General features: G+C 29.5%; 9 protein-coding genes and 1 non-coding gene across 22 annotated transcripts in view; 7 read left to right on the top strand and 3 right to left on the bottom strand.

The window, feature by feature from the left end:
- Positions 1-3630: 3630 nt before the first annotated feature.
- Positions 3631-16560, top strand: LOC111027862 (ninjurin-1-like). 6 transcript variants are annotated; one of them, XM_022306326.1, is made up of 5 exons: positions 3631-4105; positions 7854-7970; positions 14436-14809; positions 15839-16036; positions 16094-16560. In XM_022306326.1, exons 3-5 carry the CDS (start codon positions 14483-14485, stop codon positions 16310-16312), a joined length of 744 nt encoding a protein of 247 aa, XP_022162018.1. In that variant the 5' UTR covers positions 3631-4105; positions 7854-7970; positions 14436-14482; the 3' UTR covers positions 16313-16560. The 6 variants fall into 6 exon arrangements, with proteins under 6 accessions (XP_022162018.1, XP_022162017.1, XP_022162020.1 ...); XM_022306328.1 differs by lacking the exons at positions 14436-14809; positions 15839-16036; positions 16094-16560 and adding exons at positions 9884-10138; positions 10221-10418; positions 10500-11134 and having other exon boundaries at positions 3804-4105; XM_022306325.1 differs by lacking the exon at positions 7854-7970 and having other exon boundaries at positions 3632-4105.
- A 5395-nt stretch (positions 16561-21955) lies between these two features.
- On the top strand, positions 21956-34741 carry LOC111027830. The gene is made up of 7 exons (XM_022306284.1): positions 21956-23575; positions 30774-30854; positions 31616-31860; positions 32569-32766; positions 32834-32923; positions 32985-33079; positions 33149-34741. The coding sequence occupies exons 1-7, from the start codon at positions 22355-22357 to the stop codon at positions 33403-33405; spliced, it is 2187 nt and encodes a 728-aa protein (XP_022161976.1). The 5' UTR covers positions 21956-22354; the 3' UTR covers positions 33406-34741.
- A 4840-nt stretch (positions 34742-39581) lies between these two features.
- LOC111027877 lies at positions 39582-88679 on the bottom strand. Of its 2 annotated transcripts, none has more exons than XM_022306358.1 (19): positions 87972-88679; positions 53063-53145; positions 52707-52814; positions 52560-52634; positions 52190-52278; positions 50937-51026; positions 50610-50688; positions 50456-50529; positions 50029-50233; positions 48827-49087; positions 48514-48687; positions 48301-48376; positions 48034-48134; positions 47346-47481; positions 47153-47227; positions 46538-46595; positions 44937-45236; positions 43641-43676; positions 39582-40168 (listed from the first exon to the last, which is right to left on the bottom strand). In XM_022306358.1, exons 1-19 carry the CDS (start codon positions 88091-88093, stop codon positions 39989-39991), a joined length of 2322 nt encoding a protein of 773 aa, XP_022162050.1. In that variant the 5' UTR covers positions 88094-88679; the 3' UTR covers positions 39582-39988. The 2 variants fall into 2 exon arrangements, with proteins under 2 accessions (XP_022162050.1, XP_022162051.1); XM_022306359.1 differs by lacking the exon at positions 87972-88679 and adding an exon at positions 53273-53592.
- LOC111027878 (defense protein l(2)34Fc-like) lies at positions 55963-62557 on the top strand. 2 transcript variants are annotated; one of them, XM_022306360.1, is made up of 4 exons: positions 55963-56091; positions 57787-58465; positions 59917-60008; positions 62261-62557. In XM_022306360.1, exons 2-4 carry the CDS (start codon positions 58046-58048, stop codon positions 62415-62417), a joined length of 669 nt encoding a protein of 222 aa, XP_022162052.1. In that variant the 5' UTR covers positions 55963-56091; positions 57787-58045; the 3' UTR covers positions 62418-62557. The 2 variants fall into 2 exon arrangements, with proteins under 2 accessions (XP_022162052.1, XP_022162053.1); XM_022306361.1 differs by having other exon boundaries at positions 55996-56091; positions 57742-58465.
- Positions 88680-92827: 4148 nt separating the features above from the next.
- LOC111027845 (DNA topoisomerase 2-binding protein 1) lies at positions 92828-104774 on the top strand. Of its 3 annotated transcripts, none has more exons than XM_022306302.1 (26): positions 92828-93077; positions 93151-93305; positions 94201-94333; positions 94395-94502; positions 94563-94764; positions 94900-95121; positions 95196-95351; positions 95468-95559; positions 95626-95789; positions 97351-97483; positions 98407-98533; positions 98744-98842; positions 98913-99103; positions 99269-99432; positions 99495-99697; positions 99786-100188; positions 100608-100677; positions 100742-100813; positions 101038-101199; positions 101263-101303; positions 101371-101465; positions 102823-102914; positions 102983-103039; positions 103118-103318; positions 103921-104129; positions 104197-104774. In XM_022306302.1, the coding sequence occupies exons 1-26, from the start codon at positions 92976-92978 to the stop codon at positions 104402-104404; spliced, it is 3861 nt and encodes a 1286-aa protein (XP_022161994.1). In that variant the 5' UTR covers positions 92828-92975; the 3' UTR covers positions 104405-104774. The 3 variants fall into 3 exon arrangements, with proteins under 3 accessions (XP_022161994.1, XP_022161996.1, XP_022161995.1); XM_022306303.1 differs by having other exon boundaries at positions 92969-93077; positions 93130-93305; XM_022306304.1 differs by lacking the exon at positions 93151-93305.
- Positions 104775-115577: 10803 nt separating this feature from the next.
- Positions 115578-118355, bottom strand: LOC111027819 (GATOR complex protein NPRL3). The gene is made up of 6 exons (XM_022306267.1): positions 117757-118355; positions 116929-117153; positions 116696-116870; positions 116475-116639; positions 116217-116384; positions 115578-116155 (listed from the first exon to the last, which is right to left on the bottom strand). The coding sequence occupies exons 1-6, from the start codon at positions 118353-118355 to the stop codon at positions 115754-115756; spliced, it is 1734 nt and encodes a 577-aa protein (XP_022161959.1). The 3' UTR covers positions 115578-115753.
- A 156-nt stretch (positions 118356-118511) lies between these two features.
- On the bottom strand, positions 118512-131739 carry LOC111027818 (integrator complex subunit 3). 2 transcript variants are annotated; one of them, XM_022306266.1, is made up of 17 exons: positions 130397-131739; positions 130014-130181; positions 129066-129331; positions 128727-128995; positions 128514-128659; positions 128229-128460; positions 127595-127674; positions 126405-126597; positions 125390-125560; positions 124901-125177; positions 124282-124482; positions 123975-124216; positions 123700-123907; positions 123440-123624; positions 123020-123369; positions 122867-122947; positions 118512-118761 (listed from the first exon to the last, which is right to left on the bottom strand). In XM_022306266.1, exons 1-16 carry the CDS (start codon positions 130475-130477, stop codon positions 122873-122875), a joined length of 3144 nt encoding a protein of 1047 aa, XP_022161958.1. In that variant the 5' UTR covers positions 130478-131739; the 3' UTR covers positions 118512-118761; positions 122867-122872. The 2 variants fall into 2 exon arrangements, with proteins under 2 accessions (XP_022161958.1, XP_022161957.1); XM_022306265.1 differs by lacking the exon at positions 118512-118761 and having other exon boundaries at positions 122704-122947.
- Positions 118643-118714, top strand: Trnag-ucc. Its single transcript has one exon. It is a non-coding gene; the product is annotated as a tRNA-Gly (tRNA).
- Positions 131740-135063: 3324 nt separating the features above from the next.
- On the top strand, positions 135064-140588 carry LOC111027853. Of its 2 annotated transcripts, XM_022306311.1 has the most exons (3): positions 135064-135439; positions 136715-136831; positions 137651-140588. In XM_022306311.1, exon 3 carries the CDS (start codon positions 138499-138501, stop codon positions 140383-140385), a length of 1887 nt encoding a protein of 628 aa, XP_022162003.1. In that variant the 5' UTR covers positions 135064-135439; positions 136715-136831; positions 137651-138498; the 3' UTR covers positions 140386-140588. The 2 variants fall into 2 exon arrangements, with proteins under 2 accessions (XP_022162003.1, XP_022162002.1); XM_022306310.1 differs by lacking the exon at positions 136715-136831.
- Positions 140589-143344: 2756 nt separating this feature from the next.
- LOC111027866 (YEATS domain-containing protein 4) overlaps positions 143345-144179 on the top strand; it is a 2531-nt gene continuing 1696 nt past the window's right edge. The window contains exons 1-3 of one of the 2 annotated variants that reach the window (XM_022306334.1): positions 143345-143458; positions 143520-143642; positions 143704-143985. In XM_022306334.1, the coding sequence (XP_022162026.1) occupies positions 143613-143642; positions 143704-143985 (312 nt within the window). In that variant the 5' untranslated portion in view covers positions 143345-143458; positions 143520-143612. Of the gene's footprint in view, positions 143459-143507; positions 143643-143703; positions 143986-144179 lie in introns of both variants that reach the window. The other variant, XM_022306336.1, reaches the window with a different exon arrangement.

A 144179-nucleotide genomic window follows, 5' to 3' on the forward strand; every position in this document is an offset into this window, starting at 1 on the left:
TAAATGGTGACCATTGGTTACTCCGGCAAATGAGGTAAAAACATGCATCAAATCGAAGCGCTTATAGCTTAAAAGTTCTGTTTAAAACTTGATTGTCTTTTTTTTGACGATCATGTCCTGTTGTCCTGACAAACTTCAAACGGGATCCTTTGTTTACTGTTTTTAGAATATTGTCCCATTTTCATCCCGTTTTCCATATTATAACTATGTAACTTTAAAAGAAATCAATGTACGAAACAAAATAAATAAAACAGTTTTATAACCTAAAATGGTGAGTAAACTAATTAGAAAAAAAATTGTGCGCAATATGACACAGATTATACTCTAGTACTCAACAGTTATGTGAATGTAAAAATAAAGTTTTTTAGGGGGGCGGGGTTAGAAGAAACGACTGCTTCGTTTTTTTATTTTTTCTTAAAATGGTTACCCTAGCTTGGAATAAAGAAATTATATTTTACAACAAATAAGAGAATCGATTGTATTTTTGTAGCTTATATACTCAATAACTACTTTACCAACTTTGTGAAAATTTCAAATTATTGTTTTTAGAGATATCAGAAAAGTTTAGTAAAATAGTAAAATAGTTTGAAGTTTGATTTATATCAAGTGCTATATATCTAATCCACCACACGTGGATTGTCCATCTCAGTCGAATTAATTCATAAAACGGGGTACACTGATTTCGATTTGCCCAGTAATTGAGAGGTACACTATAATACCACGATATATCTATATAGCGTTACATTTGATATTTTCCAATTTTTTAATTGCGAAGTGGAGAAATCGAGTGGTTATACAATTCAAAACGGATATATTGGTTTATCTGAAGTTAATAAACTCAAAAACTACTGGGCTGTTATCAATAAAAGTTATATTAATAGAGTCCTTGAAACTTGGAGGGAGTTGAAAGTTTATTTTTTAACCCCTATATAGATAGCTAAAGGGTAGCTTACACGTACATTTTTTAAGCACACGAAGAAAAAATATTTTTTGTTAATTTATATGGTTGCCATTGGTTACACATTACATTAGGCACTAATATAATTAGTAGAGAATATGGCGTATACATGTTTTTTTAAACGCACGGGAAACGCCTGGAGGGGCAGCTAATTCGTAATAAATATAACAAATTACATCAAATATAAAACAGACATTTCATCTATATTCTATATTGACTAGATATACTATATAGTATATTACTACTATGGTCTGTGAATTCTTTCAATATAAGTACACCTTGTCTTATTTTTCAACAACACCTGTATAGTTACAGATTACTGCACTACACAACGGCTTCAGTGTAACTGATAAAAGCAAACAAAACTAAAATGATTATAGGAATAAAAAACGACTCCTGCGCAATTAAAAAACATTTGAAAAAAAGTGGGAAAGAATACTTCACGTACAGACCCGAATGGGTCTCATCAGTCACCTGTAGGTAACCTACAAATAACAAATTTAATATCTTCGAAAAACAAACTCAATTTTCTATTCCACTAAATAAGTCACCAATTACAACGAATATCTGAAATTATAGTTGACTGATTCGAATCACATTAATTTGATCTATAACTGAACAGTCTGAACTGTGTATTATAATTTGTAATGTACCTACCTACGTATATGATGTTATTTCACTTATTTCTAAGGTTTGATTTTTTAAATTGTTTTTGTTATTTATCTATAATAAGTTGAGTATAAACAATAAATATTAAATCAAAACTTTGGTGAAATCTAACCTTTAGAAAATGTAATTTGATTGCCATAAAATATTGTTTGTACTGAGCTTGTTATTGCATTAGCATTGATCTAAAGCCTAAGTTTATCAAATCGTACATTATTTATAAATAGTACGTAATAGTATAGGTAGTTATAATTTATAAATAATAATAAAATGTAAATGTAATTATAAAATTATTATTGTATAGTGATTACTGATAAATAACAAAAAATGGTAATGAGTAATTACGTATGTCTTTAGATTAAAAGTAGCTATAGTAGGTGAGTACCAAATTATGTTTAATTATATTAAACATTTAATATGTAAAAATTCAAAGTATTTCAAATCTGTCGAAAATGATTTTCAATAAATAGGGCAAAGGAGATAATTGATAAATAAACCTTACTCAAATAATAATTAATAATCGACCCATACATTTTGATAATAAAAATTAGTTAATTAATAACCGCAGACTTCAAAATCTTCCTGGATGAAAATGCAACCTGGAAATACACACGAAATAAAATAATAAACCACGCTTGAACACGAATGAAAATGTTACACTCCCTTATATAATATTAATATATAGCTCCATTAACACTAGAATTAAATACTCATTACGTATAATAATACAATAGATAAGACTACACTGAACAGTACACAAATCTGGCAGGGGTCGCCGTGACTCAGAAAAAAAACTAAAAATGTACGGACAATACAAAATTAATTTCTCAGAAAATAGCTCTATAAAAGCCACCTGATTCATGTGTATCAAGCATTTAGTTAACATATATAAAACTCATTATTTAAATATAAACATGTGCTCATAATGAACTGCTTTGTATCATACTAATATTCTATCATACTGACACTGTGCTTAGTATGGGGTAAGTATTAACTATAATTCTTGTAAGTAAAAAATATTAAATACCTATACCTATCCAATATTAATGTTGTATAATATAGTATTAAATAGGTACATATAATAATTATAATATAAGTATAATTTCGAACTATCCGATTCTCTATAATATTATGTTTATTATAGGACATAGGTACTGTTGTAGTCTGACGAAATTGATTCTGCCAAAATTTAACGAAGTACAGAAGTATGTCAGAATAGTTCTACATTTCATGGATCATATTATATTTGATTATATGGTTATTATATGTATTTTCATATTTATAGACTATTTAAACCTAATAATCAATAATAATATTTATTCAAGTACCTAACACCCTTATATTATTTTATATTTTTAATTTAAACTTAAGACTTTCGATTGCATCAACTATAACACAACAGCGACGATACGAGAAGAAACATTCTCATAAATGCGTAATGTTTACCAGTCACGATTTACACGAGTCGCACATGGACATAATATCTACATTCTACATATTAAAAATTATCATAATAATATAACTGTGCTTCCGCCGAACAAATTCGTACTTTTAGCGTGTTTAAAACAACAGCAATAATAGTAATAATAATAATAACAATAATAATAATTATAATAATAATATTAACAATTCATAATCATTGTAATGACGACGATGATAATAATAATCAATAATATATAGGTAGTACCAGTACAAATAATATGAAGTATTACAAATTGTACTATAAGTACAGTAGTACGCAAAGCCAACGTTAATGTTACTTGTAATGTTGTAACTCGAAAAAAGAAAAACGATTTCGCGTAATGTCAAAACTTAAAACGCTCATAACACAAAAAGTATTTTACATAAAATATTTCCCTATTTGAATACTGTAATATTTCGAATTACACGGGTATAATGTACAACATTTGGTAAATACGACTTCACAAATACATTTTCAAGAACGGAACTCTTATACCATAAAAAATCCTGATTACGTTAGTCGAAATAATAAAATATATTTTCAGTTACTGCGCGTCTATACACTCGTAAGTTACACTGTACGCTATATACAGTGTGATATGTTAAAATAACAAACACAATATTATTTTCTCGGAGCTATGTTGATAATCTGCCGTTAGTCTGCAGTCCCCTCCAACTGAGTACTGAAGGGTTTAACAAGTGACCCATTCTCCGACCAACACGAGATCGGACGTCCGCCTCCGGATTCTGAACGAAATAATAATAATAACAATGCGGCAGTGGTTTCGCGCAGTTTGACGAACCCGTTCGTATACAGCGCCCGTGCTGTTTCGTAATAATAAACTACTTTAGAATTTTAGTAAAACGTTTTTTTGTTTTTATTCGTTTGTTTGTTATTTATTTTTCGGTTTTTGCCACCGCCAACAACACGTTAGCGGCAATAACAGTAGTCATTTGTCCCCGAAAGTTTGGCATCGCTCTACCCGAACGGTAAACACGCGACAAGCGATCGTAAATCAGGTAAAGTTTCTCGGCTGTATTTTGTTTCGTTTTATTTTTCCGCGCCACACGATACCTAATAATATGACGATTTCCCGAGGTGGTTATACTATGCCTATGTATATTATTATGATAAAATATTTTTATAATCGTTTAATGTGTACTGTTGCGAAATTACGCACGAGTTTACAATATTATCATTATAATAAATACCTATCCCGTGTTTAAAACTTTTAAGAGGACGGTACCGCACGCATTTGTCGTCTCTGCAGGCGAGTCACCTCGATGTGCATCAAGCGTAAGCAATTATAAATTCTCTAAATTCATCTTCGGCACATTTTTTTTTACAGCACAGTTTTGTGGTTTTTAATGTCTGATTATAATTGTATGCCAGTATGCCACTTAAAGACGATAAGTTTATTATCGCCTTATCCCCGTTCTCGCTCGTCGATGTTTTTCGACGTTTCAACATTAAAGGCTATAGGTAGTTAATCATAGTAAAGCGACTAGATTAGCAGCATAACAGTTTAAAAATGCTCACTCGACAACTGATGCGTGTGAATTTGTAAGACGTCCCATTATTCTATTATAATGATTGTATATTTTTTTTAAACCAGTCATTTAAAGTCCCGCCGAATATCCGTGGCACGCTATAAACTATAATATATATTATATAATGATATACCTAGGTATAGTTCACGAGAACATGTAGATTAACTATATGTCTATATTATGCATATACTGTTATCGTTCGTGATTGTTTTGTCATCACATTTAACCAGTTTACTTCCACTGTTTTACTCTCCCTCCCCACCCCTCCTACTTAGATAAAACTTCGAGCTTTACATGGCCGATACGCGAATTTAAACGAGTTTAAGAACTGCTTCATCGATCCGGTTGTATGATGAATGACGATACATAGATGTGAAAAACAATAACATATCATGCAATTTCATACATTTTGAGCGGGGTTGTATTTGGGATGTGGAAGGATTTTTTGGAATTTTTTTTGTGTGATGTATCTGGACAGATTATTTTAAAGAGATTTACAGATGATATTATGACGTAGTCCCTCGTGCAGTATTCTGTTTTAGTAATTTATTCTATTCTATGCACGCAGTGTTATTATCTTTGTGCCTATATAATTATTTAAGTACCTATTGCAATCTACGCTGGACTTTTCCCTCAACCAGAAAAGTTTGAATTTTAAAGATTCCTCAGGTCTTATTGTCTTAACAATTTAAAATTTTAAAAAAAGGAAACAGTTACCTAAGACCTAAGTCCTAAATGGTAATTAAGTAGGTAGTAATATTGTAAGTTTCTGCAATGTATTAGTTCTGTCATAAATGCATTTACTAAAAACAAAAACAAAAAAAATGAAAAATCAGTAAACTTTCTACCTGAGTAATTAATTAAAAATCCCTATTTGGGTATGATTCTAAGATTTTATTTATTATTTCCATATTTAATTTGTTTGTTTATTTTACCATTGGCATTAGATTCATTATTCTTCTTTAATTTTGAACATGCGCTTCTTCACCAAATCATATTTTATTTTTAGAACTGTTGATCTTAGAAATTTACAGATGGGTGATGGCCAATTCTTTTATTTTTTCTTGTAGTTATTTAGTATAGTTTACTATATATTTTAATCCATAAAATGTAAATTAACTCATTTATTACCCTATTCATTTAAATAGCTCAAGCTCAACTTCCAGTGTTTTTACAAACAATTAATCTACTTTACGATTGAATGTAAAAAAAAACTTTTTGGTTTTTATTTATATTACATATTTGTAAGGCTATTGTACGGTCACGGATAACTGTACTTATAAAACACCTACGCTCGGCCGTGGCCCATGAGTGTATCAATAATAATTTCAACTTGAACACAGTAATAAATAATAATATTATGTAGTATATAGAAAAGTACCGAATGTAATTAATTAAAAAAAATTCAATTTTTACAAAATTACAAGATTTTCATAAATATCACTACTATTTTAGTAATGTTTTCTACTACTACAATCTGTTAAATATTTAAATTTGTGTTTGATTGCAAAAATATTATTTTTTTTACGCCTCGCTGATAACTGATAAATGTAGTCATCCTGATCGCCAGGCAGGAGTTAGTCACTGAACAGGTTTTTTCGTTTCATTATAGTAGTATATTCCCTGTCACCTCATATTACCTAATTCGTACCTCATACTTATTAATTTAGAATATAGAACACAAAACCAAAAACAATGATTATAATATGAATAATAGATGTTTGTTTATTTTTATTTTGAAAAATCTAATTTTAAATGGAATAAAAAAGGGAAGTGTTATTAGTTATTACTGAGTGCCTTCGATGTTATAATATGTTTATTTTTAGGATTTTTTTTAACAGTATACAATTTTTAGAAATACGTAATGGGGGGGGGGGAGTTGCGGCCACTAGAGACCCCTGGAGCCACCTTTGAGTGAGTTCACTGTCTTTGTCAATTATTACATACTCATATTGTACCCCAAAGTACAGGTTGTATAAATCTTTAAGAAAATTGAAATTAAAAATTAATTAAATTAATTATTCAATAATATTATATGTTTGGGTAGGATTATCCTTCCGAATAAAAATAGAAACATAGTGAAATGGATGAATAAATAATAATTTGTATCACTTAAGCTATTTACCTTTTTTCTTAAACTACAGCTCTTCATATTGTTGGTGGTACTTTTAATTTAGACTTTGAGGTTTTTTTTAATATTGATTTATTTGAAAATGCACAATCTATAATTAATTTAGGAAAAAGTAAGTTGGTTAATAGATACATTGGCCTGAATTCAATAATATACTTGACACTTGAGATGGTTGTTTTACAGATGAGACAACAAAAATTTTACATCGAACACAACAGGGGAACTATAGTTATTATTTGCGTGGAAAGTCAGACAGACAGATATATCAGCATGCATTGGGGATGGAGAAAATTTAAATAGCAAAATTGTGTGTGTGAAGCTTCAATTTTAATCTTTGCACAAAGAATGTTGAACATTTCCAAATTTATTGCACCAGGTGCAACCTTGTCATAGTCAACAAGAAATTGGTTGAGGGACCTAGGCAGTATAATAGTTGATTTATGATAGACATGAAAAATATCTCTGGTAGCAAATATTTTTTCCTAAAGTTAATTTTGAACAAAGGTTACATCTGTCGGAGGTATTAGGCTGCAAATAACGATTACGTAGATATGTCTTCTTTAAATTGCTATGAGTGAAATCAACATTATTTACTTTGAGATGTGTAACTACAGCCCTATAAAAGACTGGACTGAATTTATATTTTAGTCTTAGGAATAGCGTGAAATGTTTGCATTCGAATCAGGTCTCATCGGTTTCTGATGACTTGTCTTATTGGTTTACAAAAATGTGTGTATTTTAATACGGATCTTTGATAAAAGTATGCAGCGGGGTAGAGTTTTCTGTATTATTATTTCCATTGGTTTTGGCCTCATTAGAGGTTATCATGAGTTCATCTGGAGTTGTCGCAATATTGAGAATTAACGATTTAAAGAGATGATAATTTTTGTATGATTTTTGATGACGAAGTGATATTGTTATTCGGTGAACGCAACCAAACGATTGTTATACTCGCTTCGACTGTCAATTGATTATTTGGTATTCGCTACCTATCGGAGAAGTCGGTAGGTGATAAATTGCTGGTCTGGTTTGACGATTTAGGGATCATTGGCCATGAGTCTATCTTATAAGTTTTATTTTTGGCAGTGTTTGATGAGCGGCAATTTGCGGCACTCGCTATTGTGAAAAAGATAAGATACGAGAACATACAGATTATACATCAATGTGGCAATCGAAGGGCGTAAAGGCGGCGACCGGTTTGAAGTAACTTAATCATATTTGTAGTTCATACAAACTTAATTTTAAATTAATATCAACAATTTCGACGTTTACCTTTCGGTAGAGGGGAGAGATATTTTAATGTAAAATTGGTTTAGTTGTATGTGTAATATTCGAACATAAATAAAAAACAGGGGGAGAATACTGCAGAATAGTAAGTTGTGAGTTACCTACCTACGAAATGTTATGACGGGACTAGACTTTGAACTTATACTCATACTAAGCATAATATAATTAACGGTGCAATGCATTCAACTTACTTTCATCAGTTATCAATACTAATCCAGTTTAATAAATCAATTAATATATTAAATACCTACAGTAATTGTTCATATCTATTGATGCATTAGACGTTCATAACATTAAATCTTAATAATAAGTCTGATAACTTATAAGTTATGAATATTCTGAATATTTATTTATCAACTCAATCCAAGCAATTGCTGTTAAATGTTTTATTTTGCATATTCTTTATTTGTATCGGATTGTTTCGTTTCATTTTTTTCGAAAATTGTATAAATGTATAACATTTAATGTTAATACTACGCTGTTTGTGAACATATTTAAAAAATAGTGTAGTGAATTCTGTATAATTTAATTCTATTGCTATCTACCTCCTAATAGGTAAGTATAATAAATTGACTCTTATATTATTCTTAATTTTAACTATAGTGATAGTTCACAGACTGAACTGTTATTTCTATACATCAAAAATGCTAACCATGGATATGAAAACAAAAGAATTAAAGTAGTACTTATAATATTAGGTAGGTATACGTATTATTATATATTTCCAAACTATAACAGTTTGTCATTTTGGTGCCCGCGAATTCGTGCAGTAATAGTTACTAAAGTCATATAAAAACATAATTTTACATTATTTACAGTTGTTATAGTTTTTAATTTTCAATGACAAATAAACTTCCGGGTACTGAAAATATCATTGACTATTATTACAAAAATACATAGCTATACTTTAACAACATAAAATATAAATGTAATGTTTTGGTATTCTAAATTTTAAATCTACAAAATTAAAAGAAAAACTGCATAGATTTATGTTTAGACAAATTAATATTGTATGCGATTAAATGTTATTATATTGAAGCAATTATTTATTATTCTGAAATTTAAATTTCTAAAATTCGAATTTCAGACGAGCAACTATTAAGGCTTGGGTTAGAATTTAAATTCTCTAAAATACAACGAAATATGCCTTTAAAAGTAGGCTGCGTAAATAATATATTATGGTAAAAAATAAACTTAAAAATACTAGATTACGCACTGGTTTATTGTATAAAAAAATTGTGTTGAAAAATAAATTTAAATATTTTTAATCTTCAGTAGGTGAAACGGATTTTTAATAAACTTAGGTATGTTTTTAACTCGCCAAAAAAATATGTTAAATCATACAACATCCCAAACCTATAGTTACCTATAATTTATGAGTAGGTATTCAAAGTTTATTTGAGGTGAGTAGTAGAGAAACAGTTTGCAAGGCACACCTGTGACCACTGAACTCCGCTAAGCTAAATTTCAATTTGGGCCGGGAATGCTGCTGTTTTTAAGGCCAATTTAAATTTTATTGAAGAACAAATAAAATGCCCAGTTTGTTCATATGGCATGGTTTGAGTAGGCGTAAAAATGGATAGCTGACACTGTTGACAGCTCTGCCCCATAAAGATGTATTTTTTGTGAGCTGGTAATTTAAGAAACTGATATAAATAATTAATTATTATTGACCATATCCTTTTAAAGTACTGTACTTTGGAAATATAGAGTATTCTACACACCGTTTATATTATTATTCAAATAAAATTAGTAAACTTACTGTCGCATAAATAGTTACAGCTTAATACACAATACTTTAAACTATCTATATGTTTTGTTTGTTTCAGAAAAGTTCATAGATCATGATGGAAAAATCGGTTTTAAAACAATGTCGAGTACCTGAAAGTAATAAAGATCAAAAAGAAAAGAACACTATGGAACTGACCGTTTCTCCAAATTACAATGAGATACAAAAAAATATCAATGGTTTATCCGATCCTCCTCGTGTAGAACAGGGTAATTCCCCGACACAAATTGTTCAACCCACTGAAGACAACGAGCTCCAGCCAACTATAAATAATAAAAATGGAGTTTTTGACAATGTAGATACAATTTACACAATATTTTATTCCCGTTATTAAATATAAATAATATTTTGTTGTATATAATTTATATTTGATTCAGTTACTTGGAGATTCTGATGACGACACTTTGAAAGCTTTTGATTTGTATAGAAAAAAAAAACTTTTAACTCAAAGTATGATGGACATTGCGTTATTTTCCGCAAACGCCAATCAGTTGAGGCATGTCTTGGAGACATTCGATGGCCAATATATTTCATACATTTGCGTAGTACTTATATCGATGAGTATACTCCTACAAGTAAGTAAATTTAATTTTAAGTAATTTATTATAAACCTCTATAATACTTGTGGTCTGTATTATTGAAATTACTTTTATTAGATTTTGGTTGGCATGACTATGCTCTTGAGTATTCAGTACAATGTAACTAATTGCGAAGAGCGAAAAATGGCATTCAAGTACAACAACTATGTTATCGTCGGCATATTCCTTATAACTGTGGTTAATATCTTAATATCTGCATTTGGAAAACCGGCGTAGACGTAGGTTATACGGTGCAAATGTTCAATGGCCCATAATAAAGCTCCTCTCCTTATTTGCACTATATTTGTGACAATTTATATGCAGCATAATTATGCTATATTTTACATACATATTAACGAGTGCCAAATAAAATGTAATCATATAAATGTAACTTTTGCCAATATTTAAAATTGAAAAAAATTTGTATACATATGAAAATGTATTAGCTCATTATATCTATTTATTGACTGCTGTACTCCTGGATGATGGATACTTGATTAAAATATCAAAAAACCACAGACATGCACACATGAATGATGAACAAATATTAATTTACACACACTTATCTCCATATTCATATTCTCGATAAAATGTGTTATTGTAACTTATTTATGTATCGATTATTAAACTTACTATTGTGAAATACATTTTATAAGGATATTATAAAATATTTATAGGTACTTACAATATCATTTTTTGTACATATTATACAGTTATAGTTGCTCATTTATTAGTATAAATACTGATTAATTTTTATAAGGTTATAGATTAATTCTAAGTTTCTAAAAAAATAATTAATTGAGTACATATACTTGAGTAATATATATAATATATAATATATGTATATATATTCAATTTTATTTTAACACTAGCTAAATTTATGAATTTTATAATTTGTCTTATTTATAAAATTATACGGGTAATTTAAATTATTTCATATTGTATAATATTTACATTAAAATATAAAATAAATGTAATAATTTAAGCGAGTAATAGGTACGCTTTGTATACAGCGCAAAAGATAAAATATTACTAACTACCATTATTTTTAAAATTAACACTAAAATAATATAACTGTTAATAATATTGATAACAAGGCTGTAAATTTACTTAAAAAGAAATTTAATTTAATTTACATAACGGATTACTTATATTGATCATGCACTGATTTACTTACAACTTCATAAATTATGTACATAACTTGTTAATTTTAAGTTTATTCCAACGTATAAATACATATCTAAATAATTTCAACATTTTTAGTAACTATATTTCTTTTTTTTTGAGAGAGGTTATCGATAATTATGCTAACCTATACTAAGTCCAAAGCTAATGAATGACATCTAAATTTAGCTACATTAAAATAAAACTAAACATTTTTTTTTTGGTTTATTAACTATATTATCTGTCAATAATTTAGGCCTAGCATTGATTTATTTTTGATTTATTGATCAATTAATGGTATACTTACAAATACAAAGCATAAGATATAAGAACTGTTATGAATAATATATAATAAGTTTATTTTTTATACTTGACTAATATCTACTGTTCACTAAATATTATAGTTAAATATAATTAAACATCTAGACTTGACAAAGTGTGATTCAAAATTAAAATAACTGTTTTATCTTTAATAAAATTATTTATTATAATTTAAAGTGCACCTACCTATAAGAGTACTGGTTGTATTTGTTAGATTTGTTTTTGTTATGTTCATTTGTCCATAATATTGATGCCAAATAAAAAAATATGAAATCTAATTATTATAGAAGACGTTATTAAATAACATTTTGATTACAATAAAATATATGCCTTTTTTTTGGTTTGTTAAATTCTAATTTATCCAATGTATACCCTACGTTTAAAATATCTTGCATTATTTGAATAGTGTGTGTTATATGATAGTAATAATAATATGCAATAATAAAATTCAAATTTAATTATGTAGTTATTATTATAGTGATTATACTGAAGAGTGATAAATAATATCTTTAAAATAAATGGTTGGCCTTAATTTTAGATTTGAGAGGACCGATGAATGTATTGGTTTTACAATGTTGAGTATTTTGTGTTTGTGTGTTTAAGGTCACTATTTTTATTAAAAAACATTGTTTGGATCATGGTTGTCAATATATTACAAGATTCCTCATGCTTTTCTACGTATAATCAAACAAATTTATCAACAATTTGTTAAAATCACATTATACTTTAAGAGCTTTGTACTGTTTAAAGTGCAAATTTTTTCAACAATGGATATATATACCCATAAATAAACTGTTTCTCGCCCTGATCAATTTTTGATATTTTGTAATAATTCAAAAACGAAAATCCCGTAGATGCTGAACTTGACATTTTCTTTAGATGTTTATTTCATCATTTACACTATAAATTTAAAGCAATTTATAGACATTTTTATTATTTTTTTTCAAAAAATGTCGATACAAATATCATAAAATATGCTTAGAAGTATAGTTTGACAAACTACCTTCGCTCAGAATCGTTTTTCCAATGATTTATCACTGAATTCAAATTTAACACATCTATTACAGTGACCCATTCGACACTTACTGTACAGCAAAGTAGTAACCACTTAACCCACCTTTAAAAAATAATATTTCTTCTATTTTTTTTGTTTCCAGGGTAACTAAAATTGATTTTAATAAAAAAATTCAAGAACTATTATTGTACTAACTACTAATTATACTATATTAGCTGGTAGTAATATTGAACGAAATTCATTTTAACTATTACTATTATCGTTGATTTTTAATGCTATTATATAATATGCAATTTGATTTAATTGCAATATAAATATTGAATATTATTCATAATTATAATATGTCCTTAGAAATAAATGCTGATAGAACGTTTCTTCTCAGAGTCGTTGTTAGTAGTATGCAATGACTATTATCATTGAATTACAATTTAACACATCCATTACAGTGACCCACTAGATACCTATAGTACTTCCTACACAACAGAGCGGTTATCTACTTACCAGCTTTTTTCAGCTTTATCTGAATAATTAAGTTATTTACTACTACTAATTTACAATATACAAGCAATAGCCTAATTAGTATACTACGTAGGTATAACGCAAACAGATAACATTTAATAAGAATTATAATATGTAGGACGTATAGGTACCTACAAGACTTTGAAAGTCTGTACAAAGAAAGCATCCGTTAACAATATCATTGTTCATAAATATTTAAATAGAATTTATAAATTATAACTCATACCAATCTCAATTCAGGGTATTTTAATTCAGATTGAAGTTATCAAACAGTGATAAACTTGGCCATTTGAGAAACACGGGAGAGCTAGCTTTCAAGGGATTCCACTAGAAGCTTAAACCGTATAAATGTTTATTATATTTTCGATAATTTATGTTTATATTTATTTTGTGCATCAATAAATGTTGATACATAATTATACCTTTATTATGATACTTCATATTATATGACTTATATTACTGTTAAATTTTGTCTGAGATAAAAAGTATTGTGTTATCTAAAGAAGACAAACAATTATAATATGATAAATAGCCAAAAAATATATATATACCTATACACATTTTCTTTAGAGTTTCTAACTTTATTGAAAATGGTACAAATGTATAATATTGTATACATTATTTAATTATTTTTAAACAAAATAATTTATTAAATCATAAAATATGTTCTCAATAAAAATAACACGCACCTGATATAAAAAAGGTTATTTATTGTTTATTGAGTTATGTACCTAATTGCATTATAAAGAAATACTAAGAAAATGTATGAATGAAATGATACATTTGTACGCGTAATAATTAATAAGTAATAACGTGTTGTATTACTCACTAAGTAATATTGCTCCTTATATAAAACATTAAGTACACATGTTCTCAAGGTTAATAAATGATGATATTGTTTGAATAAAACAACTAAATATAGGAATCCCCTACTAACATATAACAATATTGTTTTTTTATAAATGCAAACTGAATATTGGAAATCACATCCACAGGTGGACACTTGTTGAAACTAGATTCGAACAGTAGTTAAGCTAAAATAATGGCTGCATGTCTTCCGTCTCACTGCAGTACCGAACGACAGGTCTTAAAGGATCGAGATCAAGTGCACACAAGTAACTGCAAGACCGTTGAGCCAAAGTCAATAAACGCGGCAGTACGAACACCTAACGGATCGACCGACATTAAGATACAACAACTAGAGATGAATGAAATCATTACTGCAAATCGTAGTTCTGCAGTAGATTTTTCGACTGATCACAATAATACAACCGGTTCAAAAATGTCATCAGTAAACAATCAAATCGACAAAAGACTCCCGGCAGACGACGACAATTTATTACCGGACCAAAACGTTATAGCCAATGAGGTATGAAAGCGGATTAAATAAGTGTTACTTTTCTATATTTTTTTTATTTTTAATATACATGCAATCTATACTTATATTTTATATAATAATCGTACCTATATAATATGATTCATTCATTTACTATTATTAACAATGACTTTAATGTTTAATGCATATAGATAAGCGGGGAGAACTCATCAGTTGACGGAACGCCTAAAGTTAATTTATACAATCATGAATTGCATATACATAAATAAATAGATTACATTTTAGATTATAAGAGGTCTATAAATTTACCCCACGATTTAACACATAAATTACAATAAGTTTATAAAAATGTGGATATATTTTTTTATACAAAATAAAAGATATATTAAACTACTACTTGCGATAATAATTAACTTTTAATAGTAGGACTTGATTGACGTAATAATACATATTCTTTATAAGGGAATTTAAATATGAGCAACAATGTAAGTGTAAGGGCTTCCAGCCCCCACTCCCCAAATACATTCCAAATGAGTTTTCAGCTTTAATCAGCTATCAGCAGTGAGCACCTAAGACTCCTTCAATCATTACTACATACAAATTAAAATAAATGCCTATTCATATTTCTGTTGTATTACATGCTATTAAAACTCAACCAGACGTGTATGTTATAATTTTAATATCGAAAGACCAACAGAATATCGAACACAATGAAAAATTTAAATTCTTCAATCTCGTGTTTAAACTAATCGATCATTCTTGTATAACGCATCTATAATATTTTTCAAACTCCAATAGAAACACTAAATGAGGACACTTCCTTCATCCTTGCCTATAATAAACGAATAATATAGCTAACCAAATCACTATATAAACGATCCAGAAATCGACTATAAAATCATGAAAAACCATTTATCGTGTAAACCTACTTAGTAGTAGGTACATAATAAGTCGGCTACTACTGGCTATACTTAGCCACCAGTAGTCCACATCACCTCCTGAAAAGAAATTAGTGCATCGACAATTTATAGTATTGTAATGATAAAAAAAATCTAATTCCAGGTGATCGGAAATATGGACGAAGATACGCCAAGAGCGTTTAATTTATACAGAAATAAAAAGTTATTGTCTCATGGTATGATGGACGTCGCACTGTTTTCCGCAAATGCAAATCAACTAAGATATGTATTAGAAAATAGCGATGGCAGTGCCCTTTACGTAATTTGCGTGGTGCTCTTGTTGATTAGCATATTTTTACAGGTAGTTATACTAATTGTTAATTTTAGATTTGCTAATAAATGAGCTTGGCCATATTAGATTTTAGTTGGCGTAGCGCTTTTACTAAGTGCTCGGTACAATGTGACTCATTGTGAGCAACGACGGATGGCATTTAAATTGGGAAACTATGTCATTGTTGGTATATTCCTCATAACGGTCGTCAATATTTTCATAACGTCATTTGGAGGACCAACAGTAAGTTCACCTACAGTAGTGTTGTCAACTTCTATGACTGAGCCACCAAATGAATTATTATAGATCAAGGCTATTTATAGATTTATCATCGTAAAATATTATAATTATATTTCAAATTTTTATCAATAAGACAATAAATAAACTATAAAATATACTTTTATACACATAGGAATTTATAGTTTTTAAAGTCAAGAACTCTAGACTAATAAGATAAGATGAGGAACAAGGGCTTAACTAAACTGTATATTAAAAATTTAAATTTAAAAAAAGTATGGTTCAATAATGTATAATGCTAGGCAAAAAGTGTTATAATTTTTATTTTGCCATTATTTAATAATTAATGTATGTTTTAATATTATTCTAATTATGTACAAAAATAAAATCTTTTAATTGAGATTTAATATTTTATTTTAAAGTGAGTGTTGATTTCCTTACAAAAAGGTATGGGCAAAACAATATAGGCAGTATACAATTATATAGGATTGGATGCATCCTAATTTTTCTAAAAATAAATTATGCATAAATTAAACATTTTGAAGTAATGAATAGGTACTTATATCTCTATTAAAATTTAAAAGTTATAAAGGTTATAAAGGCAATAAAGACATATAACAAAGACATTTTCATATTTAAGTAGATTTTGAATTGTTTTAAGATAAACTCTATTTATTATTATTGATAAAGTTATTTATTGCTTATTAGTCATTAATATTAAACAAGTATTAATAATTAATAACAAATTTAAAACTTTGAAATAAATTTTACTTTAAAAAAAATCCCATAAAATAGATATGTACCTATTTATATATTCATGAAATTATAATATATTATATTACATTATGATTTATGAGTTATGACTAAGTAGGTACCTAATTTTTAATAATTAGCAAAATATAACATAATATAATATCTGCTTTAGCCTCTAAGTAGTGGGTACCTATTTGTATTTTTTTTTTTAAGTAAAATTATTTGTCAACAATTATAGGTAAATATATGAATATATAATATATATCTACAGTCAAACCTCTTCTAACGGACACCTTCCAATAGCGGGTATTTTTAGGGAACGGGGACATTTTCACTACAGTCAACGGGAAACCGCCGAAAAGCGGAATTTTTATCTTAATTTGAATAATGAAAAAACAACGGTACTCGTTACGGGACGATAAGATAAGATTACGACAAAAATATCACTGTATGGCTGCCAATATTTCGTGCATTTTGTTAGATGGTGTATGTCTTCTCATCATAGGTAAAGGTAAATGACCGAGAGCTTTCAAATAATTGGACGTAAATAAATTACCTATTGACTAATATTGGAAAAATATGTCTGAATGACGTCAAAAATTATGACAGACGGGCTTAAAAAGTTCGATAGTTATATTATCGTTAAAACATTAAATAATAACATTACTATTATTATTATTAATTATTTTATATGTCGACTATTATTATTATTATTATAATACTAACAACATTATATTAACTTCTTATGAGTATAAAAGATTTACCTTAACGCCAATAACCCTGGTAGTTGAGGCGTACTTATAAATAAAAAATAAAAAGAAGATTTACCCTCTCTGAATAGCGGACACCTTAAAAATAGAAGACACAATTTTGGAGACAGATAGTGTCCGTTACTCAGAGGTGTTTCACAGTATTAGGCATGCCTAATTAATTACACTTGTTAATATTTAAATTAATTTTGCACTGCAAGTTTTAACCGGTAAAATGTGTATATTTTATAACTGTACCTGAGTATTTTTAAATTGTTTACATATCATTATATCAAGTACACACATATTGTGTTGGTGAAATAAATAATCAATCAACATTATATGTCTTAACTATATTATTTGTATTAGTACTTTTAAGTTATATTACTTTGTGTTAATTAAACATATAATAAGCTTAAAATGTTGATCTAATTAAAGTTTGTTACTTGTTAGCAGTATACCTAATGGTTAATAAATGTGCAGTATTTTGCTAAATGTTACTTGTAAATAAATAAATATTAAATGGGTTATATTAATATTATTTTGTAAACAATTGAAATTATATGAAAGTACGAAGTATTTAGGTTATATTTATCATGCCATTATATTTTCTATATTTTCTATATTCTATTTATTTATTTTAGCAAGTATACTACCTACTAACTTATGTTTGACAACTTTTAACTATACTGCTAAATAGTAAATGGCTTTCATCCTCATCATTGAGAGTGTTACTTGGTAGCAAATTGGATTTAGTTGATACTTTGAGTAATGAGGGGTCAAAAGAAAAAATTCTCAGCATTATTCAATATACCTAAATTATAATCAGAAAATTAAAAAAAACCCCAAGTATTTAAGCAATATAGTTTACGACGACGTTGATTGTGTTTTTTTGTTATTACCTACTCAAAAAGTCAAAAATTAATATGCGCACAAAACCAATTTATTTTAATTTTTTTATTTTAATTACAAACCCTACAGGAACATCTATTGTCACTACTTACTACCATTGATCACATAAACCATGGATTATATAATCAATATTACTACTCACTAAAATCAATACAGTATACTAGTATAGTAATATCACATGTAAGATGTAACAAATACTGAAATACCTAGTTACAATATATAATAATATGTATACACTATAATGTAAAATTGTATCAAACTTATAAAATCATGTTGACATATTTTAAAACTACAAAAAAATAAATAATTATAGGGATATGAGATTTTCACCAAATATTCATAATATTAGCATTTACAAGGCATAATATTATAATTTCCCATATATTTTGGCTCATTTTGTGCTAAAGGTACTTACAACTGGCTTCTGCTGTTCACCTATAATCTATAGATATTTACCAATATTTTTTTAGTTTATTTTCATTTTACGAAAGATAAAATTTTAGCGTATGTAAAAGCTTGACAACTTGATTAAAGGTCCTCATATTGGTTCCTACTGTAATATTAAAAGATATTAAAAATACATAGTCACAAATATTTTATAAGATCGTTTGAAATTCAGATTTCGATAAAATCACTATAAATTTTTTTAAATAATATATTTATATTATTGAATAGGCACAATTTATTTTATAGACATTTTAACTTTTAAGTAGGTATTGTCCTTCATCATATACAATTATTTATCATTGAATTCAAATTTATCACATCCATTAGGTACTGTGCCTTACGTAATTACGAGGAACATTTGACACCTCGGTACCATACAGCGGAGCGACTTCCCCTGTTTTTTTTTTCTATTAATTTTATACCTGTAATACCTACCTAATTAAAATGTTGTTTCGATGAAAATACTACCTAATTATATTGTTCTAAAGTATATAGACAACGTATATATATATATTGTACTTATATAAATACAATACACTTCAACGTCCATATAATGTACACATTTTTTAATAATACACTTCCCACTTCGTTTTCAATGTGTCAATTCTATACGAATCGCGGAAAAAAAAGTCCCACACTAGGAAAAAAAAGTCCCGATGAATATATAAATACATACAAAGTCATATAATATCATAAAAGATGTTAATTACTTGCAATTTATTACAATTCAGCGAGTATACTTCGGGGTACGTTTGATACCACTTCCGCGAAAATTTGAGCAGGTAAATCGTTTGTTAGCTTAGCTTTTTCCACCATTAAATTTTTTATTTTAGTCGCAGAAATAAAATTTTCATTTGATTCATGCACATGATCGTTATTTACAGAAATCAAAGTTGGCTTAGCTATGTTCAAATTAGTTTTCAAAAAACATGGACACTTCATAGAGCTGTTTTTTGAACACCTCCAACGAAGAAAATTAGAGCATTCTTTATGGAAATTGTACAAAAATCCCTTATGCGCAACCTGAGGGTATTTTTTGTTAGAATTTATTAACTCCAACTCCATTTTATATACTGCGAAAAAATATAAAATTTAAAAACAAACGTAGAAACGAAATTACGAAACGTCAATTATTACGATGTCATCCAAAAGACTGGCAACAGTCTCATTACCTATATATGACTGTGTGTGATGTTCGGAAATGGGGAATTTTCTGGTGTACCAATTAATATAGGATCAAAATATATGGCTTATGATAGTTATTATGGTAGATAACAAATATATTTTATACCTACCAATACATTACACACTAAAATAAGCACAAAGTACAAATGTACAAGTGCAGTATAAGAATAAGTATTTTGGTATTTTCCAGTAAACTTTTTTTTCTATTATTTATTACTTATTATGGTAGATGACAAATATATGTACAAGCATTTTATTCATTACACTTACACAGTTACACACTAAAATACAAAGCACAACTTACTATAGAACTGTACAAGTACCTACAAGAATAATATTTTTTTTTCGATTACCATTCTATACATACGAGGATAGATGTATATATATTATGTTAGATAATACATTTTCTCTAACTTTTACAATTTTACCATAATATGATTTACATATTTAATATAATACAGTTGCAATATAGGTGAGTTGTATCAAAAAACCAATCGATACCGGCTTATAAATATTACAGCTCAAGTAAATGATCGAATTTATGTAGGTATACATACTTATATTACAGTATTACACAGCAGGGCGGTTCAACCTGCGGTCTTCTAGGCTTTTTTTGGCTATCCTTAAAAGACATAATATTATATATTACACAATATATTTAATAATTTTAGTGTTTGTAAGTGTGATGAATAAAAAAAAAACTAATGCGGTGGGAGAGGGCGCCACGGCAGTCGGTAATATACTTATATCGTCGGGTGGGGACTAATAATAATAATAATAATAATACGTATTCTATGTGATAATTTGTGAATTATATTATTATATGTTCGTTATAAAACAAAATACGAAAAAAAAAATATTTTTTTTTGGTAGCCCTCCCCTATTGTTTATTAATACGTAAATTCTAAAGGTTGGACCAAACCGCTGTTCAGTTTCAGTATAGAACAGTAGGTACTATCTTATTATATGCTGGTTGTAAGTAAGTTGTAGGCAGGTACAGTAATATAGACGCCAATATTGTCAAACGGTGATGGAGTCTGAAAACATGAAATATAAACAGGCAGTATCGGAGACCGGACTAGTGGACAATCATAGTCGTGAACTTACTATAAAAAAAATGAGAATGTTCTATTGTTCAGTCCACGGCCTTAGACTAGTTCAGTCTGTCGTTCTGTGCACGCGATTGATAAGTGATAACGTATAAGTGCAGTGCGTGCAAGACCAAAATATAAAAAAATAAAACCGACCCGTACTTACCGTCAAATGCGATACAACTACTACTATGTGTATACTATTATTAACAATCGTATCGGACATCGGTGTTTGGAAATTTTCAATTGAATCGGCACCATAACGAGAGGTCGAATTTGAAATCGAGAACCCACGAAACTCAAATGTTTATCAATCAAAAATATCTTCAACGAAAATCTTCCAAATAACAATAATAATTAATAAGAGCAATAAACTAGTAATATAAAATATAAATGATTACGAGTTGTAGTTGTTGAAGTCGCCGCGTATTATCTTGTCTGGCATAGAGTTGCCAACGTCGATAGCTGATGTTCAAGGTCGACCCCCACCCGCCGACCCGCCACATCAGCCGTCACCGCACGCGATAATCGTCGTCGACGGTCGTCGGCACTCGGCAAGTGGCGACGGTGTTTTAACATTTTTGTGTGCCAGTGCACTAGCGCCGCCGCACCTGCCAGCCAATACTCTCAGTATTTTTGTATTCGTTCGTCGTACCATCGCCCGGTGTGACCGGTGTGTGCTGTGTAGTTTAGGTAAACGTAAACGTTTTTTTTCTAAGTTAGTATTTTTTTTTTTTGTTTTTACCTATCCTCAATTTAAATTTTTTCTCGTCTTTAAAAACTACCGAAAATGAATCAGCTCGGCGAGTCGAAGCTGTTCAGGACGGCCCGACGGTCTACTCAACAATAGCCTAGGTAGAAACTACCTACCTACCAATGGAAATAAAAAAATATATTGATACCATCAAATCGACCAGTGGCAACATAGCGGAGTAATAACAATAATATAATAATTACCACCAGGATCAAACACAATGGACAGTTCGGAATACGAATCGGTGAGAAACGAAACGCTGCTGTTCTTTTTCGAAAAATTGGTAGACAAGGGCACTCCACGGTCCCTGCACGACCTAAGTTGCCAATTTGGTTCGAAAGGATTTACCAAAGAGATGCGACAGATCGCTGGCGGATCTCAGTCAGGCCTAAAGAAATTCCTATCTCAGCACCCGTCGTTATTCACTTTAGACGGAGACCTGGTTGCAGCGTCTCAGATAGTTGCACCAGTACAATCAGATACTAATTATAACCACAAAGCAGTCCATTATTTTAAAGACAAGTTATTAAAATATGGAGTTGGAACTGAAGTACCAATTCGATGCCTACTCGGACACCGTTCTCAAGCGCCACCAGAGATCCGGTTAATATCTGGTCTACACATTAAAGAATTTAGAGACTTTTTGATGAAATATCCGGATGTATTTACTGTTGGCGAAGATACCATTATACTTACCGAGTATGCAGGATTGGAGCGTAAAATGTATGATGATAGCGACCAACGTGAAGCTAAAATTGATCCAGAAATCACAAAACGTCTTTTAGCGTTTTGTGTGCAATGCTTGGAATGTAAAGGCCCGATGTTAACTGATCAAATGTTCCATAGTATTTCCTTGCGTTTTACAGAAAATACTTGGTCACCGATTTTTAAGACTCCATCAGATCTGTTCACATTTTTGAAAATGCATCCTGAACAGTTTGACACACAATCCAATTTAATAACTTTGGCAAAAAATGGTCCGAAACCAGAAGTTAAAATCGCTAGAATTCCTACAGAAGTTGTTCCATTAACTCCCCCTATGTCGCCGCCTCTACCCAAACCAATACCAAACAATAATCAATCTCTCAAACAAAGAATTAACAATTTAGTCATGAAAACAATTGCAGACAACACTGAGCGAAATAACAAAATACCAAATGGCTATGATGATAGCGATGCATGGAAAGGAAAAATGTTGAACAATATTAAAGCAATCGTAACAAGTACCAAAGAATGTTCAAATATTGTGGATAAAATTTTGGCACAAAAGTCAGCTATTGGTATAGATTTTGAAGGTCTATGTATTGGAGCCAATGGTCAATTGACCTTAATGCAAGTGGTAAATGAAGATGGATTATGTTTTATATTTGATTTAATTGCTTGTCCGCAATTAATTAAAAGTGGATTACAAAGTCTTCTAGAAAGTGAAGAAATAACTAAGGTTAGTGAAACATATCTATTATTTTGGTTAATACCAACTCTTTTAATCCAATAGGATAAGTATTACCCTTGGTCTTACCTGATTAAGTAATGCCCATCTAAAAAATTAAATGTTGGTAAAAGTTGGGTACCTATATGTTTTTTTTGTAATCTACAGCAGCAGTTCTCAACCTTTTTGAGTTCGCAACCCCTATAATGTCACCAAGATGTTCAATGACCCTTTTATAATGTAAGCATTAAAAAATTGAACCAACTGTTATTATTATATTTATTTGTGTGTATATTTTACAAAAAAAGTTATATTAATGAACGTTTTTATCGACTATCGGACTATACAAAAAAATATATATATATATATTTTAACACTTACTATTAATTATAAGATTCTAAGTGAAACAAATTTTTTCTCGCATGGATTGACGACCCTAAAATAATTGTTGGCGACCCCCCGGTTGAGAATCATTGATCTATAATACTCTAAAAGTAGGTAGGTACCCATAAAAAATGTAGAGTATATTAAAGAAAATATATAAACTTTCATGTTTTATGAGTAATTCAATAATAGGTACCTTCGATTATTGCTTTACCAACACTGGTACCTACACTTTGGATTATTATGTTATTAAACTAGATAATTGGATTATCTTTGGTAACTTAATGTTTCGACCTAGCTATAGGTGTCTAGTATCTACCCAATATTTATCTAACAAATTAAATTTTTTTAGACGGTAAGTTTTCATTAGAATGATTGTCTAATATTTTTTGCTTAACTAAACTACTCAATTTCTTTAAAATATAAATAAAACAACAAATAAAAATGAATTGTGTTTACCAGCTTTCCAATTGTATATGAATTATTCACTAGGAAAGTCTTTAAATAATTGTTTAAATAAGGTACCTACAAATTAATATTTATATGAGAATCAGTTTTATCTATAAAACATAATTATAATTATGTTATAATCCATTTAACAATGTCATGTTTAATATTAGAGTGAATCAACATACTATTAAATATAGAAGTAAAAATTAATCATTGATCGCAGGTTATTTTTATATTTAATTTTTAAGCAAGTTATGACAGTTTTAAAACATTTTAACAGTGACAATGCATGCATGTAGGGTCCTCTTAATGTATTAAGTTTTATCATAGATATCTTTTATATCTTGTATAATCGTTTAAATAAGTATGTTCCTGAATAACTTACAACTTACAATTTGTAGCATGATAATCCATTACCTACTAATAAAATAATAAAATACAAGAAACAAAACTGAAATTATACATACTGTTAATACTGTTATCGCGGTAAATAAGATTTAAGATTTTTAAAATTGGTCCCAGAATCTAATGGATCTGTAACATTCTCTAAGTAATTTTTATAAAACATTATTAGGAATGTAGGTACCATTGTAGTATGTACCATTATTTTATTTATCATTGTAGTGTATGACCAGTACCTAACCACTAATAATAAGATATTAGGAGGTGGGGTGAATTGGATAACAAATAAAATAATAAATATAATAATTAGGTTTTGTTTGTAATTCTAAGTGGTCTGACTCTGTAATTGTCCCTTATGTCACAGAATATAGCAACTTCCAAGAGAAAAACTCAAGGTCTCTTCACTTACACATTCTAAGTTCTTTTCTAAGTTCTTCATATTTAAAAAGTGTGTAGACTGGTAGATTATAATACCATACGTAGATCAATTAAAAATATTAATGGCCTACCTATTGGCTATTTCTATAAAGATATTTACTACCTTTTTTTCTTATCTGAAATTAGGTATTTTATTCATCTGACACAAATACCCTCGCAAATACCTAAAGATAGTGGAGACAATAGAGTCGCTACCTTGGGAAATTACTTTATTAGTTTATTATCAATAAAATTACCAACTACCAAGAGAATAACTTATAAAGTGCCTTATAGTACCTATACTAATAAAGTTATATATTACGTGGGATAGGATTAGGGGACCTATATATACTTAATAGTTAGGTCGTGGTTATTATCATTTTTATATTAAGAGGATGTCAGCACACTGTTATTATCTTCTCGCAACACAATCAAAAACGCATTTACGCAAAATCATTTTTTTATGTTTTTGAGTGATGTTGAATTACACCATCCATTACAAAAGAGATGGGCAATAATATTTTTAAGGGTATGACATATCGATTTGTCCTAGGATTTGTCTAAATATCGTCTCAAAACAATTTAAACATAATTTAAATTTACAAAAAAATTTTTTTTTCAATTTTTTTAAATAAACAATCTATGCCTTAGGGACACAATAGGTTTATGTGGTTAGTATAGAATGAATACAAATTAATTTTATAAATCAAGTTCGGAATGAATAATTTAATTTTACAGGCGATACTTGATGTGAGAGTCATCCAATAATGACACTCACCGATTGACTTTATTTTTTATTAAGTAGAATACTAAGTCGAATAAAATATAAAATCAATATGTCCTAGACTTGAGACGTCATTCCTTCAAAAAATATCCTGTATAATTTGTAAAATAGCTGATTTAACTTTTAGATAAGATATTCAAAAATCATAAAAAAAGATTTTAGGTGAAAGTGATTTATCTATGTTGCGCGTGGGTCTGGAAGAGAAAAAAAATATTGCTCAGACTTCCTTTTAAATTAAATACCTATTTTGAGTTCAATAAAATGTTATTTGTACGTTAAGTTTACCTCTGATATATAATCAACTTTAACTCAACTTTTTTTAGAATTTTATTGTGTATAAATAAGAAATATAATAATTTTATTAAGCTAATTATAACATTTTTTGCAAATTTATAACTTAGCCATTGCTACATGTCTATCTAATAATAATGTATATCCAATTACGTAAAGCATTAATCGTTCACATCATTACATATATTTTGTGATAAACTATAAAATTTACATTTTATTTACTAAATATATTAATTAACTAAATGTTACATTAGTATCAATTAATGTTTATGAATAATAATTTTATAAATTACAATCTAACAACTCATATAAATGAACACGGAACACCTCAATGAACACTTGTTATATATAATATATACTCACTTGTTTACTTTTAACTCATGCATTTCGGTATGCATCATAGACCATACTACCATAGCAACTATAAGCTATAACAATTATTACATATTTAATGAGATAAACAATTAAGTGCGTATTTATAGGTGCACGTATAATGTAATTAGCCAGATAATTAGTATATATTATATTATTGATTAACAACTTTAGACAAGTGTTCATTGATAGAAGAAGATAAAACGGCGTTTTTTCAAATTAAATACTTAGTCAAAAATAAAATTTAAAAAAATTAGGTCTGCTGCGCAAAAGTACGCTACCTACGTTTAAAAAACAATTGTGTCTGTGTTTTTTGATAACTTCACTAAGAGTACAACTTATTTCAGTCATCTTGATCCATATTTTAAAGCTTTTATACGCTAACCCTAAAACTTTTATTACATTTACCAAAATAAAAAATTGAAATGACTCTTACTGGCTTATAATTAGTCATCATTTTTTTTTAAATTGCATTTTGTAGAGAAAATAATTATATAAATAATAGTAATATTTTAAGTTCCTACAATTAATATCTGTTAAGTTACAATATAAAATAACAAAAATTTTTAGCAATTGTTATTTTTTTATATTTAATTTTAATTTTATCATTCATAAATTTAAAATTTAAAACGATTCAATAAATATGAATAGCCAAAATATAATATCCCACCTAGAAAATGCTAAGGAAATGCTATTATAAACATTTGATGAAAATTTCATAAAGTATTGGGGATAACTCATTTTTAAATTACAACAAAATAATTTTGTCAAAAACTGGTGAACATAACATAAATACTTATCTGTTTTCTTTAATGTATTTTTAGTTTTTCTGGATATTTTAAAAACTACTGTAAATTTATTACTTTTGACCTTCTTAAAGTAATGATTAGATACCACTTACCAAAAACCACGCTCGAAATGTAATGGTGTATTTATGTCAGGTTGTTAATTGTTAATTTAAATTAAAAACGAAAATTAATCTATTTGGATTTTTACTGATCGTGGAATAAATAAAATTATTACATCTCAATAAATTTCTCATGTTTGGCTCTAAACTTCTAAGTCATAATAATATGATGATTGGATTATGGTTCAATCATCGTACTTTCTATCAAGCGTGATTTTAACATGGAAATACGTTTCTTGTACACGTTTATATTTACTATGGTGCTGCTGTAGAGTGTAGACCGTAGAGTAGGTTGAACTGTAGAAGAAATGTTACGAAACTGTTATTATGTCCTGCTATATCGAATGGGTGTGTAATGTGTACCTTACATACATCATATAGTATTATACGCGTGGTAGGTATGTGCGGAAGTTGTCCAGTTAAGTCGCGCGTTAAACACCCGTGCTTGCACTCTGAGGTGGGGATTGGTAAAATGTATTTGATAACTTTGTCGAGGTCACTGACGACTGGCAAACGAAAACTGCATTCTTATTAGTAATTATTCAGTGGAAATGATAATTATTGTTAATGAAAACAATCGACTTGATTACGAAAACATCGACAACAAACAGTTAAACGAAAAGAGTAGGACGCGTCCAGAGTATTCGAGTTCCTATACATATCACTTGAGTGTGTGCCGTGTGGGTTATTGTGTGACGTGCGCTGACTTGTGATTACTAAATAGTAAATGTATAAGCCACAAGGTACTCTTTGAAGTTTGAACAATACGCCATAGACCATATTACTGCTACTGCAAAAATCAAACAATTCTTATAGTATGTAATGAAAAAATATAAAAGAAATATAAAATATTGCAATATTATAATTCTTAGAAAATTGAAATAGGTACTCAAGTTGAAGACAAAATAATAAGTGGAATATGAGAAAATTAAATTCTTAATCTATTTATTATACCTAGTAGGTAGTTGTAATAAGTACCTATAAACGAAAATATTCTATACTGTTGTAACATGTTTAAAATGAATTATTTACCTAAATGTTTTCAATTGAAATAATTACCACGAAACCAGAAAATTTAGGAAACCAAAATTTTTAATTAATACCTATATAATCATATTATATTGTACTATATTTGTTTAGTCTGAAATAGTCATCACTCATCCAAGTATACCTGAGTATATCTATATAGTTAATAGTTATATTTTGTAGGTATTATGTCATGTATTTTATTTACATTACGGAAATACTAACAGTCAAATGTTAGAGCTTAGTCAAACATTTTCCTACTTCTTTGTTGCGTATATTTATGTTTTAAACCAACAAATTATAAATAATATAATTACTTATACGTGTGCTAATGTTGTTTAAATATACACGCTCCCTTCAAAGTCCCATATATGGTTCTTTTGAGATTACATCTGGGACCAATGATATTTATATTTAAAAATAAACAAGTTTACAATGTTTTTGATATTTATGTTCTTTTCATTATAACCGACTTAAAAACATTTAATTTGTATTTTATTTCTTTTCGTTTAATAAAACTAATTATAAAGTTTTTTTTTAAACTTATGGTACAGCTTCAACTCCTGGGGTTATTAGCTTGCAATAAAAAAATGAGATTATATGGTTACCTAATAAGGTAAAATCTCGGGTAAAACCATAGTTCCTTAACTTAATTTGTACATAAATAATATGATAGGTCCTTAAATTAGGTTGTATATATCAATTTGTTTTGATATAAAGTTATTAAACTAATAAGTAACTACTAAAAAACTTAACTAAATTATTAGATACCCAACTACATTTTATGTTTTTAATTTAAATTAAAAATGTTTTCCTTGTATACTTGAATAACGTTTATAAAATATCTATACCTTAGTTTTTTGACCAAACAAATTACAATAATCGTATACAGTGCACTTCGAATTTTGTTTTTTAGTTGGTTGTTATGTGTACTGTGTAGTAATACAAATGTTCATGCTCTCCGTGAGAATTTTTATTGTTCGTTAGATTTGATCATGCTCATAACGCATACTACTACTATTTAAAAAAAATGATAACACCACCTTTTCAATCCTATTTATTTTTAAGAAATACATTGTATTAGTTTAACCAACTTTCCTTGTCCGAAATTGACAGCAATATTAACGTATTTGGTATTTTATGCGATACTGGCATTTCTTTCGTCACAGGGACATTTTTTACCANTTCCTCCAAGTTAGTTCAACCACCAAGTAATCTCTTGTATTATGTTGTACAATAGTTTTTTATTTTTTTTTACATATGTATATAGTTTATAGAACTTGGAAAATGTATCAATGTTTCATAATTTTACTTGAATAAATAGAATTAACTTAATATCACGTATATAAGTATATAGTTAATGTATCTTATTCATTTTTACATGGTGATATTGCTACCTAAAATTCAGTTAATTTTGGAGTTACGTTGGTTAGAGATCTAACAAAAATAGAAGGGGGAGCGTGCATTAACGACTAACCAAAAAAACAAAATTTCCCGACTCCGTACAAAGGTGTTAATAAGTAATAATATTCGATCATAGATATCGTAGGTTGTTTTATTCTGTTTTAATTATCACACGCATATAATATGATTAAATTAAATTTAAAAACCAATAATAAATGTTTTTAAGCTATAATTTTAAATCAAATAAAATTGACGGAATAATATTATTTTCGTTTCTCTCTAATTGTAACTTTCTTATATATTTAAATAAAAACATAGTAGGTAAGAGTACATTTACAATATCTAAATACTATACTACGCATAAATATTAAAAAAATAATCCAATAAACAAAAATGTTATAATGATAAAATGTTATTAAATTCATGAGAGGAGGACATCGCCCGTTTGCGGCACCCCAACTATCCTAGGTTTTAAAGTTTAAGTAGTCTAGTTTTAATAATCTATAAATTGTAATTAATAAAGAGTTATGACAGTTACGTTACTGTTGAACTAACATTGTCGTTAGTATACGTAATATAATATTTATAATTAATGCTAGCCTAACTACCTAATACCTATTCATTTTTATTTCAACCTATGGGCGGGCTATACGTGTAACTTGATATAAATTATAGGACATAACAGATAATCACTTTCGACAAATTATTAATTAATTATAATCTTCTGCAAAAATATAAAATGTATAATTCTTAATATTTTCACGTATTTACAGGTGATCAATGATTGTCGGAATGAAAGTTTGAACCTGTACAACCAGTTTGGCATTGCAATGAAAAACGTGTTCGATATTCAGGTGAGTCTGGTAGTGTTATAATTGAAAAAATATTATATACATTATAAGTTTAAAGTCAAGTTGTGTGTAGTCGTAGCATATAAACTATCGTTTACCTATTTCAACTAAACACACCTATTCTTATTTGTTCTACGCCCGCACAATATTTTTATGGCACACAACAACTGGCACAGAATAAATGAAATAATTTAATTTATTGTGTGCAACCTGTAACAGTTTTTTGTTTCGTGTGGTACCTATAATAAATTGATCTGCTTAAATTGTATTACATTCACGAATGTTCGTGTCTAGATCTGATTTGTGTAAATAATGGTATGGTTATGATTGCCATGAAATTAAAATATTTTGTTAAACTGTCGTTCGAACCTTCTAGATTAAAATTAATTCGTAAAATAGGATTTCTGAACCTAATTTGAGTAATTAGTAATTACAATGTTATGTGTTTATCACTCGGGATTGGGGGCGAATGTTGAAGGAATTTAAATATATTTTTTATGAATATGTATTACATTTTTTAGTTTCATGACATATTTTATGATTTCAAGTGCTTACATATTTAAGTATATTATGACAAAATATTCAAAATTAATATTAAAAATTCCTGTTGCACTATCGTATTACCTAAATCTTATTGAGTATTGATAATAACTTTTAACAGTAACTTTTCCAATATGTAACCAATTTGTACAAGTATATTTTTTGCCATAATATAGATAAATTAAAATATTTGAGTACCTATATGACATGTTTTTCAATTTTAGGCTGCCATTGCTATTATTCAATTTCAAGAAACTGGGCAACCGGTTTATAAGGCAAAAAATCTTAGTCTTAATGCCATATGTGAAATGTATGGTTTGCCAATAAACTCATCCAAGGATCAGTTGAGAACTCAAAATAAAAAAGATCAAAGGTATTGGCTACGGAGGCCATTATCTAAGGATATGCTCGCTTACGCTGCCAGTGACGTATTAACTCTCATGCCTAAATTATATAAAATTTTATCTGCGTAAGTTTTTTATGAATAGTTAACATTATTTAAAAAAAAGTTATTTAAATAATCCCTTGAGTAATCAGTACTTACGTAATTTGATAATAGTAGTATATTGGTAGGGTGCATTATGCAGGGAGTTTATGATATATGGTTTCATGGTACTGACACATTGACACAACATACCCACATTGCAGTGTCTTATACTGTAATGTATAATATGCCTTGTAAATGTATATATGTATAAATATTATTATAGCTGTACGTAATATTTTTGTATTCAAATTACGATCTCCTTATTTCAAAATTGTTATTTATTTGGGTAAATTATGAAAATATAATTATATTTTGGAAGTCAATAATATAACTCATTTATTGAGAATAATATTATTAAAAGATTTTTATAAGGAAAAACCAAAAATAAACATACAATCTGTCCAATTCTTAGTTAGGTAACTTTAATGAAAATTACGATTTGGAAAACTTAATAATATTTTATGTTTGGATATTAAATTTAATTCAGATTTCCCATTCCTACTAATTTTGTATACCTTATGTTATACACAATTTTTTCATAGTGAAGTTAATTTTTTAATATTCAATGTTATAATATCAATCTATTTTATACAAACCATTTATAAAGTTTTCGATTATGATATAATATTTTATTTTTCAAAATGATATGTTCACTTAAATTATGTTAACTTTTTTTTTATTGCTTTATAGTCAAATTCATCCATCCAATACTAAACTGCTCGAAGAGTTATGTGAAGAACAAGCGTTTTTGTATATTTCTCCAGATAATGTTCAAAAACGTAAGCACCAGCGTAAAATTGATAACGAGTTGCAAGTTCTTAAAGAAAAATTGTCTACTGATAATGGCAAAAATGTTGTTCTCAGTAACAGAGAATTGAGATTATTAAGGTATTTTGATTAATTTCAATTAAATATATTGACTTAAATATTCTTTAAACCTAAACTATGGTTGTAGGCATTTGGAATTAACTGAGGAAGATAAAGAAAAGTTAAAAGGATCCACAAAGGTTGCAAAAAAGTTAGAAAAGATGGAAGGAAAAAATATGTAAGAAGTGAAAATAATTTAATCAATCAAACATCATTAATAATATACTAATGTTTTATAGGAAATATAATGGAGATGAGTGTGATTCCAATGAGTTCCTTAGCTTAGACAGCAATATCAGTGGTAAATCAACATCATCTGATAATTCTGCATCTGGTAAATATTTTTTTTTTAAATTTTTGATTTGTTCTATTATTTATTAATAACCTTCAATGTTTTAAAAAGGAGAATCCCAATCTATCGTGTCCGAACAACCGCTAAGCCTAACTGAATCTATGCAAAGGCTGGATGATGTATTATCTGATAAACTTATGGATCGTTTGGAAAAAATTGAGCGTCTTGAGTCATTGTTGACAATGGCCATGGATGCAGAGCCAGACCAAACAGATAGTTTAGATACTTCACCTATGAGTTACAAGTGCACATGCCGTTTATTTGCTACAGACACCGTTGACATGTCCACTCAAACTGAACCACTATAATCCATTATTGTTGGAAAAGAGAAATACTTTGGGTTTATTATTTAATTTTTTTAAATGTTATGCCTGGCCATGGCCTTTGAGCCTAATTGTTTAGTTCACGATCGGGTTTCATATTACTTTTGATTAATGTAAAAAGTGGTATTGAAAAATCTGGGTCCATGTATATAATACAAATAGAGAAACTAATTAACAGGGTTGAGTCTGTACAATATCCGTCCATAATATTATTATACCTGCTATATTTTGTGTTACGATATAGCAAAGGTCATAAATAATATTCAAAATTTGACAGCAATAAAAAGAAAAAAACCGCAAGACGGTTAGACAAATTAGACTGAAAAATATTATATTTTTATTAAATTTGCGCTAGCATCACAACGTGCCTATTTAGATTTTAGATAAATTAATTTTAGTTGACTTTGTTTGCTCAAACAGTATTAACCTAAATTATAGTATTTTATTGTGAAGTCCATGTACTAAAATAAGTAACATGAATGCCTGTATAATGAACTATCATGAAGTTGAAGGTTAGGGATTTCAAAATAAATGCTTGGTGTTTTGAAAGTAGACATTTTACTCTACACCTATTTAACTTGAGTAACCCAAGCATGTATATTGTATACGCTATACTTGTTTTTCTAGGAGCCCCCCTCTCCCAGTTAATTAATCATAACCAATATAAATTACAAATTCAAAGTTCTATTATGTAAGTAAAATAAAATATTGGGTGGGAGGGTTCAAAAATTCCCAATCCCCCCCCCCCTATAGCCCTGTATACGTGCCTGATGCGGTAGATGGACATTTTCTCCCCGTGTATATTTTACACACAGTTATTTTTGGTTAAATTCTGCAATTCACTATTGTGTATCTTATTAATCATTAAGATAACCATGATAAAATAACATAGTATGACGGCTACAAACTGAAATATTGTTAAGTCTTGCGCATTTAGTTGTATCAAGTTTACTTCATAATATACTATAAGTACATATTAGTCATGACAAAACCAATGAAAAGTGGCAAACTAGATACTGAATAGTGACGTGGCAATGAGTATGCGTATCATTAAACTGCCATCATACCGTGTTATTTTATCAAGAAGGTAACTGTCGATTACAGGACTGGAGTTGACAGTTGGGATATATCATATACGTATATAAGCGTGCACAGATATGACTGGCAGGGTAGTCATAAATAACACATTAACACATACACACACACATATGTTAAACTATAATATATTATATTCTTATCCACTCCTAAAGTTAAAAAAAATTTAGATGTGGTAATTTTTTTCCCCATATTCTTACATATTACTGTTGACGGTATCTAACATTATCATGACAATATTGAATATTGAGGGGGAAGTTCACAGAGTAGTCAAGTGCCTACCCTATGCGCACTCTGATGTTCGCGAGTATTATATTATATAATTATAAACGCTTGGTATGATAAAAATATAAAATTTTATGCTGTGATCAGACTAGTTATTATTGAGCACCTACCATCTGCTGAGTGACTGCATAGTTTCTTGAATTATAAATGTATAATATTATTTAGTTATGTATAATGGATGAAATAAAAATTATTGAGCCATTGCATGTAGGGCATTTTTAAAAATGATATATATATTATACAAATATTAAAAAAAAGAAATTATAATTAAAGAAATATGTAAACATTTTACAGAAAAAAATAACCTTTTTTAACGTTAGTATGATCCTAATATTTATGATATCCAAATTAATAAATAAAAATCATATCATCGATTATACATACCTACTTATATGAATTATGGATTTATTTATGTATTTTTTTTCTTTAATTAATAACTATATACTTTTTACTTTAACAGTTATATATTTTATTTTAACTTGATAATTATAATGTATGTGAACAATTTCAAAATTAAGGGAGAAAGTGTCCTAAATTTGCGCAGTGTAACCATATTTGTCTTCCTTGAGTGGTGTTATTGTACATTGTTAACAATATTCTTAATATCATAATATTTATGTATCGGCGTTGATAATGTTATTAAGTATTATTATTTTATTATTGTTAGAAAAATATTTAAATGTAACTTAAAGAAAATTGGTTGAATTTGTAATTTACACTTACATGTTTTATTGAAAAAAATAATTGTGTTATTTATTTACTAATCAGAGTTAAAAAAATAAAATGTATATTTGACAAATAACAAGTTAAACTGAGTGTTTTTTTTTTTATAAGAATATTTTGATCCAATAATATTACCTACCTATATTATGTAATTGCTATACTGTTATTTTACTACATATTTTTTTATAAAAGTTTTATGATATGAGAGTAGGAGCAAGTGTAGTCATAAGTCATAACGGTCACCCACCTATAATATGTATATGAATCTAGGTCAAAATATCCAGGGTTAAAAAGCCAACCAATATATACAATATAAAATCCAAACAAATTCTTATAAATCATTTTTAAAAATTGATTACACCAAGCAAATATTTCATTTAAAAATTGCCATCTGATATTTTTTTTCATAATCAAGGAACCTATCTGCATATGAAGGTCAATAATCTATATATATAATTATATAAAGGAAAGTGTACTTTACCAAGAATCAACGCCCAGGCCAAACCGTTGGGTCTAAAGACTTGAAATTTAAAAAAAAATTGGGTTTGTTTGGAGTTAAAAACTAATATTCCGGAAATATATTGGAAAATGTGAAATGCGATAAAATTTGTTGTACACACACATAATAAAGCAAAAAACTAATTTATTTCTAAATTTTAATCAACAATATTTATTTTTTACCATTTTTTTACGAAATTTGAGTCATATAAACGAAGTGTGTATGTATTATAAAAAACTAAACTGAACTATTTTGAGTTTTAAAAGCAACTGAACCTTATATCCGTGAGTCTTATAAGCGGCGTCTATTATTTTTTGACTAAATTAAACATAGGAAAGTTTTTTTTATTGTTAAATATATTCCTTGTGCCACTTCAATTATTGAGTATTCATAATATATTATGTTTGTTACATTAGTACCAGGGCCGTATTTGGACATTTTACGCCCCGGGGCAACATATTTTAACCGCCCTCCTGTACCCCCCCCCCCCTCCATAATCGCTACCCCACCCTTCGTATGTGTCCATATGTACATTCAACTCTTCGTCATTACCGTCATCACCCCACTCCATTGCATCTGATTGTTCATGTCCGGAACACTCCGTCATATTCAGAATTTCACCCTCAATTAAAACGCTATGTTCCGAAGTCGATCGGTGCTGTACCAGTTGTAGAATGCTAGGCGAAATAGTAGACTGAGATTCTGAAACNAGTAAAGACCCAGTTATTACTTAATAATTATTAGTTATTACTTATTACTTATTAGTTATTAGTATTATGAATCAATTACTTACTCGAATCAGTAGTAACACTAGCTCCAGAATTAGAAGTTGAAACAGAAAAAAAATGTTTAATATTTTTAGTCTTGACAACAACATCAGCAATTTGTCTAGCCTTTTCTTTGGCTTTTAACCGGTATCCAGCTCCACTAAGTTTTTTACGATCCATAACTTCCGTAATCGTAAATAGAACCGTAAATGGTAAAAACTTAAATTTGACAGTGTATTGTTTATTAAAATAATAAACACACGTATATCTGTCACCAATACACCAACAGATCTAAACATGTAATGTTAGGATGCACGAGATTCGGCTATGCCGAAGCCGAAATATTTAACTGTACTTGTTAGGTATCAAAGCGATAACATATTACATAATAATATATTGTATAAGTTTAAAATGTTTTTGTTCTAATTTGGTAAATAATATCAAATACCGAGAACCACTGCGTTTGTTTACATGATATGGGCACAGCCGCGGCTGTGCAACGCTCATCGTTATCGCACATTCAAAAAGTTCAATCTATTTATAGATATAATAATATTTAATGGTATTAAATTATTAAATAATAATTAACAAAATAGTTTTTCCATACATTTATTGAAGACTGAAGTATAAATAAAAACATTTTTTTTTTTTATTAGATACGCCATAAATCATAATATTTATTTTCAATATAAAATTGCCGCCCCCCTAATAAGCCAAAGAACTTGCCGCCCGGGGCAACAAGGGACACTTGCCCCCCCTTAAATACGGCCCTGATTAGTACATTATATTGTGTACAGTACTGCTCTTTATGGTATATTGTTACTTTATCGGACGTCCTTTTTTTGCTATTTTTTTTTTAGTCTTATGTAGTTAACAAGTTAACTATACTAAAAACAATGGTGAAGTCAGAATTTGGCGGTCGAACTTAGTTTTTTTTTTGTAATTGTTAATTTTAAGTTTTTTATTTCTGTAGTTATTAACCTATAGTTGCACATTTTCTTCTTTTTATTGTTTGCTCCACCAACTTTTCTCAACACGCCCATTTATAGTTGTCGATTGTGGATTCATCATTTACCAACTTCATATAATGACCACAAATGAATTAGATTTATCCACCAATTTATTGGAGGTGGGAAATATATCAAATTCTTGTAATTTATGGATCAAACTTAAACCGTTGTTTTAATTTAACATGTAATTAGGCCGTATAATATATTTATATTACTTATCTCAGGATAATAATTGAGTAATAAATAATAATAAATATTCAAAGCAATTATTTTGCAGTCAACAATAATAAAAACAATTATTGTTGTACCATACTGAAACATTGATCAATATTTAAAAACTTATTATATTCCTGGGAATTGGAGAAGTTCTCGTAACAACCAGTTAAAAAAAGGTATAAACTTATTATTCCGTCCTTAACAGTTTTCATAATTTAGTCGTAATAATTTGTTAAACAAATAAACATTGTTGTTATAAAATGCATACCAAAAATAGAAGTATTCATATTATTAGTACATTTTCATAATTTAATCGTAATAATATGTATATTTATAATATTAATTAAAAATGCAGTAAATATTAAAAAGTCAATTAAATAGTCTAAAAAAAGTGGACAATTTAAGACCTTGAATTTTACGCCACCATGGTTGCCCTAAGTGAAATCGACATCCTGTTAAATTGATCTCTGGCCAAACTGCATAAACAGCTGTATAGCACTTTCAAAATCTGCGTAAATGGTTTGCGGTGTAAATTTTAACTGGAGATTTTTTGGAGGAATTCGTTTTGACACTGGGCAGAATTGGTATATCCGTTAAAAAACCCCGGAACGAAACTATAATAGTTTATTTTTAAATTCAATATTTATGATTGGGACGGAACTCTGATGCAGCCATTGATGAATATGATAAATATATACAATATACCTACTTACATAATACATTAATACGAATAAATAATGAATACCATCTGGCGATTGCATGTTGTGCTACGTCACCTTACAACATATATAATAAATTAATAGTAAACCACGGATGTCCGAGGAAACAGGGTACATTTTATATCTGTATAACTCATTACCCAGTAAATAATTTTCAATTCTGTTTGAGGGCCATTCAACTAGAATAATGAATCATACATTTATATGAATTACTTTTTTTTTTAACTCGAGCATTTTGTGCATGTGCAACACAACTTCATTTTTTTTTTAATGGAAACCACTATTTTGAGTATCATTTCTGGATCGATCGTTTTTTTCTGGTAATTTTGATGTATCAACTTCCTTGTATTCGAAACCCAAAATAGCCAAAGTTAGAGCTAGATATAATTTTAAACGAGATATTTGCAAACATTCCAGATACGCCCTATAATACGTTCGAGCTATGCGAATGTATTGATTGATTCGAACCAGAACTCGAGTAGGTAGTACACGACTATAAACATACATCTAATGAAAATATAAGGACGGAAAGAACTAAAGAACTTGTAATCGATGCATGTTTAGATAGTAAACACAAGTTATTAAATATCAATACTACCTTAAACATAATATGGTCTAGGTTTGGCCAATGACCTTAGATGTCGAAGCCTGTAAAATCTTAGTTAAAAACATAGCATATAAGTAATAATATATATTTTGCTCAAAAAAAAAAAACGTTCATATAAATTATATAAATTGTATAAAGAATACAAATAACAAATGATATATATTTTAATCATAATAATAAAATATGCACTTGCAATGAAATAATCTTATATTGCTTTTCAATTTTGAAAAAAAAAATATTACTTTAATTGAAAAAAAAAAAATAATAATAACAGTTTAATTAATATTATTATACGATAATAAATTATAACAATACAACAACTGCAGTTCATCTATTTGTACCTCTATATGCCATATAGGCAGGAGGTACCTATAACCATTGACATTATAATTGTATCATAGCTTATTATAAAATCAATGCTATATAGCACAAACGCCGTAATACATTATATCATAATATATACACTTGGTGTAATGTGATATGTACCATAATATAGGTAATAATATTAAAATAATAATAATTTTGTGAAGACTACCTATTCGATATCATAATATTATAATATAGAAATGTCTGTGCATTACTATATTTTAGTCTCTACGACGGTTGTAATAATTTGATAAGTTGTTGATCCAACGTATCGGAGAATTTCACTGAGCCAGCTGCAGCTGGTGCCGGTGGCTGACCGTAGTGTTGGCGTCTTCAGATTTGGCAGATCCGTTGCCACTGTCGTCGGAGTCCTGTACGGCGTGCCCACTTTTATCTCTCACTTTCAATCCTAATCCTTCGCGGTACTCTCGGCTGAGGCTTCTGGCCGTCAAACTGTGTACCTGTAAAAAATGCGTACAAAAATGACACAACGACGGCGATGATATGTCCGCGTGAATCAGTTGCCCCCGACCGACTTTGACCGATCGATTCGAAAAGCATGCCGACATTTTGAAAGCAATTGCATGGGTATTGCACTTAAAAATTCGCAAAACGTAGGCATATTTTTCGAATAGATCAGACGAGAGTCGGGAGTAGTGTTAGGATTTGTGGTATGTCATTATATAAATATTACTATTGCAGTATAAAATATGTATATTAATATTAGAGAACGCCACACCCGCATGACACTGTGTTGTGTCCGTCTTACAAATGTATAACATAGCAAAAACTGTTTTGCTTGGGATAGAACCACTCGGGCCGTAGTCAAAGCTAAGCCACCACATTTTCACACTACAAAGATGAGAACATATTTTACTATACACTATATTTTAGTGATATAACAAAATATCATGCAAAAAAAGTTCTTGTTATTTAAAAATTCATTTTTTTTCCAAACTCGAACAACTTCTCTCGTCTTTGTTATATCGAAAAAATAAAAACGACGATGGGTAGCGAATGTTCTCCTCTTAATAATGTAAAAATTTGGTCTACAGCCTGAGTGGTTCTAACCCGCGCAAACAGTTTTTGCATTGTTATCCATTTCTAAGACTGACACATGTGGGCTTGGCACCCCTTTAATAATAATAATATGATATTAGACAGTGAAAACGATTTCGTAGGTGGGATATAACCGATGTAGCAGGGAATGTGTTGTGATCACGCAGTGATCCTCCCTTATCATAATTATTGATTCCCGCTCTCTGATGGCCACATAAAACTATAACAATACGCTTGTAGGTGTAGTATTATAATAAATGCATAATGTATATAATTTGCAGTGCAATGGTAGAAATCCGGAGCCGACGATTGACCTCGAATGACGTATCACTACGTATCCATCAATATAATATTATAATATATATCTCCTAATATCATTATTTCACTCGTATGTGAATGCCCATCGGCCGCGCCCAGTGTTAAATTGCATATTACACACACACACACACACACACACACACACACACACACACACACACAGGACACAACGTCACAACGTACAGTATATTATTTACAGTCAGTTGTCTATCCGTCTAATATCACTAATAGTGTCTCGTACTGAGGAGCTGAGTTGAACACAATATGTAATAACTTATAACTGCATTACACCATAATATTATACCTATGAATACACTTGCAAGTTGCAGTATAAGTATATACTTATTGCAATTATTATTAAAATAATCTAGATACCTCTTACGCTACATTACAATGATTAATCGTAAAAGATATCCAGAACAACGCTGTCCGCGTTTTGACGGACATTATTTTGTTTTTATTTTATTGACAGTAATACTAATGAGTGTGTTCCCTTATATGCCTATAATTATAAGTTTAAAAAAAAAATTCACCCAATTCTAAGTGTTATAGTAAGAAATCAACATTTTAAAAATAAGCTTTCGACAAGACTGCACTGTGGATAAAATCGTTTCCGATTGTTTTTATCATAGAATTGCCACTGCTGATATCTTAGATATCATATCTATTATGGTTTTAGCTGTGTAAACAGCGCTATGTTTTTAAAAACGTGCCTTCAGAGGACGGTCTTAACCTTATACCTTCTACAAGAATGTGTGCGAAGACCAGGTGAATTGTTTTCTATTAACGGTTAGGTTATGTTGGAGTTTCTGAAGACTGAACGCGTAATATTATAAATTATAATACCCAAGAATTGTATATAAGTACGCCCGACTTCTGTGCCATTAGTGATATATTACCAAGATGCCGAAAAACGGTTTTCCGTTACTTTATAATATTAAACTAGAGTATGGATTTAAATGCATTTAAAACTTTCACAAAATTATCGACAATTCCATAAAAATGACCTTCCAATAATGCCCTTCAAAAATGACCAAACATTTGTTTTATAGGCAACTGATAGGTAGGAAAACGATGGTTTAACTTTTGGCATCCGATAATCACTGGAGACAGATTACAACGTTATCGCTTTCATATAATATAGAATGATTCGCTCATCTTCCTAATTCTAGAAGGTATGGACAAAAAATGCTTAAAATTTTTTAAAGCAAATATTAAGAAAATAATATTTCTCGATATAATATTTTAAATTTTCTAATAATTTACACTAAAAGCTTTTAAACAAATTAATACAATTATCTAAAAATGCTTTAAAAATGGAAAAACAAAAAAACTTAAAAAAAATTCAAAACACAATTTCACTTTTGAAGTTTATCTGTTACACGAAATGAAATTCACTTGGATTGCATTGTCCTAGAGCATTAAAAAAACAATGCATTATTTGCATTGAAATCCAGGTCGTATGCATTACTCATAAGCGTTACGACGTTTTACGTAAAAAAGCTATGATTCAGTGCTACACTGCTACAGGAGTAAAAAGGTAAACCTAAACTACTGTTGGTACCTACCCACATAATAATCGATGCGGTTTTGAATTTTGGATTCATTCAGCTTGTGCTCTGCATAAGCATCTACCTATAGATTAAAGGTATATTCATTCATAAGTATTAGTAATGGTCGTTTATTACACTTGAGGACACGCTCACTGAATCGTGTAGTGAAAATAATAATAAAAATAATAATTGTTACAACACATATCAGCAGTATACATACATAACAAATAACAATAAATAACAATAATGCATATTAATTTTGAACTATTAATAACACTGATTATTAATAAATCCAAAGCCGAAATTATAATACAAAAACAACCTAAGCAAGTAGTACTGAGTTGATTCTTCTTAGTTCTTATAAACGTTACCGCTTGAATAAGTAAATAAGTTTAAACTTATATAAATTATTGTAATTTATTGTAGATTGTAGGTAAACCATATAACCTAAATTGTGTAAGTTAAACATTTGAAAACTACAATTAAATGTCATCGCAATGAGAAAACTCAAGAGTAATATTTTCACATTATAGAACTATAATATTATCAATAACCTATGTCAATACTACGAAATAATCAGCCTTTTGTCGACTGCACAATATGTTTTTAATATATTATCCACCATTAACTATATTGTTGAACTTAATACATCATAATTTATACAAATACATGACGTACATTTATACTTTTGTGACATGCTGTTTATGTATAATAAAAATAAAAATACAGACGAACGCAAATAACAATATAACAATTGACAGATAACAGCAACACATCGATAATGACACATTAGTACTTAGCAGGGGACTTAGGAGAACATAATATATTATGTTACTTATACACGCCGAATCAGTCGCCGTGAACCTGCCTATATTTATATACATTATACATACATTATATAATATTTACATATAACCACTCACACATAACATTGAATATACTAATTGAACCTCCTTTGGAGGCGGTACACCTTCGCGGCGTAACACCTAGGAGGTTTACTTACTTGTCTGCTCGGGTTCTTGCATGTGTTTTCAGAGTTCTAAAAGTGCAAAAAACATCAAAATTAAAATTTGTTAAAATTGTAATATATAATTTTTAGCAATGAATTGTAACCACATATTATATAATAATAAAGGACAAAAGAATGGAATCAGAGAGCGCCAACATTTACCCACCCATCACTTGCAACCGAATCATTGACAAAGGAAAACATTATTTTGTAAAAACCAATGTAAAGATATACATCGATATTTGTCGGTTAATTGTATTTTAGCTGTTCTCATGGAGCTCAAAACACATATTAATTCAATTTTCAAAAGACATTTCGAACGAAAACGATGAAATGTTAGCCTTCTGTTACGTTTCGTGTGTGCGGGCTCCGGGAAATTCAGAATTGAATTAACTTGCACTAATGAAATAAATAAATAAACGAATCCTAGAAAATCAAAGTTCAATTAATCCACTAGAGGGTTTTGCCTCCAACACACCTCTCTTACTGGACGTAACATTTACTAGTCACAGGAAGTACCTGTTGTGAAAACAACATTTAAAATGAGCCATTCAGTAAGGCTCCTCTCCGCGTCACAAAAAAATAATTTCCAAAAATCAAATGTAAGCAATAAAATAGTCTTACATGTGTTTTTTATTCTATACAGTATAAGCACATTTAATATTTTAAAATTCAATGATAATAATTGTAGACACTTGTTTTTAGGAGCGAATGATTTGAAAATATCATTATCATTAAGTACCTATGCATACCTATAGTTAGATCAGTATTAATTCTATTTTGAGATATATTCAACCTTATTTAAGCAATACGTATGCATTCTGCTAATACGGGAAAAAGAACCAATATTTTTTTTATATTGTAGGTCATAGCGATTGTTTTTGTGATTGCTGTTATAAGCATATTGTACACGAATGCATCTAAAATAATATCAATATTGAATATGTATCATATTAAACGTACGGTAAAATTTGGGCGTAAGGACCTGGTTTAATGCCCCCTATAGTTTTAGGTGTTTAACGTGAAAAACATCAAGGCAAATAACATAATATACAATCATATGGGTACATACTGTTAGTTTTCAAATGATAATTATTTATTTAACATAATATAAAGCGCATGCCCTGCTTTGGTAAATTGATAAATTGATATTCCATCGATCGTGTTAGATTCTCTTTTGAAACGCCACCACAAACTACCGACCTTAATATTACATATATATAATATGGCTACAAATCACACAAGTTAGACTATATTAGAAACAATTATAATAACTTTGGTTACACTCACGTTGGACGAAAACTGTTTGGCTAGTTCTCTGACCGAAGGCATGCAGTGATGTACTTCGTCTGCCGATTCCGCGATAGAACTCTTGAGGACGCCACTGCCACTCTCCCGTCGGTCCGTCCACGAGGACACCCGAACCAGTTTGTCTTGGCCGCCGCAAGTGCCAAAGGGAGCTAATGAGTCGCCACTGGACGGCGATTGCGGGGTGATCGGAGCGGAGTTCTGGAGTGCGCCGCCGATTTGTCGCCCGTCACCTTCGAATTCGTCTCCGCCGATTTGTACTACCAGTTTGGATACCTTGGTCTGATACACAACACACATCGCGGGCGCGTGTTTACGCATCATTACAATTTAATAAATTCAATAATCATAAAATTGGAATTTGTTTCGGCGTTAAGGCCGTTAAGTCCGGATCAAGTTCACCAGAGAGTAGAGAGCTGAAGGAGAGTAGGGCGAAGATGGTTTTTGGCTCCAGCCCCCACGATGAAATAAAAAAGTCCTATTCTTACCAGAAATTTGAACATTGTTCAACATTACCCATACAAACACCCTACCTATTACTATTGTGAGCATTGAGTTCAAACTGAAATACTGTAAATAAGACACAACAATAAATATTTTACGCTTTTGATTCATAGTAAACAAAAAATGATTTGTAAATACTAAATTTATAAATACGGTTAATGATTAAAAAAGATACATAAACGACCAATGATTGTATGCTGTTGTGTCGTAATGAAGAAATGAGACATAAAACTACAAAAGTGATGTCCGACCTAAACCCCCCTCCCCCCTTAATCATAGCTTGTAGAGACGAAATCTTGAGGATACGGAATTGATAAAACATTCATTATGTAAGTTCCACTCGGTATTCCAAAATTTCTAATTATTATTTAACCACCAAAAACCAACTGTGCCCTACTTTCACCACTACCGAAAACTTAAAAAATCGTAAACATATTACATGTAGGGAAGCGTACCACATAAAATGTAGTTTTCATTGTATAGTAGATATTCATATTATCGAAAATAAAACGATTACGAGGACAATGACGGAAGTGGTCATTATAGATGGTCTACAGAACTTCAAAGAGTCCAATACACTTGGCAATACACCTACTCACAAAGAAATATTTAGTTTAAATTATGAATTATTTCAGCGAATAAAAGTTTAGAAACAAACGTAGGATCTTTGGGGTGGTTCAATGAGTACATCAAATCAAATAAAAACTGCAGCAAGTTCTGATTAACGATACATTTTATTTGAAATCTTAACAAAACAATAGGTATTATATTATATGGTAACGCTTGTTTCGATTTTGTACCTATGAAAAATATCACATAAAGCCAAATTTCCAAAATATCCAATTTTGGTTCACAACCAGATTATCAAAAAGAATAAATATATGAATAATTATGTACAAAATATCGATGAGAATATTTTTTTAGCACGTTCAGCTATTATATGTATGGCTCGAAACGTCCTCGTAGTAAATGGGATTTTTAACAAAGTTGTCTGTGCCTGTTTGGTTCCTAATCACGGTTCTGAGCAAAGTTCCGTACACTATTGATTTTTCCAAAGTACTGACGTCGTCAACACTAACCTGTTTTTGTCTGGCTTTTAATTCCCCGGACTGATTGATGTAGTAATCTCGACCGTACCTGAATGAAACCATTTTGAGATGATTGAATATTAATTATAATATTTTAGGACAAGGTACATAAGTACCCGCCATAATCCATGTAGGTACAATAAAACAAAATTCCACCAAGTAAAATCGAAATTGTAACGTCTAAGTTAACATTAGAGTTTATACTCATATTACTAAATTTGAAGTTAACTTAATATGTATATGCCATATTACATGCATACTATAATATTATAATACATATTATGATAACATTTAAATCGCAGTGATTTCTACTTTAAGAAATATTCAATATTAAATGAATAAAATAAAGGGCTTTAAATTATCTCTAAAATATTCTCCTCTTCGAATTCGGCATTAGACGAGGTTAAATTTCTAATAATTAATCTAAATTAGAGTATTACTGTATTCGAAATCATAATTTCGACTTTGCTTGATAAAAGTTTACTGTATAATATACCCGTTAAATTAACGGAGACACTATAGGTAACAATATGTGGGACGATGGAATCATGTGCTCTAAATTATTAATAATTAAATTTTTTGGGACTTGCGAACGACAATAATTACCGCTGCGTGTCCACTGACGAGGAGCTGCAGACTATTTTCAACGGGCTGGACGTGTCGTTTCCATTGATTAAATTCCTGCAAGAAAAACGTATAGGTATGTACAATAACATTATAAATCCGACCGTTTGAATAAAGTAAAACAGTTGTGCAACAAGCAAAACTGTTTGTGGAACAAAATAAAAAACAAACTCACAGTGATGCCTCACTACTGCTCCTGCTGCCGAACAATGACTTAAACTTGCGCTTTTCGATGTTCTCGGCGGAGTACGGGTTGTTAGTCAGTGGTGTCGCTTTTTCCCACTTGGAATGTTCTCGTTCTGCTATCGTACCTACCGATCAAAACGAGTGTAACTTCACTTGTCCTGCAGTACAACGGTTTACCTTGTACGATGACGTACGGGACGTATTATAATATAATATCCCGGCAGAGCACCGAGCCCAGAACTAGAGGTCTTAATATAGACTGAACCTTGAAAGTATGTACTTAAAACGATTTTGCGATTAAAAATTCACCATCAATACTATAGGAGTTTAAGTATGGTTTTAAAGTTTCCCGGTGTTCTTAGATTTTTCCAAAATGTAGAATATTTTTATATATTGTCGAGAAGAAAAGTAATCTGTTAATTGGATGTATAATTTGATTTTTCTAACACATAATATTTTAAAATATATAATAAAAACCATGAATCTTTACACATTTATGAAGAAAAAAGTACCATGAAAAAGTTTGTATTTAATATTTTGAGAGTAGAAGTCCAGACATAACGAAACACCAGTGTATCGAACCAAATGTCTTCTATTTATTTAGTTTGCATAAAAATATACAAATTCATAAAGTCTTATCCGGAAAATTAACATGTATATAATATAAATGCTGATACCTGGCCTGGGAGGTAACGGGTCGTCTTCTTGTGCAATATTCACTTCCTCTGATGACACCGAGTTGACTTCACTGTCGGTGGCGTTTGACATTAAACTTGACCTATAAATGAAGACGAATCAATTTTATTGGTGTTATTAAAATAGTTATCATTTATCACACATATTATATTGTATACCTAACAGCATACAATTAAATAGTATATATACATAACATTATGATGTATTAAAAAATAATATTATAATATTATTGGCGTCTTCTACATTACCTTGGCCTAGGCACCGGTTTTTCGTTGACTTCTATAGATTGATCAAAATCCCTCTGATGATCCATTGAACCTTGACCTAGAAATGTACAAAAAAATGACGGCAAATTAATGTCTAATGTACATATTTTTCAACAAACTTCGCGACAGTGCTATATGCGATAACAATAAGTATACATGTATAATAGGTATAATCCAAATTTTAAGTCGGCCTACCAGAATCTACTTGAGAAAGTGCGACGTGCTTGTTACAAGCCTCCACGACGGGATCCCAGACAAGCGGGTTGTCCTCCTCGCTGCTAGGACCTTCGAACAGTAAGATTCCACCGTCAGTGGAGTTTGTGTCGACGGCAGAACGCTTCGTTTGCAGCGGCTCCGATTCAAAATCAGCTATAGATGAAAAAGCAAAAGACACAATCATTACATATAATATTAATAACAGCCTTGCCGGGGAATTAAATACACAGTAATACAAATAAATGTACAAATTATGTATATGAGATCAGAATAAATCAAAATTATAAGTTACAGAGTTCGAGCAGTTCGTCCAGTGCCGAATTCGAGTAGTCGGACAGTTCGGACGTTTCGTCGGCATCGCGATCGCCTATTAGCGGCCTGGTGACTTCGGACGGGTTTGGCACTAACATCGGAACGGGTACGGGATGATGGTGATAATTGTTGGAGCCGGACATCAGGTTCACCCTTTTCTTTTGGAACAGCCAATTGTCTTCCCACGAGTCAACCGTGGCGCTTATTCCTTGATCATCGGGATCGATGGTACTGCTGCCGTCTGAAAAAATCGATAGGTATTTTTTGTCAAATATATTTTTGACCGGAGCATCATAATAAGTCGGTACCACGACAATACTTAGAAAAAATTAGAGCCAAAGTTAAAAACAGATTTTATTATTTAATACACGGTCTTGCTAAATAATCGATTGGTATGGTTATTATTTATAGGATCGATTGTTCGAACAGTATAATATGTAAAATGATTATAGGTACCTATATAGGTGGTAGATATAAAATAACAAGTAAACGAGATTTGGGTGCATGTCACAACAAGTATATGAAATAGATAAAATCACAATAATATACTAGTATATATCTCAAATCCACTAATAAACACACTGTATGATGGAGTGCAATCCTGATCGCGACATTATTGAATCGTTGGCAGAAGTGAAAGCTACGTAAAAATTATAAATGAATATGCACGACACTCGATGTACGTAATAGTGAACAATCCGAACTTATCGATGTAGATACGTAATATAAAAAGTATTATATTTGACAAGTAACTACCTAACAGTTCTGTTCGGGTAATCAAAAACGCATATCTGCAATAAATCAATGTCCATATATTATACTACCTAATCTATTTAAACAAAAAAACATAAGAACTTTGAATAATAAAATATACTATTATTTTCAATTTATCATAAACGCGGACGAACGTGTCGTTTGGTTGCGCGCACATTTATTTTATCGGCAGACATTCGAAATAACTGAAATATTCGAGATAAAAAAATGAAAAAAATTTCCCTTTGAGGCCTTATAAGTTATAAAATAATTTATTATATTATTATAAGTTATAACTATTACTGAATTAGATATAATGGTTAGGTAGAATTACTTGATCATAGATATAGGCACGTAGATTGGGTGAAAAAGCTCGAGATCTTTTTTTTATTCAAAGGTACTATATAGAACTACATTATATGCACTTACCCTCAACTGTATCAGACCCGAATTCGGGCAAAGGTGCTGTGTGCCCTCGAAGCAACTTCGCATTCGACATGAACATTCCAATGGTCGATTGCGATCTTTCATCATCTTCTTCGTCACCTTCGTTGTACCCATCGTCATAATCGCCTTCAATATCAGAGTATGTATTGAAACTGGTCGTCGTCACTTCCTCCGTGAATTCTTCTACCTTAACAACAATAATATTATGTACTTACATTATACGCATAAATACATTATTTTATCTCTTCGGTGTTTTTATTTTTTTATGATTTTATGTAACATATTTAGGCAAATACAACATTTTTCTTAACTACTCGCTACAATATACGGTCAATAATACACGTAAATACATAATTAATAATTTATATCCTATATACTCGTATTTTACACTCAGTTATTTTAAACTTACTGTTAAAGACACTCTTGGGGTTCTCCGAGGCTCTTCAGTTTTTTTTGAATCGATAGAATTCTGATTATTTGAATCTACATACATAATATTATTATCGTATCAATATAATATTTTCTTGCCCATTTGACATATAGTCTTGGGGGAAAATACATACCCGTTTGTTTAGGAGAACATTTAGAAATTCGAGTCCTTCTAACAGGGACTTTTTTCTTTGTCTGACTGTTGGCCACAATCTGTAATAAGAAAAAAAATTATACATATATCTGATGAAAAGCACCCTTTATAACTTACAAACATAGTTATTATTAGTGCAGCTTGACAGTTGAACAAGCAACTGCCTTCTAAACTATGAAGGAATGGCAGGAAGCCATATCCAAGCTTAGTATGAACGAAAAAGGGTTTCCACATAACATCATGTAATGTATTTAATAAAAATACCAACGGAGGTAAATACTACGCGTAACGGAAATATATATCGTACCTTATTTAATATAGCAGTGGCCAAGAGATCTTCGTAGTTTTTTTCGTTTAAATCTTCCGCCAATGGAACGGCGCACTTTTTCTGGGCAGCCTTAAAATATTTATTTATTTATTAATACGTAGACATTTTAGTTTTAATTTTTCACAATAATAATTTATTACGTAATATATTACAATTTTTTTATTTGTAGTAGGTAATAACATGTATTCGTTCTCATCTTAATATAAACTAATATCCTTTTTGTGGGATAATTCAAAATTAATTTCTGACACTTGGTTTGCATTTATTATTGATTGTTACAATAATATTACCAAAACAAATATATTATTATCTTATCGTTCTTTGATCAAACATAGATCAGAAATTATGTTTAAAATTCACGAAATGTAACTAAAAAAAAATGTGTATCCAGTAAAATATAATACTCTGTTTATAAAATATGAGTTGTTATTATGAACACTTCTATACGTCTATACCTATTTGAAATGTTAATGAATGAAAAACAATAATAACAATAATTAGTAAGAACCGAAATGTTGGGTACCTATAGTGCAGCGCGTGCAACAGCTACTCGTTGCACTTTATGTAGAGATTCACGGATAGTATATTCGCTAATAGCTGTACTCAAAGTACAATCTACGTATATATAGAATATAGGTATTTAAAAACGAAGTAATATGGCACGTATAGCGTTATTTGTAGCACGCTAATGAGTAGTATTAACATAATGAAAATCAACGCACCTATTAGATGAATTTAAATGATATAGATATATATCTACTTTCAAAGTGTACACTGTTTCCTTATATAAGTATTATTAGATAGTGTGGAATACACAGAATCTATAATAATCAATTAGGTTTAGAAACAATGTCCTATCTTATATTTTTATATATTTTTGTTATAATTGTATTTTAATAAAAACTAGAGTGTCATCAAATTTCTGGGGGGATAAGAGTATAAGACTTCCCGACTGCTCACATAGGTATACCACCGTGTTAGCATATTTAAATTTGATATCTGTAATTTCAAATATGTAGAAGACAAAATTAATAAAAGTATTTTGAATCACAGAGAGTTAAAACTTTTAAATTTTAAGTATTTAATAATAATTATTATTGTTTATTAATGGTTGACATGGCAATTATATTATATGGAAGATTCAGTTTAAACAACTTTTTTTTTACAATGAAGTTATTTAAAATAAAGTATATTGGTAGGAAAAGCAATTCAATTATAGTAAAAAAACTAACCTGTAGTTCTGGAAGATGTTCTACCTCGTATGACAATTCTTCCAAAATTGTATTTAATTTTATGGGAATGTCGTCAAACTCATCAGACTCTAAAAAATAATGTATACTAATATAATATAAGTTAGGTGCACATTATGTACTAAAAAAATATATTGGATCGAAATATTAACGTTTAAGGCATTAGCAGTGAACCAAAAAAAAAAAAAAATAGCGGTCGCTGTAGCTATAGATTGTGCTAGTATATACCTTCTGCTAAATGTTTAAATAAGAAGACAACCGTTCATTTTTCACTTTCGAATGCGCTAAATACGTTTTTAATAGATTCTAACGATCCGTTTTGACATGTATTATTAATAAATATTATACCAACCGTTTATGATAGAGTGTATGGCTGCTGTTAGCGTGGTGGCCAACTGTTCGTGGTACTTCCAACATATTGACATGTCTAGGCCAAAACAAAATGATCAAACATTAAATTTAATACATTATAGAAGTAAGGAAGATTGATTTTACGTACATAGCGGGTGGGTGGACAGGGGAGTGAGGCATACGTCATCTAGGCCTCCGTCCACCAGCCCTTCCACTAGCCGTTCCAAATAATCGCGAACTTCAAAAAACTTATCCTCTGTTGAACATAAAACACATTTTACAAACACATCATATTATATTATTTTACACAATATTGAAAGAAACTAAGCAAATAGTTATAAAAACAAAAAAAAAACTTCACAATGCCTCGTGACGTAGGTATCTATATTATAATATGAAGTAGACATCATTTAATCATGCACAGAAATAATTTTAACTTAAAGCTTCTGAAAAAAAGGTCGAGTACTTCATGATTTATTCAGTGAAATGCTTGAGTGTACTTACGATCATTTTCCGCCTTGGACGCCACTTTCGCTTTTAATTTGGTGTTTAAAATGTCCCGCTGTTGGATGCACAGCAGTTTGTGTCTGTAAACCGAAAATAAAAACCATTATAACATTGATATAACGTCTGTCTTCGGTTATCCGCGAGTTTGACGTGTCGCGTGGCACGAGCGGCGAATATAGTATTTGTATAATAGTCGACGACACTCACGATCGCATAATGGATTGATGATGATATTATCGTGTCGTCGTTTCCTTTATTATTATTATTATGTACTATTATTATTCGATTACCGGCGTTTGTCGTCTGCTGCGTTTACACTACACCTAATGCCGGTAGTATTATTTATAAATTATTATGATATTATTATAGGTTGATGGTGTCAGACGGTGGCGGTGAAAAACTTAAACAAAAACAGTTCGAAGCAACAGGCGAAAAACATGAACGTGAACACGTCCATATCGTTTTGGTCGTCGGTGTAGTCCGACAGAAAAGGCCGGTCGGCCATCGGTATCGCGTTGACGCTCATGATCGGACGGCGACGAGACTTAAAATAATAATAAAGATTATACTGCAGCGAGCAGCGGCGGCAGACATAACGATACCAGTCGCGGACTCGCGGAACGCGTATCGGAAGAACCGGAAGAAAAAAATATACTTTCACCACGTGTTCCTGTGTATAATGTATATGTATATATACATTATATTTATATTGCTGCCGCCGCCGCGAGTGACATAACACGACGATATAGAACGTCCCAGCCATTCTACCTAAGCGTAATACATAATATTCATACATAATAATATCAATGACCTATAATGTCATATAGCATAAAATCGCACACTATTCGTGCTCACCGTATTGCGGTTTGCTCCCTCTTCGCGGTTGCGAGAAACAGTCCAAGTCTCGGGTGATCCGAGCGACCATAATAATAAAGTGTTCTGAACAATATTGATAGGCATGTAATATACGAGCGTCTAGCTTCCGCAGGGTAACAAGGTTCGGGACTATTTTTATAATCTTCTACTTTGGTGTAAAAAAATACAGGAAATAACTAGCCGACCCCGTGCACTTCGTTTCCCTTGAAAATGCAAACTCTTAGATGATGATTCAAACTTTGTTCAATTCGTTTACGGGTAACCAATTGTTTACAGAAATGAAAAAAAACATGTGGCAATGATTTTAATCCGAGCTGGTAAAAAATATATCGATCAAATGTCAATTAGAGGTTAAAATTATGTAGGTAATAATAACAATTGTATTTTATACCAATTATAAGCTAACCATTAATATAAAGAACCATTTATAAAAAAAAAATCCTAATTTATACTATTATTAGGTATCATAATCTATAACCAAAGGCAATCATTTATTAAAAAAAAAAAAATGTTTTTTCTATTGGGAGTCTAAAAATCTTTGCATGACTGCAGAAAGCGCAGCTTTAAAATGTGAATTTTGAAAATTCTCTCTAAATGCATTATTACATGGGTGAAAGGTACTGTCTAGGTCGATCAGTCAGTCACTCAGTTAGGACACGTTATATACTTTGATAATAATATATTAATATATATATATATACATATGTACAAACTAATAAATAGTATCAATGTGCCTATGATCTATGGGATATATATGATATACTACCTAATTATTAGAAATTATAACAAGTCAGGTACATTTTTTTTATCAATAGTTACATTTCATTAATTGTGTAAGATCCTGCAACATCCGATAAATAAATAAATTATTTGGAAGAAAATTCTTTGAGTATTACATAATATAAAATAGATCAACAGAAATATTAAATATTAATAGCCGATCCAATTATTAAGTTATAAAACGGAGGCGTTAAACACAACAAGTAATGTCTGGACTCTGGACTAATCGTTTAATATTTTAATAATTATTTAATTATTGATATTCTAATTATTTAGAAGTCTTTCAAGATAAGGCCTAATTCTCTTATCACTTGCAACTATTGTGCAAAACTAGTTATATATCGATTTTGTTTATTTTTATATAATTCAACTTTAGATGAACTTAAATTGTTCACCAAATATTTATATTTTGGTGGAACGGGATTATTTATCCAAAATTTCCCGAGATTATGAAAACATACTGAGTTTTTAAATAAACTTTGGTATAATATTATATTAGAAGTTAGTTTCGATTCTCAGTAGGTAGGTAATCACTTATCACTAATCACTAATCATTTACACTTGTACACATGTACAATGGACCACGGACGACTGACATACCTTATACCATTGATTTTATAATATTTATAAATGTATGATAGTATTTATAATCAATAGTTATAGGGCACTATAGCTAATAGGTATGCTACGCCGCCATTTTGCGACTCATTTATCACTGTGAATATGAAATTGCCCGCGTTTATATTATCATTTTTTATGTTGATAAATAAGTTGAAAATGGTGGCATAGCATACCCATTATATATAGAGCCTTAGTTATATTGATGATTGATGAATGTGATGATAAATAATTGACCAACAATTAATACTATCGATTATCGAAATTAAACAACTATAATGGATTACAATATTGTGTTACATGTCTAAAACCAAATGGTTTTTCGTTAAAAATTACCGAACAATACTATTTTGTTAATCCATTGACCATTACCGATAATGAGGTCCTGACTACGCTGTTGTTACTTGTTACACATATTACCATTTACTAGCTCAATTATATCAAGTTCAACTTATTATCTCTGTGAATCAACTTTACTGTTTTCTATATTAATTGAATTATATAATTACGGTTTACTACATATTGGGTGTGTTCATTGTCATAATATATATGTGTAAATCTTTGATAATTTACTTTTGATTAGATAAGGTTAATCGTACATATTGCCAAGTTCCTTATCATTTATAATAATTTTAATTGTATCAATATTCAATCTTAGATTGGTACTGTAAAATCTGGTTTAGTTTGAATTCCTATGTCAAATCAGCTATTCGTAGTACGCTTACATAATAGCACAGCTCATACCCATCGAGGTAAGTTGAACGCTTTCAAGCATTTGTTTATCATATTATACATTATTTGAATATAACTAAGTACTATATTAAATGCTATTTAGATTTCAAAATTCTTTTTATATATTTTATGTGTTGTATACGAAGTGCGATAGTTGCTAATTTTAATGTGGCGTATTTTTAAATTTTAAGCGAAGTGAAGATTTAAAAATTAAAATCAAAATTTGTTTAAGACTATTAAGATAAAAGTTCTAAAGTAAAAATTATACATATCAATCGATTTGAAAAGTTTCATCTAGTTAGTACTTAAGTTGAAGGTTTTTTGGATAGCTCCTCTAATTACACATTAAGTAGGAAGAAAACTAAGTAGAAAAGTACTAAGAACTATTTTAAATTTAGATTGTGAGTGGAGAGAGAACAAATTTATCACAAAATATTTATATTAATATTTTCTATATTTAAAAATATTATATGGCTATTTTCGAGCTATTTCTATAAATTTTAAATTTGCTTTTGTACTTTTTTAAAATCAAATATCAACAAACACTAACATAGCAGTGTAGTTTACCTACGAAAGCTAATGCTGAAGATTTAATAACACACTCAAATTTTTAATAATAAAAGATTAATTTTTAATTATAGCTTATAACTATATTGCACAAATATGAACAAACCCTGGTTTCTTTACCTAATTTACCTCATTTAGATTCTAAGCAAAGCAATTAATTTATTGATTTTAAAACTGTGTTTTTGTTTTAAAATCGTCTGTACTTATTATCATCGCGTTTTAAAGTTATGGAGATTCGTGGTCATAATTAATAGTTTCTTGGTATTTTAAAAATAATTGGTATTTTGGGAAGAACTAACAAAAAACGGCGATAAAACTAGAATATTTATGCAACACTAGTTTTACAAAATCAATTTTGTTATTTTTTATTTTAATTCATATACAAAAAACCTAAAGGAAATTTTCTTCGAATATTTTTTTAAAGTGTTTTCTAAACATGATATATTTAATTTTAAAAATATTTGATCTCTTTTCTGAGCTATTATTACTATTAGTACCTAATTATAGACCTTTGTGGTTTTTCTTTTTGAGATTTTTGTTAGTTTATCGGGTTAATTTGATACAATTTATCGCTTGATATAGATACACGAATCGCTGAAAATCATTAATTTTATTTTCACAATTCTGTCATCGTCGACTCATCGACGTATATAATATATTTTAAAAGTTAGTTTTAGCCTACATATTGTTATCAGAGGCGTATTTACGAGATGGGGGTTCGTGGGGTTCGGACCTTCCCCCATAACTGTATTTTTAATTGTATTTTAAATGGACTAGCAAATAGCAATGATGTCTATTCATCGAGACATATATGTAGATTCTTGATGAAACCATCAATGAATTGGCACATTAAGTCCTAGAAGATTAGGTTTTGTATAGGTAATAAATGTTGTGTCATAGAGCCCCAAATATAAATGTGTTATTAAAATTAGATGAACTTATCTGTTAATAATATATTCAGATATTTAGGTCTCGGAATATTACTATTTATTTAAAATCATATTATGTCTTCCGATTGCACACTGTAATAAATTATTTATACAAAAAAAAACAACCGAAAAAATGTAATTTTGGTAGGAGCATTGATTATTATCTCTTTGTAGATACAATAAAATAAAAATCTGATCGCACGGCATTTTGTTGTACAGTAAGTAGGCGGCGGGCTTCGGGACGACTCACAGAACAGAAAACCTACCTTAGGGCATAGGCGCGGTTGATTTAGGCAACTGTGCCGGCTAAAATCGTCCTGTCCGGTTACCACAGTGTGCGGGGACGACATCGCTGTTGCATTATATCTGTGCCTAAAAACGACGTAATAATTGGCGGTATACCGCTACTGCTGTAACCGCGGTAACGGTAATATAGTATCATATCGCATTTATACATCGTTATACCGCGGTAATCTCGATGGCGGCCGATACCTATCGTTCGGGCGCGACGACGACGTCCGTGCCAATCGCAGCGGTAGTCGCGCGGGCGGTGATGGTGATGCTGCTGCTGGCGCAGGCTCCCGGCGCCGAGGCCGTCACCGACGACATGCTGAAGATCGCGTGCTCGGACATGACGCCCAGGCACCCGGGTTACCGGCCGGAGAACATGCAGGGCGTTCCGTGCCCGTACCGGCTGGTAGTGGACCGGTCCACGCCCGTGGTGCCCGGTAACCTGGTGAACATCACCCTCACGTCCGTCGGCGTGACCATGCCGTTCAAGGGGTTCATGGTGCAGGCGCGGGACCGCGCCGGCCGAGCGCTCGGCACGTTTCTGCCGGAATGCCGGAACGTGACACAACATCACATGATCAGCTGTTTCAACGGCGACGAACCATACGTAAGTCAGTTTAATTTTAGGAGGGCTTTTAAAAACATTTACCTGCGTCATTACTCATTATATTTCTATATCCCTGCACTACACTGAGACAGCTAGGCGATACAGCAGATATTCGATGCTTCTCCAATATAGTGTTAATTGTTGGTACAATCGATTTATACTTTTTATAGACTCTTTTTAAATTGGCATAAATCCATAAATTGCCAAGCTCCTAACTTCACAATATGATCATCTTCTCCACCTGAGACGAATCACTCGTGAGTCGTTTTTTTTAAGGGTTTTTCAAAATGTTCATTTGACACATCTCTAAAAAGAACTTTGATAGCAAGGCAATAGCGTAGATATTTAGATATTCGATGCTTCGCAACGGTACCTATATATTGGTACTATCCATGAATATACTCGTAATAGGTATGGAGTTTTTAAAAATAGGCTTAAATCCAACTTGTCACGCCCTTAGCGAATTCTGATTTTTTTTTTATCACTTGAACTTGAAAACGATTCGAAAATTATTGTGAAATTGTAGGACTTAATTTTCAAGTCATAGGCTTCCTAAGCTCACGGTTTTCCGTTTTGTTACACAGATGCTCCAACATGATGTCCTCCATGGACATTACATTTAAATATGCAAACTCATGTTTATATACGACCGTGATAATTCATTATTAAATTGAATTATACTCAAATATAATATACCTAGTATATAGGTACCTAGTATATAGGTACCTATACATACTATACAGTTAAAATGAAAATATTTTATACATTTTTCTTGGTTATACTGCGCTCAACCTTTTGACGTATTTACACCAAATTATTTTTTGACCATAATTTTATTATTGTTCCATCACATAATTGTAATACCTATTAATTATTGAAAATTGCATGCGTGTCCCCTACCCCACCCTCACGCATCGTGGTAGTTTTTTTTGTGAAATGGTTCGTTGATCGCTTTCATGAATATAATATATATATCGATAGTGTACCTCAAGTACAAATTTGTTAAAATTATAATTAAACTATAAGCAAGTGTCGATACATTTTTTCTCTGCCATAAAATGTATTATGATAAGTTATAAATTATAATATTCTATACTTCTGTAGGATCAATGGATTCTGCCAGTACAATATATTATTATATCATTGTGCACGATTTAGTTTGACATTTATTGTTATTTAATTATTACCTGTTTATTAATTGTAGCTATTCTATAGTGCTTATAGAACTGTTAAATAATAATAATAATAAATTATTATTTATTATACTTATTCAAAATCCAATACTGTATAAACATATTAAATAGTTAATAACAAAGTCGTGTACAAATAGTAATGTATTTACATATAAGGCTAATCGCCAGCAGTAACCTAATTATAATTAATGTGTATATAATAATAATCTTAATTAAACCCAAATAAGTTAATGATGGTTGGAATTTTATTTTTTTCAGAACGCAGTGGTTCAGTCAAATAACAAATATAAAATAACAGATACTTTCACGTGGGTAGCTCCATTGTCACTCAAAGGACCTATACGATTTAAGTAAGTAAATACGTTTTATCGATTTAACAGTTATTACTTAATCGAATTTAAGGTTACACAAAAGTACTTTTTAAGAATTTAATTTAATTGCGTTTTATTTTAAAGTCTATAGTATGACCAATAAATTGATCGCATGCCGTATTCAGTAGCTTTAAAATGTATACATCATAACTTAAAACCGCAGTCTTTAGTTTAGTTTATGGTCTAGGATCTAATCTACACGGTCGAGCATAACAAACACTGTTTATAACTTTATAAGCTTTTAGAAGATTCTGATCAAACGACACTAGATTGAATAAATTTAATCCTAATAATTATTTATCAATAACTAAAAATACCCTAATGCATTAGTTCCATAAAACCAGCTAGGCGAAAAATAGAAAAAAAATAGTTATAGAATGAGAACACGTGTTAAACGTGACTGATAATAGTGATTGTATAATTTGCAACAATTATAGGCCTAAAAGCTACTAGTAGTTAATGCCCTAAAGCAAAAACAACGCCTGTCTCCCGCATTATTTTAGCCAAGGTGGACTAATAAATTTAAAATCATCAATCCGCCTTGATTTCAGCGCTACATGACGAAGAAAACTCAAATGGCCACTTTTCCTTATTTTCTCTAATTATGATTTATATTTCAACAAAATAACTAAACCAAATAAGCAAGTTCACCGTCTAAAGATAACCAGTTCAGGGGTCATATAATGTATTTATTAATGTCCGATTTTATAAAAATGTAATCTAACAAAATACATACATAACGTAGTAGACTTATTACCATCCGGAATAAAATACACAATACATTTTCAAAAAAAAAAAATGTGCTCCAACAGTGTTTTGTTCTAGTACGTTATAAATCTATATGACGTGATAAGATTAAAATTTATGAGCAGGGTTTGAGACCTAAAGTATTTGATTTTTCTTTTTGGCTTGACGTAAAATCCAGACGAGTCCTATGGACATTTATATCATGTTACTATCATCTATAATATGAAATTTGAAAGTGTTTTTTAATACTTTTTACTAGCTTTCTACTTTGAAATTCAGATGACGCAGATGGTAGCTACAAACAAAAACTGATTTATTTGTATATTTTTTTCCTTAATAAGTGGTTAAGACAGAATTTTTGCCTTTGTATCTTATTAAAAATTAGGTATCTATAAAAGTAGAACTCAACTCTGCTTTGTTTGTTTTTGTTATCTGTTGCATAGGTGGTATCCATGGGCAATAAAGAATTCCAACATTCTTAAGAATACGTCACACCCTCATGTGTTGTCTCCGCCTTACAAACGTGTAACATACCAAATTTATACTCAGCAGATCGTGTTAAATTCTGTTCGTTTAAAAATTAGAGTGAATCAACCTATTATGAACCTATGGTAAGAACATCCTCTGTTTTCCTATGTTGGTTTTTTACGATATTTCAATTTTTAAGTGAGTTATAAGCATTTTTAATTTACGGTATATTATATAAGCATAACTTTCTAAAAATTGAACTATCGTAAAAAAACCAACACAAGAACACCGCAGATAATGTTCTTACCATCAAATTTCGTAACAGATCGATTCACTTTAATTTTTAAATCAACATAATTAAACGAATCTGCTGAGCGTGAATTTGGTGTTTTACACACTTATAAGTTGTAAAAAGTTGTAAGTTACACATGCGGGTGTGGCGTCCCCTTAATAAATACGCTATATTACAGAAAACAAACTATAAACGGTTATCTGTATACCAGAAGTTTAAAAAATATTATTTTACCATCGCAGTGTGATCATCACAATAATGTATAGTAAATTAGTGTAATTATAACGTATAGGTAATATATTCTATTATAAGGTATTTGTCGATTTTCTGTCGCACTGTCTGTAAAGATATACTCAGCACAAGCTACAGTAATGAGAAGAAAAACATGGAAGATGGTTGAGGGGAAATTCATTTTTTTCTTTTTTGTAGTTTAAAATGGGTGTAGGTACATAGATGGTATGGTTCATTTTTCTTATTTTAATGTCTTTGAGTGAATTTTTGGTGATATCAGGTGCCCAAGTCCAAAATGATGTATATAAGTAGGTATATACTATTCTGGAACTATAATGAATTTAAAACGTTGCACAAATTTTTAGTAAAAAAATACGTAACATACCTTTACGTAGGTAAAGTAAGCAAACAAAAGGTTACGGTTAGGCTTTGTTATTTTTGGGATTTCTAGTAATTATTTTTTTATTAATCAAGTCAATTTAATCATTTTTAGGTTCACAGTTGTATTGAATTTTGAACATTTCTGGACTAATGAAGAAACCGATGATATTTCAGTTGCTACACTTTCACCAGAAGAGTTTAATATAAAAAAATCTATTAATCATGAATACTATATTTACAAATTGTACACTCAAAATTGCTTTACCTAGTTAATCAAATAATATATGTAATATATGTATTAATAGTAAATACCGAGAGTGGTACCTAATGAATAATATACTGATATGTTTTCTTTTAAATATAATAATGCCATGATTAAAATGCACTAGCTGATCCTGCACTTGAAAAATTAAATAATTTCATTGGATTTACCCTGGCTTAAACTCCATTAATTGTAAGCCACACATATTTTTAACATAATATAATTTGGGTGGATTAGATCAAATATAAACTACAGGTCTAAAATTATATGTACAGTTTAATAATTATGTAGTAACAATTTTATTTGATGTAACAATAGACATTAGCAGCTCCGTACATACAAAAAAATTATTCATTTTTCGTGAAAAGACAATAATCCCTACGGGAGCCCATCTTTAAAAATTTTCATCCGTGTGCATTGTATATACTGCATATCTTCGGGTGTAAGATTACTTATCACCTATGTACCAAATTGTAGAACCATGAGTGCAGTAGACTTGAACATGGATCTTTACATGCATACACACACGCACACAAACATTGCCTTTTTTAATATAGATACAAATTTATGACATTTATAGAAATTGTATTTAAGTTTTAACTTAGAAATGCGACAATATCTGTGTTAATTATTTTAATAATAAAAAAAACAGTTTTAACTATACATACATTTAAATAAGGTTCTATAACAACAAAGGCAGGCATTAATTAGGTATAACTCACATAATTAATCGTGTCGGGCGATCGTGCCATGCACCTAAATAACTATAACGTATGTTGTATGTATACTTATTTTTTATCATTCCTGAATTTTAACCAGACATGGTTATGGTTTTTGGCTTAAATGCATTAGATATGAACAAAAATCATTATTTATGTCAATGTAAATATATTTTATTATTATTTAACAAGAAAAATTGCTATTGGACTTATTGGACAGAACGAGAACGCAAATAATGGTCTACAATAGTTAATATAATAGTAAATGCACTGAATGGTATGAACTTTTTTTAATATACTTCTCGGAATGTCGCTAATAAATAAAACGAAATATTTTTAAGGCGTAGGTGTGTAGTGTATTTTAATCTATCAACTACTAATGGTGTATTTGCGATTTGCAGCTTACACTCCAACAAGGTATTATAAAATGAGAATTCAAAAAGAAATTATCATTGCAATCCTATTAGCATGCACGGTTTATGCTCGGAATGATTTTTTTCGAATGATAACCAAAAATCGATTTCATAGTTTCAGGTTTAAAAATATAACACATTTTCACATGAATGCCCGATTGACCTTCAAAATGTTTTTCCCACGAACGACTTGAACCAAAATCTCGATCGGTCGTGTGAATTTAGTCGTGCAGTGCAAATTTCGGATCAACTCACGGTCCCGGTTTTCGTACTCCAATATATCACAACGTGAAATATTGATGCGAGTCTGGGTAGTCAATATAGAGTGTGTCCATATGCAATGTATGTATTTAAAACTTGAAAATCTCATTTTTATTACAGATAATTTACGTGTTTGAATTCAGAATTATACCAATACCTAGGTATATAGGTACATCAGTATGGGATCCTGCAGTGTTTAAATGTTTAATTTTCCCTGGTAAAAGTACAAAACATTGTAGGGCATATCAATACTTCAGACATCCACTACTGCACTACAATAGAAACACGGGCTAGAACATAGAGCAACTACAGTGCTTCGGGAACGGGGGGGGGGGGAGGGGAGAGTCGTTCCGCCACTGATGTAAACCATGCATGTGAATGGAAAAACTCTTACATAAAGACCTGAATGTTTTTTAAAATTATTATTTTCGGCATAATCCCAGGCTACTCGTGATCTACCGATATAGTCCTAACTACGAATAGTGGACGGTCCGTCGGTACCGCTGCATATAAGGTATTGTACCTCTTAGTACTTAAGTTTTCTTAGGTAATTACTATATATTTGATAGTAAAAGCTATCAGTATATTAAACTAATCATACTATACCATTGACTTGAGAATAATACTAAAATTGTAATGCTATATTATTAAATTAAAAATAATTGTTGTGCAATCCAATGCAGGTTTTATTTGAAGAAAAATTATCAGGAAACATATGCCCCTAGTTATACCGACTACCGAATACTGTCAATGTGTCGCAATAATTCATAAAATAAAAGTGTTTAATGTTTTCATTAACATTGGGTTTATGTAAAACGATTTTCTACTTCATAAACGAATACACCTATAAACTACAACCGCAGTAATATGATTGCCGGTTATCTTATATATGAAATTGAAATTTGTGAAAAAAACAATTTATAGTTTATATACTTCTGGAAACAATGTCATATTGTTGGCAACATTTCTGGTGATTCACTTTAAACTCTACAGTCGATTGTAACCAAAAGTTTCACATTGGTCGCTCTAATTCCATTTATTTTAATGCAATTGGTGTTACTATATACCGTACTTGCCTACCTATATAATTACTACCATATACAAACATATGGAAAGGATAGTTGTATAATCGCTTTATAATGGCTTATAATATGTTATACGGCTTAGAATCCTTCTCATCAGTTTACTATTTGAGTTTATTATTATATTTTCTACATATGATATGAAAGTAATCATTTTATAGTACCCTTCGACTCAAAACTATGGTCCCGCAGTGAAATCGTGAATTAGATTTAGTCTGTTTGTACTAATATGTTTGAGACCTAATAACTGTGTTTATTTAACAATATAAATCAATTTATTTTCTAGTTTTAGGACTTTTAAAATACCTAGTAGTAAAAAAAAGAAATAATAAGAATCCGAAATTATTTGAATAATAGAACAATATTCTGCATAGATGAGAGGTCTTATTAAAGTAAAAAAAATATGGGCAGAGCAAGAATAATCATTGGCAATTAAACATAAATTATAATAAAATATTAAATACCTACCAATGATCATAATTATTTACTATCCGTTGAAATGTTAAAATATTGGTCACCCTGTACAATTTTTGGATAGGAGTAATAAATATAGCCTTGACGCCATTTAGCCACTCAACAACTGCGTATAACAATTAGTAATCCCTATATTAATATACCTAGCCAATTAGACATTATTCAGTTATTACTTAATAAGTACCTATTTATTATTATCATCATAACGATTTGTCGGGTTACCTGCCGACTTGAGCATTTTCATAATTTTTATTTATGCGTATATTAACAATAATAACAATAATAATATAACTACTTTCAAACCTAGTACAAGTACCGCTATTATAGTTGGATAATAATATTATAACTATGCCGTAGATATATTATCTAAACGCGTATTCGGGGATGGCACGCGAATGGCATACTAAAATGTCTCTTTAAACGTCTGTACAAATAATAAGTGTATAATTATATAGTATTCGACAATACAATATAGGTAATATACAGTATAATATTATGATATTTTATCAATGTCATTCATGACGTGTCGCGCGCACGCGTTTGTGAGTTTGAGCGCCGATAGAATATTTTAATATATTAATATAATGTCATTATAGTATTATACTCACTAGTCACTACCTACCCATAATAATAATAATAAACGCTCAACACAATTTATATTATACAATATTGGTACATTCAACTGTTCCATATTATGTGGGTCACACAGGAAACGAAGAAACACGCGCGCGCGAGTGTGTGTGTGTGTGTGTGTGTGTGTGTGTGTGTGTGTGTGTGAATACTGCAGACCGAACACCGTATTTTTTTACATAATTGAAATTATTTTATTTTACAACGTTTTCGAAAAATTATATTTACAACTTTATGTGTACTAAAATAGATGCATAATATAATTTCAATAAATCGACAATAAAACAGAATTATAAAGAAATAAGAAGAAGAATAAAGAAGAATACTATTAATTATAAATACAAACATAAAAACATAAAAACAAACGAACGATATCTAAATCATAAGAAAAACATATATATATAAATATAAATGGCTGGTTGTTCACATAATAATTATTTATTTAGATACTTATTTACATTAGTTGTAGAATTAGTTCTTATACATTTTTTATCGTTAAGGTTCAAGGAATTCATATATGATATGGTATATAACTCATTAGGTCCTAAATAAGCCATACATTTCTGGCCTATACTTGTTTATGAATAATTTATTTTTGGATCATAGGCTAAAGTTTCTGGTTTATTGAATATATTGTTTTCCGATGGAAGCTTTTTATTTCAGTGATTATTTTATGTATCTACGGTATTTTTTTTTAGAGTTGCACCAAAAACCAAAATCGATTTTGTCAAAAACCAATTTTGCATAAAAATTCCAGTTTTTCCATAGTTGTTTATTTGTTATTCCTGTGCCTTATGAAAACTATTGGAGATTACATTTGACCCCCCCCCCCCCCCAAAAAAAAAAAAACAAAAAAATACCAACTAGATTCACTTTCCTACCAGAAAAAATGCTATAGGAGAAAATCGAAGCATTTCTACTGTCCCAAAAGGTAATGAAAGACACAAAAAAAAAATTAAACATCACTGTAAAATCAATACATTCATTACTCTACTCAGAAACTAAAATAATTTAAGTAAAATTTAACTATTTTTTTTCTTCAAAATTAAACAAAAATATGAGCTTACTAAATAAACAGCGTACATAATATTAGTGCTATACCAATCCTCTCACAGTTATCTTTTTTTTTTTATATGTGCTTATTATTTAATTCCAACAGTTAAATGATTAAATTTTTTTTTAATATGTTGTACGATATTATACTACTTTAAATTGTGTTGTTCTTATCCAGGTCTTTTCTAAAATCGATTGACCACTAACCAGAACCTGGTCCATCGACCTTACTTGTTCCGATCGGGGTATTTTTAAGATTGATTATAGTTTAAGTTTGGTTCTTGTGGTTATTTATTTGACTCCATCAGTTTTTTGTAATCTAATTGGTTGACCCAGCCGTGGTTGGTAAGTACCTAATATATTATAACAATAGTTGAAACAATTTTTCAAATTGTTACTTTTGTTTTTATTGTATCCTAAAGTCCTAACTGTCCTAGATGTTGTCTATTATTTAAATTTATTTTATGTTTGATTAGTGATAACTGATAAGTGGTAACACATGCATTCATAATATATCATATTACCTGTATATATTTATTTACAATTCGTATTTGTTCGTGCAAAGCTGTGGTTTCTATCAGGCGTATAGAAAACAATACGTACGCGGAAAGTGTAGAATATATAGAGAGTGCCTTAGAAATCCCGTAACCTCTTTGACCATTTTAAAATTTAGAAATCGCCTTACAATGTCAATTCAAGCAAATATTAAAAGACCGTTAAATTCGATGATACCACATTATACCACTCTCGTGCACTTGTAACTAATTATAATATTATTCGCTTAATAACAAATACATTATAAAATACCGATAGGTACACCAATAATATTTCTTTTATATTCGTTGAATATTTCAGCGATTTCTAGTGAGCATCAATTTAGTCAACTTATTATTGCATCAGTGATATACTGATATTTATTATTATGTTATTGAGATTTTATAGAGTACTATTACAATGTACAATATTATATCAACTCATAAGAAAATACAAGGTTAATATTTATATAGACATACGAGATAATATGTATTTATTATTAAAAAATAATATTGTGCATTAAAAGTACATTAAACAAGTCACGAGTCATAATGTATACATAGGTGTACCTTTGTATAAGCGAAAATAGATTTGCTGATTTGATACTGTTAGGGGTGAAGGTACCTATATAGTTCTAAATAAATAATAAACTATATACGTACACGTACCTATGTAATAAAAAAAAGTACTAGGTATGACTATTGTGCAGTCGAATCTCGATAACTCGATTTTTTCCTCCCCCCTCCATGTTTGAGGTACATAACTCGAGAAATATATAAGTTGAATTTATGTTTATTACCCTTGTGATTCGAGTTATCGAGACTCATCTGTAAATTATAAGCTGCAGCAGTTTAAAATTACCAACAGGGATTGTGTCTTACACTTTAAATTATTATACTTTATTACAGGTAAATAGCTGTCTAGTTCCCTTAAATCGTCCCTTTTCAGTTTTCACAATATGTTAGAGCTTTGCGTTGGAATTGTTTAAGGTGCAGTGTCCACTGCAACCATTGAAACTATAATGTATAATATCAGATCGTTAAAACAACATAATAAACTATATACATAGGTCAACTATATATTTTCTATGTACTATACGAGCCTGCTGCAGATCACTGCTGCCAAGGCCGTAACTGAAGGGAAGTGTCCGGATCCCCCCCCCTTGGAATTTTTAAAAGTTAAACAAAGGCATTTTATGTTTTGAACCCAAAAATGATAAGTGTCCGGTATTGGGCACTTTCTATAAAAAAAAAAAATGTCGGACACCACCCGAATTTTTTTTGTCAGTTCCGCAGTCTTGACTGCTGCACACAACTACACAAGTCATAATACTATGTATAATTACACGGATGAACAAATATAGATTTGCTGATTTAATGCTGTTACGGGCAAAGTAAGGAGTTATATAGTTATATAACTCATAAAGTACCTACCTACTGTGATTTACTATATTATTATAAGTTGCAGCAGTCGAACATTTCCCAACAGGAATTGTGTCTTACACTGCAAATCGTTATTTTATTATTATATCTATATATAATATATACCTAATAGACAGTTGCCTTAAATCGTAGTTTTTTCAGTTTTCACAATACATTAGCACTGCGCGTTGAAATTGTACAAGGTGTGATGTGGTTCATCAAAACGACCTGACATATGTCAGTATTCGTTTTTTTTTGTTTTTTTGTGAACTGCTCTAGAACAACGAGCCTGCGGCAGATCGCTGCTGCGCACGAGCCACGCGCGTTTGTTAAGGACACGAATAAATACGGGAGAACCTATATATTGCAATGGTGTACTGGTGTACATAACATTATATACTTACGTTTTATTCAAATGTTGATTTAAACATGTACACCTAATTACACGGTCATTGTTTCGACGGCCGCGCGGGCCTATACAATCGTTACAATGGGTCATTTCTATAGGTCAGTGTGGCGGATTTAATACCATATATATATATACGTCATAAATTACACACAGAAATAATATTATAATATATGTATATACGTGCGTTAGTTGTTACACATATATATTATATATATATTCATTATACACCTTTAGCTGAATGCACCTATGCGGCTATGCGTAATATAATAGACACGTGTAATTTACTACAAATGTGGCGACCTTGAAATTTAAAAAAAAATTCCCGTCTAAAAACGTTATTTTAAAATTCATAAAAAATTCGTAGAAGAGTAATAATAAAAAATAAAACATAATTCATAAGACTATTAGTGCTACACAGATAATAATACACATGATAAGTGCCGATAAAACGCGGCAATTAAATTATAATATGTAGGTACATATTTAGTAATATTTACCTATAGCTACGTAGCTTAATTAGATCTCAACATTTTAGATTAAATAACATTGCCTTAAATATATATTACACAATAATTGTTGGTACTATAAATATAGACTCGTTGTTAATTCATTAGTTCCAAAATGTTAAATGAAGAAAGCATAACTATTATCATCACTATATTTTATTGATTGTTATTAATAGTTATTAAAATATTAAAATACTTAACTATGAAAATATTTAAATCTGCAACTAATTTTTATATTAGTAAAATAAACAATTCAAATTTGTTCAAAAGGATTACTACTAAAATATTATTTATTATCGGGAGCAAAATAATATTAGTTATAAGTACGATATATTTATTAGCAATGTATTTAGCCTTATCGTTTGAAAATTATAATATTATATTTTCAGAGCAAAACAATTAATACATTAGTTTTATCAATTTAATCTATTATGTGGATTTATAATGATAAGTTTTTTTTTTATTCTTATGTATCTTTCTGGTAACAAATTTGAACTATAAATGGCATTTTGGGGTCAAAAAGTTCAATAACTATTTAAATAATCGGAAAAAAATAAAAAAATAAATGATAAGTAAACGGAAATATTTACTTGATTACACTAGTTTTCTAAACATCGAATATTTTGTTTTTTGTTGTAATTGAAAAATAAATAACAACGGAATCATTCAATTTTCATCAAATTTTCAAATTAACATACCTGATATAATTTTCAAAATATTGTTTCTCTTTTTGCAGAGCTATTTAAATATTTTTTAGAATTTCGATTTATGTTGATAAGATTTTTTTGTTAGTCAAATAGTTGGAAAAATATTCCCATCGAGTTACAACTTACAAGAATTAAGGTTTCTCATTAGTCGTTCTTAAAGAAAATGAAAACATTCGAAAATCCAGTTACAACTTTTTTATAAACTTTGCATAAAGTTAAAATTTAACGAAATTTCTCAGGCACAAATATTTTCAAATTATTATATGTACGATGTACCTGCCAAGTTATAAATGTTTGAGACTTTTAATTTTAATTACATATACCGGCTTGAAAATATAAAACACGACTCCTCAAAATTTTTAACGATTTCTTCTCAAACGATTTCAGTTTTTATGTTGTAAAAATGAAATTTTAATAAGCCAAACATTAATTTTAAGCCGTTTATAAGCATTTGACATATTAATGTTATGTTAGTTTTTTGAGTATAAATGTCGATCACATTTTTTTTCTATATATTTTTTTTCAAATCAAAAACATCAAAAATGTGGGAAATATACAAGGTTCTTTGTAAGTTATCCTCAATATCTCATAACAATTAAAAAATGTCTCTTTTATTTTATAAGCATTTAAAATTCATATATTGACAACATTTGCCAAAAACATGAATATTTGAAAACTATTTTGTAAATCCTTAAGACTATCAATTTTAATATCTGAAAATTTAAAATGTAATCAAATTTTCTCTTATATTTTTCTTTTGAAATATATAAACAGCATTTTTTTCGTAGACTTTAGTAGTTCTAAATTTTACAAAATTAGATGTTGAAAAACAATGAGTATTAATTATAATTTAAACTAATTAAGTATATAAATATGGGGCAACACGACGTCGCTATAGTATAAATACTAAATAACGAAAATAAAAACCATATAAAAAATATATATACAATATTTTGAATAATAATAATAAAACTATAAAAGGCATGTACGTAATTGTGATTTGTCGAAAAAAACTTGTTCGTCTAAAAAAATTCTTCTCTTTGCACCAGGTGCGATATTTTACTTTGTGGTCAATTGGCATATTCGGTTAAGGGCTATTGATAATATTTTTAAATACTGAGGGTAACTGCAAATCAGTAACCAGCAGAGCCACACTCCGGTTTTCGAGGTCCTAAAATTTTTTGAATACCCTCTAAAAAAAATCGCCAAAAAGACACTTTCTACAATATTTTATTTAAAAAAATATAAAGCTTGTAACTATTACAAAAATTATAATAATATATGTAACGAAAAGCATTAATGCGAATATTGTGCATTGTCCAACATAATATTACAATAATTATACTGGGAAGTTAGCAGAACGATTTTCTCGGCGATTAATTTTTATTAGGGATCCAGTCGTCGTTGAGTAACCACCTGCCAACTATAACCACATAGACGCGTTTTGATAGTACAATTAATATCGTACTTTGGATTGCATGGCGGTTACATTATATCCATCTATACGTATTATTACCATTTTCTATCCGTAAACATCGTTATTATTATAATAACTTGCTCAAATTGACTTTCATTGTTATGCGCTACTATTCCTTTCCCAGACCGATCAAGAGAGGAAATCATTCTTATTTCTTGGATATTATTTCTTTTTTTCCATTTCGGACGACGACCGCATACAACTATTATACAGCAGATCGCAACTAATCGCCCAATATTTCCTCATGTACTTTATATTCTCACATACACAGTGTATATTATTATTATACACACACTCTCACGTTCTCACGTGCAAATTATGGTCGGTCTTCGAGAAATCGATTGACAATATTATTGTATTTTAAAATAACAACATCGAAAAAAGAAATCGGAAAAGTACGAAAGCTATGTTTACGAAACTTGTTAAAAAATTTAAATATTATATATTTATGTTCCGTTTGGATTATTATTAGTAAAAACAACTACTACTGCAGTTCGTAATCAATCACCCAGTGTTTCCTCAACGTATTATATTCTTACACACGTATCCGTACTAAAGTGGCATTTATGGTCAGTTTTCGATAAATCAGTTGACAATATTGTATTTTAAAATAACAAGTTGCAACATCGAAAAAAGAAATCGGAAAGACGTACGGAAGCTATTTTAAAAATATGTTCACAAATTAATGTATTCTATTCATTATATTTATGTTTTCGTTTGGATTATTTTTTAAATGTTAATATCACAAACTTTTACTGCCAGTTAATTTTAGATATGATTTACCATCTATATAATAACCTAATTAATTATAATAATACATACCTATTAAAGGTAATTAAAATAAAAATGATTGTATTTATTTTATTAGTATACCTATCAACCTACCTATTATTCTATATTCATATATTATTAATCAAGGAATCAAAACACACAGGAGCTAACTACAGATTTTCTTTGATCCATTTATTTAACTTTATATCGTAAATTAACATTAACCAACCAATTAATTTACCAATACTATTTGGTCTCTGAAACCGGAAGACCGGATACAGGAAACCATACCCTAAATTGTTACGCGTGCATAGGCTTAATATAACGTTCTGTAGGTTACTATATACTAGTAGATTATTCGTGAATCGTAATATACAAATATATTACAGTACAACGAATCACGTATGGACCGTATGGTATTTTTTGAGTAAATTTGTTCATGAATCACAACAATTTTAGTTGAAAATTATTTATTTAAAAACAGCAATCTAGTATTGTAGTATAACAATATTAAATATACTTAGGTAGGTATTATTATACGCATGTTCAATAATTTTATAGACTTACAGTAGATACTTAACATACATGTAGTTTATGTTGTTCAATATTTGAGCAATTAGCTAGACAGGTATGTAGTTATGCTATTTAACTATATATTAGTTGTATCATTAGTTTACACTTAAAATAGAATGTGCGCTGAAATATTATAATATTAGTTGTGACTTACAAAATACAAGTTATACGACTTGTAATTAATGTAAACACTCACATTATTCAATATTTAAACGGTACCAAATTGTGTACGTTTTTGTTTAGCGTTAAATTTAAAATAATATACACGAACAACATATTATAGAATCGTACTCCAATGCGAATACATGTTTTTTTAAATAGCACATCATATTTTACACGCATCGTACGCGATATATTAAAGCGAATTCACAAAAATCAACACTTACGTCTGGTGGAAGAGTATTGCGAACGGAAATCGTTTTCTGAAGAGATCGGCGAATGCAATAATTATGCGTGTAGCACGCACGTCGCGTATTTTGTTCAAACGGATAATTCGCGGCAGACTTTTAGGAACCGATTGCACAACGCACTAATAATATAATCATATAATCATATTATTATATATTGTACAGGAACTGACCGAATACTCATTCCTTCTGAACGGGCCGTGGCGATGCGGACTACTGCAGACAGTCTCCGGTACCTACACCGTCACACGCTATACGTGCAGCCGAGTGCATTCACATTTAATGATGACCAGTAGCAGTGGTAAAGTTATGCGATACATGATAATAATATAATATCGATGCGGAGGGACAGCACGAAAAAAAATGAATAATAATAATAATAACTATACGAAAAAAAATGAATAATAATAATAATAATAATAATAATAACGGTAACAAATGGTGCGTGATGCGATGATGACAGTGCATATAGATATATATTATTATATATGTATAATGTACACCATACGCACATATTATTATATAGGTATACCTATACCCATTGTGTGATATAGTCGCAAAACGCGCATTTAAGGTCTACGATTGGTTTTTTTTTTTTTATGTAAAACAGAGACTCCTTTGAAAAGATTTTACAGACGTTGAAACGTATCAGTACGAATAACACATTTTTTATAAGTAAAAATATTATATTATACTATGATATTTTTCGCCTGTTCTGCGAATGCAGCTGTATCGACTATTATTATTTATAATAGTACAATAATATTGTTATTTCGTTTTAAAAATATACGAAAAATTTAATTTTATTAACAGGAAATCAGGTGGTCAATATGTGGTTTTTACACATGATGTATTTCAAAAAATGGTCATTATTAATATTGAATACACATTACACAATAAAGTAACATATATAGGTAGCCAGTGTTTACCGTATCAGTTTGAGTAGATATCCCTTTAACTACATTCGTTTTATGCATAATATGTAGGCATTTTTAGTTTTATAATTTATAAACTATATGTCTATATACCTCAAAATTATAGAGGCGTTTGAATTTATTAGATTGAATTATGTTTGATGACATTTTGCAAACTAAAAATTTGTTCTTAGCACTAAACACGTGTAATTTTATCACGTTTTAAAGGTATGTATTAATAAATATTCAAGGAATATAAAAATAAGCAACGTACCTATAGTCTCAAATATATCTGTTAAAATAAAAATTATTTTATGAGCATTACGTATAATGATAATAAAAATGGTTATTCATGTTTGAAAGATGGTTCTGCAATAAGGATAAAAGACCATACTTATTGATCTATATTGTTTACAATATAGTATGTCAATGTTAATCACTTTTTTTAATAAATTGTAAATATTCTATTTTTTATATATAGTTAGGATGCTTACGGTTAGGTGACATTTTTAGCCATTGGATAGGTATTTATTGAACCATAGGCCTTGTAGTAATAACTTATAATAATTAGTATTATTTATTTATTTAATTTAAGTTTTTTTTAAATATTTTTTAACTTTCTTTGAAATACCTAACTGATAAAAATTAAAAAACCTAGAAGTTTGCACTCTTTTAAAATATGCGTTTATAAAGTAAATATTTCTATATTATATTAGACAATAAAAAATGTGATTTTCAAGTAGGTACTGTAGGCATGAAAAAAATATAAATTTATCATTAAACGATAAATTCCCATTCAGCAGGCTTGGTGAATCATCATAATATAGAAACTTTTTACACATTATAATCTTGAAAAATGTTACTTTAATTTGTGAAATTCTACAATATATTATAATTATCGGAGTATAGGTAAATATATTGTACGAAATATTAATATATTTAACACATAGTTTTTTGTAAAATAGGTATTTCAAAATGAAAATTGCAGTATGTTGGCAAAAATATAGTTAGTTTGAAATTTGATTAAATTTACATTGCATTGAGTCTTTGCAAGAAAAGATAAATATTAAAACTGAAAAGTAAATAACACAGTAAGTATATCGATAGTACACTCAATATTGTAATTCAATTCGTTAAAATAGTATCATGTCGCTCGAAAACAACAGGTATATGTATTATACTATTATGTATAATATATATATATATATATGTAATATAGGATATACGTCGATGTAAAATGAAACAGGGTAATGCGCTTCGATACTGTTTTGTTGCATTTGGAAGTTTTCATTACACTGCTGCACAGTAATGTTTCATATAAACAAAGGGCAACTATTTCGTGCTTTAATAAAAATAATGTATTCAATATACAGCGAAACTTCTCCTAACGGACACCTCCGAATAGCGGTAAATTTCTTGGGATTCAACTACGAATTTTCTACAAACCGAAATCTCCGAATCGCGGACACCTCCGAACAGCGGACAAAATGTCAGCGACCGAGAGGGCCCAGTATTTGGAGGTTTCGCCTAAACAATTATTGTATTATTCAGGTTACCTACATGCATATTTTTACTACTACGTGGGTATGACACTATAAATATACATTAGTATTGCCATCCATTGTACTGAAAAAGGCATCGGCTGTACCTTTATACGTGGGTCTAAGTACACAGTTATTATATTATTTTTACACGTGTGGCCTACAATCCAGAGCTGGAGATGTTAAGTTAACGAACAATGTTAAAGCAAATGGGTGTGGAACCGTCAAATTTCACGACTGAGCATCGTAAACTGCTTGTAGTATATTATATACCTTACCCTGCAATCTTTAAATATAGTTTTTTTTAATTTACGAATCATAGTCAAAAGTATGTAAATTAAATATGAAAATTCACAAATAGTTTTCAACAATGAATCGTATTATTATTATTTATTACCACGATGAGTTTAATAATATGCAATGCGTTAAAACATTTTATTGTTTAATAGTGCCATTTTAAAAGTACTTGGGAATAATAAATAAATACAGCCGTAAAATTCAATTATACCACTTGAAAAAATTATTATAGCCATAAGTCCTATCGTCCATAAGTTATTGCAGTATCATTGTAAATCAATAAAAACATTTAAATACATAATTTATTGGTATAATTAATATTTATATTTATTATAAAAAAAATATGTTTGCACAATATACATTTATTAAGTCTGAGCGAATCATTGGAATCACAAATGTATACAGTTGTATAAATGTACAAATGTATACTACGTGTCGTATTATACTTATATAGGTAAATACATTCTGTATTAAATGTATAAAATTGAACGATTGAAATATCACATTCAAAATTCACTTTCGTATAGGTCGTAAAGGTACATAATATATAATGTAGGATCAAATTAATCAATGGTAGTCGGTAGGTTCTAGTGTTAAGTAAATTTTAAACATTTACATTATATTATTTTAAAATTCAATTCTACCAAAATCAATTAACTATGACCTGCTTAGTGCTTACCTGCTCATAGACACATTTATTAAAACGATATCGATTTCATAAAAAAAAACGTTAATAGGCGGGTACTATTCAATTTTACGTTTTATTTTTCAATTTACACTTATACAAAAACTTAATTCGCGTTACATATTATAACCATGTATACCTATTGGCTATTAATGTTACACAACAACCCCAAAACTTTTTCTACTTGTGTAACATACTATTAATGATACTAGTATTATTGTTTTGACCTTGCATACTGGAGGATATTCCAACTTGTCCTATAAGTTTATCACGAATGTTAAACAAAATTATAGTATATAATAACAGGCAGTACCTAGTGTATAATACGCGTAACTATTAATTTTAATAGAGAATTGAAATAATAAGATGTGTCAGATAAAAAAATTATATTATTTTATAAGAACCCTCAGAATCAAAAATCAAAATTGATGACCGCGTGCATGCGGCAACAATAACGATCGTGCTCGGGACATTCACCTTTCACTTTTCATTATCAAAATCGTGGTAGAAATAACTGCAATTTCGACACTAACATTCCCTTCACTACGGAAAAAAAACAGGACTACATGCCGCAATTTAACAGCATTGTCACGTGTGAAAGTCAAAAAAAGTTTTATTTCAAAATATTTATTACCACGATTTGTATGTTTGCATATCGAATTACCGATATAAAAATAATAGGTGTATAATGTATATGTTTAACAATGTTAGAAATTATAGATAGTAAAAATACAATATTGATTTCATCTACATCATTAAGTGCGGCTTGTACATTTGTCACGTTTATCATTTGTATACCAATGATGGGGCGTAACAAAAATATTATAATTTATAGGTAATATAATATTTTTAACAATGATAATAATGGTATATAATTTCTAAATAATTACTTTAAATATTTTCTAACAAATATTTCCCAACAATTAAATTTACCGACTGTGTGATTCCTAAAAAAAAATATTTAGTCATTGTTTCATTCCTCTGTACAGTTTAATGGTTTGAAGTTTCGATATTAAATAATAAATAGATTGAAGTAAAAATTGATATATTTTTCTCCGCTTGGGACCTCAAATCCAAATATTGTTTAATAAATTAAGAAAAATATAAATGATTATATTATGATACAAAAAATATTCTGATCTGAAATAAAGAATAAAAACGCATGTCGACACAAAAAAATTTAAAAAGGGATCAAAAATTATAACGAGTTTTAAAAAACATTAATAGTTTTTGAAATAATGATTGCCTCTTGTTAAATGGATCACCTGGTATGTAGATTATATGATATTTACCAACAATCTATTATCAGTATAATCCATATTCCATAGGTAATATTAACTAGGTGATATCACAATTAATTTTTAATTTTCTAATTGCAAACTAAGTTTTCAATTTTCAATTTTAAAAAGTGAAACTTAAACTGAAATATAAAAATATTGTTCCATAAATATCAAATATACTAAATATTAAATTGATCAATCATGAAAGTAATTACACCATTTAATTAATACCCATAGTATACCATGTTTAAACTTTAAACGTTATTAGATAACTAAATAGGTAGGCAAAAGTGAGTTGTAAAGGTACTCGTAAGTTCATAAGACCATTGATTATAATCAACGATACTACGTAACTGCTAAGTATCAACGTTTATATTATGCAATCGATAATGTACAATAAGCTAATGTGATGCATTAAGTTAGTTCAGGAGTTGAATTTGGAGCTTTTTCAATTCATTGAAATTGTAATTTCAAATGGATTCAGACTCTGGCATTAAAAAATGTATTTAAAGAGCTTTCTGCGAATTAATACAAATTTTGGAGGAAAAATCAGTGAACCTATAACAAATACCTACGGTTGTATATATATTCGTGATAGTATCTATGATACATCATGTTTCGATCATGGGAGACATAATATGAATAATAGAATAAAATATGTCCGATAAACATTACTTTTAATCCTACAATTTTAGGTGCATGTAAACCAGCATATTAATTCTTATTCACTTAATAAGCATTCATTTCAGTGATATATTTACATAGGGTGATCCAAGTAATATACCCCCTCCCTGTGACAACAAATTCAGAGTGGAGCTATGAATGTAGGTATTGGTTTTAGAGTGGGGTGTTTTTTTAATCTTATTTTGCGTGACCCTGTGTCCGTCATCACTCATCACCTTCTGAAGTTGTACAAATACTCGAATATTAAGCTTTGATTTCTGGTAGAAAATTAAATCTAGTATTACTTGGAAAGAGGTCAATGTTTCATAATATACGGGAGATGATGGAAAGACGGGAGTATTTTTCACAAAATTGATTTTTTTTTTCTTGTAACTGATTAATTCAAAAACTGATAACCGCATGAATATAATTTACATTTTCACTTAATTTTTATTTATAAAGACATTTTTCATACAACGATACCATTTTGCAAGTAAAAGTAAGGCCCATATTACTATGTATATTAGTTAACCTCTTGTGATCGCGACTATGTGAAATAACAAATAAGAGTTTACCATATCTATTTTTGAAATGTAAATATTATTTTAAACACTGGTTTTCATTATATTATTCTAGATATACCTTGGTTTATCAAAACATCAATTACATAGTTTATCCTTACTTATGAACAAATTATAAAATATTTATTTGTGTTAAATAACTTTATTATACATATGTACCTACATAATATCTACAATATGTATTAAGAAAATATATTCCTTCTACAAACTATTATATGTTCTTATATTATTATGTTGGTATTAAATGCATTAGTTGTTATAAAACTCTTTAGTCTTTACAACCCCAATGTTTTTTCATGAAACAATATTATTAATGTTATTATTGTTATTATTATTTCATACAATTTAAGTGTAAGTTCTTTAATTATTCATTTAAATAACTGGATCATTGATCTACATAACTAACTATTCTCATTGGAAAATAATAAAAATTAAATAATGTAAGTAAAAACTATACATATTTTAAATACACACGCCTACAACAAATATTGAATTAATATTTAGTAACATAATCAATTAAAATATTTTAAAATATAAATATTAACAAAGGTGGTCGCCTCATATAGTTGGTAGTGAAGCTATGATCGACAAAGGAAAAGAAGAAAAATTGGTTAGACACTTAATATTAAAAAATTGAATACATTTTCAATAGAAATGAACTTCAAGAATGTACAAAGTTTTTAGTTATTTTACTTACATGACAAAATATTATGTTAGGTTTTGAAAGAAAAAATAATTTGTTTTGAAAAACATACGATAAATAAAGATAGTAGTATAAAAATGTATATACCTATGACATTGAAATTCTCATTAAAATAATAAAATCTAAGTTTTAGGGTATTATGACGATACGTAAAATAATATTATATAAAATATTATATTCAATTTAGTTCAAGGTTTCCCTTGAAAATAACATTATCATTCCACCGCTATTAAATTATAATGTTTTAACGTTTAAATTAAAAAGAAAATCCACATGCTTATTTAAAAATAAAAATTTAAGAAAAATAATTAAGTTATAGGTTTATTGTCTGCAAATTTAAGTGTATACTTGTATACATGCATATTTTACAACTTGGGTATCATATTTTATACGAGTATGTAACGAATTTCAACGATGTTTTAACTATGTGTAAAGAATTAATATAACTTATTGTTGAGTAAATCATTATTACGGCTGTAAATTTAATGCCCTGAAATAAGCCCAAAAATGCCCTAAACAATTCTTAGCGCCCTATAATAATTCAAAACAATGCACCCCTAAAATACAATTAGTTTTCTTCAATTTTAACAAGTTTTGAATCAAAAATGTTTCATTTAATTCAAAAAAAGTCTTGTAGGACTGCACAATTTCACGTCTACCATATGGACTTTTAATCTGAAGAAAGAATTATTCTCGTTTAGTTTGCCATCGTCACTCTACACTTCTAATAATGATTTAACAAATCGTACAGATTCGTTGAAAAAATTATGATTAATACAATTCTATTAGGTATAAAATAAACCTTATTAAGAGAACGCTTTACCCTCGGATAACAAACGAGGAACATAAACAATTTAAAATACTCATAATTTGCTTTAAAATTTAAATTAAAAAAAACCTTTGATATTCACTAGACAATATTCTTACCTTTAAATTGTATAAGAAGTCACCTCGTTCTAATTTTTAAACAAACAGAGCTAAACGTGATCTGCTGAGCGTACAATTTGCTGTGTTACGTGTTTCTAAGACGTGAGGGTGTAACGTCCTCTTAACATGCCATTAAGTTACATTGTTAAGTGAAATTCTTAAAATAAAATTTTAAAATTCAAGCTTTTAGTGTTAAATGCTCTAAACCCCTAAAATGCTCTAGATAAAAAATAGAAAATTACTAGAGTTAAAATTTGTGAAAAACTCCAAAAAAAAATGTCAAATAAAAACTTCTTATTCTGAATCAAAAATGCAAGAATCGTAGGTATATTTTATAAAGCGAGTATCGCGTAGTTGGCATTAAAAAAAATACAATGAAAAATGCATCTAAATCCCAGCTCTAATTTATTACCAATAGGGTTGATGTGTGCATGGGTAAAATATTGAAAAATATTTATTACTTTATGAAAAAAAATATCCTTTATAAATTATAAGGGACGATTTTTTTCTCATTCAATTACGCTAAATTTACTTCGTATAATTACTTGTTTATACAATATATATATATACTGTATTTATATAATATTATTTTATTATAGGTACGTATGTTAATTTTGTTCCTGAATTTCCGGTTAAATGTTATGATGTACAGAATAAACATATTTTACCCTGAACAAAATTAATATATTATGTATAGGAACTAATAACTATCACAAAACTTGTCTAACTGGGTCTTTACGGTTGGCCCCACGAAGGTTACTGATACCCGGATACCCGGAACGAAACGGTAACACCAAACCTTCGCAATGATACAAGATGCTAACTTTGTTTGCAAACCGTAATTTAATATTTTTCATATTTGTGCTTCATGCGTATTACACATGCCCGTGTATGCGGTCGATACAGAAACAAATCTTATCTTGACACTTTTTCTTTTGTCAAATATTACTATGAAAACTTTTCAGTCAATAAAACATTTTGCTTATAAATTGTTGTAATAATATAATACATATTAATATATTATACATAAGTGCAAATAGTGCAATATAATATATCATACAGAAGTGTGTAATGCAGCATGTGCCTGGCAAATACATATTATTGTATTAATATTATGTAACTTGCGTAATATATTATTAATAATAATATACAATATATATATTGGCCACATGAGAAATACGTGTCTTGTTAAAAATATTCTAGTACATTAGTATTATAATACCGTAAAAATAAGGAATTTGCATAAGATAGTACTAAATAACACACAATAAACGCTTTTTTTAAAGTAATTACTTGTTTTTGATATTCCTAAATTACCGTGTTTATTAGAGCATTTATAGCGGTTTTCATAATTATTGGTAGGTGTACTATTTTCGTAGACTGTCTAACCAATTAGCATTTAGATTCCAATATTTATTTATTTGGCTTTCATTTCAATAAGTAGATACAAGTTATATACTTAAATTATCAAATGATTTTATATTTTTTATGTGATATACCATGTGTCCACAAAAACAGGGTACACTCTATAACTCAGTTACTTATATTAATCAGTAGGTACCCTATACATATTTTGGAATTTTGTTTGAGGGAAATGATACTAAACTATTGAGTAATAAATTCCTGCAACTAACAAATTTTTAGCTCTTGTATTTTCCGCATACTCGAAAACTTCACCTTTTATGAGTACCTACATTGTTTTCATAGACAAGCGGTATTTATACGATTACAATGATACAAGACAAAGTGAAATAATAATATTTTAAATAAAGCACATTATAACCTAACCAAAATTGAGTAATGATGTTTACAATAAAAATCTCTATATTCTTATAGAAAATCCAAACGAAAATAATGATAGTTTATTATATATCAAAAAAATTTGATGTATACATTATACATGAATATATTGTTTCAAAATGTATTTTGTCAATTCAAAAATTCTGCGAGAATATGTAGGCATTGGAAAACTGTGATTTTAACTAATCGATGATGATTTATCGATTCTATCATATTGAAAACATTTTGACACCACACATTCGTTTAAAACAACTGTACGTAGATACGCGCTCATCAACAACAAAACTCCAACTAATAGTATTATAAGTTATAATTTATAAGGTTGAAATAATTTTGCTTAATCATGCATTTTTAAAAAACGTTTTAGTAACTAAGGTATATAATAACATTATATGGTTCTACCTAATTTATATTAGTACCATTTTGACTTATCGTATACAAGTTAGGTAACATTAATAACGCAATACTGCAGCCTTGTATAGTAGGGATAATATCATCAAAACTTATCTCTTATTTTCACGTAGAATAAACATGTCATATCGTATTATTTTATTACACTTGAAAACGTTAAAACTACATGCGTCACGCAACTATACCTGTAACAATAATATAATAGGTAGGTACCTAAATATATTATATTGATTTTTTTTCTTGAAATTAACTAAAATACACATAATAATACACAACTATTTAAATACTTATTCGATGGAATTGATAATGATTTAGATATCGATTGATTTGAAACCCTGGCAGACTTAAGAGGACTTAAAAGCCGCTGTCCTGTCTTCGTCTTACAAACATACAACCTTGTAGTAAGTATATAGGCTATACTATATTTGCGTTTAGCTGAACAAAATAGTATGTGTTGTATTAGAGTGAGTTTATCTATTATCAAACTTAAGATCGGAATATTATATGTGTTTATACATAATTATTTTACAATATTTGAATTTTTAAGCTAGTTATGATCATTTTAAATTGCAATATTTTAGGTGGGTACTCAAAATTATCTTAGAAATTGAAATATCGTGAAAATACCCACGCACAATCACACATCTAATATTCTTACCTTTAAGTTTGACGATAGATAAACTCACTTTAATACTAAATGTAACAACACAATATTTGTTCTCTTGAAAAAAAATTTACATGTTGTACATTTGTTATAAGACATGGGCCACACAATTTACGGGTGTGAGTATGCACTACTTACATGTATTTTAATAAAATAATAAAATATATACAAGTTAGAACTAAAGTCATATATTATATGTGTATTGACATGATGATATAAAATACGGAAAGAGTTTTGTGTAATTTTCAGTAGCCCTCAATCATTTTAAACTTATCTTGTAAAGTTGTAAAACCCGACATTAAATCTCATTCCTTGTCTATAATTAGGTTATTCATTATATTTCAGTAAAAATATATGAAAAATATAGTTAAGCCTTTAAAACTCAAAAGTTAAAAGTATATTTGAAATATAGTTATAACTAATACCTATAATATATACTAATGTATTTATAAATAGAAGTTATTGAAAATATGTGATTTTCTTACGAGTTATACAGTAATTCACACAACATTCGAAATAAAATGTAAATAATAACATCATATTAAAGTTTATAGTTTCTACTATAATCACTAATCATAAACATAATCATCGAAATATGGAATTTATAGTACCTAGTTACTACATTTGCTATATGCATATAATAACAAACTTATTCATATATATTTTAAAAATTCTGAATGTTTAGTTTTGTGGGAAAAAAATGATAAACCTAACTGTTAAACTATATACTTTCCAATAACTATGAAGGTAATACCTGCAGTATTGAAATAAACCGTGTTCTAAGGTGTTTTCAATTTTGCACACATAGTTAATATAAGTACCTAGGTACTAGGTACCATAATTATATACAACGTGCAATATATTTACACAATAGCAAAGTGCAAAATCCAATGAATTGCGTTGAACAACTGCAGCTGTTCGGGGGGGAGCCGATGTTTACAATCGGAAAATGCCACTTGCACATGTCCTGTACGGTGAAAAAGGGGGCATATTATATCAATTCAGCCAAAATTACATTTTTACATGTAAGAAACTTATTGATTGCTCCGGATATCAACTCCACCGAACTTTTAGATTCTGAGCGCAACGATGAATGTATTGATTTTTCAACGATGTGTGTTTTTATATTTTTTTTTTTTTTTGTGTATGTCTGTCATCAAGGTTTCTTGCAGTAAAAGTGCTTCGATTTTCTTCAACAGCAACTTTTCTGGTAGGAAAGTGAACCTAGTTGCAAACGGGAATTTTTACGCAAAAATTTAAAAATTGAATACAAGATTCCTTACAAATTTTTCAAAATTCTTAAATTCTTAAATTCCTTACCTTTATCAAAAAAAAAAAATTCTACCGGAAAGTCAATTTTTTATAAGCGTTTAAAGTTGAAATTTTTACAACAGGATATTCACAAGATTTCTCTTGTAGCGATTTTCTTATTTTCTTGAAATTCAAAAACAAATTACTGTAGACACTTAAAATTTACACCAAATGCTTATTTCATCAATTCATATACTTGATAAAATATTCAAAATATTTTGACTCGTTTTAAGCTGTTGACAGACATTTTCTATAAATGTCAATTTTATCAGTTGGGTTAAAAAGCATGAACATTTAATACAAGATTCTTAATAATATATTGTTACTAGAGCAATTGAAAAATATTAAAAATACATAGCCATGATTTTTTTTTATAAGCATTTAAAGTTCAAATGTTGACAATATTTATCAAATTGAAAATTGAAAATGATTTTGTAGTTAAAAATGTATAAAATTTTCAATTTGTATAGCTAAGGATTGACAATTTAAAACAAGGTTAAACTTTAGCAGTTTTTTCCAAAACTAAAATATCTAAGAAATTTATAAACACGGTTTTTTTTTTTTTTACAGATATTTTAAGTTCAAGTTTGGACAAAATTGCATATTAACACAAATTCATTTCGTTGTAATTCGGTTCCAAAGCAGCCCAATTTTACATAGGTATATTTAACATTTTTCCAGCATCAGTGATAATTTAAAAATAATATTAATTCAATCTACCGGCTACCATAATAATAATAAGTAATAACAATATAAAATACCTAGACTAACATACCGACTCCGTTCAGAATCATTTTTCGTATACAATGATATCATATCATTGAATTCAAATTTAATACCATCCTTTACAGTAACCTCTTAGACACTTAAAGTGCAGCAGAGCGACATCGACTTACCCGCTTTTTTACATATTGATTCTTCTGGCTCATATATTATTACACACTTTTACTAAAAATTGATGATGAGACGCTAAAAATTGTATGTGATTATTATTTATTTATGTGATAATTATATTGATAAAACATCTAAATTTAATACAAAAATATTTGTATCGTCAGAACGAAAACTAACAATGCCGAATTTCAGCAGACAAAACCATCATAATTCGTAATATACAAAATATGTCCTGCGGAATCAAACCCTAAGAAAAGAACAAGTTCGGTTTCGCAGTCACTCGTCATCTCCGATTAATAGGTATTATAGTAAGCAATAGCGTGTGCTATATATGGACTTTAATACAGCTATAGGGTATTATACTATTATAGGTATACAAACAGCGTATACCATATCATAAACAAATGTTATAAATTATGCGTTGTATAAGATGAAAAGTCTCTTTGAACTTAATTTTTTGTGTTTTTTAGTTTTTCCTTATTGGCGCATGCAAATAAATTTAAAAAACTTAAAATGACTAATTCCAAATTTGTTGTCTTGGAATATAATTTAAAATCTTTAGATAATTATATTTTGTTTCATAGAGTGCGAGACGGACACAGCTGATTGCTGAATAAACATAATTTTGTAAGCTTACACTATTATACACTTATATATTGTTATTATTTGGTCGATTTTAACGCGAGGGGGACTCGGAAGTTATTGGTTAGAATCCGATGCGCGACAAGTGACAACAATAACAATAATTATGTGTAATATTAAGACCGCCGGCCGTGCTCACTTATAATAGTAATTTATGCTTATTTAATAAATTAATGTATTGCTGTTTCAGCTAATAATATATAGGCATGTTTATGGGGTCTGGCAAACTGTCAATTTAAATTGAGCCAATACCAACTTTTATAATGTTTTTTTTTTTTTGGGGGGGGAGGGTGAGCTGATTTCATAACGGCTTTCCTAAAAATATACTCTTGAGCAGACCAACAAAATAGTTCTAGACACTCCCCTGTAACTACTAACAAGATATATAATTATATGGGCATGCGTATATCTTAATTAAAAAATGCCAGTATCATACGTATATTAAGTATGTAATGTATAAAATATAGAACATATATTGATTCCCGTGTATTATATGTAATTACACAACTTGATTTCAAAAAAAATTTATTTATTTATAAAAACTAATATGTTATCTTTTGTTTTAAAAAACGTGGTAATAATATGTTAATATAGCCCATAACATCAAAAATCTAAGTTGTATTACTCATAATATATATTGTACACTATACCTACACTAAACATACATTTCACAAAAAAGTCAGTGTTTAAAAACTTCTACTCAACTCCCTCCCCCCCTACGCACACACACACACACGGCACACAAATTCGACTTGGGATACACCCTACGCATGCATTTTGTATTTCAAATGTAGTCCAAAATAGCACTCACCTGTTGAGCCTGCCGTACACGGTGTACGCTATGACGGCGACGACGGCGATCGCCACGCCGGCGCTGGACGCGAACATGCAAACGGACACCATGGTGAATTCGACAGCGGCGACGATCAACATGACGGCGGAGGCGGTGGTGACGATCGTTCAAAGGATTATAGTAATTATTTTATTTACGTCGAACGATCGTAAAGCCGCGATGATGGGTTGACGGTGTATTATAGGTAGGTATCTATAGCATAGAAGTGAGTTGGTTGGTTGGTTGGTATTAAACGTTATAAGAGCCAAGAGGTAGGAAGTAAAGTCGCAGACGACGGCGGCGGTAGCGGTGGCGGTGACACTCGAGATAACCGACTATTTCGATGATAAATAATAATTACAACTTGGGTATACATATATAGTATAGTGTATATACTGACAAGTAGGTATATATAGGCTGCAGTCGCAAAAACAATATTATCGGAATTTTAACAGTTAATTTTTATTTTTTAACGACAACGACACATACGTAATCCGATCGCAATTCGTCCAGGTATAGGTAATAGCGGGTTATTAATAATAATATAATATATTTTATACAATGCGCGAACTGCAATTGAGCAAAGAACCAAAAATATTCAATCGAAATCCCAAACACGATTTTACGCGAACTGTACTATATTAAATCTAAGATTATTCTCAAATATTGTTTTAAATAATTTTTTAGTTAGTATTATTATTTTTTTTTTTAGAAGCGCTCGCCACTTGTTTTCATTCGCAACTGACAGTACCTATATGTATACATAATACCAGTTGCCCTTTTTGCCCCCTACTGGCCATCATCATTATTTATGTGTATATATTATATTCACATGCATTATGATTATGAATATACGCGCGCGCGCTGGCGATTGTAAAATAAACGTGTTTGGGATACCTTGAAAACAATAAAAAAAAAAAATTGACATTAATTGCTAATTAGCGGCAACACCACAGCCACTGCGAGATTTACGTATACGTATATGCGTGCGTTTTGTACCTAAACCGATCGATATTATTTTTGCATTCGTATAGGATGTACTGTCTATATTGATTTTTCTACCATTAAAGTCAACAAAAAAAATCTCTGAACATTTAAACAGTGGGATATTTCGTTTACAACACGAGGAAAAAAAATAAGAGCACCTATATTCTGCAAAATGATTACCGCTGTGACTATATAGCAGCAGTACACCTACATATTTAGGTACATATAATAATATAATATAGTACCCAATAGTACTCTATGTTATATGCATAATAATAATGTATAGTTATAAGTACACAGCATTTCTGAAGTCTTCGAACGCTCCACAATTTATTATAAATCATAATTATAGACGTTCTGCTGTTTTTCAGTTCACGATGAGACAATTGAAGTTCACGTAGGTACCCGTAGTATTCTAGATCAAACTAAATTGTAAAGTACATAATATATATGTAGGTATTATACAGTAATACGTATAGGTAAAGTAGGTAATATATATATATTACTATATTAGACAATGTGCACTTTTCCCACGTATAATTTGAATAAAAGTAGGTGCATAACAATTTTAATTACTCTATTATAATCTATAATAAACTATACCTAGATTTTTAATGCAAAGCGGTAAAAAAATGTTTAGATTACCTACTGCAGATGCAATTAAAATTAAACAAAAACTAACCAAACTTTTGTTTTTTGTATTACGAGATCACATATGCACAAGACGATTAAATTTGAAATCACGCAAATTACATATACATTTTAAAGCTTATTATACTTATAGGTACTAGGTAGTAAAAAATATAATATGACTATGTGATATTGTTCAACTATATGTTTAATGAGATTGAAAACGGACTGAACGCGTCGATGTAATTTCATAACAATGACAATTTGTTATACATGTATATAAAATATAAATATTGAAATGTACCTATAGGCATATCACTCATGTTGTAGTTGTGTATATACGTATATAAGATCGTGTATATAATTTTAAACCAGTATCATATTACATGCTCAAATAAATAATATTTATTTCGTAAGTCGTAACATTATAGGTACCTACTAATATATACCTGCACGGCTGCATAGTGTTGTTTGCTTATCGTCATTGTTATTATAGGTACCCGTTTTAATATCAAAGTTGAAATTAAACTCGTTATGTTTTTATCGTGTTCAGTAAAAAAAATATATTTTTATTGTGGACTATAAAATAAATAGGGAAGGCAACCATCATACCTTATTTAAACCTTTTTTTCTGTTTCAACCGTGAGACAGGATTGACTTTATATTGCTTCTAGTGGAAGTCATCTATCATAGCAATTGAAAGAGATTTGTCAAACGTTCAAAACAAAGAAGACATTTTAAATAAATTTGCTAGTACTGAGCGGAAGCTTAAAAGCTGAAATAGTTACCTATAAAACTATCTGGGGCTTAAAATAATACTTAATAATAATATGTTAATATTTTAATGTTTACCTCAATACCACCTTTTTATTATTTGTTTTATACATGCCACACACAGTGTAATAAAATAATATAATAATTTCATAGGTAATGAATTATGTTATTTATGCTAAATATGTTAGGGCTGAAGCGCCTGAAGCCCCCCCTCCATAACTTTAAGGTCTATATACGCCCTTGGCTTCCACCCGGCTACACATCGTTTAATATATAATTAAAAAAATGAACGTCACATATTGGTCTCTTTCTGCGATGGCCGTGCAGTATTACTAGAAAAAAGCATTTCCTAATAAGAGATCCACGCCACCGGGTCTGCAGTTAAAAATTGTAGACATCGCATTTGGTTTTTGTAACCCGTTCGAATGAGTTCTGTTACCCAGGTTGTTAACGCTTCGGTTCTTCCTCCTCTTTCTAACCTAGGATGTCTTCCAACATCTGGATGAAGAAACTTCTAGCCCTTGTCGATGCTCCTTCTAGTCTGCAGCCAACTTCTCTGCCAAGAACCCTCTTTGGCCTACATAAAAAGTTGGTAACATCCTGTGGCCTCGGTTTTCTTCCTCCCAATAATACCTTTGGTTTAAACTCCTCCCCTCTTACAACACGGAAAGTTATGTAAATGTATTGACAAACATCTAAACTTTTAAGTTACTAACATATTTTAAAGTGCCATCTTACCAAGAATAATGGAGAAAACCGATACTATAATAGTATAATGAAGAACAGTACCTATATTATAATGTATAGGTACCTATCTCTAAGAAACTATTCGGTGTTTTATAATATTATGTATAATATATAGTAATTTATTATAGCTTAACCTCTACAATTTATTCTTATCAAACATATTTATTTAAAAATCTCAATAATGTAACTGTTTAAAATTGTCATTACTCATTAAGTACCTACCTACCTAATTTGTATTTTTGTAAATTAATAATAAAATGTACACGACTACACCAGTAGAACGCTGAACAGTAACCACCCTTGCTAAATTTTACTTGTATAGTTTTATCTTGGGAGTTACCCGTTTCCGCCAAAATAATATTGGCCGTTTCCGCCATAGCCCTTTTCCGCCAAAAACGAAAAAGGTTCGATTCCCGTTTCCACCAAAAGACATTTCCGCAAAAAAAGTTTGGAAACCAATGGTCTTAATTTTTAAGCAATATTTATGTTTTGGTATATATAAAATAAAATAGTAATGTAAAATGTAGGTAATAGCAATGACATTTGTAAATAATTGCAAAATTGCGAATAGGTACAACAATATATAGCGAATATATTTTTGTGAAAAGACGTTTCCGTCAATTTAAGAACCATGTACAAATCTTACATATTCTTATCATATAAAAATATTTTTATTATTATAAATTATAGTACAAGTAGATAATAATAATACATTATATTTAACTATTTCAAATTATAATACAAGTATAGGTCAAATATAGTCTCAAATCTCAATAGAGTTTTGAAAAAACATATCGTTATTTTTAAATAATTAAAAATGTCATAAAAAATATTAATTATTATAATACAAGTATATGCCAGGTTTTAAAAATCACATTCTTAAGTATAGGTTAGGTTTTAAAAAATCATATAATTATAAGAAACAATTTTGACAAACGTGTACCTACTAATTTCATTGGAACTTTTTTTTGTAATTGCTTCTTCAGTAGTTTTTAAACGGTTTAATATTTTTATTTTACATTACTATTTTATTTTATATATACCACAACATATATATTGCTTAAAAATTAATACTATTGGTTTCCAAACTTTCTTTTGCGAAAATGTCTTTTGGCGGAAAAGGGAATCGTACCTTTTTCGTTTTTGGCGAAAAAGGGCTATACCTAAATCAGGGAACCGGTTTTTGGCGGAAACGGGCGATGCCCTTTATCTTATATGCCTATATACAATATGGGAATATGACCAAATGTACTTTAAACATTATAATATTATGCATTTATGCAGAATGCTGATTAAGAAAATATCGGTGAGTGATCCACTTGAATAGTTGAATCATAATTCAAATTAAATTTGTAGTTCTGCGCAGATATTATCAGAAATAGCAGAACCAGTAGTACCACTTTGAAGATATTCATTGAAGCGGGATTTTCAATAAAAACCAGCAGAAGCACATGGTATTAGTAATTGTATTAGTATTAAGCAAAATTTTAATTTTATAATATTCCATATATTATGACCACGATTAAATATATCCTTAATGGTGATTTAAGACAAAACTTTAATCTCACTTTTTTACTGTTCAGCGGTAAAAGTGTGATAACCTTGGTGAAGATATTTAACCAGTAAATAACTTTTCAAAATAATCAGAAACCTTATCACACAATAATATGAACATGTAGTACCATGATAAAAAATAGTTAATCTCGCTCCCGCTAAATGTTATTTGTTAACTGTTGTTCATTTGAAAAATCTAAACTTTTTAAATTTTTAGCTTTTAGCATTGCTTAGCCATGGGTGTCTTTATATAATATTTAATTTTATCATATTCTTTAAGCTCCTGTAATTATGTGGTCATCAAAAAAGAACACCATTCAAGTGTTTTTTGTCCTTACAGAAGACAGGACAGACATTGAAAATATGTCTGAAACTATGCAGCTTGCATTACAAGTAAGTGGTAACGTATTTTGTTTTTGGGCACAAAAATCAATAAAATATATAGATCATAATATTTATATTATAGGATTGCATTAATCATGAACTTACCACTAATGTGATCAGTGAGTCAGATGTTTGTAGTATGAAATCGTTGAAAAAAAGTCAAGTTTTTGTTTACGACACTTTTGAAGGACCTGCTTTTCAACACATTGTAATGGCTGCTAAACAAAATAAAGCTGCGTTAGTACAATATTCTGATTAATGTATTATTTATTTAATATTTCAAATCAACTAATAGTTAATTACAATATATTAAACATTTAAATCTATTCTGATTTATTTTATGGTAAAAATTAATTAATAGTTGCTAATCCATCCATTTTTTAATTTTATATGGGTACTAAGCTTTGATTAATTTTATACAAATTTTAAAAACATTGAAGTCTATGACAACATAATGCTTAAAAATACAAAAGACATAATTACTGTCCAGATTTGATATCTAAACTAACATTCATTATTTATACATATTACATACATACATAAACTACTCACAAAACCAGACATGTTGACATAATATTATGTCCCATTGGCCATTTTTGAATATGTTCCATAGTAAGAATTTTCTTTTGATTAGATTCATATCACCTGTAAATAATTTTAATATTAATATTTTTGTTTGTAATTTTTTTTGATTTTTTTTAATGTACCTAAGTAAAAATCACTTGATGTCTAGTTGAACCTAGCATAACTTCATGTACTGTAATATAGTTATTTTATGTATTTCCATATACCTATGTAGTTGGGCTCTCCAGTTTAAATGGGGACAAAAAAAAAAAATCAATATTTAAGATTTTTAAATAATTAACGTAATATATTATTATTACCTTATCCTTATTATTAAAGACCCCCAATACCCCCCCATACCTAAAATAATTCGTTGTGCCGCTAAATCAGTGAACCCTAATTTAAATGTCACTACCTTAAATACCCTTATTTTGTAATATCTTAGGAATAGAGTATAATAGTTTATTGTGGTTTCTAGATTATAATGTTTTAGCTTTTAAGCTTAAGGAGAACTTCCATTACCTTAATATTCTTTATTTAGTTTTAATTTAATTATTTTTGTTTCCAGAATTGTTAGCCCAATATGTTTAAGAACTTGTTTCGTTGAATCAATTTCTATACCTGAAAATAATTCACCAGTATATACAATGGCAATGCGTAACATTGTTCTAAGTATTTCAAATCTTAGTCCTAAAGAAAAAGTATATTTGAGTTCACCATATCATTTCTTTTTATTTAATTATTAATTATTATAATGTTTAGGAAAGAGTAAAAGAAAAAGTTGAATATATGGGTGGAATTTTCTCTCATAATTTACGAGACAGTACTACTCATTTAATGATTGGAAAAGCGGGATCTCAAAAACATATTGTAAGTAAACGTTTATATATAACTTATTTTATTATAATTTAAAACTATGATTTTATTTAGAAAGCTATTGAAAATGGAATAAATATTATGACTGAAGAATGGGTAGATGCCGTTTGGGAGGAAAGCCTCAAACGTAATATAGTTGCTACTGAATCTAAGTTTGATAAATACAAATGTCCACCATTCTATAAGCTGGAAATAACTACTTCCGGAATAGAAGGGAGAGATAGAGAAAAAATCATCTCTCTAATTGATGCAAATGGTAAAAAAATTATATTGTTAAATATACAAGAAACTCCTTAAGTATTCAACAAGTAACTTACAGACATTAAAGTCATCGAGATTCCTATGTAAATATATTTTTATCCCGTGTTCATGGATTTTTTTTCTTATTTAGGTGGCAAATATACTCCCCAGATGAAGAAAGATGAAACTAACATATTGATTGTAATGAAACCTACAGGGCAAAAGTTTACTTACGCACAACAATGGGGTTTATTTTGTTTAAAACCATCTTGGATTTATGACAGTGTTGAAAAAGGTTACATTGTTGAAACTCGTGACTATATTGTCAAAAATACAATGCTAAGTTCAACACCTTCCTCATCGAATGTTAAACGTATGACCTAAACTAAGTAAAAGTTAAAACTATTGTATTATCATTCATAATTCCTTAATTTACTTACTTTTCAGCCAATTTTTCTCAAAACGATTTAAGCGAAATTGTTGCTGAACCCAAATCAACAATTGAAGAAACAATAAATAACTGTGATATGTTAAAGCGCCAAAAAATAAATAATCACAGATCACAAGAAAATTGTACTACTCCAAAAAAAAATAATGGACAATGTAAGCATACTATTTTATTTTACCATTATTTATTAGGAATTGATTTATTAAACAGGCACATTTATAAAATTAAAAATGATATTGACATTTTAATTTTGTTACACATTGTATTACAGATCACTCAAAAAAAATAAATTATAAAGATATTTTAAATGATTTAAGTTTGCCAGAAGTAAAGAAAGCTGGCACGATTTTGGATGGTTGTAAGGTAAATTTTGATGTTCACAATGCTATTCAAAAATGTATACTTAGTTTTTAAATTAATTATTTGCAGATTTATTTTAGTGGATTTAGTTTAAGCGAAGAAGAAAAATTAAAACGAATAGTAATTTCTACTGGTGGAATTCGATACACAGAGCTAAATGAGTCTATAACCCATATTTTAGTGGGTGAATTTTCTGCATCACTTGCAAAATTATTGCACTCTATTCAAGAAAAGTAAATATAACTCCTATGATTTAATGCAGTTATTAATTGTGATTAAGAGAATACTACATATCCACAAATTGATTGCTTAAAACTTTTTCTGGAGGGTAACAATTACTTCGGCTACAATACCTTGTTCTAACTCATAAGAACTACTGAACTACATTTTCATCATGATAAAAAAAGTAGGACTGTGCATTAATTTTTGTATTTTTTCATATTACTATTATAATTTTTTTTTTAAATCCATTATTTTTACAGTTTCTAAACTTAAACAGCTTTGAGATTCTGAGCGGAGCGATGAATGTATTGATTTTACAATGATGTATGTTCTTATATATATTTTTTTTTTTGTGTCTGGTATCACGGTTTCTTGCAGTAAAAGTGCTTCGATTTTCTTTCTTCAACAGCAACTTTTCTAGTAGAAAAAAGAATATAGTTGATGTACTCGGAAGATCAAAATTTAAATTTCCCAATAGTTTTCAAAAGCAACAGGAAAAACAGATAAAAAATTAAGGAAAAATGGGAATTTTTATTCAAAACCATTTTTCGAAAAAATCATTTTAATTATTAGTTAATTCTAAATGACATTTTCAATTTTCATTTTTTTTTCTATAAATGTCAATAAAATTTTATTGGTTGAGTCAAAAAGCATGAAAATTTTATTTAAGACTCTTGATTTGTTGTTACAATAGAAATTGAAAAATATTAAAAAATACATAGGCATGATCTCTTTTTATAAGCATTCAATGTTCAAATTTTGACAATATTTATCAAATAGAAAATGATTTTGTAGTAAAAATGTATACAATTTTCAATTTTTATAGCTAAAGATTTAAAATTTAAAATAAGGTTCCACTTGATCAATTTTTCCATAACTAAAAAATCTAAAATTATATGAATACAGTTATATTTTACAGAAATTTTAAGTTCAAATTTGATTAAGATCGCATATTAACACAAAGAATAACATTTATAATTTTGTTGCAATTTGGTTCCAAAACAGCCCAATTCTGCATAGGTATATTTAACATTTTTCCTGCATCAGTGATAATTTAAAAATAATATTACTTCAACCCACCGACTACTATATTAATAATAAGTAATAACAATATAAAATATCCTAAACTGACATACTGTCTCCGCTCAGAATCGTTTTTTCATATACAATGATTTGATATTATTGGATTCAAATTGAATACTATCCGTTACAGCGACTTCTTGGACACCTAATGTACAGCAGAGCTTCATCCACTTTCCCGCTTTTTTAAAATTAAATTTTAGAAATAAAAACCAACATTGCAAATCTATTTTTTTTATCATTTTATTATAAAAGTTCAATAAACAAAGTCTTCTCGGTAATTTTTTTGCGTGAAACTATTTTTCGATATAATTTTGTAATTGTGCAATAAATAACTGAAGTACTAAGGTGAGACCAATCATAAGTTACTTACCTCCTCTTATGTTTGTTTATATTAAACCTCTTAAAAGTGTGGTGTCTTCTTAATAAACAATATTAAAATTTAAAATCCTGATTTTTTTATTGTAAATTATACTTAACACTTTACTTCAGACCTCATGTTGTGAATTTTAATTGGTTACTTGAAAGTATAAATTTGAAATGCACTGCTCCGGAAGAACAGTTTTTAGCTATGGATTCATCTCATTCATTTACTCCTGAATCTCCATCTCCTCTTAGCAAAAAGGTATTATTTTATTTAATACATAATTTCAATAGTTATAATTACAGTAAAAAGCAGCTAATATACATTAATATGTAAGAACATGAAAGAACATAAACTGAAAAAAATATACAAATATAATTTTACTAAAAGTGCACTCATGCTGTTTGGTTCTATTTTTAATATAGCTTATATTGTACTTTTATACTTATATTCTAAATCTTTATAAAATAATATCATATATTATTTGTAATAATCATCTATAATGCTCTTATTTAAACTTGAGCTTAGAGGGTTTTTTTATTCACTTTGCTAACATTTTCAAAGCATATTCTACAATTTTTATTTTGATACATTAAGAGGATATCAGCGTGCTGTTTGTTTCTTCTCTCTAGTCCATGCTCAACATAGACAAAATCCATTCACTCAAATTCAACTTTCTATGTTCTTGAGTAATCTGAATTAAAAATTGTATGGTGAATAATATTTATGAGAGTATGACATCGATTTATCAAAATATTGTCTGAAAACAATTTAATACCAATTTAAATTACAATATTTTTATTTTTAAAGTTTAACAAAATATACAACTGATATGTTGAACCCTCAAAAATATTATCCTTAAAAGTTTTTGAAATGAGTAATTTTTTTAATATTTCTCAAAAATTATCCAAAAGATTTTACGTGAATACATTTTATTATCTGGGAAAAGAAAACAAATATTGCACTGACGTCCTATTATATTTCACAAACAAATCAATCTTCAATGTAATTTACTTGTTCTTTCATTGTTCGCATAAAAATTATTAATATAAAGAGAACAGATCCTAGTATTTGGCAAAAAATGTTCTAACATCTTTTACTAACTTCGGACTTCTAATTCTAAACTTGGCTAGTTTTATAATAGTGTTTCAAATTGTATACAATTTTTATAATTATTTTTTTAGGGATTGTATATGATGAAAAATTCTACACTCTCTCAACCAAGAGTTGTAGATAAACCTAAACTACAAAATTCTTCTATAACCAGTAATCCGCCATTGGATAATTTTATCGATCAGTATTTGAATGTTGGTTAGTACCGTACAGTTTACAATTGTTCAATTTATATACTAAAATTTTGTATTCATGTTTTATTTATTTAAAATAAATGTATTAAGAATCCTAACAATTACATTTTTAGAATTTATAAAAAATCAGATAATTTATAGTACATTTTAGCTACATTTATACAAATTTAATTTAATATTTATTTAATACTAATCATTACATTATAATTTTTAGAAAACGCAAATTTTAATGATACCTCTAGTGAAAAATCTTCTTGTACAACACAAGATACTATGTCCACTCAAGATAGTAAACTTGAATCTGTATTAGAAGGTTTTTATAATTATTATTACTTTTATTTGCTAACTGTAATATAAAATAATGTATTATAATTTGACTATAGGGTTAACTATCCTTCTGCATGATTTGGATGCTCATCAGTTGCCATCAATAAAAAGTAAAATAATATCAATGGGTGGTGTGGCAGTTAATACACGTAGTTTTCGAGGACAAATTAATTATGTTGTTGTTCCTATTGTATTTAATGAGAAGTCTTTAAGTATTAAAGCCACCATAGTTAGTTGTCTTTGGATAGTAAGTACATTATTAAGTCATACTTATGCAAAAATAGTATTGTTGTCTGAGCACTATATTCTTAATATGGTCATATGGATGTGCTCTTGTGCAGACACAATTGAATGAACTTATAAGTATTTAACTTTTTTAAAACTAATTAATTATTAATGTTGTTATTATTAGGAAGACTGTTATAATAATGTTGAACAAATTCCTGTAGAATATTATCATAAACCAGTAATTTTTAGTGGTTCTATGCCTCTAAAAAACTGTGTGATTAGCATCACCAACTATACAGGATCTGAAAGATATTTCTTAAAAGAAGTTTCACTACTTCTTGGAGCAAAGTAAGATCATTATAATTTATTTGTAATTATAAATTTAATTTCAACACATGCTCATTTTTTAGTTTTCAAGATGCGTTGTCTAGAAAATCAAAACCAGAAGACAACATTATGATGACAACTCATCTTATTTGTTCTACACCAGAAGGGCCCAAATATGAAGCCTCAGTTAAATGGGGCGTACCAGTTGTATCTAAAGAATGGCTACTTAAATGTGTTACATGCAAACACCGTTTACCAGAAGACAAATTTCCAATTGCTTTCAATGGTAGATACTACATAAATTAGTTTAATTGTTTAAATTTTAATATAGAGTCAAAAATATTAATTAATTATGTTAATTCAATTTCCATCAGCTAATAAATCTTCATCAATGGATTCTACAGTTGCTTCAACTTCTAAAGTAAAAAATGAAATTCATAATAACAGCTCTACATCGTTTACTCAAAAATTAACGATACTTGCAATGCAAGATAATGATGTTGATTCGGAATTAGCAGTACCGCTTAAAGACACTGAGGATGATATTGAACCACCACTAAAAAAGAAATGTTCTGTTGAAATCACGATTCCAAACTCTCAAGTCTTATGTTCACCTTCCAACAAATATAAGCCAGCAATAGCTCGTTTGAAATCAAGTTGTTCTACGCCGGTTGCTTCAAATAGTTTCATAGAAAATTTAAAAACCCCAGAAACTCCATATGGACAAATATTTTGTAATGATCCTGTTACACCAGAAACAAAAAAGAAATGGAAAAAGTATGTTCATTACTATTAAGCTATACAAAATTATCGTTCTAATTAAATTGATTGTTGCTTTATAATTTTAACTACTTGGCTAAATCAACAAATTTAAAAATAAGTACTAACTTACATCTATGTATTTAAAGTTAAATTTGTTAATTTAACCAAGTAGTTAGTAAAAATATTACGATGATCACTGATATGTTTATAATTATTATTTTTGGTCTTTTATCTTTTACTTAGTATAATAATTAATGATTTATTTATATTAAGTTTTTGTTCAGAAAACCTTATAGTTTAAGCCTGACATTTTAACCGTTTTTTAGTAATTTTGATTAAATATAAAATATATTTATTATCTAATTTTACCAGTTGAACCTTGTTAAAAATAATGCATAAACAGGTATTAGTTATAAACTTTGATTTTTGCTTAGATGGATAGATACTTTGCCTGATGGTCCCGATGAAATATCACAACCTAAGTTAAAGAACCGAAATAGCACTGTAAGTTTTTTTGCTGATAATGTTTTTGTTTCTTGTATTTAAAATATTTTACGTTTTTCATTAGCCACTGACCGAGCTTAAGCGTCAAATATGGAACAAATCTTTACATCTACATGCTAATACTAATCAACAAGAAGTAAATATTCATGTTATAGTTTTTAAATAAACCAATAGAATTATTTATTTTTATATTCTTATAGTTAAATAGTCTTATTACTTTTAATAACGTATTACAACAAATGCAAATAATTGCTAAGTATTTTGTAACTGTCAAGTTTGAAATGTCAGTTTCTAATAAAATAATTCATAACTGTTTATGTAATTAATTATTTATGATCATATAATTATTTTTATATTTAGGAAACAAATGATATAAGTTCAACAAATGCTAATTCAAATGATACATTAAAAAGTTTAAGTTTGTCATATCGTTCTCCGAGTGTGTCCAACAACAACTTGCATAACAATTCACAAATATCAAAAGTTCAAAATAATAAATCTAATACTGTATCGCCAAATATGGTGAGATAATATAATGTTTACTTATAGTTAAACAGTTATAATTCAATAATTTATCATTCTTAGGATACTAAGCAGCAATCGTTAGATAAACAAGAATTTAGGAGGTTTGTCTTTCATTTTTAGCTACCTACAACATGTTTTTTATTTTAAAGTATTTTCTGCTTATTTTAGGACAATCGAACAACTCCAACAAGATTTATGTGCATCAAGAGAACCAGAAATTCCTCTTTCTAGAACAGAGTCAGAAAGTCAAGATGATTATGCAAGTAAGTAATTAGTTTGAAGTTTCTATTCAGTTGTTAGAATAAAAGTTAAAATTAGCTTCTAATTTTGTTAATTTATTTAATTTTCCAAGAACTTGTTTAAATTAATAGATCCTTAGTTTTAAATCTTCAATAGTATTTTATAATCTCATCATATTACTTATAATAATAATTAAATAAATAAATTATCATCAACACCTTAAAAAAATAAACTACTAACCTTGAACTAACTATTTTATTTATTTTTAATAATTATAACATCTGAACAATAAGTATTCACTTAACACAAATTATATAATTTTAAATGCCTAGTATCATACATTTATAAGTAAGCAATGAGTAATAAACTGAGTGTTTTAAATAACAAATTTTATAAATTATAGATTTTTGAATCATTTGTTTGATTCAGGGGTTGTCGAGTTTTCAATTTCCTCGAGAGTTTCTTTGAATTTTACTCTGTGGCAGTCTTGTAAAATGTGTGCTACAAAGCCACTCCTTGGATTAGAAACGTCACCCAGTTTCTTCATGATGTGTCCACATCTTAATAATATAACATCAAAAATATTAATTAATTATAATAATTAAATTTCCATCAGCTAATAAATCTTCATTAATGGATTCTACAGTTACTTTGATTTCTAAAGTAAAAAATGAAATTCACAATAATAGCTCTACTGCTCTAGTGTAAACGTCACCCAGTTTCTTCATGATATGTCCACATCTTTGCCATGTTGATTACATTGTCTTATTTACCATGGCCTATGTTCCCATTCAGTTTAAATTTGAAATTGACCATTTCTTTTGGGGAAGATTGGCCAAGGAGCTTGGGATTCCGGAGAAGAGATAAATGTCTTAGGTCTCTGATGATTTTCATATAGAGGTTATAGAGATTTAAGTCTGCGAGAGCCAGAGCTGAGTTGGGAGAAATTATGGATTGGTCAAGTTGAGTTGTTTAATTTAATCAAACTAGAGTATAATATTTGATAACTGAGTACATTGGAATGATAGCAGAAGTTTATTAAGTTTGAACTGTGTATTTTTGAACTATATTGCTATAACTAACAGGGCCAATGTTTGAACAACACTCGTTAAATGGTTTTGAAACGAGAGTGATTTATATCATATACTTAGTGCAATGTTCATGCTTTACACTGTTAATGATATTAATAAATGTAATAATATATCATATGGTTATTTTTATAGTAAATAAAACATTATACTGATATAATCTTATAAATTTAATTTATATTATTATATTATTATATTTATATTTAATATTGCATAGTGTTCAATTAATTTAATAACAATAGTTCCAAACATTTTTCATTTTTCTGTAACAATAAAATGTTTGTTTGTGTAGGAAACTCTCTATTTAAAGAACGAGTTGTAGAATCATCACAACAATGTTCAGTTGGATGGGAAGATCCAACTGAACAACAAGAAAAAGCCAGGGTAAGTTGTTAAATAATTAATGTATACGCATACAAATATCTATGTATAATATGATTCATACGTTTCAGTTGAAGAGGCTTTCCGAGTGCAATAAAAAGTTTATATTAACCAGCGTGAATACTAGTGTAACTTAATATTTTATTTTATGAATGATATTTTAAATTTTATTTGAAGAACTATAAAATATTTATTTGTTTCAATAGGATCGACAAAAGTATGAAAGTGCAATTGAAAAACTTGGTGCTCAAGTATTGCGAAGTGCCATGTTTTGTGAAGATGTTACACATGTCCTTATGCACCAGCCAAGTAGGAGTGAAAAATATTTATGTTCACTGGCTTCTGGAAAATGGATATTACATCCAAGCTATATTGATGATTGTTTGGAGGAAAATTATTTTTTGCCAGTAAGTAAAATTTTATATACTTGAACTTTGTTATTCTAATTACAGTAGAACCCTTTTTAAGACGCTCTCGCTTAAGACGATTTCCCGGCTAATATGCTCATTTTTACGAGTCCCTTGATTTTGACAATATTTAACATGTAATCAACTCTGGGTAATACGCTCTATGTTCCCTGATAAGATGCTCGTCTTGTTAATGATGTTAATATAAAAATACATTGTATATACATAAACATTGTATAACATTTAAAGAAATACCTCACTAATAGTAACGATAACGAATAATGTATTTGTACTTGTACCGGTTATCGGACGATTAGATACGATTAGATAGAAAGATACATGATTTTTTTAAATAGGTAATATAAAATAATATGTAATATAAATGTAATAATTCACTCTGCTAAGTAAAAAATATAATTTGTATACACAGAACATAGATACATAACAATTGTAAAATATAATAAAAATGTATTGTTCCCGTGTAATACGATTTCCCGCTTAAGACGCTATTTGTAACTGGTCCCTTGGAGAGCGTCTTAAACGGGTTCTACTGTACTTGAATAAATGAATACATTTTTATTTTTATTTGCTTATGTTTGTAGGAAGATAAATATGAATGGGGAAATCCTTTATCTGAATTATCTTTATCTACACCATTGCACGGAGCCGGTTATCGATGGCGTTCTAAAATTTGTTCTGGGAAAGCTGCAGCATTCAGCGGTATGAAAGCTGTATTAATGACATCCGAAAATAGATACCAAGCTTTGACTCGTCTTATACGAGCAGGTGGTGGAGTGATACTGGATAAAGAGTAAATATAACTATTAATAACTTATTATTAAATGTTTGATTTGATTTTAACTTTTATTTTTATTTAGTGAACTGTTGCAGTCTACTCATTGTATCGTTGACCAAGGGTATGGTAATATTCCAGTTCCTTTAAGCGAAATTGCTGTCAAGGGTATATTACTATTACCAGCTCCGTTTCTGGCTGATTTTCTTATTAAAGATCCATCACCAGATCCTTTAAAATATCTAATACCCGAGTACCAAGCTTTCTATAATAGATTAGCACCCAATACGTGACATAATAATGTGAACATTAAATATACTATACTGTTGTCATTTTTTATCTACATCAGACATTATATATTAGGTATTATATTGTTTATGAATACTATTATTTGTAATTTTTAATCTAATATAAATTATAAGCTGTATACCTCTATTTAATGATGTTTTGTACTTTGTGATAAACCAAATTATTTCAAATCAATAGATATATATAAATGTTATAAATGTATTAATGTGGTTAAAACATCCATACACTATTATCTACCGACCAATTTTCAATAAAGATAATTGAATAAATATTTTTAACGAGTTAAGTAAAACTGCATATTTAGCTAATGGCCTAGTCGCTGGGCTTAAGGATCAATAAAAAAAAAAAAAAAAACAGCATGTATTAATATTTAATTACAAATAAAGGGGAAGGTACTTATGATTTAATGAATTTATAGTATTTAAATTTTGTAAAAGTCCAGCAATTATTAAAAATTCAAGTAGGTACTTATCAATTAAAATGAAAACCTGAGCTATAGCTTTTATGTTGTAAAGAAATACTGAATACAATTTATTTTACTTTTATATTAATTATGTTATGCTGTCAAACAATAATATTTATTATTTTGTTTTATTATATTACAACATTTAAAATTCTGTCATCATCACAAAAATGTAAATCGGTAAATAACTCATTTATTGACTAATATATATTTCATAATTGAATGTTTTATGTTCTGTAATATTTATCGAATATTGTTCTAATTACTACTTAATAAATAGGTGATAATACTTGATCCAAGTATAACAAATTATATAATCCCCTGGATAAGTATACCTAATGTTATAGATATTTGATTTCCAGTCAGGAAATTACATCGAATTGAGCAATAAAAATATTAAACATAACATTTTTTTGTATTCAATATCCAAGTTTAAAAAAATATACACAAATAAATATTAATTACGATATAATATATAATAATGCAAATTGTTGTTTATAAGTGCGATGATAAATATTTTCACAACAGTGCACAGTGGTGCCGATTAACGGTATAAGTATCGACATCCCACAACAATAACTGCGTCACTGAAGTCATTATATTTAGTACATTCGTATACTATTGTCTTTTATAAAAAAAACTGTTTTGCAGTTTAGGTTTTTTTTTTGTTCATAAGTGTTTTATTCGATCTGTTTCAAAAAAAAAAAAGAACAATTGATGGTAAATATAAGCTAAAATAAATAAAATTAAAAAAATAAAAAGTCATATTAGACAAACTGCTGAAGCCTCCTAGCGGAGGTACTACTTAGGACTTACTGTTTTTGAAAATTTTAATAGATTAATCTCACGTGATGCTGGCCAATAATGGCCTAGTGGTATCGCTAAACAAAAAAACGCCGCAGATTAACGGCATCCACAGAGGTAATGGCAACGATCGTTAAAACAGGGCTCACCATCGTATTGTATACCATAAACTTAAGGTTGGTCATAACACTCATAACAATATGTAAATACAAAACAGTCAGACACTCAAACATAATATTTGGATTAAGTAGAAAGACCGCACGTCTATGTTAAGTCGATGCGAAAGCAAGCGACTAGTGATGATGGTGTTACACTACAGCTGCAACGTGTACGGAGACAGCTCTTCGGCAACAATCGAAGTTGAGATAGTCGTCGGCAAAACCCTATGAAAGTATACTAAAGTATTAGCTAATTATTAATAATCATGATTTTACTTAATTTTTTTTGTTGCTTAACTATCTCTAGAAATGATATATATATTCAGAACACTGGAAGAAAAGGCTTGCCTTCTTTCTCAAATACTAGTGTCTAGTGTTAAGTAAACACCAGTGTCAATGTGCGAAGCAGCAATCGATAGGTTTTGTGTAATGCGCGGAAGGAAATATAGGACGAACATAATTGAGGTAACTGATATAGAATATAAAAAATAGTATTAAATTGGTTCAAAGCACAATGACTCAATTTATGAAGAATATCAAAAGATCGAATTCAGGAAATTCTCCAAACTGGAGAATAATATTTAAAGGCGATATCTATGTCATACAACTTTCATGGGGTGGATCGTCTATCATAATAGATAAAATCTTGGATTTGGGAAAAAAACGGTCGTGTACATACAAATTGCCAACGGAATTGGGGTACATCCATCAAATAGATAGCTCTTGTAAGCTATTTTACAACAATGCTCATTCTTGCGGAAAGCTAAGAAAAATTAATTTATTAGAGAAATATAATAATAAACAATTTTTTAAAGATACATGATTTACAATTTACAGTTATAAAGATGGATGTTTTTGGTCTTTGAATTTCTTCTTTGGAATCCTTCTAATGAATTCAAACATACATAATAAATTATTATAATATGGACGGTCTGTTCTTGTTAAATATTTAACTATATAATTAACTAACTATTTTAGTCATTTAATTATTTTTTTATCACGCTTTTATTTAATACATGATATTTAATTTATAACTTTCACTGTTGCATAGACCTAGAGATAGAGTGACCTAACCTATGAAAACGTTTTCTATCTTATAAATCCTCACCCCCAATAGTAGAAGTAGCAGTATAGTATAGTAGATCTTCTACTGAGATAAAATTTTCGTAAACTTATCAAATGAAAACCAAATCGCGTTTAAATAGATCTGCACACCATATAGGCGAGCTATGCTTGGTGTATCACTCCAATAAGTAAGGAGGACTCTTTCAGATGTTTATACAGTTTTAATTCAATAATACTTACTTGTTTTATCAGTAACTTCATTTTTTTGAAATTAGAAATCATAAAAAAATGATTAGTCTTAAAAGTACTAATTTTATAAAACTATTAACTGAGTAAGTAAGAGATGGGTAGGTATGCAATAAAATAGCATAAAGCATAAGAAAATAATATGAGGTTTGTCTTTTTATGTTTTAAAGAATTCTAGATTTCAATTTTAGATTTTAAATTGTTTTTTTTTTTTTTGCAGAATTGTAGTTATTTAGCAAAAAATATGTATTAGTGTACAAATTAGAAAAACGATGATTAAAAACTAATGATTTTTAAATGTTTAAGTTACAAGTGGTACTTGGAAAGTATTTTTTTTTTAGTTTACACGATCGATATTCAGTCATAGAATACATTTTTATTTATTACTTATGTCTTATTTTATAATCACTGATTAGCACAATAAACGTTTATTGCACATTTCTGTGCGTATAATGAGCTTGGGGGGGGGGGGTAAATCGCTGGCACAAGTTGTGTACACTTGATTCCAGAATACCATGATTCCCGATTATTTCCAAGATCACATAGATTACTGAGTATACACATAGGTACTTACAGTTCATAGAAGGTAATGAAGATATTAAGGTCTATGGATTTACCGATTTACCTCTTGTAATAGGCAGTATTACAGTATGAATCACAGACATATACATGGGCGTAGGTAGGAAATATTTTCGGAGAGGGTTTTTGTCTAAATCCTAAATAGTATGCAAGTTAATAATATTCTCGAACGAATTCACAAAAATCTCAAGATTCTTTTATTTAATTACGGGGGGTGTTTGAACACCCAAAACCCCCCCTTACCTACGCTCATGAACATATACAATGCACATTGTGTGTCGAAATGAATTTCACAATAATTTACGAATTGTAAAGTTTTATTAGAATGGGGAGGATAACGTTATAATGTTTTGCCCGCAGTTTTGTTGTACAGTGGTTCATGGCGCTGGCCATGGGCGCCCATGGGGGGGGGCAAGACTTATCAGATGAACTTAAATATAAATTACTAACAAAACCATATATTCCTTCTGATAATTATGATTTTAAGAATGACAGTATTGCACAAAAAAGGAATTTTAAAATAGAATGGCTTAAACAATGTCGATGGTTAGTTTATTCTAGACATTTAAAAGGCGGCTTGTGCAAACATTGTGTTGTTTTTCGTCCTGTCGTTAAAAGAGGATTATTAGGAGCGTTCATTGTTAGTGAATTTACCAAGTATAAAGATTTTCATTTTCACCCAAAAAAACATATGCAATCTGAATGGCATAGAGATTCGGGTTCTCAATCAACAAATTTTTTAAAAATTATGTCCAACAAAGAAAAAAGTGTTATATATTCAATTAAATACTGCTCAACACTCACAAATTGAACAAAATAGAAAAAAGCTAGTCCCTATTTTGTCATCAATAGTATTTTGTGCGACACATGATCTAGCAATTAGAGGCAAATTGAGCTGTAGTGGAAATTTTCATGATCTTTTAAAATTTCGTGTTGAATCTGGAGATAGAGTTCTGTCTGAGCATTAATCAACATGTCATACTAAAGCTAAATATACCTCACATCGCATTCAAAATAAATTAATTTTATTATGTGGAAATGTATTATGTGATCAAATTGTTCGAGAAGTAAATATTAGCTTAAGTTTTTCACTGTTAGCCGACGAAACTTCCAATATTGCTGGCATTGAACAACTTTCGATTGGTGTTCTTTATGTTGATAGTTCAAAAACTATAAGAGAAGAATTTATAGGATTTAGTGCACTACAAACATTAGATGCAGTTGGTATAGCTACTTCTATTTTGACTTCAGTTGAAAAATACGGTTTGGATATGAATAAACTTGTTGGCTTGGGTTTTGACGGGTGTTCAGGGAAAGGAAAATGGGGTATTGTCCGAGTTGCGGTCGCAATAGACGAATTGCGGTCTTAATAATATTGAAGGTAAAATGAACGTCTTAATTGCGGTCAGTATCCGGTTAACGATTAATGGTTCTCCCTCCAGATGGAGTGGGAAATGTGTTTTTAAATTTAATCGCCAAACAACCTATAGATTCAAGAGTTACTAAATTTAGTGACTATTTAGTCGATGATTATATTGGGAATGATGCTACATTTCTAACCACACTCTGGGCAGCTTTGAACAATGATGTTTGGAGAACGAACAATGGAAGTGAAGCGTTCAATTCTAAATTCAAAACTGAGAACCGATCGCCACATCCCAACATATTTGAATTTTTGAAATGTGTCAAAAATATTCAGATTGATACATATTCAAAAATCAATTCAGTAGATTTGGAAACTAATAAAAAAAGCGAGAGCATAAATCAGAAATTTACTAAAAATAAAATACAACAGTATTTGAAAAAACAAATTTACTCGCTGACATATGTGAAATGTGTATCATACAAATATGAACCGGTTTAATATTACAAATGTAAATATATAAATATTTTAAAACATAATAATTATTAATCATATTTTTTTACCGTAACTAGGATTTTTACCTGTTTTGATCCCGACCGCAACTCGGATTTTTTTTTACCTGTTATAATCTCGACCGCAACTCGGTATCAATCATTTTCGGAGTTCAGAAAATAATTTGTGATAAATATTTTAAAGCAACATTTTTTCACTGTGCTTCGCATAGACTTAATCTCGTTGTAAATGATTTGAATGCAGTGACAGAAATACAAAATACTGTAGGAGTAATTAAAGAAGTTATTAATTTTTTTCGTGAAAGTGTACTTCGTCGAAAATTGGTTACAAGTACACCACTTTTTTGTGATACTCGTTGGTCTGCGAAATATAAATCTATTCGCATTTTTGCTGAACACTTTATTAATATTAAGTCAGTTTTAGAAAAACTATCTTATAATAATGACTCAGATTTTAAAGTTAACACCACTACTCACGCAAAAGCACACCAACTATCATATGCGACATCAACATCACAATTTATTATATTTTTAAATATTATATCTAAATACTCAGCTCAATTAGAACCAGTTACAAATAAATTGCAGGCAAAATCTATTGATTTATACTCGATCCAAAATCATATTCAAGATTTATTAACTATATTTAATAATAATGGAAAACAATCAGATATCGTTTTTAATGATATTTTTAATAACTCCGTATTTATGGCAGAAAAATTGGCGCAGAAATTAAAATTCCACGCATTACATCCAAACAAAAAAATAGATCAAATTACGAAACCGATTGTGCTGAACACTATTACAGACTTTCTATTTTTATTCCTTACTTAGATTCACTAATATCATCTCTTTCACGACGATTTTCGAGTACAAATAAAATAGCATTCTCAATAAGTCTACTGCATCCTACAAATATTAAAAAGTACACCATTAATGATTTCAAAGAAAGAATTAAGCTGATTAGTGATCATTATGAAATTGAAAATATGATAGAGGAATCTAATATTTGGTATTAGTATTGGATTGATAAAAATTTGATTGACTCCCAGTGTGATGAAATTTCGTTTGTTGATTTATTGGCTCATTGCGAATAATATCCTGCTATTTTTCAAATACTTAATATTTTTATATCACTGCCTCCGACAACGTGCACAATAGAAAGATCGTTCAGTACATTAAGACGAGTAAAAACGTGGCTTCGCTCGACTACAACAGATGAAGATCGTTTAAATGGGTTGTGTATGATGAGCCTTCATCGTGATGAAAGAGTTAACGCAAACAAGGATAATTTCATTCAGGATGTCATTAATATGTTTGGAATAAAACGAAGAAATTTGCAGTTCTTATTACTGATACCGAATAATATACTTAATTATATTATTTATTTCTATTTTTTATAATCTAATACAACATGCATGTATACATTTATATGTAAAAAATAACATTAAATCTTTATTATCTTACATTCGAAAAATTTTATTATTTTGACTTCCCCTAAAATGTTACCTAGGGAAAGGTTGAGACGCCTTATAAATTATAATATTTATAAGCACTAAGCACATGTTATATTATACACACATATTACATATATATATATACTCGTATATAGGTATACCTCCTATACAGCACGAGAGGACCTTTGATTGTGTATTAAAAATCGTTCTCGCTGTGTACTCGCATACATGCATATAGATTGTACGTGTATATATTATATTTATTGCGCTTGTGTGTACACACATGGGTCGGCTATATTTGTGCTATATTATGCAAACACATAATATTATTAAATAATAATACAAACAATATTAAACCATACAGTTTTTTTTATTAACATTGTAATCATATATTATTACACTTTAGAAGAGAAAAAAATATATATAATCAATAACGATCCATACGATTTTCTTTGTTTTCATTCTAATAGTTTAGCTTCTAGCGTTTGACTTTCGGCCACAATCGTCTAGAAGAAACCGGACAAATATTTGAGGGGAGACACGCTGGTGCGTTCAGATCAGCGAATGTCTATGGTCTCAGACATATATGGTACCGAGGACAAAGATAGAGGATTTGCGGAGACTGTCAGACCAGGAAGCCGGCGGTGACCGAGCCTGCAGCAGGGTGGTTCTCGTCGGGCCACGACGACACGACGCAGTGCACTACACCTCAAGGCCGACTGCGAATCAGCCGGCAGCACTCTCGATGGAGCAAGAGGATGTTGGTGTTCGACGGCGATTATGGCAAGCAGCGGCAGCAGCCACAGGATCAGGATCAGCTGTATAGACGAGTCTAAAGATCGGCCTTTGCCGAAGGACCACCGAAAACGCTGCCCGCGTCCTGGAAACCGACCCGCGTTCGTCCTGTGCGGCCAGCCGGTCGGCTCGGACTAGAAAGCTTTTGGCTGCATATCAGAGGCGTGTCGAGTGCATCGGACCGGGAAATGGTGACTGGAGGAACTTGGTGACTGTGAAACCGATTAAAGAATAAGAAGTGTGAAGGTGGCAGATTCAATAGAAACGTGACAAGGCTTCAAGAACGCTAGCTGGCGTATATTGCTGCAGAATGCAGGAAACTTGCAGGTTAGATTTGTATATGCTGAGAATGCAGGAAACTTGCAGGTTAGATTTGTTTGCTGAAAATGATGAAACGAAATTGAAAATTTTGATTTTTTCCGCGATTCTTCGACATTTTGTTATATTATATTCTATATAGTAACACTCATCAAAAATTCAATTCATAATACTGCATAGGTACACTTACTTATAATATAGATATTCGATTTGGTACCATATATTGTGGTAAAATCGTTACATTTGTTGTAGCGCTTCGATAAGTTAATTACCTTGGATTTACCAAGTCACTTCTTATTCACTTCAGTTTCACCGTCAGTTTGTTCCTCCTCGATCATGTCACCATATTTCCGCGGTCTCGAAACTCACTCAGCACACGCACCTCGATCTGCAACCTGGCTTTCTCGTCCGATTCGCCCGGCCGCTTTCGCGAGCACAGAACGAACACGGGTGGGCCGGTCTCCAGCGAACGCGGCAGCATTTCCAGTGGACGGTCCTTCGGCGTAGGCCAATCTTTAAACTCGCCCTGCTGGTCCTGATCCTCTGTCGGCGGCGGCTGCTGCTGCAAGTGCCGCTGCATGCCATGCCTCATGTTTATCGCCGTCGAGCTCGCATCCTCCTACTCCGCCGGCTGATTCGCGTTCGGCCACATTGTTGTAGTACACTGCGCTAAGTCGTCTTCGAGGTCCCAACGAGAACGTTGCCCGGTCACCGCAAAGGCCTGTCTGCATCAGCCACATGGCGTCCTGGTCCGACGGCCCGCCGCTATATAGTCCTCTATTCGTCCTTGGTACAATATGTCTGGTGGTTAAGCTCCTTTACGGTTCCATGGACATTCCCCGATGATTAATAACACAGCCAGCGTCCTTCCTCTCGTGTGTCCGGTTTCTTAGTGAATATCCGTAGTTCGTTTTTACAACATTGATATTTAAATACACAAATCTCATTACTATGGTCCAAGAATCAAGATATTATTATTTGATTCGATTGTAGCCAGATACCAAGTACAATCCACGTATGTGTATTTAATATTTATGTCATACTAATACCTACCTCATAAGTTATAACTTTTACCTAAAATCTGTAAATAATCAATATAATAATGAACAATAGATATAGATTATCGACATAAGCTCAACTGAGAGGACTGGAGTATCTGCGCTGCAGTAGCTATACCCTCTAAAAAATTACACCCTAAAAAAATTATTCTCTGAACTCACATAATATTAAACTAAATAAATAAACAAAAATTTGGATTTAGTTTTTTTTTTTTCATTAGGTACCAAGAGTTACAAGATTATAAAGATAGAATTCCATCGATGTATACTTATAAAGTGATTTTATAACATTATTATATGAGCACACGCCACACACTCCAACAAGCATAATATTGTATCACGTACAAAGTATAGTGCAGCACTGCAGCCACAAAATCATCGGTGGCGACCATAGACATATATAAACAATAACAATATGTCTATGGTGGCGACCAGTTTTCGTCTGCGACGGTCAGACGCTTCCCCCACCTAGAAAGCTCGTGAGACCAGCAGAAGTCGGCCGCCGAGGTACGATCTCATTCTGTATAGAGAATAATCATAAGCAATTCTTGAGGATTTACTCTTCATTTTTGTTTCCAATAATTACAGCAAACACCATCTTGATAAAATAAAATCATAACAAAAATATAATTTATTTTGTAATACAATTTTGAACTACATTATGACTGTTTTATTTCAATTAAAAATATTTAAAAAAAATAAAACAATTTTCATCTTAGCATGATGAAACATCTAAACTTTACAAAAATCCTGATATTTTTCAAAAAATAAACTTTGTCAAACAACAGAAATCATTCTTCAGTAATATACAACTATACATACCTATTATAATATACAAAATATCTTTATTTTAGAAAGACACTAGATAACAAAAAAATTGCACGAAATGAGCTCAAAGCTTTACACTGTTCATTTTGCATTGCATTTGGTTCATTTGCTATTATATTTTCTAATGGTTGTAACTTGTAATAATTTCAAACATATTCATGATGATCAAGTATTGAAGTTGTTAAAATACACGAAGAATCCTCAACCCACAGAAATTCAGTAGAATCCTTTATTCAATTATCTAATGATAAATATATTGAATTTAATATCAATAATAAAAAAAATCAAATACTAGATAATACCCATGTTAAAAATTAAGTTTTTGAAATAGTTAAGTTTTTTGGTCTTAAAAATTAGCCATTTAGAGGTCCTAAAAACTCTAAAAGGCTATACAAGTGGAATATTGAAATATTTTTAAAATTTTTTCAAAATGTCTAAATTGTGTGTAAAATATAATCCTATTTATAACGGTACTTAAAAGTTTGTTAAAGTGACCCATAAATAATATTTCTAAATTAAAATAAAATAACTAAATTATTATTTTTTGCCTAACCGTCTAATTTAATCCAAATTTGAACATTGAATGCTTAAAAAAATCTTGCGTATGCAACTTTAATATTTTAAAAAATAGCTACAAGATTATAATACCTAACACATTATTTGCATAGACTTTTCCTCTATCAACACAAGGCCTAGGAATTTCATTGTCGTTTCGACTGTTAGAAGTGGTAATTGATTTTCGATAAATTAAAAAGATACGTGTGGTCGTTTATAATCATATAATAAAATTGTACGATAAAAATCACTGTTTATATTAAACATTATATAGTGAACATATTTGAGACACTACAGTTTTTCCTTTACGATAAAAGTCAGTAAACGGTTTTGCCCAAATGAGGTTGGTCATAACTAGGTTTGGCCGGTCAAAAGCCGAAATATGACATTTTGCCCAAGGGTTGTGGGCAGTTCGCTTTTTGCCCGGACATTTCTGAGGTTTGCCCGTAACATATACATATGTATTAGATGTAATTTTTGGTGGACTCGCTTAGACGTTCCTTTGATATCTTATAAGCAAAATATAGAATCTATACACAAATCAGATACATTTTAGATATTATTTTAAAATTGAAGTGATTACTGGACAATGTTGATGATTAACAGCAAATATAGTTTATTACCTAACCAAAATACCAAATTTTCTAAAAATGAAAACTCTGTAACCCTTAAAATAAATGTCACCACACCTTGCTCCTGTCAACTCCAAACTTTCCCATTAAATTGTCCTTGTATTCTTGCAGACACTTTGGTAAAAGCAAAACATAAATACTAAATTTAAAACTAATAAGTACATGACAATTTACTGTTTATTTAAATTAATAAAACATTTTTGTAATAGTAATAATATGCTATGTATAAAAATATGCTACATAACATTATTCATGATTATTTTATAAAAATATAAATTTTGTTCAACTCTCGAGGCTATATCAATATTTAATACAAAAACAATATCACGTGTTAGCTAATATATCGTTTATTTTAACTATACACTAAACATGTATCATTCGCATAAATTGTTATTTAAATTTTAAATATTGGTAATTCTAATTGTTTTAATTTTATTTATAAAAATATAAAAAAATATCTTTAACTTGAAGACATTTTTTTGATTTTTTAGATAGTTTCTTTAATGAGAGTAAAAATTACTGATTATTGGATCTTCCATTTCAACAGTAACTAGTACATCTTTGAACTTTTCCAACAATTTTAGTAATTCTGATCGCCTGATATTCTCTAAATACATTATCTCTTCTAAATGATGTTCTCCAGAAAGATAACCTTGTTTTAACAATCTCATTAATAAACGAAAGTCGTCAGGATTTGCCGATGCAGGTATATGCATTAATGCTATTTGTTCATCTTCGTCCAAACTGTGAAACATTTCTTCAGCATTTGACATAGAAGAACTGTATCCCCCTGATGATAACTGCAGCCAATTTTCAGATAGTGTCTGATATGTAGTCATTGGTGCTTCAGATTGGTGTTTGATATTGTAGTCATGAAATTCTGATTCATCATTATAATAACCCTACAAAAACAGATACATACTTCAGAACAATATTTACGAGAAAACATATGATAATATTTACAAGTCCTTTACTGGATGGCATAAAATATAGGTATGTATGATATTGTAATAAGATTTTGTGCTGTAACAACCAAATTAGTATTTGGATTGTTGTTGAACCACTACTTTTATCTTCGATTGGACACATTTTATACTGCAATGATGTTGGAAAGGAAAATTCACTCATTACCTAATTTTAAATATAATATGTTAATAAAATAAAATTACACTATATTATATTAGTTGTACAGGATCAGATTATTTGTTAAAAACCAATTACCTCCAATAATTTTTGTCCAGGGAACTTTTTTTCAAATTTTTTGGCAAATGTATTGTTGCGTTCAGTTGGAACATTAGGAGCAATAGCATACATGTTTGTTTCGGACAGTGGAAATATTACAATTGCGTCACCCCAATAAATCAAATGTCCAGCTATATTAAATACCTGTAAATATATTGGATTACAATAATATTAAAGACAGATTGACAGTTATGTCTTACCTGAGCCAATGTAAGATCCGAATCAGCAGATAAGGTTTCTAAACTTTTGACAGGGTTATACATATTGATAAGTCGAACAATTGATGGACTAGAATCTTGTGGCAAGTTATCCAACAAAACTTTACGATCAGCCATTAACAGCAAACCATGATATGGTCTAAGTCCTTTTAAACACCTTCAAGCATAAAATATACTAGTACTGATTCACATCATCAAATCAAACATGCTCCCACTTGTTAATAGATTCCGGTTCAAAATATTGTCCGTCTCTATAGAAATGATGGACCTTGTGTGGCAAACAGAAGCTGACATCTACCCATTCATTCACTTTTAATTTGATTAAACCATTGGTAACAACACCTTCAAACACAGATTTCAAATTCTGTGCCAATGAACTGCACTTGAGGATCTTTTCAAAATGTTTATTATTATCAACAGGTGAGTCTAGGTCACATTCACTATAAGAAAAAATAATCTTTATACTTAAAAATATATTAATGTTTAAGATTATTCTTGAGTAATTTATTAATATTTAAATTCACAAACAATGAGAACCAAACTATTTTTTATTTCAAGTAAATACCAGTATCTAGAGTCAATTGATATTTCAATTGCAATTTTATCCTGTACATACAATATTAAACAGCAACTGATTGTCCACTTGTCCAGATACATCATACCTTTTTGAGTTCTTCAAATTATATCAAAGTCGATGTTAAGTATAAGAGTATTTAATCAAAAGACTATTAAGTACATTAACACATTGTTATTGAAATATGTATTACTTAAAATAAAATATAATTTCTGAATCCCATTATCATTTAGTAGTATCAAGAGGTAAATCACTAATGGAAATCTTTTGGTCATCTTGGAAATATTGAAAATCAGATTAGTCATTGGGAAATCTGGAAATCTACCCCCAGGTTAACAGGAATTTACAATGGTATCCTGGAATCAAGTGTACACAATTTGTGCCAGTGATTTACCCCACAGGTAGTATCATACATTTATATCAACAGTATAAATTAATTGCATACGGATTATGTGTAAGATATAATTACTTTGCACCCATGGCCATGGTATCATGTATGTAGAGCATATTTTTTATTTGCGAGGATAGATACGCACAACGCTTTTCTTCATGACGCAGTGCAACGCCTAATACTTTGCTTAGATCATAGTAGCAATTTGATATCTGACGGCGGGCAAAAGCGTCTAACGCAAAAACAATGTTTATCATTATGATTGATGGGCTCTGTGGTTTTTTGTTGCTGCCCTCGCCACCACCTTCACTTCCACCGGTCAGCAGCTGCATTGGATGACCAACAAATCGAACATTGTTTACTTTCAGTTCAAACTTGCGGTCGCACAGCTCCATCTTGACGGCGAACAAGCTGGATATGACATCGTCCGTAAATATGGTGAGATCGTGAGGTCGCACTTTCTTTTTCAATCCAGAGTCTTTGTGCAGGGACTGTTTTTTATCGTTCAGGCTCACCTTGACGGGTCCACCGAAACTATGGAACGGGTAACGGAACAACAGTTTGTCACCCTTGCTGTCGTTTTTCACCAGATAAATGCACATCGGATTCGTTTCGGAGTCGGTCAAACGGAATGGCGCCGACGACGTTGAATGTGTCGGTCCCCGGTTTGCAGTCATCTTGGATTTAAAATATTTCCGTACAAACGATTAAATAAGTCTCACGTTGTCCTCAACAATCGGATTGACATTTTTAACTGAGGTGTATTAGGCCAAAACCATATATTAATTATTAAACATTACAATGGTTAATGAATATTTCCGTCAGTGGTTAGACGTCAATCGGATAACGGATTCCGTGATCAACATGTCTCACACTGTTATCATGATTTTTGAAAACAAAAACACAGTAAACACTGCTGTGATATCTATTTATATACAGCACCTTTTGTTATTACTCTCAACTTGCGATGGTGGTGTAATGGTCAGCATAGTTGCCTTCCAAGCAGTTGATCCGGGTTCGATTCCCGGCCATCGCAGTCATTTTTTGCTTTTTTTTCCCGTTTCTTTAAATTTTGTATTGACGCTGAAAAATGTTCGATACTTTATAGTGATTAATACATATTTCTAATACTTAGTCAAGATGTTTCACTGAAGATTTATGCTTTTTAATGTGTCATATATGTTTTACTGTTAGGTACCTACAGTTAAAACTTAAATAAACACAACAATTTATCATAACCAACTTACTAACTTCAATTTTCTTAAAATTTAACGAGTATAAGATAATATTATATTGATGTGTATATGAAATATGGGCAAATATTGAAATATCAAGTAGGCAGGATTTCAGAAACATGCTCAAATGTTCAATAGGTACCACGATAAGGTTTCTGCTATGATGACAATATTATGATGTACGTATAAAAAAATGCAAATATATTTTATATTTAAATACCTACTTACTGGTTACCACCAGGGCCAGCTCAAGGTATAGGTGAACCGGTCAGCGGCGCTTTAGTAAGGAGGTGTCATTTTCAAAACAGTGATAACATTAATATTTTAGGGACGCTAAAATTTGATTTTGCCTATTTTTATTTTAGCCGGCCCTGGTTACAACAAATACTACCTATGTTAAAAATGTCATCCATTAAATCATAATTATGACGGAGAAGTTCTAGCATTTGCATAGGTATTTTTTTTGCGCAATCGCAAAAAAGACCAGCAAACAATTTGTTTTATAAATTCAAAAAACAGATTTATTTAACATTAATTAGATTTAGGAAGGTATTAATATTTTTTGTTTTTTTGCCATATTATTTAGGTCTATTAAATTTTTGATTTTTGAAGCATATTTTTTTTTAATACCCACCAGTCCACGCATGTGGTTGTTCACAGTATTTTTGAATGTATACTTAAAGACTTCACTTGTTTATGCATTGTCATTTTACGTGCCTCATACCAAGGAGTTTTTATTTTAGACGCTATTTATTTTGAATATTTACTAATTAAATTTCCACAAGGAAAAAAAGGTTGAGTGCATATTTTTTATCATACTTTAGGGTTTTGTAAGTGCGTAAGTGCTAGCATATTTTTTCTTTTTTATTGGTGGTATTTTATACGGTGTGTCCTCTGCCTTAGTCTTAAGTCATATTTTAAATGTTTATTTTTATTTTGAATTATTTCATTTTAATATATAATCTAGTCAGAGGTTAGTTATTCGTCCATTATTATATTATTTTATAAAAATATATCAAATATGCAATTCTGGAATGCAGTGAACAGAATATAATAAATTATAAAAACATAACAACTGTCAATATTCAATGAATCATTGTGGGTATTTGTCAGCATACCAAAAAAATAATAATAATAAATAATATAATCTGAGAATAGGCCATTGGGTTAAATAACCATTTCGCTGAGGTGATGATTTAAATAAAAATATAAAGTTAATGGGATCTAGTTCAGTGGTCGCAATGCTTGAATATTACACACCACACCACAATTATTTTTTAAAATAAAACTAAAAGATTTCATATTTATAATATTTAATATAATAATCAGACATGCCGCGAAACTTTTTTAATTTTTGAATGCGGCCCCTGAGTCCAAAAAAGGTTGCCGACCGGCGACCACTGTTAAGTTGATTTTTAGAATGGTGATTGAAGTACTATATAGGTGGTTCTCGAGTGCCCGACTCAGTTGTGCTTTACTACTATAAAAAAAAAATTGTTTTTCAGAATAAAATATAAATGATGCTCTAATCATAAGAATATTATTATTTCTAAAAAAATGTTTTAATAGTATAATGTATAAATCGTTGCCCTCAATTTTTTTTATCGTTATATTCAATTTTACAAGAACAATTTTATAATATTATTTGTAATAATTTCTAATATAGACGTTTTTTTTTACTTTCCACTAGTTCAACAGTTCAAGATACCTCTGTATACATTTGCTTTTGATTATGTTAAATCTTCGAACATAGAAACGGGGTGTCTGTCCAATGCGGGATTTCGAACTCTGGAAAGCAAGGTGAAAAGGGACATTTTGGGAACTTAAAATTAATAGCATTAACGGACTGATATATTATTAATTTTTAGCTTTCCAAATAATGTAGAAAAATATTATTATAGTTCTAATATATTATCTGGTAATTTGCATGTGCTATAATGCTGCTACATTAGCGTAGCCAAGGGGGTTTAGGGTATTGAACACCCCCACCCAATGGCCGTATTTATGCAACAACATGTGTACTATATAATTCAGATTTCAACAAAATATATCATATACGGTTTTATTTCATAATTATTAATTATTATCAATATGAAGATTGATGACTACAATGGGGAGTGTATAAAGCCCCCAAGACTTTATATTTAAATATAAAATCCCTACAACATTTTTGGCTAAGCGTTAGTGTTATTATGTTTACGCCATTTAAGATACTTTATATTTTAAAATCTATAATCCCCTACTATTCCTCAGCAACAGAGCACTAGTACAATGAAATTATACTGGCACTGTGTTTATCCCTTGTGATTTATTAAAAACATCAGTTTTTTTTATTCCACCCATATTTTTCAATTTTCATTAATTGTGAAATCAACTATATTTTTACCACTTTCTATTTTGTTTCATAAAAGTCTAAAAGATATAACACACTTAAATTGTTTGTATCATAACAGATGTTTTGATATAACAATGGATTTAGTTGTTTCAGTTTTACTTTTTACTATTCAAAATTTGGTAAAGCTCAATTGATAGATAATTGGTTAAAGCCCAAATAGTAAATCATCACATTTCTGCCAAGGATCTTGTACCCCTTTTCAATTTTTCTTTATTATTATTTATATTGAATAAATAAAAGAGTTTGAACTAATAATTAATATTATATAATGCAAATTACAATCATTGTTTTTCTCTTTGATGAATTGATGTGTGCATCCTAAATTACAGAATTGGAAAGTAGTCCAATGAACTTTGAATGTGTTCAACTGTTATTTGAACTGTTAAGGCACAGATCACCAACAAATATTTTATAGGAGTAAAACTAAAATTTTAGCTATACCAATTATTATTGTTATCTAAGGTTATAACTAATTTCAATAATACTGCTATACACTTACCACATGTTGGTTAAAAAATAATGCACAAAATCAGAGAAAAGTAACATACTCTGCGAATTTTAAAAGGTGAAAAATCAAAATGTATGTGTAGAATGAATCCTTAATAGTTTAAAATGTCATAAACTTGTTATTTCGGGAAAATACTTATTATGGCAGTAAAAAAGTTTTATGCTGTACCATGGTAAATTGCCAAAAATACATATAAAAAAAAACCGGTGAACAAATAGTAAAAAAGAATCTGTTTTAACAAATTCTTGAATACTTAGGTTGAACTAACCTATGCTCAGAATAATATTTTAGTGGATTATATAGTATCTAAAAACACCAACCAATTTATGAATTTTACTTTTTTTTTAAACACTTTACTAATGTCAATCAAAATTTAAAGTAAATCACAAAAAAAAATAAGTTAAATTTGAATTAAAAAGTATTGTTGCTTATATATTTTTTATTACTTTTAGTTAATATTAGATAAGAACAGAAGAATTAACCCAAAGAAAGTACTTATACATTTAATTAATTGATGAGAAAATGTTCATTTTATTGATAAAATATTTAAAACAAAATTTTTCACAGTAGTTTCAAAAATGTTTAGCGGAAAATACATATAAACTCTTATTTAGTAACAAAAGGTCCTTTTTACCCAATCGCAACCATTATTTCACTATACCAGTGATAGGTTGTTTGTTTAGGATATACAAAAATGTATGGTTATGAATGATTAAAAAATTTTAATTCATTTAAATATATTCAGTTAAAAATATTAGTATTTACAAAAACAGTCACATTACAAACAATAAAAATAATGTACTACACTGTATTAACATGTTAATCGATTAACAATTTAAGAAAATAATTTTTCACCGATTTTTTTTGTATATATATATATACACACACATATATAAATATATAGATACATATATATTTGTTTTTAACATTATTACAATTAAATTAAAATCGGGGGGGAGGAATTAAATTGTGGAAAACATCTGTGTCTGTTTAGCACTGTATAATAACTTATGGTAGAGTATAAATGATTCTACGATGGAGTAAAGATACCTTATATCAATCGCTTTCAGAGGCGACTGCATTAATTTTTCTCCGTTTTTTTGTCTGTCTTGGTTTTATAACTTCCTCCTCCTAAAAGAATCGAAAAATCACATAAATAATTAAATGAAGAACAAACTCATTCTACAAAAATTATTAACTTACTTCACTAGACTCTTCAGAGCTTTCTGATAGGTCTTTTATCACAGACTTTGCATTTTTTTTGTTACTATTACCAAATGTAGGAGCTGCTTTACGACCACGTTTACCACTTGTTGAATTTCTATTGGTTGTTGGTGTATGTGGTTCATCTTCTTCGAGCAACTGAAAAAGGTTGCTAAACAACATGCGCTGTGTATCTGTACATGCCGCTTGTGCAATTTGTAAAGCTTTTTGCATGCCTTCAGCACGAAACAGTACAGGACAAGTACCCCGACTGCGAATTCGTTCCATATGACCAAGTATTCGCTCAGCACTGGGTGGTGCTACACCTCCTCTAGAACCTAAACCCTGTCCTGAAATAGAATTAATTATATAATAAAGAAAAGCATATAATAACCGGCTAAGTATTAAAAAGTCAATTACCTTGTCCACGTTTTCGTTTGGTCGGAGACACAACTGGACATCTACTAATTAATAGTTGAGAAACAAGATTAGCTACATTATCTCCATGTTCCAAATACCAACTAGATATCACAGATATAACAAATTGGTCATTTAAAGGTTTAATTTCTCTACATAGAATAGGTTTCAATAAATCTAAAGTGGGTCTAAAAAAAATGAATTGGATGTTAATTAATAATTAATTTTTTTTATGTAATGCATGTAAAATAAAATAAACTTACTTTTCTTTTTTTAGCGTGAGCAAAATACTAGTCAGGGTTTCAGGATGGTTATTATAGTCTAATTTTGTGATATTTGATAATATCACTTTAATATCAATGTCATGTGCAGAGACTAATTGCCAAAAAAAATACTGTTCCATTGTTTCCCAATCCAATGAACTAGTAGCTAATGATGGTACTGCATCAGATCGAAACATGCTTAATTTACCTAATAAATAATTATAAGTTATTAATTAATAAAAAAGTATTTTCAAGTGTTCAAAAAAAAATATTACCTTGTAAAATTAGACAAATTATTTCTTGTATTTGTGAGCCATCAATAGTAGATACAACTAAATGTAAAAAATCTTCATTTCCAACAGTTATCTTTGAAAACTGATCATAGACAGCTGGGATTAGCCAACAAAACATTGATGTATCATCTTCTTGGCACAACTGAAGATCACTCAATAAACATTCATTTAATTCAACTTCTTGAGTTTCACAAAATTCTTTGTATACATGAGACTTGATACCACTTAAAATAAAACATTAGAGTTAAAATTATTGTCACATTTATTTATGCTTAAATTTTAAACTTACTTAACTTTCCTATCAGCGTTGTTGTTCATTAAGCTGCTCACTTGCAAATAATAGAGTAATAAATATCCAATTCTAGTTTGGTGTGTTCTCATTTCAGCTAGCAATGAAAAAAGTTGTAACCTACGTGAGTCTTCTTCCGCAAATTGGGTTAGACTACGGAACATAACAAATATTGGTTTTCCAATGCTATCTTCCAATGCACTATGAAATTTAATATAAAATCAAAAATAATTATTATGTATTAAATTATATAATCAATGGTTATTGATTGATACTTTGAATTCCCTGGATTTTTCGGTTTTAACTTTTATGGTATAGATAAATAAAAACAAATAATAAATTAACTAAAATCAAATAAAAGATTTCTTAAGATGTATTTGCACAAAATATTTTTTGAAGTATAAAGCTTAACACGTTTAGTACGAGTATGGCAGTTTTTGACCAAAATTTATACTCTTCCTTTTCTGACTAACAAACCAAAAATTTTAATATCTACTTAGAGAAGGGTACAATTTTGGTCGAAAAGCGTGTCGTCCATTAGTGCTACCCCACTCAGTCTTCAAATGTTTACAATCACTATTGTGGTATTAGATAACCTTAATTAATAATAATAACTTACTCATCATTAAGTACAGATGGGAAGATCTTTTCTTCAATTTGATTTTTCAATAGACACGAAATACAAGATCCTAATGCTGCTATCATTTCTGGATATATATCATCATCCTGTATAATTAACTGAACTATTTTTTCCATAGCTTCACATTTTCTTTCGTTATCCTTTTCAAAATATAAAGTTTCAGTCTCCAGTCTCAATTCTTTGGTTAGAGTTTGCAAAGCTTCTTTATCCAAATCAAGCGGAAGTACAATACTTTTTTCTTTTAGTTTAACTTTCACTGAAATACAAATAATTTGAGTATTTAAATGAATACATTTTTCGAACAAAATGAGAAAGGACTTGGCGATAAACGTTAGGTTTTAATCTCTGACAAAACTGATTGTCGCCAAGGACTCATTTGACAGTGAACATTTACATATTATATAAAGTTATCCAAATTGTATTTTTAATAATTTGGATAACCTTGTTTATTTTAATTGATTAACATACATGGGGTTGTTTTAATAGCAGGTACACTGTTATTTTCAAGGATAATGCTTTTCTTAGGACTTGTTTCAGATTCTTCGTCACTAAATGAAATATCATCATTATCGGATATTAACTCATCTTTAAGAGATATAAGTAAATTATCCATTATGTCATCATTTTTAATAGGATCACCTGAAATAAAAATTGGTTTAATTTAATTATATAATTATTATTCAATATTAGGCATAGGTACAGAATAATTTTTTATTTTTAACTGTGAACTCATAATATTGAAAAAAAGTTAACTTTTTTAGATAAAATTTGGTACTCATTTTATTATAATATAAGTTAATTTATTTAATGTTAGACATTTATTATTGAAAAAGTAATGTGTTCCTGAAAATATTATTATATATATGGTTTCAAGTCATTACAAAACAATGTTCGTTTTAAATAAAAAATTATGCTTTTAATTTTTAAGTTGTTTACTTTTTTGAATTACAACATACAGTTTCAATAACATATTTGAAAGCAGAATCTTTTTCTAAGTATTTTGATACATAAGAGTTGAATTTAGTATGAGTATTTTATGAATTTTAAGTATTTTAAGTTTAGATGAGTGAAATAGTGGACCAGCATTTTGAGGGTTAAACACGTACCTCTTCTAAACTTTAAAAACTTATAACGACTAGAAACCATGTAACATTTTTACTATTTGAAATAATGAGGATTCAATTATAAAGAATCACCAGGTATTTCAGCATTGTGTTTGTTGGTGAACTCAATAAATGTTCAATTTTTACATCAACATTTATTAAAAGCTGAAATTGTTTCGGATTATGTAAAAATAGTGGATTCACCAATAAATATTATAAATGTGAAGAAAGAGCAATACAACATTTTAGAACTCCATGACTTATATTTTTCAAAAAAGTAAAAACTTTCAGAAGTAATGATAGTTCTATGTTAAAAATTCACCATTACACTTTTAATTACCTAATTCAACTATCATAAATAAATAAAATAAATATATTACCTTGAACAGCAGGAGGATCACAAAATTCCCGGAAAGTATTTTGTATCATGGCTCTAAGTTCACCATCTATTCGAGGGTTTGTAAACAAAGGAACTAGTGAAGATAAAACTCTTTTATCAAGAATTTGCTTCAGTGAAATAAAAATACCATTGCGTATTCGCTCGGATTGAGCTGGATAAAAATTAGGAATAATCTGAAATTTAAAAAAATATTTTATAATTAACAGCAAATAATATTAAATATTTTACAGAATTAAATGAATTATTGTAAGTAGCCCAATTTACTATTGCCCACCATATGAGAGAATTTGAAGATTTCTGTTGAACCAATAAATTAGAAACATGTAATATAAGTATCCAGGATACTTGAAAACTACGACACAAAATTGAGTCAATTTTTTTAGGGTTCTACTCAAAAATTAAATAGTTACTTCAAAAACATAACACGTCTTTGAATCAATGTATGAATAATCATTTTAGCAATTCTTTCATTTTCACATTTCTTAGTTTTAATATTTTATACTCTTTTATCTGTATTGACATAAGAGCATTAGTATTATGCTTGACTTTATCATACAGCCACGTTGCCTACCTCCATTACATACATTAACTCTTCTTTTTTTTAACTTGATGACAAATAGTAATGATAATTTATATATTATACATCTGTATAATTTCTTGACCTACCCACCAACCTCCTGCTCAAAATTTAATAACCAGTGGTGTACTGGAGGGTATATACAGGTATACCCTGGCACCAGTTCACTGATTAAGAGTATACTCTATGTCTCTATATAATTACTAGACATGCAGATATACGCACATACACCATAATATCAATCAAAGATAAAAGTGAAATAAAACAGTCAAACTTTTTTTTATTAGCAAAAACATTGAACTATATGCAAAATAGACATAAATATCGTTAAAAATATGAGGGCCAGATATTTCTTCAATTAATACATGTATAAGCAGGGGTTTAGGTTTAAGTTAGATAAGACATTTTTTTTTTTGAGAGGTGGTCTTAGCCCCAATGCCCCCCCCCCCCTCCAGCCCAGAATACAACTACGTCCTGTATACTCTAGAAAAAAATTACAAATATATCACTAGTAATAACTATATATGTAATACATAACTGAATAAGTAATACCAGAATCTATTAAAAACTTTAAGTATCAAAAGTATAATTACTCGGCATAAAAAGTCCAGCAAACTGGCAGTTACTGTTGGATGAATACGTAAAGAGTTAAGCATAACTAAAATTGCTGGTTCTGTAAAAAAAATGTACACATTTTTTATAATTAAAATGTAAGTTATTTATTTCTATTACTTAATATACATTTATATAATTAAGTACTTTAAATAATTAATGTAATATAATAAATTAAAATGTTAGCTATGATTAAGAGGACGCTACATACCCAAGTTTTGTCTATGTACTGGATTCTATCTGCAGTTTAGTAATAATATTACTTTATTTGTAGTTCAAGAAAACTTACCTGTTATTGAATTTGTCAAATATAATATAAACTGAGCTCAAGCATAGTTTTTTTTCATCCAATTGTTTTAAGACATATTATATAATTATGAAAAAAAATTATTCAAGTATTTTAAACTAATTTTATAGTAAAAATATGGCAAAAACTCTTTGCTGGGGGATTCAGTTTATAGTATCCTCTAAAAATTTGTAAATTTGTTTCAATATCAACTATCAAAAATTGTAGTAAGAATCCAGTAAGTAGATTTTCTGTTTTGTGTGTGTAAGACAGACATACATTTGGGTGTAATGTCCTCTTAAGGTTTTAAATAGCTGCTGATGACTTACCAATATTCATAATATTATCATGTTTTGGATCATAACAAACCCAGTCATAAAATAGAGCCATTTTGGCATTTGCTAAAGCTATATTTGATGTACATGTAGTAATAAGCCAACCAATCACAGCCCAACGAGGTATAATGTCTGAACACAACAACTCATTTGTAGGATGTATTAATCCAACAATAAATCGGATTAAATCACTTCTTAAAGATTGTGCTTCAGGGGTATTCAAATACTGCAAGAAAAAAACAATATTATTTGAGAAAATAAATTTTTTTTTTTTTTTACTTTGTTTTGGAACCATTCCTGGTATCTTTTATGATGACCGAATCGAACTGAAGAAGTAAAGAACACTAATTTACGTTCCATATCAGGGGTGAGTCGTGATTGTAAAAATCTTCGAGATGTTCGGGTTTCCAATATTTGTATAATACCTAAAAATAAAATTAATAAATTTAATATTTTAACGATACATCAACTTTTGCTATTAACCATAACTACCATTTGTTAAGCTTGGACTTAATGATTGAGGATTATGAAGTAAATCTTTCCACAATATTTCAAATTCTTGTATACGTGAAACATTTTGTAATAATCTGATAAGATCTCGACCAATAACCAAACAATCTGTGAATCGATCACGGAGTAAAGATATAGTGAACACCACTTCTCGATTGCGTAGAGGAATTAAACTAGAGTGATCTTCAATAAAACGTAAAAAAGAATACACAACAGATGCTATTAACCAAGGAAATCTCTCTAACCATTTTCTGAAAAAAAAAAAAACATCAATAGAAACGTTATCGAAATATATATTTCAAATTTCAATATAAATCATACCTATGGTCTTGGTAAAGATCAAGAAGATATTCAATAAGTGCAATATTGGTTGTGGATATGTCACCACCTGCTGCATTTCTCATCAGGTTCCAACAAAGGTTGTCTACACCAGCAATGTTGTTGCGTACCATTTCGCGGACAAGCCACAACAGTTGTTTGCGAGGAGGATCCAGAAGTCGGCTCCATTTTTCTAATGTAAATTGTTGTAAATGAGATATAACACTTTGCAGACCATCACGTGATAACAAAGTTAAATCTCTATATATCTGTTGAAAAAATAAATTTAATAAAAATCTAGATATAAATTGATAATTGTGTACAATTAAGAAAGTTGTCAACAAATAGTTAAGTAGGTACTGAAATATATAGGTATTAATTATTATTTCTTAAACAGTACTCAAACAAACTTCTTAGATGGGTCTCTATCCCATTGGTGTTTCATTAAATATAGTCAATTAGTCAATCAAAAGCAGCAACTAGTAGCAATACTGACACATCTAACCACCAAATATGCCCTTTACCTTTATGTTAAAAATATTAAGAAGCCATAATATTAATACTGTGGTTTCTTTTACCTAACCACAAAAAATTAAGAACCAGTTGTTGTTTAGTACCCACTTTAACTGAAGAAAACAAAAAAAATGAATATAAATTAAAATTTTTGTCTTTTAGAAAGAAAAAAAAGTAATGGATAAGAACAAATCAGAATTGAGAATTAATGTTTAACAATTTTCTTGTACATGATACAGTTTAAAACAACAACAATAACAGTTATTACCTTGCGATAAGTATAAACTACTAATGAATGAGGCGCATAATACCATGAAAAATAATAATTATACAATACGCCATGATAAAAAAAAATGAAATTGAAAACCACATAGTAAGTAAGGATACACTACACAGACATTTTCAAATATATACAGGACACAGCACACGCATACATACTTTGTCAGCGTTTTTCGTATCTAGGAGTACAGCAGTCAGCAGCCCCAAACTGATGACTTCCTCTTGGCTCTTGTCCTTGCTGATGTGGCTGGTGAGTGCGTCATGATACTCGCGATCGTTGAGGCCAGTCGTTAGACTCTGGAGGGTCTGATAACACCGTTCATATTTCTAAGGGATAAAACAAAATAAAGACCCGATATCGATGGATACTTCGACGACGGTCAACGCACACGGCTCGCGCACACAACGTACGATATTATACGACGACGACGTGCGGGTCGTGCACACACACACGGCACGACATTGTTATAGTATCATTGCGTACAAGAGTGCGAGCAAGGTACGGCGCGACTGAGCGTTTGATCGTCGACGACTGCGCTTACCTCTTCGATCTCGTCCTTGCGCTCGATCACCGAGTATGTGAACAACTTCAGTTGCTGCTGCTGCTGCTGCTGGGCTGCCATGGTTCCACGGTAATACGGCTATCATCAAACTATATACCGCAACTCCACCACCACCACCATAATAATAATATCACCCAACTACTCCTGTACCGCACACTCGACGGCACACCGCCCCTGTTGCTGTTGCTGTCGCTCACGTATCGTCGACGCGCACATGCACCAGAATTTCGGTGGCCAGACCCATGTTCAGGCGGGGGCGGTCGGTGGTCCCTGCAGACCACGAGATTATGTGTCGTCTGCTATGACGTTATTATAGGTAGTCACTACCTACGTGTTCGTCACAAGGTTCGGTGACGCGCACACACGCGTTGCGTTTCGGCGACTGGTCCAGCTGAGTTGACACTACGACGAGCGATGACGACTAATGAGTAATGACTACAGGTCGGACAAATACTAAGCAGAAATGCGTGACACGATCGAGCCAAGGACGTCTTGAGAGTTGATCGTTGTCACCGTTCGCGAACAATGCAGCAACGGTAGACCGGCGACAGTGGTTATTTTTTTGTTTTGTTTTTGTTGTTCAGTGGCACTGTGACAGCGACCAGCGGATCGCTTCGAGACCCGGGGTAAAATTTGCTGAAACGTTTTTCGTTTATTTATGTATTTGTTTTTTTTTTTTCCCGTAGTCAGTTCGAAACACGATAACGCCGCGCGCGCACCGGACCCTTATGCGCTTGTGTAAGTGCGTGCGAGCGTGCGTGCGATAATGAATATAATAGTAATAATAATAATAATAATAATAATAATAATAATAATAATATAACGTCTTCTCGGTTCTCGGCGGACGACGGACCACCAGAGTGACGGGGACGGAACTATCGAGTGGGAGAGCGGCGCGAGGAGAGAGGATTTTTGGCGTCCCACAAAAAAATTGTGTGCGCGCCTATGTTATTATTACTATGGTGCCCGATATCGGCCACACCGCGTGTGGGATATTATCGTATGTGCGTTGTGTTTGTTAATGTGAGATAATAAAAAAAAAAAAAACAAAAAACGAAATTTCCAAAGAAAGAGAAACAAACACACCGCGACGAACCTACGGTGAGAGATAAAGAATGAGCGAGGGGGAGTGTGCTGGGTCCTGGGTGTGATAGCGCACTTTGCCAGTGTGAACTGTGAGTGAGGGAGTGTGCGCGCGCACACTTCGGTAACGACTACCACAGTAGTACAGTGTCGGCGTGGTCCACTTAAAACGCGCGCGGTCGCCTCGCGCACTGTCCCGATACCCGATAGCGAGAGTCGACTACCGACTGGCGACTGCTGAGTGCTGAGCCTGACTGGCTGACTGCCTGTCGCCTGAGCGGCGAGCGCCTCGACCGACGCACCGAACTACGGCTGTCCCGGCGGCACTGCTGTAGAGACGGACGACGCCGACGTATGTGCTCGGCCGTCGCCAATTCGGTGTTGCACTATGCTAACGTACGACCGCGGCGGGTAATACGACGGTACATGCGGCTATACATTCCATGTTGCTGCCCGTTAAGAATAATACAGTATTATGTAGCCGTCGTATTTTTTTCTTTTCTTCTGCCCTCATTATTTGTTCCAACTCCAGGACGTTCCGTTTCTGGTTTTTTCCCCTCTTGGTCAATATAACAGGAAATATCGTAATGATATTGTTTATGAAAAAACGTAAACAACATTTTTCTTTTCTGTTTTATAATAGTCACAACGTCACCTGCCCAACGATAATTCCCATATTATGTTTATTATTACTTAACCCCGCGTTACTTCCAATATGATAACAATTTATTAACGAGTAACGACCAGTGCCGCCCCTCCTTCGTGGATTAATTAATATTTAATAATACACCTCAATTAATGGCAATACACTAATCAATATTCCTGCCATATTACCTGCTGCCCTGATAATTGCTATAATTAGGTATCGAACTATCGACGTACCGTCATAGGAAAGTTAAGGGCTTAATAACATAGGAAACTCTAGTTACCTTGTTTTTATGGTCGCCCAACACGCGACGTATCCACTATCCACGTATCACGTATGGATTTCGGGCGGCGAGTGGAGTGAGACCTGAGATTGTAGCTCACTCTGTCGGGTGACCGATCGGTTTTATTACATCGCCTCCTCCTTGCACTCCTCCCAAAAATCGCTCCGTCGAACCTCTCTGTTTGTGTGAGAGGCAAGCGCTCAAAGTCAACTACAGTCTACAGTTGAGTCGCTTCTGCTTCAGCCGTTCGTCGATATAATTTTGATATCATTCGAATCTCATTGCTGCTGTGTCCCACGATTACTAAGCACCCAGTATTTACACAGTCATGTCCAAAAATAATTCAATTTTTTTATTTTAACGATTTAGCGTCGAATTGCTCAGAACTCGTACACTTCAGTTATGGAGTAAAATATATAGGGTATGAATAATTCATATACCTACTGTATGATACCCTACGGTTTTATCGTTTATGTATTATATATTCAAGATGTACCATTCATGATCTTCCTCGTCTTTTATGTACTTACCTTTAGGCTATATTATTCCCTCTCATTATTCATAAAATCATAACTATTAAGCCTCTAACAGCTGCTTAATGGGACGTATCAGTGTATCACACATCCTCGTATTTGATGATTATTTGATTAAGTAATAGTACGTAATACAATACGTTTTTAATATTTCAAAAGTGTTCAGAATATATAAATATTCATATAAAGAACACTTAATATTTTATTAAAACAAAATATTTCATACTTATTCATGTTCATTAGCGCAAATAAGTGGGGGCCTGCTATCAGTATTATGGAGGACTTCAATTCATAGGCATCTCGCATCTGAAAGGGGGAAAGACGGCACTCCGGCTTTTTAAAATCAGATAATATGAAAGATGAGAATATTTTTAGTGATGTGTTATAACTTTATAAGCTTATAAATTATATTAGGTATATAATATCATTGATTATAAATACAATTGTATTTATAATCAATGATAATATGTTTAAGCTTCCGTACTACCTCCGAAACAGATGTCCTTTGGAGCTTATCACTTTGATTATGTTTCAGTCCATCGAATACCTAAAAAATGTGGGTTCTTTGCACCTATGTACCTATTTAATATTTTATAAAATAAGTAAAAACATAATATACATGATACATCTATTCTGCAGTATTTTATGTGCTACTTATGCTTTTTAATATTTTTTTTTATTTAATGTTTATAAATTAGTTTTTTGAAAATATATATTTAAATGACGAGGTGTTTTAGATTTAGATATAAAATATTAAAAACAAAATTCGAGGGATAGATTATTTATTATTTTCGCAGATGCAAACTTTGTTCACATGAATATATAAAATACAATATCGCTTGTTCCAGAATACCTATTGGTTTTTAATATTGAAATAACGTCACATATTTACATACTAAGAAATCCATTAAGATTTCAGGAGGGCTAACATTATTCAGCATCGATTTGAACCATGGGGGGCTTCGATTCCACATTCCCATACAACCAAAAATCTGTCTGTTTGGGGGGCTTAACCCCCCATTTCCACCGATGAGTAATGATTGTTAAAACTCAAGAACGAGGACAGATGTTTTAATTAATAATAGTAAATGAGTAATTTAAATAATTATAATTACCTACCGGTTATATCTCACCTAACCGATTCCCGAGTTTGAGTAGGTATGCTATTTAAATATTGCCCATCCGGCATCCAACTAACGATTAATAGCCAATAATTTATAAATGAGGTAAGGTCGAAAAATTAGCTGTCAAGCCCAATGTCTTCAGTCATCGTACATTTCAATTTTCAAGATTGATCGATGGTGGCATCGACGCAGCATCCTCGGCAATCCTATATAATATCAATACCTACTAGAAGAATGGTCTTTCTATGTTCTACCCAGTACCCACTGGTAAGTGGTAAGTCTGTCTAATTTCGTCTCAAATGAAAGTTTACTTAGAATGAAATATTGATGTGCATTGGCCATTGGGAGTAGCCAATGAAAATTGTACCTATAGGCCTAATAATTTATTGTTATTTCTTTATTGTACGCCTTAGTCATAGTGTACCTAAATAATTTAACTATAATATCTGTTATTGATCCACAATATATTACATAGGTATTTTGTATGTTGTTAGAAGTCGAATACCATTAATTTCAGAAAAATTAAGATTTAGATAATAGGTAAACATTAATTAAGACATAGAAATGTAGGTAATTAGTAGTTGGGTAAAAATATAAAACTATTCGTGGGTATAAGTTTACTTCCATAATAAATAATAATGAAACTACGCAGCCGTTACACACTTACACTTTACTACTTTAGAACATATTATACACAGGCAACGGCGCAACGCAACGTAAATAAAATATACATCATAAAAACTAGAAAGTTCTATTGTAATTACTAATTTGTAATCGCAAAATATTTAATATTTATATTAGTGTTACGATTAAATAGCATAAAACACAAACTATAATAACAAAGACAACAATGATTAAATAAATTAAGATGGTTTATACAATCAATTATTGCGGAATATAGAATCAATAAATAAACAACACACGTACCTAGGTATATACATGTTTAGTTTAGCATTACCTATACTATTATCAGCATAAATAAACGTGTTATGAATTATGTTCAAGCATTACACATTTATACATTGTAGCTTACCTATAAGTTATAATTTATAGTTTACCTATAGACCATAGGTACCGAACATACCTATTTTAACAATCAATTGTATTAGTCAATAGGTAGTCTTTAGAACATTGAAATGTCTCCATCATAGTGTCTTAAGAAAGTTTTTTTTAAAATTATTACATGTTTTAAGCAATAAAATTTAAATTACAAAGCAATATACTTCCGGTCGATGTTTCCATGTGCTACATTATTATCACCAGTGAAATACATCAAATGTAGTTATTCAATATTTCAATTACTTATATCTTATAAGAATTTCTTCAGTTATCAAAACATTATTGGTCTAAAATGTGAGTATTAACTTTTATAAGTGTTAATAGTTATAACATTTTCTATTAAGTATTGATAATTAATTTTAATAACAACGATTTTTTTAATTAATTCAATAACTTTTATACCAAGTTTTATTAATATTAGAACAAGTTATATACACCTAGGTGTTTTGCCCGAAGTCCTAAAGTCCTAAAGTTACCTAATTGTAACATTTGTTATTAATGTTATTATGTTTTATAGTTGCAGATTGTATTTATTAATTATTCATGTACCTAAATACTTTATTATTGGAAATATTTTTTCCCTTGACGATATTATTTTTTGACATATTATGTTGTTAGTAAACAATAGTAGTCAATAGTGATTCGATATTTTAAAATAAGCTCTTCACTTTACGCTTATCATATACGTACTTATTAAACATGGTCATTACTAAATGCACTTAAAATACTCTATATTACTAATACATCGAAATCACTATTATTTTCTTTTGCAATAGTACACCCATTAGTGTAACATTATCTAGTATCCTAGTACCTACCAATAAATGTTTATAAATTATACCAATAATGTACCAAAAACATATTACCAATAAACAGGTTCTGAAATGTTTTAAAGTTTAAACCTTGGATGTTTATCTTATCTATGCCCTATGGGGTATGATTTACCATTTGCTACACATGACAGAATGGTATGTCACATGTTATATTACTAGACACTAGTCATATAATAATAAGTAGGTAATCTACAGTAGGTATTGGTTTCTGTTAGGCTAGATAATTTAATAATTTAATAGTATAAATTACTAATCAGTAGTGTACTAGTGTGGTGAAGTGAGTTGGGATGATTAATATTGATCGTTGGTAGATATTTATAGCATATGTTTTCTCAACGTCTTTGAAAGTTTGAACTTTATGTCTGTATATAGTCTATGTATACATATTAAATAAAAACTATACAAATACTTGGTGTTGTTGATGACTATTGACTAACCATATCTCAGAAGTCTAAGTAGTTCGACGTTTTTTTTAATTTAACTATAGGTACGGATAAACTCATTGTTATAGGTTTAGGTACTTCTTGAGTCTTGACTCTAATATGTAGGTATTATGTTAATTTGGTACCTTTATTATGTAAACACCTTATACAAATTAATTATTTACACGGAAAAGAAATTATGTTCTCATTAAACGTATAATAAAAGATATTATAGAGGAAAGGACAGTTAAAATTATGGAAGATTTTCATGGGAGTTTAACTAAAGATAATAAGTCAGAATTTTTCTTACGCAGTTTCCAAAACCACATAAGACGAGAAAAGGAAACCGCTGAAAACCAATTGTATGAGTCCAATGAGTCCAATGAGTACATTGTAATGTATAATGTATATGTATAAATTAATGTATACAAGTATGTGAACATTTTTGAAAAAAACAATATTTATATGCATCAAAATTCAAAGTATAAATATAACTTGTAAATATTAAGTAACATATTTCAATTTTTCTATCTGTCAACGACATATTCACAACAATTTGAAACATGTAGATCAAAATATACTAAATTTTCAAATTTATGTCGTCATGATGGTTAATTTCATAATACATCGATCTATAACTTTTAGTGGCTCATTAGTATGTGTATTAGAACGCCATAAATTTGGCGGTGTATACTGTGTATTACATATGTTTAGAGTTTGAGACTGAAGAATTATTGACATTGATGAATAAATATTATATATTATATATATATTGGAATATAGATACCTCCAAATCATTTTAATTCGTAATAAACTTTAATATTCATTTTTATTTACTTATTGAAATGTGTTGTTTGTTTCGTACGAACCAATAAAAATGCTTTGAGTGCAATAATTCTTATAGACATTTGTTGTATAGTCGTATAGAGTCTATAATTTTTTTAATTTTCGTTGGCGAAGTACTGCCATACTGGACATGCATATAAGTCAGTACCTATAATGGTCTTATTTACGTATATATCAGTATAGAGGGCATTTTATCTGCTGTCTAAGCCAGTTGAGGCATAATTTAGCAGGGGGTATAAGATTTTCATCCTTGTGTTTGTGTATTCTTGGTTTAGTTTTTATTTATATCTCTACCATATTATATATATATATATATATACAACATGGATGTCAATATATTTAGGTAATATATTTAGCAATTGGCATAATAATTAATAAGATACCGATTATTTATTCGGTTTCAGATAATGGTACAGGAACATTGTATTGATTACAATAGTTGGAAATGGACCCACAATTAACCAAACAATTAATTCGAAGACGGTTGATTTTAGAAAATTCTTTGGAAAACTCGATAAATTATGAAAATAAAATAAATAATATTGAAGTATCTTCAATATTAGTTACAGATAATGTACCATCAAATAATATAAAACACAATTTTCTTGAAAAAATAAAAAAATTTGAATCATTTAGTGATAATCCAATAAAGAAAACACATCAAAACATTGTAGACAAACCTCGTAATAATACTGAAATTGTCAACAAATTTAATAATCTGAACAAAGATATAGTATCAAAGAGAATACAAATAACAAATAAACTTGAATTCGACAATCCCGAGGGCTTATATAATGATAATAAAAATAAAGATAACTTAAATGAAAAAATCAAACAATTTGAAACATCATTTGTATTAGAAAATAAAATCTTGAAATTAAACACAAGTTATTTTAAAGAAAATCTACAGACGTCAAATGAGTTAAACCTAACCAAAACATTGAAAAAAAAAAGATGCGGTAAATCTGATTATAATAATTGGGAAGTAGACAAAAACTGGATATTCTTCACCGATTATTCAAAGGCAAATATTGAAAAAAGTATATTGAAAAATAAATTATTAAGTAAGAGAAAAAATACACTGAAGTCATTCACAACAGCACAAAGTAAGTAGGTACCTAACTAAAAAAATGATCCTATCATTTAATAATGGCTTACTATTTTAATATACATAAATGTTTTAATGTATGACCATGCCGTTTAATAATATTGATTTGACCATTTTCTTCTTAAAAATTAATTAAATTTAAGCATGGATAACTGCGGTAAAAGAATATTTACTTCACACGATGACACCCCCACAATAGGCAATACTATACCTGGAAACGCACCAACATGTAGTTTAATTTCGCTGGGATCAGACGTTGATAATAATGTTAAATTAAACAATTCGCAGCTCTTGTCAACAGATGGTTGGGAGAGTTATCAAAAAGATCTTATACAGTTATGTTTTGAATTTTGGGAAGTAAACGAAACACAAGTCAAAGTAAAAAGTAGTGTACAGTCTGATTCAGTAAGTGAGCTACAAACACCCTCGTCGTTATTTGCCGATAGTTACTACAGAAATGTCATTGAATTTGAATCAAAAGGCACTATTGATAACGTTATTATTTCAGACAAAGTTCAAATCAAAGGATGCGCTGAGATTAATGATAATTCTTTAATAAGTAAATACGAAGACGACCCAGATATTCAAAAATTTTCTAAAGCTATAAATAATAATATAGATGAGGAAACTATTGAAAATAGTTCAACAATTAATGATAACAGAGTAAATAAAAGAACTAAAAAAAAATTGAAAACATTTTCTTTCTATAAAAATACGAACAAACAAGTCAAACCATCTAAAAAAGTACAACCATTAACTTTTAATGGTTATACATCATGCACTTTAGAAGACTTGTGGAAATATAAAAAATGGTTGGACTCAGTTGATAAAGTTAAAAAATATAATCCAGATATAGATATTAAAGATGACTATATCAAAGAAAATAAATATTCTGATAAAGTAAGCTGTGATAAAATAAACAATTGCAATACATATTCACTAGATTTCGAAGCAAAAGAAATGGAACAAAAAGTTCGAAAACTTATTAAATCGTTAAACGAGAAGGATAAATTGTTCTCAAATATAGGAATAAGTGAGCAGTCGACTGGATTTGGATCGTCAAATAAATTTAAATATTTTTTTAAAAATGCTTTTCGTGGAACTCAGAACGAATTTGACACACAAATTTTGGATGATTACACAAAATTTATCAATCACAAATTACATACGTGGCAGAGTTTATTGAATTGTTTAGAAGATATCAGACAAAGGAAGTCTTCTAAAATTAAAATGTGTGATACTTTGGAAGATACTATTAAGTATAGGTTTTCTGAAATAAACGATCATGATTTTAAAGTGACAGATGACTACGACGACAATAATTCAAAATTTGTCGAAATAAACGACAATTTCAGTGAGATAGGAAAACTGAAAAAAAATAAGTTTTTCAAATTGCTCAACAAAACAAAAAGTACAATGGATATGCGTACATTCGTTAAACGGACTACAGAACGAAATAGCACAGATAATATCCAAATGAATAATTACCAATGTACTTCCAACGCAACTACCGATGGTAAAATACTTAAAATGGACACTGAGATTTTAAGCACGATCAAAAATCGGAAATCTTCGGGCCGGATTCGGAAAAGCTTATCAGATACTGATCTGCCATTCATGGCATCAGATTACAATAATAAATCAAAACAAATTGAAAATAGAACCACCAGAATTAACGGGAAAAAATTAATCACTGAAACGTCGATGACAGACGAAGAATACAATTATGGTTGGGACGGCGTTACTAGAGAATTTTGGGAGGAACGGCAAGAGTGCTTTCAGACGGCTGTGGCTCGTTTAGAGTACGTAGGAAGCACGTTTAATGATCAATGTCGATTGGATGGACTAAAAACCTTATGCAAAGTTGACGTATTGGCAGGCTTTGGGTATTCAGCTGAAGCGGTTGATCTTTTTGTGTCCACTCTGCCACTAAGTAAAAATCCTGATCTAATGATTCGAAAAGCCGAAGCAGCGTACGACTGGAGGTTTTTCTGTCATCTTTCTATGTGGCGTTATTCTTATAAAGATTGAAAAAAAATTAATATATAAATAATGATGTATTACCTATATATATACTAGTTGGTAACTTTCCTAATTTGTAGTTTATTACCTACTTAATCCATGTACATAGGTGTTATTGGTGTTAATGTATTACTAGAAATTACACTAATAATTAATAATTAACATTACATTATTTAAGCAATAATAATTTTTTTGTTGAACTATGTATTGTATTTTATAATAATCCTGTTTTATATGTATTAATATTTTAAATCTATACAGTATATACTTACATATAGGTGCATACTACATATGTGATAAACTGATAACGCATATTAAAATATATTACGATGTATTACATACTTTCATTATTTTTTAATCGATTGACAATTATTTATGATTTTATTTTTGGGTACGTTAGAACTTTTAAGTAGAGAGAAGAGAGATATATACAATCATAACTTTAGTAACTTATAGCTTATACAGTTATACGTTTATAATATTATAGGCAATAGCCAATAGCTTTATTATATTGATTTATGTAGATCATATATATTTGTGAAAGATAATTAAAAAAAAATTACATATTTAATCTGTAGACTGTAAACCATTATTGTTATTTATTTTAAGGTAAAAATATTATATGAAACATTGAATATTATTAGAAACGTATTTATTTATTTTAAAAGTTTTAGTCTAGATTCGTGTAGATTGGTATCAAAATAAAATACTTGTAAAATATGTATAGTGATGTCTATTGTTTATGCGTTACACTTATTGTGGTGTCCCTACACCTACCTAATGGCTAATACTCAGGGGTCGAAGTGACTCAAAAGAAGTGGAAGGCATACTTCCAGGTTCATAATTTATATAATACTCATATATGGCTTAAACGCCTTAAACAGTTGTACCCCATAAGGGTGGAAGAACCCTGAATTTTAGAACCCGGTAGATAATATTATATAGGGCTAGAGAATATATTATACATTTTTATATATTGACTTCATGTTATCAAAGACCTTAAAAATGCATACATGACGTATGCCCTAAATATTTACTATGTATGCTCTTTTAATATGCAAAAATCCTTCAATAGGCAAGCTCTTAAAAATATTTTATTTTCTCATTAAAAACAAATACAAATATTAAAATTAACATGTATAGTTCATTTTTTTTTCTTAATCTTTCTACTTTTGTATGCTTGACTTTAAAAGTTGAAACAAAATAAACATTTCAATTATAAATGCATATTATACCGACTGTGTTTATGATTTAATAATTACTTATATAATATATTATGTATATAATATACGTATAGCAACAATAACACAGTAACATTTTAAAAATAAATGTAAATGTAAAATTAATTACAATACATTATATAGTGTGTAGTTAATCTAAAATTGTATGTAACCTAATCTTCGTAACTTCATTATTATTTATTTCCGTTGATGCCCAACTTGAACTTTCTATTATAATTTATAACCTTATGTAATATGTCTTATAGTCTGACCGACATTTCTACAATCACATTCTGGGCTGTTCTTTAGTTTACACTTGTAAATATATTATCTATAAAGCTGCTGCTCAAATAAACAATACATTGTGTGACTAAAATGTTTTGAATATTTTCAAATGTAAATGAGTGACGGAAGAGGACATCGCACCCGCATGTGTTGTTTCCGCCTTACACGCGTACGACATAGCAAATTTTCGTTCACTAGCTTCAATAGTATGATGTTAGTTTTGATATTATAGAGTAAATTAACTATTATCAAACTTTTTGGTAAGAATATTGTCTGTGTTCCCTCGTTGGTTTTTTACGATATTTTAGTTTTTAAGTGAATTTTGAGAATGTGTATATAGTATTAATATTTGAAAATGTTTAAAATTCACTTAAAAATTTTAAATCGTAAAAAACCAACGAGAGGAAAACAGGAATTGTTTTAACTAAAGGCTAAAAGTTTAATAATAGGTCAATTTACTTTAATATAAACACTAACAGCATTACCATCGATATATTTTGTATTAAACTATTAAATAATATTTAATCATTTACTCGATTTTTTTCCAATTTTTTGAAAATTCATATATTGTATAGGTAATATGTGAAAAATGCACTTCAAATACATATACATATAACACAATATGCACTTTTATGGAAAAAAAGAGCTAGATATGCTGCAAACTATGCAAAATAAAAAATTTTCCTTAAACTCCCTAGTACCTATTATAAAAAAAAAAATGTATGTATAACTTAGCTATGTTTATCGATAATATTTCTATATAGTTATAAGGGGGTTGTTTTATTTTCGATAAAATAAATAGAGGGATGGAAAATGTCAATTATAAAAGTGGAGGGATGCCATCTTATTTAGTTAAAAATAAAACTACGATCTACGATCGACTACAGCCCACGATAAGGAATCATCAAAATCAAAATAGAACAATTCCGGCTGTAAATGATACGGTAAACCATAGTTTTTACAGCAGCTGAGCTGTGATCGATAATTTTATTATTATTCGATATTCGATAAAATTTGTTTAAAATCTTTATTTTCATCTTAATTTGTGATCGGTATTCAGCACGGACTAAGATATTATTTTTTAGCCGATACCACGGTCTTCAAAGATGAAGGAGGTGACTGTTATCACGGACTAAGAAATACTGGACATGGTTGGGGGGTAGTAAAGGGTCCTCAAATGTTTCGACACCGCCACTCCCCCCATTCTAATAGGCCGCCGAAAGGTACAACTAGCGGTAAAAGTGCTCCTATTGTATATTTAGATGTTTATTATTTTGAACAAATTTTGGTCACAAAAATTCATGTATATTATGAATATTAAATTTTAATACCATACAATGAGTATATTGTTTCGATTTTTAATGTTTTCATAATTAATAATGTTATTAGTTATTTTGATTATTGTGTTTTTATAACACATGTATAGACGGCGCTTTTACCCGGGCCACTGATAAGGTAGTAGATACCAGTCCATTTTATCTTAGTCCGTGGCTGTTATGAATAGACCGTTGTTTATAGTGTTTGTACTTTTGTAGTTAATATGGTCTACTGATAAGAAGTAATTGTATTCAAATAATGTAAAGTTAATTTTTTACATATTTAACAGTTTTTAAATATTAGTAATAGATATTATTTTAGTTGTAGACTTTAGTTTCGTGTACCCATATCAATACAAAATAATGATTATTCATTCAATATTGTAAATCATTCACAAACGTTTAAACTTTAAAAATGGCGAATAATGATTTGACTAGAGTAAAGGTGAGATTACTTATGGTTTTTGGGTTAAATACTTCAAACATAATTTTTTGTCTAATTTTAGGGAACTTCTATTGTTAAACCAATTATATATGGAAACACTGCTAAATATTTTGGCCAAAAACGACATGAAGATGGTCATACTCACAAATGGTGTGTATATGTAAGGCCTTATGTAAATGAAGACATTGGCACCTGGGTCAAAAAAGTTCATTTTAAATTGCATGACAGCTATGAAAGTCCAACTCGAGTGGTGCAGAAACCTCCATTTGAGGTCTCCGAAACAGGCTGGGGCGAATTTGAATTAGTCATCAAGATATTTTTTCAAGATACAAGTGAAAGACCAGTAATAAAAACTAATGATATAAAAAATTGTATTTGATATAGTATTCACCATGACTTAACTTTATTACTTTAATACTTGAAGATTAATAATCAAAACTCATTAATTTTCATACCTATAATATTAAAATAATTGCTACTCAACAAAAATTATGTTTCTATTTAAAAGTTTTTAGTACATAATTAAGTTTATGAAAA

The sequence above is a fragment of the Myzus persicae genome, unplaced genomic scaffold (genome assembly GCF_001856785.1).
Source record: "Myzus persicae strain clone G006 unplaced genomic scaffold, MPER_G0061.0, whole genome shotgun sequence".
In the NCBI taxonomy this organism is placed as follows: Eukaryota; Metazoa; Arthropoda; class Insecta; order Hemiptera; family Aphididae; genus Myzus; species Myzus persicae.

Coding starts and splice junctions, on each gene's coding strand:
- LOC111027862 (XM_022306326.1), top strand. CDS start 14,483: ATGGCTGCATGTCTTCCGTCTCACTGCAGTACCGAACGACAGGTCTTA. Junction 14,810..15,838: donor AAAACGTTATAGCCAATGAG/GTATGAAAGCGG, acceptor ATCTAATTCCAG/GTGATCGGAAATATGGACGA. Junction 16,037..16,093: donor TGATTAGCATATTTTTACAG/GTAGTTATACTA, acceptor TGGCCATATTAG/ATTTTAGTTGGCGTAGCGCT.
- LOC111027830 (XM_022306284.1), top strand. CDS start 22,355: ATGGACAGTTCGGAATACGAATCGGTGAGAAACGAAACGCTGCTGTTC. Junction 32,924..32,984: donor AAGATGGAAGGAAAAAATAT/GTAAGAAGTGAA, acceptor AATGTTTTATAG/GAAATATAATGGAGATGAGT. Junction 33,080..33,148: donor ATCTGATAATTCTGCATCTG/GTAAATATTTTT, acceptor TGTTTTAAAAAG/GAGAATCCCAATCTATCGTG.
- LOC111027878 (XM_022306360.1), top strand. CDS start 58,046: ATGGCGGCCGATACCTATCGTTCGGGCGCGACGACGACGTCCGTGCCA. Junction 58,466..59,916: donor TCAACGGCGACGAACCATAC/GTAAGTCAGTTT, acceptor TATTTTTTTCAG/AACGCAGTGGTTCAGTCAAA. Junction 60,009..62,260: donor AAAGGACCTATACGATTTAA/GTAAGTAAATAC, acceptor AATCATTTTTAG/GTTCACAGTTGTATTGAATT.
- LOC111027877 (XM_022306358.1), bottom strand. CDS start 88,093: ATGTTGATCGTCGCCGCTGTCGAATTCACCATGGTGTCCGTTTGCATG. Junction 49,088..50,028: donor CGGGTCTGATACAGTTGAGG/GTAAGTGCATAT, acceptor CGATTTTTTCAG/ACGGCAGCAGTACCATCGAT. Junction 47,482..48,033: donor CCCGTTACCTCCCAGGCCAG/GTATCAGCATTT, acceptor TTTGATCGGTAG/GTACGATAGCAGAACGAGAA.
- LOC111027845 (XM_022306302.1), top strand. CDS start 92,976: ATGTGGTCATCAAAAAAGAACACCATTCAAGTGTTTTTTGTCCTTACA. Junction 95,122..95,195: donor TTCCTCATCGAATGTTAAAC/GTATGACCTAAA, acceptor CTTACTTTTCAG/CCAATTTTTCTCAAAACGAT. Junction 98,534..98,743: donor CGATCAGTATTTGAATGTTG/GTTAGTACCGTA, acceptor TATAATTTTTAG/AAAACGCAAATTTTAATGAT.
- LOC111027819 (XM_022306267.1), bottom strand. CDS start 118,355: ATGACTGCAAACCGGGGACCGACACATTCAACGTCGTCGGCGCCATTC. Junction 116,871..116,928: donor GAACCGGAATCTATTAACAA/GTGGGAGCATGT, acceptor TTATGCTTGAAG/GTGTTTAAAAGGACTTAGAC. Junction 116,156..116,216: donor TGCCATCCAGTAAAGGACTT/GTAAATATTATC, acceptor CTGTTTTTGTAG/GGTTATTATAATGATGAATC.
- LOC111027818 (XM_022306266.1), bottom strand. CDS start 130,477: ATGGCAGCCCAGCAGCAGCAGCAGCAGCAACTGAAGTTGTTCACATAC. Junction 127,675..128,228: donor TGATAATATTATGAATATTG/GTAAGTCATCAG, acceptor TTTTTTTTACAG/AACCAGCAATTTTAGTTATG. Junction 122,948..123,019: donor GCTCTGAAGAGTCTAGTGAA/GTAAGTTAATAA, acceptor CGATTCTTTTAG/GAGGAGGAAGTTATAAAACC.
- LOC111027853 (XM_022306311.1), top strand. CDS start 138,499: ATGGATAACTGCGGTAAAAGAATATTTACTTCACACGATGACACCCCC.